General features: G+C 41.8%; 4 protein-coding genes across 9 annotated transcripts; 1 reads left to right on the top strand and 3 right to left on the bottom strand.

Moving 5' to 3' along the window:
- Positions 1 to 26,223: 26,223 nt before the first annotated feature.
- On the bottom strand, positions 26,224 to 29,213 carry tmem18 (transmembrane protein 18). The gene is made up of 5 exons (XM_018730557.2): positions 29,122 to 29,213; positions 28,794 to 28,911; positions 28,332 to 28,386; positions 27,615 to 27,708; positions 26,224 to 27,438 (listed from the first exon to the last, which is right to left on the bottom strand). The coding sequence occupies exons 1-5, from the start codon at positions 29,203 to 29,205 to the stop codon at positions 27,337 to 27,339; spliced, it is 453 nt and encodes a 150-aa protein (XP_018586073.1). The 5' UTR covers positions 29,206 to 29,213; the 3' UTR covers positions 26,224 to 27,336.
- An 8,843-nt stretch (positions 29,214 to 38,056) lies between these two features.
- Positions 38,057 to 68,944, bottom strand: LOC108932866 (transcriptional-regulating factor 1). 6 transcript variants are annotated; one of them, XM_029258747.1, is made up of 16 exons: positions 68,622 to 68,944; positions 51,339 to 53,084; positions 48,820 to 48,866; positions 48,514 to 48,688; positions 47,367 to 47,582; positions 46,118 to 46,436; positions 45,601 to 45,667; positions 45,300 to 45,439; positions 45,069 to 45,172; positions 44,436 to 44,511; positions 44,122 to 44,210; positions 42,039 to 42,152; positions 41,770 to 41,910; positions 40,621 to 40,817; positions 39,987 to 40,461; positions 38,057 to 38,102 (listed from the first exon to the last, which is right to left on the bottom strand). In XM_029258747.1, the coding sequence occupies exons 2-15, from the start codon at positions 52,641 to 52,643 to the stop codon at positions 40,125 to 40,127; spliced, it is 3,327 nt and encodes a 1,108-aa protein (XP_029114580.1). In that variant the 5' UTR covers positions 52,644 to 53,084; positions 68,622 to 68,944; the 3' UTR covers positions 38,057 to 38,102; positions 39,987 to 40,124. The 6 variants fall into 6 exon arrangements, with proteins under 6 accessions (XP_029114580.1, XP_029114582.1, XP_018605100.2 ...); XM_029258749.1 differs by lacking the exon at positions 68,622 to 68,944 and adding an exon at positions 68,451 to 68,523; XM_018749584.2 differs by lacking the exon at positions 68,622 to 68,944 and adding an exon at positions 67,607 to 67,871.
- Positions 68,945 to 71,364: 2,420 nt separating this feature from the next.
- Positions 71,365 to 94,168, top strand: ptk2ba (protein tyrosine kinase 2 beta, a). Its single transcript, XM_018753044.2, has 32 exons — positions 71,365 to 71,497; positions 76,737 to 76,795; positions 77,587 to 77,854; positions 78,376 to 78,554; positions 78,925 to 79,012; positions 79,588 to 79,667; positions 79,895 to 79,957; positions 80,153 to 80,207; positions 80,321 to 80,461; positions 80,736 to 80,810; positions 81,057 to 81,158; positions 81,629 to 81,746; positions 81,870 to 81,909; positions 82,330 to 82,379; positions 82,488 to 82,529; positions 83,700 to 83,797; positions 83,887 to 83,968; positions 84,480 to 84,580; positions 85,060 to 85,175; positions 86,693 to 86,790; positions 87,580 to 87,669; positions 87,997 to 88,201; positions 88,982 to 89,090; positions 89,172 to 89,231; positions 89,900 to 90,025; positions 91,093 to 91,242; positions 91,415 to 91,450; positions 91,536 to 91,560; positions 91,914 to 91,960; positions 92,085 to 92,219; positions 92,310 to 92,390; positions 93,020 to 94,168. The coding sequence occupies exons 3-32, from the start codon at positions 77,627 to 77,629 to the stop codon at positions 93,233 to 93,235; spliced, it is 3,036 nt and encodes a 1,011-aa protein (XP_018608560.2). The 5' UTR covers positions 71,365 to 71,497; positions 76,737 to 76,795; positions 77,587 to 77,626; the 3' UTR covers positions 93,236 to 94,168.
- A 1,954-nt stretch (positions 94,169 to 96,122) lies between these two features.
- On the bottom strand, positions 96,123 to 103,589 carry chrna2a (cholinergic receptor, nicotinic, alpha 2a (neuronal)). Its single transcript, XM_029258455.1, has 6 exons — positions 103,226 to 103,589; positions 100,942 to 101,096; positions 100,366 to 100,410; positions 99,764 to 99,873; positions 97,191 to 98,262; positions 96,123 to 96,441 (listed from the first exon to the last, which is right to left on the bottom strand). Exons 1-6 carry the CDS (start codon positions 103,287 to 103,289, stop codon positions 96,316 to 96,318), a joined length of 1,572 nt encoding a protein of 523 aa, XP_029114288.1. The 5' UTR covers positions 103,290 to 103,589; the 3' UTR covers positions 96,123 to 96,315.
- Positions 103,590 to 104,893: the final 1,304 nt, after the last annotated feature.

Below are 104,893 nucleotides of genomic sequence, written 5' to 3'. Positions count from 1 at the left end.
CCAACACATGGCGGCTGAACTGGGGGGCTATTAATAAGCCCACACCAGCCCGCCGCCTCTCACCTTGGGCAACGCCAGAATAGTGGAGAGTCCACCCTCGGTCGAGTAGAGTGGTTCCAGAACCCAAGCTGTGAGTGGAAGTGAGCCCGACTATATCTAGACGGTATCTCTCAACTTCCCGCACCAGCTCAGGCTCCTTCCCCGCCAGTGAGGTGACATTCCAAGTCCCAAAAACCAGAGTTGGCGCCCGAGGTTTGGGTCGGCCGGGCACTCGGCCCCGACCACCGCCCAAATCACAACGCACCGGCCCCTTATGGTTTCTCCGGCAGGTGGTGAGCCCACCGAAGAGCGGCTCCACGTTGTGGCTTCGGGCTGAGCCCGGCCAGGCCCCGTGGGCATAGACCTGGCCACCAGGCGCTCGCATGCGAGCCCCCCCCCCAGGCCTGGCTCCAGGGTGGGGCCCCGGTGACCCCATACCGGGCGGGGTAAACGGACGCCTTGATTTTTTTGTCATAAGGGGTTTTTGAACCGCGCTTTGTCTCGTCTGTCATCCAGGACCTGTCTGCCATGGGAGACCCTACCAGGGGCATGTAGCCCCAGACAACATAGCTCCTGGACTCATTCAGGCACTCAAACCCCTCCACCACGATAAGGTGGCGGTTCACGGAGGAGCTTCGAAAATACAGTTGATCCCCAACTTTCGGCGATGATGCACACACACATTTTCTGAACCGCTTGTCCCATATGGGGTCGTGGGGAACCAGAGCCTACCCAGTAACTCAGGGCGTAAGGCCAGAGGGGACACACCTCCACCCAGGAGGGGACACCAGTCCACCGCAAGGCACCCCAAGCAGGACTCAAACCCCAGACCCCCCAGAGAAAAGGACCCGGTCCAACCCACTGCGCCACCGCGCCCACAGCTTGATGATAATGCATTCCCGTAAAACATTTTGCAAGGAGAATTCTCACTACTCAAAGATGTAATTGCCATTAGTTTTTATTCCAATAATTTTTGTGTTCCTCATCCACAAAAATCCACAAAATGGACAGAATGTATTGAGCACAAGTTATTATAACAAGGCAATAATGACGGTACAATACTGTATGACTCTCTACCAAGGCTCTTTCAGCTCTTTATAGCTTTTTCTCAGTATACAAGTTCCTATCGCAGTCCAAAAACATGTTTCAGATGGATGGGTTACTCTAAATTGCCTATAGTGTGGGAATGTGAGTGCATGTGTGTGCTTGTGTGTTACATTACTTTGTTTCCAACATTGTGCGATAACCCAAATTGTGTCTAACCCAGTCACCGTATAAATCTTTTGGGGGTATGCAACTATAAACTTGTGCTTACAAAAAAATAAGTAAAAATATCATACTAAGACATCTGGAAAAATACATTGTAATGACATATATAGGCAGAAAAATTTCTGGGAAAAGCTGGTAGCGTAGTGGTGAGAACTGCAGCCAATCCCCACCTCCAGCTGTAGTATCCTTGAGTAAGGTACTTATCCTAAATTGCTCCAGTAAAAATTACCCAGCTGTATAAATGGGCAAGTAATTGTGAGCTTGTGATAATTGTAACCTTAACATTGTAAGTTGCTTTGGAGACAAGTGTGAGATAAATGTCAATGTGATGACAACTATATGTAGAATAAATTTACATACAGCACCAGTCAAAAGTTTTGACACACCTATTCACAAAAGGATTTCTCTGTACTTTTACTGTTTTCTATATTTTGTGGTAATAATGAAGACGTCCAAACTATGAAAAAACACATATGGAATTATGCAGTGACTGAAAGAAAAGTGTAAAACAAAGCAAATCATTTTATATTTTTATTCTTCAAAGAATTTTTTGCATACTCTTGGCATTCTCTCCATCAGCTTTATGAGGAGCCACCTGGGATGCTTTTCCAATAGATAATTCTCACATACGCTGAGCATTTCTTGGATTCTTTCACATCACTCTCCATTCCAATTCATCCCAAACCACCAAAGTTCTGAATGAAAACTACTCATTGTGGGGCTGTTACAATAATCATTGTCAGTTGTCTTGAGGAAAAGCATCAGCAAAATGAATAAAATAAACGTAAATATGTCGCACCACCCAGCTATTGGGAGGCCCACGAAATCTAAATTTAGTCCTCATAAATGCAAAGAAACATCATGTAAGATGAAGTAGGGCTGTTAAACTCCTCATAAAGTCAAATCCTCATGACTATGCATGTTTCATATGTGATCTCACTTGAATGAGAAAGGATTCCATTTGATCAACTTTTAAAGAAGCAGAAAGCATCACTGGCCATGTATATGGAGCTCCAAAGGAATATCTGTGTGACGTCAACGCAAATGGATGGATCACTGAATTATGGCTCCACTTCAAAGACCGCAACGATATTACCTTTTAAAGTTCTTCTTATCCTCAAATTCCTTCACTAAAAGACTTTGCAGTACAAAAAAAGGTAAGAGTGTGAAACTTCAAGATATAAAGGCTTCGTATCAAAGTGCGTGTAATGTGCCACGATAATATGGAATAATGGCTGTCTGTCTTCTCATCGAGTCACATAAGTACTGCCATCTACTCTGTCACTTCTCCAATTTACATCTCTCGTACCCGAATCCCTTTCCCTGGCCGCCCATGCGTCAGCTCTCAAGCAGAACCAGAGTCCTGTAGTGCATTCCTCCTCTGTGTTCAGCTCTAAAAAGGCATTACACACACGCACACACACACACACACACACACACACACACACACACACACACACACACACACACACACACATATATAAGCACATACCAGACACACCTTCTTGTGTTGCCCTTCAAAGGCTGTGTCTTTGCTGAAATTTATACAAGGATATCAGAACTAAGTTTAACTTTGCAGGCAAACTTTAAAGGGCACTAAATAAACAGGATGAGTTCTGTGGCATGCTTTAACTTAAACACATTAATTGCATGTGAGAAAGAAGTAACTTCTTTTGTTATGCTTTGTTTAACCACTTTTTATTTTGCTTCAGTTCAGCTGTGCATTAATTTTATTTCAGCAGTGTTGTTGTAAGTCAAATTACTTAAAGATAAATACAAAATCTGTGTCCTTCAGTCAACTTTTGTGTGTATCTATATTTATCCAGCAGTGTGAATATAGATCCAACAGTATTGTAAAAATATTTATCATGTACTGTATATACTGTGTGGATATATAAAACAGGAACGCTAAAGCTATGATCACTGTATTATATATGTTCTGACGATCTCACTATAAGGGGCAACCTCTTTTCTTTACCTGATCATTTGTCATTGACAGGACAGTGTGTATTCACTCCAAACAAGTCATACACTCTACCTCTTGACTAATCAAAGAGCAACAGCCCTCCCCAGAGAGATCGCTCCTAACAACAAGGACCTCTATAACAAGACCGAGGCTGTTGCGTGCAACGGAAAAACGCTCGTTGTCAATCGCTTGCATGGGCCGCTTGACTTGTAACAAAGTGCTACAACGGGAGCTTACATACACACATAACAAAGGAGGCCGTGCCAAAATCAACACATGCCGAGCGGCCCCAGCTGCACAAAAGCACACATTCCATGTGAGCGTGTCAACTCAGATGCCGTTCCTACGGTTGTCACATAACAGTTTACGGCGAGGCTTGCCAAAACATGTAAAATATTCGGGGCTCAGCCCACGAGTTTGTTGAACGGAGCCAAAGTGCCCAGCAAGTGGTCCCGTGCCAGCGGTCAGAGCAGAGTGAGCAGACAGGACTTTCCCATCCTTCCTGAACATTTGAACGGCCTCCGTTTTGCACCCTGCCCCACCGCTGATGATTTGTTGCAGCTTAACTCCGTAGCAGGTTGTAAATGGATCAACCTTCGACATCTTATTCTGGAGCTATGCACGTGGGAGTGAACGTCAGAGATTCTCAGAGACTGCAGAATATTTTAACCTGGCTAGTGTTTGCATCACCTAGATGCCCCAAAATGAACAATGGCAAAGTTGTCTGTCTTCAAATAGCATGTTTTCAGATTGTGTGTCAGATCACAGATAAACACTGATGGGAACGGGATTACTCAAACAGGACTGCTGGATACAGAACTGTAGGTTTTCTTATTCATGCACGGTGAACTATGTATATAAACACAATTACGCATGGTCTTCACTGCAGAGACTTGCCATGTCTATTGGGGAGCAGGTGCTAGATTTAGGGGTGCACTTTCAAATCACGTTATATCATCCGGCACCATGCCAGGAGAGCTGCATTCCAGCTGCAGTACCAGATGACTTTTATGGGAACAATCCATGACTCACAGGTGCCTGATAGACCAGTGGGTTGTGTATGACTAGGGAAATGTAACTGTTCCTCATCACCTGGGCAGCACACTTAGAATCATAAGTATTATGAGAGCAATACTTAGTAAGTATTACTTATTCTCGAGTGGGATGAATTGGACTCAGTGAGTAAGACAAATGCGCCCTCTTGTACAGGTTTTTGTTGTCGAGATTTTGGAGCTCGCGCACAATTTGCTCCTTTCCATACAGCGCACATCAACTATTACCTTAGAACCTCATCTGTATTCTTAAATTATAACAATAATAATAGATGAGCACAGGCCCTTTATAGTCTAGAAAGCCTGCTACCTTTCTTATAATATCGATTGCTTTTCAAGGATCGTAAAGTATTTGCTTCCGCTTTAAATCACTTTAGAATAAATTTCCCATACCTATGGCACTGTACCAGGAGTCTTTCAAACGTCAGTTTGGAACTTACCTTTTTCTGACTTGACCTACATCACCTGATTCTGTTGACAGGAGTGGAAGTAAAACATCCTCAAATATAATTCACTGACACTAATGAGATTAGTGCTTTCAGCCTCTTGTATAACTTCTTTCAAACCTCAGAGTTATTTTTTTGTTGAGATCCTATACTGCTTTATGGTAAGGTGACTAAAACTGGATGCAGTAAAATACATATGACTGGCAACTTTTCAGGTGTGCTATGGACAATTTGTGCATTCCACCCCAGAAACGCCCCCCATTTTTGAAATTGCCCCCTGACCATTTTCACTGAAACAAGATGTCCCGCAGCTATTGTCTGTCATTGCTGCCTGCTTTTTCCTCTCCGTAGTTACGAAAACAAGGCATTCGCACTTCTTGCGCATGCCATTTGTCCTGCACGAGCCCCTGCAGACGTACTGTTAATCTTTTCTAAAGCTGATGTAGTCCTTCATGACAATAACAACCTCTGCACTTTACCTTTACCTAAATTCATGCCAGCATTTACACTGCTTACATCAAGGTACTGCATTGTAGTTATGGCATTCATGTGCTGTTTATACATCAATTTAGCTTTTCTCCAAATGATTTACAGTGTTATTTTTGTACACTGAGCTCTTTTTTCCAATTTACACAGGTGGATAATTTTTTACTGTATTAGTTCAAGGTAAGTACATTGCTCAGGCTACTAGAGCAGGAGGGAGTATTCAAACTTACGAATGCAAGGCACTGGCTCTAAATACTACATTACTTCCTGCCCCAGGTAGCAAAGCATTTTATTCTCTTTGGACAATCTCTTTAGAAGGATCAAAATATTTTTTTCTCACGTCACATAAATTCATATTGTCAAATTTATATCATTAGACAATATTTAAAAAAAATGTGTTATGAAAAGCAGATTTGGAAATTGCATTAAATGATCGGTATCTGTTTTAACTTAATTTTTCTGTCTACCAACAGTACGAGTTTTTGATAAGTTTCAGATATTCTTCATTTAATGGGTGAAAGATATTGCAAGAGCATGCAGCAGAAGTCTTTGTACTGTTCTGTAATACACATTAGAGAAAAGACAGAGAACCGTTGGAAAGTGTACAGAGAGCAGCAGAAAGACCTAGGATGGAAACAGATGCGCTAGGAGAAATGGCAAGAATTCGTTCCTTAGGCTTCAGCTGGAGTAGGCTTGGAGGGACATGAGTGAGACTGAAATTTCTTTAAACTACAGGCAAGACATGTATGGAAATGTGCATAAATCATCTTTTAAGAACAAGCTTCCAGCAAGAACATAACCTTTTGCATTGGAATATAAAGATAGTTTTGGAATGTAAAACTTTAGGAACTGAAAATGCTTTTGTGGACACTAACACTGGCTGAAACCGCTTGTCTCGAGCGGGGTCATGGTGAACCGGAGCTTAAACCAGCAACACAGGGTGCAATGCTGAAGGGGACACACCCAGGATGGGATGTCAGTCCATCACAAGGCACCTCAAGCAGGACTCAAACACCAGACCCACCACAGAGCAGGACCCAGCCAAACCCGCCATGCCACCATACCACCGTGCCCCCTCCTTTTGTAGATGTTGAAGGGTGAACACCATAACACCACATAAATAGTTTATAATTTTTCTTTTTAAATTTTTATTTCTTCAGACTCAGCCTGCAGAACATCGAAAGCTGTAATGTACTTCCAGCTGTGTGCTTTTTCCGAACATTGTCGAACCTCATCCAAGTGACTGGCACCAGCGCATGGATTACTTGGCTCTCACTTAACAAACCGATAAAATGAAAGCATCTGCCCAGCAAAAAAACAATGCAATAAAAGTATCATCCATTTAGGTCATACCTCATCCAATTCAAACATCGGTAACATCTTCGGCACTGAGTATTAATGGTATCGCAAAAAATAAGTGGTAATAGTGTGGGAGGAATAAGTTGCCAGGTATGTCACGATCAGAAAGAGGCAATGTGTTATCTGCTGCCACTGGGTTCACCATTACCTTCCATTCTGGGTGATTGCTCTCCTGGTGGAAATTGCATCGGTTTGAGTAATTTCAGCACCTTACCTCCTATGGCCCTGAAGCATTTTCTCAGAGGATTGCAAGGGTGGACAAGCAATCAGGAAGGACATTTCAGAGCATCACAGTAACAGGTCACTCACCACACATACATTACAGTTATTCAAAGTGTCCTATAACATTAAGGCTATGAGTATTACAAGCTTACTATTACTTACCTAGGTATACAGCTGGGTAATTTCACTGAATTAATTTAGGGTAAGTACCTTACTCAAAGACACTATAGCCAGAGGTGGGGCTCAAAGCTACAACCTTTGGATCCAGAGGTAGAAGCACTAACCACTACACTACGAGCTGTCCCAGTGAACTGAAGTGCCATTAGACTCATGTGACAGAGACAGATCTAAAGGCAAAAGTACTTCCTGGGGTTTTCATGGTAAATGAGTACATTTTATTTCAGATTAAAAACAATCTCCACATTAATAAATGACATGTTCAGTGACAATGGCAAAGAATGTTACTGAACTGTTGCGCAATCATGAGTTGTATCTGAGTAAGGAGCGATCATGTTATGTCACGTTAATTTGCAATGCTTGAATTAAGAGATATAGAGAACACTAAATAATATTATTTTCAACTGTGAAATTTTTTATGACTTGGGAAATTGAGCTGGAGTGTGGAGAAAACATACTCTTCACACACATTTATAATGGACATTATATATTATTCACCAGTAACTTTGTGGTTCATGAGAAAGTTTGTTTGGATCAGTATAGCACATGTCAATAAATACAGTATGATGCTCGCGGGAAGGTAATGAATCAGCTGAATGCTGAAACAGGAAATGCTGACCTAAAGCAAGTTTACCTCAGGCTATTTAAACCTATTGAAAAGATGGAACGATGGGAGCCAACCAGCTGCGTGTGGATTTTGTGAAAGTGGTCCAAAAACTTCAGAATATGGAAATCTTCGTGCTGATGATGGGAAACAGAGGGTGAAAATAATGTCTTCCCAGCCACAGCTACAGATTGTTTTTAAAAGAGGTGTGATTGTTGAGGGGGGAGGTTGGGAAGGGATCAGCAGACAGAGAGCAGAGGGGGATTACACTCTGAGACAAATCACCGGTGCGTGCTGAGGGCAATCCCCCTATGCAGTTGCAGAAGAGTGAATGGAAAAACAAGCCCGGCATAATAAAGACCATATTAGGAAGGCTGTTCTTATGCTCGCTGAATAATAGAACACAGCAAAGAAGGGAAAGATGAGTCTCGTAAAAAATGTTTGTCCTTGATCAGCAAGCAGATCAGTGGGAGCAGGGGTGGACCCCGACTTTGTATCTATCACTGGGGCCTGTGGGAGGCATCTGTTTGGCAGTAGACGATGCACTCCCAGCACAGGAGGAGGTCCTCAATAGTGCACTATCAAAGCCTTGCGATAGCAAGGCAGGGGACTTAGAGCCTGACGTGACGCCCTCTGCTCTGGCTAGAGCTGCGCTATTGATCAGCCCTTGAGGAAGTGATCAAGTGGTCAAGAAATGCCTCAGTGCCCATCTGCATGGCTGCAGCCCTTCCAGCAGGTGAATGGGTTTGTCGGGAGTTCCCCTCACAACCTGGCCAATTAAAGCCCCTCTGGATGGAGTCTCTGTGCTGGAAAGCAATCAGTAAAGTTATCTGTCCTGTGTCCCACCAACATGTTGCAGAGTGGAAACCCCAAGTCCATTGCTAGAGCTTGTAATGGATTTGGTTGTTGCACAGTTTGAGAATAAATCTTGGCCGAGAATGCAAAGAGTCTCCAACTTTAGATATAGATAGATAGATAGATAGATAGATAGATAGATAGATAGATAGATAGATAGATACGGCAATATGTTGTCATACCAAAGACTGGTGCTCTAGATGATCTCTTTTGCTGTTTCACCATGTACATATTTGTTATCCTAGTAAACAGAAGCAGCCGCTACTGTTTCCACATTAGAACTTGTGTCAGATTTTCCTAAATAAAAATTGTAATTGGGGAAGAATTCATCATACTGCTGTTTCTGGATGGAGAAATTCAGTTGGGAACTCTACAATGGGTTAAAGTGATTTATAGCACGATGTATCACATCCCATGTCAACATTTAAATTCAAGGTTTTTGGCCAGCAGCGTTTTCAACTCTTCACATATCCCCATGTAAAACATTGGAAGGCCTCAAGTTGTGCAATATGTTATTTTTTGCCTGGACTGGCATGTGTTGACTTTATAACCCTTGTTTGTACCCAAAATCAGCAGGGCCGCTCTTCCTGTTGTAATCACCCCCCCATCTTGCCTTCCTGTAGCTGAACATTAGACCCACATCTGGGCTTCACCTCCTGCAGGCCCCTGTCAGGTGCTAACGTCCTGATATCATCACCTGTCCATCATCTGCAACAGCTCTGAAAAAACATTACCTGCCCTTGATGCAGCCAGTATACATTTTGCTTATGCAACCTTTTCAGTGATTTGGACATAAACAGTTCTTAGTGTACAAATCTGCATATGCATTTTTACATGCTGGAGAATGCGCCGAGCTTTAAAATTTTATTTCTAAAATCACTGATACGTTCAGATAAAGGTATTTGTTAAGACAAATTTGCCATAGTCTTTCTATGCTGACATCAATAAGCAGCTTAGAAATGTCCTTTCATTCGCAGGTGTACACATATCTTAAAGCTTCATGTACCTTGACATTTTATCAATTTACACAGCTGGATATTTATTAAGACAGCTGAGGTTCTCTGTACGTCCAAATTTTGAACCCAGTAAAATTTTTACGAGCTCTTGGATGAATAATGGACATAAACACAATCTTGTGTTACCATTTTTTTTCTTTTTCCTTGAAACAGGGGGACAGCTTGGACCGGACACAAAAGTTGCAGGTTCAAATCTCACTTCCAGCTGCAGTACTGTAGTGCAAGGTACTAACCCTAAATTGCTACAGTAAAATTACCCAGCTGTATAAATGGGTAAATAGCCGAAAAATAGCTTAACGTTGTAAATTGCTTTGGAGAAAAGCGTCAGCTGAATGTAAATAATCTTTTAAGTTAATCTGTTACTAACTTAGTGCAAAAGCAGCTGCAAACTTTGGTAAATATGGCCCTAAGTACCTGTCTCAAGAAAAGTATGCAGCTATGCTTCTGCTGAAGTATACGGAAGTTGATCTGTTATAAGACACACTCTCAAAGACATCTGCATGTAATTCACAGAGCCTGTGAGCAACTTTTAAAACTTGTCCACTGAAAGCACTGATAGTAATTGAATTTAGATGCCATTCAGTATGGATGGATATAAGATTGGGACAGTGGTGTTAGACCAGATTATGCTGATGCAAATTTCAGAGGCTGAAAAATGCCTTTTGTGATCATGGATTATCTTAAAAAAATTACAATTATTTACTATGAAAAATTAATATTGATATAACTTTTGATTCATGTGTAATTCCAAATAAAATTCTCTTTTTAAAATTTTAGCTCCCCTCTATGGCAAGAGAATGACTCCTACCTGTTCATGGCAAATCCATATACCTAGTGGAGCAATGAAAGGACCTTGCTTGGCTTTATGTTGATTTCCTAAGACGTACACTATTTAGGCATTTGGAAATAAAACCAGCTCATACACCTGTGTTAATCAACATTTTAAGGGTTATGGTAGGTGCATAAAAAGTGATATTGGGTACAAAATATTGCAGGAGAAGAGTCCTCCATTGACCTCATTTTAAAAGTCTAAAAGTCTAATTTTTTTCATGATTTCAGATACGCCTACAGTCCTGGCTCTGCAGGGCGTGCAAAGGACCTGGATTGTGGTTCTGGTGAAAGGAAAAGCGTACTTTCAACAGAAGTGATAGTTGCCCCCTGGGTCCTCCAATAACTGAACCAGGTACATTTGCAATAAAGAGTGACAGAGCTTGGTGAGCAAATCCTGATAGACTGCTCAGTCCTTCCGGAGATCTGTAGGACACAGAGGGGCACAGCAGGCTGAAAGAGTGAGGGACATGGAGCTGATCATGGAGGGGGTACCTGTGTCAGAGACAAATGAGGCCAGCTAAGGTGAACAGCCTTCCCCCACATCTCAGTGGTCTTATAGAAGTGGAACTGATTGCAAGCACCTTTTAGAAATCTCGAGACTTTTTTCAGACTCTGAAACCATGAACTACAATAAAAAAAAAAAACATGAACCCAAAAACAATGTTTTAAAGAAAGCATTAAACAAGACAAATGATAGCTTTTCCTATCAGTTTAAAACTGATGATGAAATGTATAGAATTCTCTTGAAAGACATTATCATTACAGATGACTTCACACACATCATCTGAAAACACTTCTTCCAGGCAGGGTTGCGGGGAGCCGGAGCCTAGCCTGGCAGCAGAGGGCATAAGGCTGGAGGGGGCACACCCAGGACAGGACCCCAAGTGGGACTTGAACCTCAGACCCACTGGAGAACAGGAGCCGGTCAAACCCATTGTACCACTGCGCCCCCCACCAGCTGACTTCATGTAATTTGACTTACAGTTCCCTTATTGCAGGCGCTAGCTTATGAAAATAAACCAAACTTTATGTATTAGAATTAAATGGAGCTTCTCAAAGTGCTTTACAATAAAGGAAAAATATGCACAGGTTATGCCTCCAAAACAAAGAAATTTGCAAAAATATTGCATCTGTTCAAGAAGCGCAACATGTGAGGCAAGTACACCCTGGATGGATGCCGATCCGTTGCAGGGCCTTCACACACATTTACTCACACATATGCACACCAAGGGCAATTTAGAGTCACCGGCTGAACTGAAATGTGTCTTTGGACTGTGGGAGGAAACAGGAGTGCCCAGAGGAAACACACAAGCACAGAGAGAACACGGACAGAGCTAGGGGCTGTGTAGCAGAAAGAACGGGATCGTGCAAATATGATATGTTTAAATGATTTTGAACATGTGGGGATGATTGGTGTCCAGAGTATTTCTGATATTTTGACTTGGTTTCGAATGAGATTTTCTCCATTTTTAAAAGATAAGGCAGGAATTTTTGATGAAAAACTGGGTGAACCTTTTACAACGCAAGAACTTTTCCCAAATGAGTGAATGATGCTTAAGAGTTTATTTTGCCAGAGTTCAAAATACAAGCAGATTCTCAGGAACAAATTACATGAAGGAAGCCTGTATTTATTCAGGTGCAGTTATGGCACTGTAGATTACTGATGGTACAGGAGCGATGTGGATCCTGCAATTTTAAATGATATTGAACAGATTGGAATAGTGAGAAATACGATGTGTTTTTTATTCTCATGATAAATATCAGGAGTTAGGATTTCACTGCCCATCAATAGAAAAGATCAACTGAATTTTAATCATTCAATTAAATGGATTAATTGCATCGCCATCCGCGTCAATCTGGGAGGCCCAGTGGAGTGCTGAATGATTCAGAATCGCAAAGTTCACTGTATTTCTGAAAACACCATTACTAATAAGATTTCATGATATGATCTATGGGAATAAAAATACGTGTTTCATGCAACAAACTGCTGTTTGCTCAGAGATGTTTTGAGAAGTAATCCATGCCAAAGCATGCTCATTTATAATTGCTGCCAATACTTCCTGAGCTTGAGAGTTACGATGTTGAGCCAAAGTAATTGAGCTGCTGTCAGGTGACATAAGAAATTATTCCAGAGGGACATCCTTGATCTTGACAGACCTCCAGAATCACATTGTTTCTGGTTCTGGGAATGCATCTGGATGGAGACTGCTCATGCAAGCGTATAATATTTTGTGTCTACTCCAAGGGTGGAAATGCTGACATTTTGGAAGTTAACAAGAACCGCACAGGAGGATTTTCTCTAAAGAAAGGTGATTGTCCCAGGATATCTTCTTAACTCCTGTTACTTTGAAGAAAAACCGCATTTGTCTTGCTAATGCCGTATATAAATCTGACGCAAAACCACCAGGGAATTTGCTGCATTTTTCCAATAATATCTGATCATTTCACAAGGCTGTCTGTTGCTCGAATTTAGTGGCTGATTCTGCCATTTCTATTTCTTTATGAAGCACATTTTCTCGTCAGGAAACACAACAGCGCCAACCTCATCTAGCAAAATGACAGAAATAACGATGCAGCCAGGAGCGAAACCGGGGGGGTCATAAAATATCGACCCTTTGTGCCCGATGAGACGGAAGGAGCGTGGGGTACCCTGCTATTTATTGCGAAGGGTCGTTGTTGCAGGTCTCCATCCCCTGCCCCCACTGTGCTTCCTCTACTGTTGAGCAATACTTCAAACCTGTATCATACTGCGTGTGCATGTGTGTGTGACTCACAGGGACCTCTTTACGCTTCATTGACTTGAACACACTCCTGACTACCTTGAATTTGCATGCAGTATTTCATTACACGGGGTGATGAAATGGACGTAAAGCACCGCTGCGTTATATCAGTTTCTCCAGGGAGATACGTCCCACCTGCACGAAAGTCCTCCTTCGCTGACAGCTGTGAAGATGAGAAGATATTTTTATGAAACGCCTTATGCGTGAAGAAATTTCATTTTGTCTTGTGTTTTTTCCGAGCAACATGAATTTTAAGATTTTTCCTGTTTTTTTTTTTTTTTTTAAACCAGCATATCATGTGGAAACAGAAATTTGTTTTTCACTAAATTTGTGCTTTTGACACCAGCATGATCCTGTAAAAAAAAAATAAAAATAACATAAAATACTCTGTCCAGACATACATATCAGAGGACCACAAAAACAAACAAAGCAAAACGAGAATTCCCAGAAGTCTCTGCAGACTGAGGCAGCCGCTCTTCAGGGCTTGAATTCTGGCTCCATTCAAATCCCTTCTGACCACTAATATTCCACAGAGCTGGAACTTTATACGTGCAGCATTTCAACAGATTGATTTCTGTGATTTTTTTGTGATATAAATAATTCATATATTTATATGAGGACAAGAATTTTACAATTCCTCTTGTCCAAACATAACAATTTCATCACTTCGTCTCAGATGGCCGAGCTTTAAACTTTACATTGCCGTAAACTGTTTCACTGGGACGACGCTGCTGCCTCACATGCCTGGGCTGTTTGGGCAGAGGTTCGAATCCAGCTTAGTCTGTAACAAACTGGCATCATTCTCAGGGTGTATCCTCACTTACCCTGCCCCCTGCGGTTCTGGGATAGGCTCTAGACTACAGGTAGTTAATGATAGCGAGCGATGGTTTTTTAAATGGATTTGATTGTTTCTTTACGCTCACAAAAATGATCTTTTACTTAAAACAATAATAAAAAAACAGAGACAGAGTGACTATTTAGAGAAAATGCAATTGCATAAAGATGAGGGTAAATACAACACAAGGATTTTCTAACCTGTTTCTAATATTTCACATAGTGCTCAATTTACGAACTGCCCAAAGGCGCCCAAATCTTCCAAAACCGAAATTCATTAGAATTGTGATGCAGATTCAATGTTAAGCTTTCCTAATGGAAGAAAGCTGGAGTCAACAACTTTATTAGTACAGAGATCTTCTGGTGTGGACAACAGAAATGCAATAATAATAATAATAATAATAATAATAATAATAATATTCAATGTATGTCCCACATCTTCATCAAAACAGATTCTGGGCTGTTTGGTTTAATAGCAACATAGAAGAAGACTGAACTTTTTATTATTAATAACACTGGTCAGCAACAATTTTGTGACATGGGCTGTAATGGGTGCTCTAAGTACACTTCTTCACACCAAATTAAAAAAATCTTATCTTTTTCTATCTAGCTGTTTTCTTGTGTCTCCATCTTCATTACCGATCACTGACGTTACGGTACTATGGTTTAACAACAGCAGCATATATGTAACAATCTTTGACCAAAATGCAGTTGCTATTACTGTTCCGTAGCATAAATAACCTCAGGGCAAAGGGAGAAGACGTGACATCGAACACAAACTTTGTTAAAGCGATGGATAAAACAGGAACTGGATTCATGAACTTGAGGAATAAATTTCCCAGGATTAGTCGTGCTAAAATTAAGGAAGGTATTTTTCTGGTAGGTCCTCAAATAAGAGAGCTGATAAAAGATGACAAATGAAGCGTTACACACACACACCATCTGAAACCGCTTGTCCCGTAAGGGCTCAAGACGAGCTGGAGCCTAACCCAGCAATACAGGGTGCAAGGCTGGAGGGAGAGGGGAGGCACCCAGGACAGGACACCAGTCCATTGCAAGGCACCCCAAGCAGGACTCGAACCCCAGACCCACCAGACAGCAGGACTCGGACTGCGTCGCTGTGCCACTGCGCCCCCTACAAATGAAGTGTTAAGTGCAGTGCATTTTTTGAGTGGTCGAATGAGCACTATTGCAGCAAACTGACTTAATGACACACAGAACAGCAGAAAAGTGTTTTGCAGGTCTGCTTACAACCCCCAGTTCCTAATTGTCTTTTCTGTTTCCTTGTAAACAAATCATTCTCAGTAGGCCTTTGTCCTAAACACAGTAAAAGAACACATTTACTGGAATCAGATGGTCGAGATGCAACAGAATACTGCCTTGTTTCATGTCTGCTGCTGATGGGACTAAGCTGTAACATACTGAACAAACAATCAGCTTTCCCGTAAAACCAACGTTGTACCTGGAAACTAAACGAGTCGTTAAACCAGCTTTATAGGTACCAAAAAAATAGCAGGTAAAGAGTCAAGGAATTTTTTTGTCAATGAAACCGAGGCCTGATGGAAGCAGAAAAGCAAGCGGCTTCCTTTAAAAATGTCGTTCTTTCAGAAATATATATATATATATTCATATTTGTTTTGTCATAATGACGCAATTTTAGCCATGTATCTATACACATTTACATTGTTTATTTTATTGGAACAGGCCAGAATAAGTACACCACTCTGCTGTGCAACAGCAGGGCACCTCCTGGGAATCCAGCTATCAGTCTTCAGATTACAGGAGAGTTTCACCCCCCACCAAGTCACCTTTTGCCTCTCTCTTCATTGTATTTCCTCCAACGGGAATCCCTAGAACACAGCAAACCCACGTATGACGTGTGACCCCACCCTGACGTGGCATCCCGAGTGTTGATGTTGGTCCCCGCTTAGCGGGGCTCTCCGGGTGTTTTCCGACACCGACGAAGTGGCCAATTTCCGCCGGAGGGAAACGACAAACACGCGGCGCCGGGGGCACCTGCTCGGGGGCCGAAGAGGTCAGCACTTTGAGGGTTTTCCAATTCTGCCAAGTGCAGCAAGCCAAACAAATTAAAGTGGAAGAGCTCGCAGGAAACTCTGATCATGACCAAAAATAAAAAAGGGCAACACATTGTACACATCCTCCAATCTCTTCCATTACTGGGGGGGACTGCTGGTGGAAAACTGAAATATGTCGGGTCTGTTTGTAGAAAATCCATGGTTGTTTTCTTCTGTGCCACCTTTGTCTGGCCGGCGGCTGCCTCCTCACAGTTGGCTAAGTTTGGAAATACAGAGTGATGCCACAAAACACTGGACTAAACATACTCTGACACTTTTGACATTTCCAATTTCAATTATTTTGAGAGAACAAAAAAACAAAACAAAAAATATTACTTGGAAAGCAGTAAACAAACCACTTGGCTTTTCTGAGCAGGGATTAATGAAATTATGAACATGAGCGGATTTTCCAGAACAGAAGTTTTTCTAGCTGAAACTGTGTTGTTTTATGACACTTGTGTGAGAAGATGATATTATGCACAGTTTCAGCTTTAGTACAAGACGTTTACAACCTTTGCTTTCCGAGATCAAAACCAGAGGTTATGGTGGAAAGAATAGCAGTTTATCGTCTAATAAATTACATAGAATGTTTGGCATTGCTGGAGAACTACCATGTCTGCTCTTAGAACAAGATCATAGGGAAAAAGGTTTTAACACAGTCCAATAAAAAAAGGAATGAAACATAAGAAAAACTGGGAATTTATTATATTGTTATAAATATATATAATACAAAATGTTTAATAATTGTTTGTAATATTTTCTATTCTGACATTTGTTTAATATAATAAAATAATACTTGAAGGGTACATATTGGCTTCACTATTGGTTTAGCTTAGTGTACACTAGGTTTGATGCAATCGTTTTACCCATTTATATAGCCTCATATTTCCTTAAAGTTTATGATAAACACCTTCTACAAGAGGCCAGCATGATGGTGCAATAGGTACTGCTAACATTTTACAGCTCCTGGACAGTGAGGTGAGATGTGGGTTCGAATCTGGCCCAGTGTCTGTAAAGTTCTCTGTATGTTCACATGGGTTTCTTCTGGGTGCTCTGGTTTCCTCCTAAGACATATGCTTCTGGTGAGTTTAGAATGATACATTCTGTTTGTGTGTGTGTGTGTGTGTGTGTGTGTGTGTGTGAGAGAGAGAGCGAGAGATTGCCTGCAGTGGACTGGGGTCCTGTCCAGAGAAATTACTTTTAATAAATAAGTAAATGTGGGGGGCGTGGTGGTGCTATGGCGCAGTGGGTTTGGCCAGGTCCTGCTCTCCGGTGGGTCTGGGGTTTGAGTCCCGCTTGAGGTGCCTTGTGACAGACTGGTGTCCCGTCTGGGGTGTGTCCCCTCCCTCTCCAGCCTTATACCCTGTGTTGCCAGGTTAGGCTCTGGCTTGCTGTGACCCTCCTGGGGACAAGTGGTTTTGGACTGTGTGTGTAAATGAGTTCATTCAATGGTGCAACAGCCTTGATCCATGTTACACACCTGCCCCCCCTAACCCCAACAGTACCCACCACTCCTGTCCACTGAAGTACCTTCAAGTTGTGCCTCCCTAAACCTTCTTCAGAAAACTGCCCTCACACTAGCAGTATCACCACCTCCCACCTGAATTTGTTTGCTGACCATCATTTACCCACCAGAAGAAATTGAATGAGAGGATATGGATTACTGCAGGTGGCTAGACATCCAAATGTCAGGCCTAGGAGGGTGATGATGTATCAAGGGCGAGAGAGAAGCTGGACACATAGACACCCCCTTTGCCCTCGAAACAAAGGATACTGATTTATTGCGCGTCTAGCCCGGTGACTCAGACTCCTGGGCAGCAGAGGGGGTGGGATCTGCCAAACGCAGCTATGTGTGGGAACCTCTCCATCGGCAAGATCCGGCAGTCCTTCCGAGGGGCTGTAATTGCCCTTCGAAATCAAAGGGTTCTGTCCTAAGCCCAGCTCATGAAACCCTAACCCTAAATGGAAAGCATCTGTGTTTACAGAAGGAAAAAAAAAAACGTGTTAAGTCACACTTTGTTCTTAACCCATGTTGATTTAAGATGCTGTGATGATATTTTCAGCTTTACATTATTTTCACTCTGACCAGCAACTTGGTTGGATTGTTGGAGAGCCTCTTTATTGTTTGCACTACAAGGATGCTGAGACGGTAATAGAGTCATGCTGTTTTTATATAAAAATTGTCCATTGCCTTTACAAATGTGTACCTGTGTTTGGCTTTTAATCCACTATAATCCAGTTTTACTAGGGAGGACATCAGAACATTTTGTTCTTTTGGCAAATTAATGGAACACGCACTTTTTAATACATTCCCATCTCCATAATTTGTCATCAATTAATTGTCATAATAATAACAATTTTAGCAGTCACTGAACTATTTTTCTATATTTAATTCCACTGTGGAGGTTTTAAATGGTGGAGGCTTGTTACAAAATTCTACATGTATTTAAATGTCATACATGAATTGCACAACACATATCATCTACGGTAATTAAAATTTGAGGTATACAGTACATTTGTTCACTGACTTGCTGAATCCACACATTTCTCTTGGTTGCCAAGACAAAATAACAAATAAGGTCCAGTTTCCCCTTTTCTAGTCAGTTCATCTATTTCTGTCAAAACAAAGCCAAAATTAAACAACAGTCCTCCGTGATGTGGCATGAATTTGAGACTCTGTAAAACTGAAGTATTTGCAGAAAACAATTTGTTTTTCTGTTGGTGATGCATCAATGCATCTCCCACATCGTTCATCTTATTGAGCAGTTACGGCTTAATGGGACAATGTAATAAGGGCTTATCTGAATGTGGAAGTCTTTTGTGAGCCAATAGAAGGCACTCTGAGACACAGAGATATGCCCTGGATTTTGTCAAATCACTTAATATATAGACCCAAATCATAAATCAGTGCTGAGAATGCTGAACTTATTAATTACATTTTTTGGCAGACAGCTTTCTCTAAAGTGAACAAAATATACCAGGTAGAGAGCGCATTAAAAAATACCAGAAAGAAAACATCTACAATGGGCATTTATTTATTTCGGATATAATGAAATTTCATATATTTAACTAGTTGTCACACAAACTCTGACTTCAGTGACTCAAGAAGCAATCCAGGCCGTGTCTTGTGATTCAGACTCAGACATTTTGCTCAGTAACTTGCATTTTGACTCCAGCAAAATTTTTTCCTATTTGCTTATTTTCTTACACAAAGAAAGACTCAAAGACTCAACTGTAAAGCCAGTTCAGTGTGATCAGACTAAGAGAGATGAGATTTTTCATCTCCAGTGCAGAAATGAGGTGTCTAGTGTGGAGACAAAAAAGTAGAGAGCCTAGAACAGAACCCTGCAGAACTCCTCCAACAAGCACAGAATGACTTTACTGTACCAATAAAGTTGAGGTGGTGGCAGGACCTGCAGGTAAGAATTTCTGCTCCACTTGTTAAAGTATTTGAAATATTTATGAATCAAATGACAGGAATGACAGTATAGTTGTGTACCTGACGTCAAGTGCAGCTGTGACACTGCAACACTGCACATCCCCTTTGGAAAGATCATGAGGATTTGCAGACTGACTGTATAGGAAACAGTGGAGATGTCAGGAAGGTCATAAAGACAGATCACAGGAAGGCACCTCATGCAGAGTGGAAAACATTTGTGACTAATATTTGGTCAGAACCAAAGCCAGACCGAGTAGAATTGAGGAGAATATCATGAAAGAGCATTCGTACCACCTGGCAGCGATCAGTGTAGAAAAGAGAGGTGCTGAACTGAACCACCAACAAATCTCTTCAACGCAACTCATAATTAAACTGTCAATAGGTCATGTAATGTATTCATTCTAAAATTTCACTTTCAGCTAAATGTGCTGCACATGTTCATTGTAGACTGATGGCAATTAATGCATACCACCAGTAAATGAGCAAGAAATACTAGTCCTACTCAGAAGTCGCTCGTCTATTCATGCTGGTTTATGTTGATGTTGCACATACTGTTTCTGTTAGTATGTAATTTATTGGGTCATTCGGGAATATCCAGCTGTTTCAAGATTAAGGAAACAAATCACCTCTAGCATATACACAATTATTTCAGATGTGTATCTTCTACAACTGAGGTCCTCTTACAAACCGATGAAAAGATCACTAATCTGCCTACTTGGATTGATTTATGGGGGGAAAAAAAAGTTTTATTATATTCTGGATTCTCTTCAGTGTTACCCCAGTGAATCGCCTATGAAAATTTTTGTAACTGGGACTTTAGGTTTTGTAGGAGACTAGCGTAGGTCTCTGGTGCTGCGATGTATGGGCATGTGCATCTAAATGAGTAGATCTTAAAGACTTGATGGGAAATCATCAGCTGCCACTTATTTGCAATTATCCTGCTAACTATGCTATCTAGCATAAAATAAAGGTAGCAGATAAACATTTTGATGGTTTCTGATATTTTGGCTATATAAAATTACTGTACCAAAAATGCATCTTCAGTTACTTAAGTTTATGGAAAAGATTTAAATTTTTTTCATAATAAATTTACTGTAAATATTATTTATTAATTTAGGCACTGATTTTGTCCAAAATAACTCAATTTGTGGCTTGCATGGTTAAATACATATTACTGGAGTAATTCAAGGTACAGAAAGTTGTTTGCTTAAATGTACTTCAGTGGGAGCAGGAATTAAAATCTGAATCCTACACTGCCAGATGTCCTGGTTACCTATTCTCATCTGCTTGTGACATTTCCATGTTCGCCGCAACATGCTTCATTAAGTCTAAGTCACTGCCTAGTGCAGGCAGGCATGGACTAAACCCTGGTCTGTAACAAAACCAGCTTACTGCGCCACCAGAGTCTCATTGCCACATTGACATAGTCCAGATGCAGGCTTTGATCTGGGCTCCAGCACAATAAGTATTAAGAACCCAGAGTTTAAAAAAGTTCAAAAAAGGCATATAAGCCCACACTCAGAGCAAAACAGATTTGAAAACTGTGATGTAAAAGTTTATAATTTTCCTTAAACCAGCACGACTGATTTTTTTTTTTTTTTTTTTATTACTACTGCTATATTGAGTATTAAGAACACGAGAAAATGGACAATCAATAAGTGAACATCATCACCCTGTCAAAAAACATATGTTAAGGCATAATATAAAATGTTAATTGTGTTAATTGTCAATTTAGCATTAAAAAAAAAAAAAATTCTTGTTTGTTCTGGAATTAGCTATGGTTCTCCCTGGGGGAGAATTACATGGACAGACATATCCTTTTATGATCATGTATATTTAATATTTTCATAACATCCAGCCCATTTGGATCGCTTCCTGTTTCACAACCAATAAATCAAGCCAAGGTTTGTTCTGCCAACCCTCTGGCTCTGTCGGCACAGACATTTGTAGGACGGTCTCTCTGATGTCAAAACAATACAGTTCACGTGGGGAAAAAGCGTTCTGCATAGCCGTGTGTACTTCCAAAAACAATCAGAAGAACACCGACTGGAAATCCTCCAGTGCGTCATTACAGTGGTTGCAGCAGCGAACTGCATTTCCACGGAAGACCTTTCTCACCTTCCTGTATGGAAAATTCAGTTACATTTTGCTGTGGCAATCCAGTGGGATTTTCAGTGTAGCAGAGATCTTTTAAAAACAGATGACTGTTGCTGACTTCTTGGTATTATGCGAAAGTGCAGATGGATTTTTTAGGCCAGAATAGATCTGAAGATCTTAGTTAACCAGATCTGAAAATGGCTGCACAGGAACATAAACAATTCATATGGCATTTGGGTTTGTGGGCAAATAGCAAGTGACTCCTTAGCTGTAGCAGTACATGAGTCTACAGACACAACAATGGGCTCCATAAATTCCTTCACTACTACCTTTACCTGACACTTTAACAGCTACAGCAACCAATCCATCAAGGCCAGAACCTGTACATCTTACACCTATATCAAACAAACCACTGAGACCAGAAACTGAACCATTAGGGCCAATAACTGATCTTCTTACAACTACAACAACACCACCATTAAAGCTACATCCTGAACTTCTTATACCAACCAAACCATCAAGTTCAGACACCAAACCTCTTACACCTACACCAACGAAACCATTATTGCCAGTAACTGATTCTCTTAGAACTACACTAACCAAACCTTTGGAAAAAAGTTTAATACAAATCACTTACAACTTCTGCAACCAAACCATCAAGGCTACATCCTAAAGCATTTATGCCTACAGGAAGCAACACATCAAGGCTACCACCTGAAACTCTTACACTTACACCAACCACACCATGAAAGCCAGAACCTGAAACTCTTAGACATTGTAGAAGGACAAACCAGTGCGTTGAACTTCCAAATGGCAATAGAGTCAAATAGCTATGAATCTTGTAGGGGACGTCTTGGAAATCTCGATTCCGTTGGCATATCACGGTGGCCAGGGATTCAGCTGGATGGACTTCTCTTTGGTCTTCTTGCAAGATCATTACCCAGCCTTGCTCCTTTGTACTGCCCCAGAGCAATGACCTGTGAAACCATGGCCTGGGCCCTTGTTGGACAGACTACTAAACAGCTGAACTACACCCACTGACCAGGAGTTTCCAGACAGATGTTTATCAGAATGACCTCAGTGTAGTGACGTACCGACACTACAATTTCTGGCAAAGCAGGTCACTCTGGATACCAAAAACAAATTGTTCTCAGAACATCATCCCAATCCCCCACAGCTCTTTCTGAATCCATCCACATCTGATTGGTGAGGTGCTCTCCTTTCTGGCCTGGCATGAACCAACATGAGGATCCTTCCAACCAGAGTAAAGGAAGAGTGGAACCATTTTCTTTAAAAAGCTTCAGCCGAGCTGCCAAATCATTAAATGGATTAAAAGGAAAAAAAAAACAATAAATTAATTAAACAATTAATTAGTTAGAAGCAGAGGGCACATTGCAAGTTTTTAGTCATGAAATACCCAAATTATTGCCTGTTTGTGTAAAACCGCTTGTCCCAAGTGGGAGTCGCAGCAAGCCGGAGCCTAACCCGGCAACGCAGGGTGCAAGGCTGGAGAGGGAGGGGACGCACCCTGGATGGGACGCCAGTCTGTCACAAGGCACCCCAAGCAGGACTCGAACCCCAGACCCTGCAGAGAGCAGACACAGGCCAAACCCGCCACACCACCGCACCCCCTACCCAAATTACTGCAATGATTAAAACATAAATAATTTCACAATTTTGTTTCTATAATTTAGACGATCAATCCTTAAGCTCAATAATATCTAAAAAGTGGTCAAAGCACATGGGTTTCCTCACAAAAATTGCACGTTGACAGGATTTAAAACAGGGGAACAAGAATTCAGGATAAATTATTCAGCTTGATGAACATGACAAACTGAGCACTTTACACAATGATCAAGACACCTTAAGCTACTTTAAGCAAAAACACGAGTCAACAGAGAAGGCAGAGTATAAGGGCCAGTTTCGAGGAGGAGCACTGCCATATATAGGAATGATAACACCATCTGACCCCAAACAGAAACCCTTTTGTTGTGGTACCAAGTTAAAGTTCTTCTTTTTTTCCTTACAAGATTTTTAGCCAGAGAATACATTACACTTGTCATGGCTGCTCGCTAAATTTATAACCCCTTATTTATGAGGTACTCTATGGTGATTTTAGACTAGGAGTCAAAAGGTACACAGACTATGAAAATATTCAGAAGTGGAATTAATCATACTATTTCTTTTAGTTATTTTCTGTATTTCAAGCGGGTTTGGGCCATAAATTTTGCAGATATCGGTGCTGAAAGCCAAAAATGCATTTAAGAATTTCTTAATGAAAAATTTTTTTTTTTGGCATATGAATGCATATGGAAACAAATACAGTTTAGCATTTTGCTGGATATATGTGTTAAACCTCTTTGAAATCTTAGTAAAGATTACTAATCATTCATATAAACATGTAAAATAAGTCAACTATGTCTAATATTTTGGTGACTCAGTTTTACACAAAGGCCATAGCATGAGTAATCAGAGGAAAATGGATTAATTTGTTGTGTGGAATGAAATAAAAATTTAAAAAATCAACTAGTTATCAATGAATCTGCATGTAACGCGTGTTATAAAGGAAGTAGGAAGTGGTCCGGATGTTTTTTCTTGCAGTTCTCACACACACACACCTCTTGTAAATATGAAGAGAAGAGTGTAAAAATCAAAAGCTGTCACATTTCTATCTTTTGCCTAGTTATCACATTCTTTTCCCTGTGATGTTCAGGGTGAAAAACCACTGTTGCTAATAAAGCTCCTACTCTTCAGGTTCAAATGAAAACATGCGACGTGCGATCCTTTAAGGCAGAAGGTCAGCATGTGGCCTTCATCGCTTTCTGGCATGCGCAGACACATCTTCTGAAAACTACTGAAAAAGGTAATGTTCATATCTTCAAAATTCATCCGCATTGCTGCTTAGTTATTCTACAGTCTTCTATCTTCACAACACTTAAATTTGGCTAAAAGGAAAAGAATGTTAGGACTGCCACTGAGGTTCAAGCTGAGCTAAACCAGCATACATCTTGTAGTAATTTGAAATAATCTCTAAATTCTGGCTATTAAACCAGGAATGCAAAATGTTTTCATGCCATTACATTGTTTTTGTTCCAGCTGAGCTTCCTTTAATTAATGTAATTGCTACCTTTGATTCAATTAAGCAACTGCACTTGGACATGGATTTACTGGGGTGTGATGTATAATGAGATAAATGTGATGTATTTCCTTTCTTAAGCATCCAACAAGGTCATTAAACTTTCTGAAGCTCAAACTTTTTTTCCATAAATTTTGAGCAAAATTTTCAGTAAAAAATTTTTGGATTAAAAGCAGGCGGTGGTTTTTTGACTAGGTGGTGATTTACTGGGCAGGGATGATAGACATTGTTACAGTAAATAAAGAAGAAACAAGCATTACAGAGAAATGCGCCAAGAGCAAGATAATTAGAGGTGAGGTTCTTTTTACAGAACTTTCAACTGTTTTGAATTATCCACTCAAAATTAATACACTTTGTTCAGTAAAGTTACCCACATTCCTCCATATTCCAATTTTTTGTCACATTTGAGTGAAGAAGTTTATAACTTCTTTCCCATATCATGCTTAATTGTCAGTAATGGTTAGAACAACTAGAGCACCTGGAGGAAACGCACACAAACACAGGAGAACATGCAAACTCCACATGCACGGAGCTGGATTTTAACCTTAACCCATTGTCTAGGAACTGAGAGGGACCATCGCTACCCATTGTACCACCTTTTGCCAACTCTTAGTTTTCATAATTAGTTCAAATTCCCTCCCCTCTGTGTGGCATTTTTCCTATTGAACTTTCTAGCACTTGAGGCCTTGAATAAGAAAAGTGTATTTAGTACACATAAAAGGACTGCACTCTGTTCTACCTTTTTGTCAGCAGAATGCTCCCCGAGCATAAGATCAAGTAGTAATAAACATCCAGACGGATGCTTATAGTAGCCCTGCAATAGACTAGGGTAAATGTCTAGGTAATGCATTAGAGTTACTTCCATTTCAAGAGCCTGTCATGAGGCTTCATCTTTCATCTCCGGATAAGGCGTGGAGCTGATCTCCTGGAAAGCATCACTCGTCCTTATGATAAAGTGTCCAGTGAAAAAATACATAAGTAAACACCACGCTTGGGATAGAATCAATAGTAATCGAACCAAAAATCAGTGTGCTCTTTGTGTAACGTAAATCTCAAAGTCTAACTAAAGCATAGCATGTTTTTAATGGTTTACAGGCTTTCCAGAGTTTCTTAATTTTTAACCATTAGTTGTAGTTAAAGGTAACTTTCAGTGTTAGGTTTGTACACTAAAGTAGGGGAACCTGCGAGTGCAGTGGTCAGAGTTGTAGCCTTTCTTTGCAGATTCAAACATCTCATGCTATTATGCCCTAGAGCAAGGCACTTACCCTAAATTCTGCCAGGAAAACTACAGAGCTGTATAAATCAGTAAATAATTTTAGGTAGCCTAATATTGTCTGATACTTTAGAGGAAACTGTCAGGTAAATTAATAAATGTAGGGAACTTAAAACTATTTATACAGGTGAGAAATTTTTACTGCATTAGTTCAGCATACAGTTTTTTGATCAAGAATACTCCAGCAAGAGGTGGTACTGAAACCAAAGTCCTTTAGTGGCAAGGCAATAACATCAACCACACTACCCCAAATGCAAAGACACCCTTCACAAAAGGTTTAAAAAAAAAAAAAAAAAAAAAAAAAAGCACATTTTCCAAAAAAAAAAAGGACACTGCTGAAGTATTTAAGAGCAATTGCCATACATCATATTCTGTTCAAAAGAGAAGTATTAGGTGAATTTAAGTGTATAACACTTACATTATTTGGATCCTCTACTTGGGAGAACAGAGACTACTTGTGGCTGGGTGGGTGAGTGATGCCAGTAAATTTGTACCACGCAGCAGGGCTCTCGACCACCTTGTAGGCTGATCTAAGTGAAAGTGAGAACTCTAGTAGACACTCAAGGCACGAACACATGTACACAATATGCCTACAGTCAGATCAGCAATATGGGCTTTGCCAGGAGGCACAGTTACAGGCTGATACAGGTAATCAAACTGGACTTGGGTAACAGAGCCTTACCCAACAGCACCATCACGTGGTCATTACATTTCCCAATTTGAGAGATTTTGCTGCTTTTTCTGTGGTACAGTCATGGGTACAACATTGATGTCATTGACTGTAAGCACTTAGTACATATTATTTGACCAGTGCACAGTGAAAAGGTAGTTGACACAGAAGTATCCAAGTCAACTGAACAAAGAATATACAAAATTGGTTCTCAAAAAAATAAGCAAATATATGCAAGCTCTATACAGATTCTTACAATTTTAAAGAATTAAGTTTGGAACATTCTCATTTCTGTATACATCTCAATATTCACACAATGATGAAACAATTGATGCATTCACAATATGTACATTTAGATTTGGTCCACTTATATAATAACTATACATACATTTTCCAACAATAGGTGTAAACAACATTTACATTTTGGGAAACCCAACAACTTCACACAATTTCTTACTCAATATTCACTTTCTACTTCCTGATTGTAAAAATATAACCATTACCAGCAAAATGCATACAACTTCTCAAAATAATTGCAGATTTAAACATTGCATCTTTTGTGTTTAAGTTGTATTTAAAAAAAATTCCATTGTACACTGAACTTAGTTTTCATCCAAAGGAAATACTGCTTGCATTTCAACCAAATATTGCAGTGATGCAGGTTTTTACATCTAGTGTGACTCTTACAAATAACTCTAAAATTAAAGAAATTATGCTGCTTTCTTCTTATTTTCCCGTATTGCCTTCCTCCTTTTCAGCTGGAGAGTTTTAAGTTCTGTCATTGTTGCAAATGTCCTGTAAACCCACAACCCCTGCAAAATAATAATAAAAAAAGTTTACTAAAAAGTAATCTGTAAAATAAAATCACATTTTTTCATTCATATTACTTTGAAACAAATATCCACATTTATTCCTCCTACTAGAGCTGAAAAGGTATATTATAGATTTAATATTTTAAGCATAAAAATGTTATGTTTAAAATACCTACCACAATCACAACTGTGTTTAACAGAAGAGGAGCAGAAAACACTAATGAGATGAACATTCCTTTTGAGTCAAAATACTGATACTTGGAGAATGACCTGGTTAAAAGTTAGAGAAGCAGGTTAGACGTGATGCTGGAAAAATTCCCCAAAAGAGCTTTATGTACATACACTATTACACATGCAGTGGACTGCTAATTCAACTCAATACACATATCAAAGAATACCACAGAACATATGCAAAGAAAGAAAAATAAAAATGTCGATACATGGATGAAACCCTTTGTCTTAATTAGACTGAGCAAACAATAATATTCTGTAATATACCTGCGTTTCCACCAGACACTTTCATTTAGCAGACACTTTTCTCCAGAGACATACATCTCTGACATGTACATAAAGTATGCAAAAAGTGCATTACACCAACAAAAGGAACGATTTGTGATGCCTACATTTACATTTATTCGTTCAACAGATGCTTTTCTCCAAATCGACGTACATCTCATAGAAAATAGTTTGAGTTGAGTTTGTGCTTGAGTACAATGTCACATACCACCATATAAAACAGTACACATTGAACAAATAACATGCATGTACACATTTACTGAACACATTATGCAACAAAACCATGACTGATGAATTACTAACTAATTTAAACTGTTTTTCCTTTAAAACAGCTCTTCCACACAATCACCGTGTGCAAATAAAGAAACAAGACATACCTCCAGTTCATAGCTGCCATCTCATTTAGATACTCTGCACTGTAGACCATCCCAGCTGATGAAATCCAGTACCAAAATTACAACAAAATTAGTTACAGCACACTTACATTTATGAAACACATCAGTAAACCCACTGCTGGCCTTAATACTTTTACATTAAAAGCAATTACTGAGTAAATCAATCAATCAGTAACAACTTAATTGGGGTGCCTTGTGACAGACTGGCATCCCATCCTGGGTGTCTCCCCTCCCCCTCCAGCCTTAGGCCCTGTGTTGTGGGTTAGGCTCCAGTTTACTGCGACCCCACTCTGTCTGAACAAGCAGTTTCAGCCAGTGTGTGTGTGTGTGTGTGTGTAATGACTTAATGAATAAATACAGGATTGGTGACAAACCATAAGAATGCCTTAGGACAGAAATGGCAGAGGAGAGGAACAACCACTAGTATGAAATGCTGTTATTTACCTAAAATGGTGAAGTAACAGATCTGCAATCTATAAAATCTGGTTGTGAGGAGAGTGACAGCAAAACAGAAGAGGTGGAAGAACAGCAGTGCAACCAGCCAGGATTCGGACCAATCAATCTATATAAAAAAAATAAGCAAAACATCTCTTAAGAAAAAAAATCATCACTGTGAGAATTCCATAGCACATTAAGAACAATGAATTGTTATTATAAACCTTTACAGACTGCTTTGTCTAAGCCTTAGACTAAGGTGACTTAATCAAATTTGACAAACACGGATCCTGCTCCTGTTGACGAACGGCTGGATTATTATTTATTACATACGTACAGAAAGAAGGAAGGTCCACACGGAGGTGATTCTCATATTACTGATAGCATCGATTGGAATAGTACTGATGTTCTGCTTCGCCATTTCGAGAATTTTGTTCCCAACAATTTATTTAGTAACAGCGGTTCGTATCGTCCAGGAAGAAAAACGAATTGAAAGCAGTCGCATGAAAAATACGTCATGAATATATCTGCGCAGATACGACACGTCACAATGCAATCTTGCGCAGGATAAATGCGTCATGAAAGAGTTCTGCGTTCGTGATCCACGTCTGTTTTATGTTGACTTTTAGGAGCGTAAAGATTTGCTTATCTTTAGTTACATACGTGGAAAGTTTGTTTAATATGTGATAGTAGGATTTTATTGAATTTTTCGTATTGCTGATATTTAATACTTTTTAGAGCGTTGTAGTTTATTGCTAATCACTATTGTATTTAATATTCATATTGTGTTATTTTAATATGACATTGATGGCAGATACAGATCAGGTAGTACTGAAAGTCATGAGTACTTCATATTCGAGTCTGATTTTTTTTTTGAAGTATTGACACTGTAATTGTGCTTTTGAATGTATGAGTTGTGGAACTTTTGGCTGTCGGATGACTCACTGTGATGAATTGAAGCAAAGTTGTCATGATTGCTGTCTGATGTTTAAACTGGTGCACTGAAAAAAATGGAAAGTAGCTCTACTGAAAATACTAAAACAATACATTTACAATCAACTTAATAAATGTATGTTTGAGAGGAGAACATAATTATATTGCATAAACATAAAGTCCAAGTGAAATTCAACGCAGTCATCAAAGTGATATGATCACGCTGCAATAAAATGTTCCAATCTATTTAGACTTCTAACAGACGTTGTTCACTCAACATGATTTTTACTGCTTGTTCAATTTATTTAATTAAAATTAGTTAATGCAACACAATTCTTTTGCATTTTGCCTCAACTTAATTCCACTGTGTACAATCCATCTACGTTTACTATGTGAATAATATTTGTTGGGTCAGTGTATTGCTGAAACTTGACTGAAAGAGGGAGGCTCCATTAAAAATATATATCTATTTATATAGCATATTGTATATATCGTTATAATTTATTAAAGTTTATCACACAGCTTCATTTCTATGGGAAAAAAAAAATTAGATGGACTTCTGTTGAAACGCTGCCCATATTTAGCTTGTATTCAAGAAATATCAAGTTTATTCCTCACATATTTCTGTCTTTGCCTTCTGCGAGTTTTTTTTTTTCCGTTTACGCGGGAGCAACTTCAAAGTGAGCGAGCGCGCGTGCGCTTGGCAAAGCACGACCGTTGGTCTCGAGAGCGACACCTGAGGGGACCTGGTAATTCAGTAGAAGGTGAGAATTGCAATAAAAATCTGATAGTATTCTAATAATAGCCGTCCACCTAACGTTAAATAAAAGAAATTGTGTTTTAAGAAAACCCTACACTTTTTTTTAAAATCATGTCGACCGTTAACAGATTAGGCGTATACTTTCGCGAGTGTCGTGATCGTAATATGGCGATAGTCGCGACAGTGGCCGCGATTGTCGCGACAGTGGTGTTCGCGGGGGTTGGCGTTATAGTCGCGGGAGTGGCCTCTCGGTGTGTGCTGGTGTTCCAATGTCTGTTTAATCATGTTTCTTTGTTTTTTTCTGGACTATTTAGTGAGCTTTGTTCATATGGTCTTGTTTTTTTGAGTATATTGAGTTGTGTGTTTTTATTGTGGTTTTCTTTGCAAATGTTGCGTATTGTAGTGTAGGTTTTTGATTTTTTTAATTGGTTGCTGACAAATTTCCTACTAATTTTCAGTTTTTGGTGTTTTGTTGATCAGAAAGGAAGATGAGAAACTTTACGTGTATATGAGATGAATCAGTCGACATGATTGAACTGGAATGTAAAGAGATTTCATTTAAATTATTTTTAATGTGCTAACTTTAATTTTAAAATGAAAAGTCTTTTATTTACTACACAGCTGTATCTGGGATTTTTACATTACGAAAACATAAATCAAGGACCACCGGTTTACACTGTGAGGTTGTCCTCGGTTTCATGTTTCCCTGCGCAAGCAGTTTATTGACCATGGATGGGAATAAGTGTCTAATTTTTAAGCTATATGAGGATTCTGTAGCATCTCACTACTAGTAGTGAGTAAAACTTATGTAGCTGTGACCTGATATGATAGAACTAGCTTTATGAAAAATAAGTCTGCTAGCTGTTCATGAATTGAACTTCTTTACCCCCCGACTGTAGTTTGTGATAAATTGCGATACAAAACAAAGTAACTATCCATTAATGCATGATTTACTATTTGTGTCAAGTTTTTCTGCATAACAATTAGTCTATATAGATTTCCCTTGGTTGTAGTAGTCACTCAGTTTCATTTGAAATGTGTTACAGTCAAGCATTAAAAAAAAAAAAAAATCCACTGGACATCTCAATTCTTACACTTACCCTCATTTTATGCTGAAATACACTACTGTGCAAGTTGATAGTCATAAACCATTTTACACTTTTACAAAAGTTGGTCTCCCATGCTGTGGAAAACAAGTTTAACTTGGAAAGAAAAGGTGTCACAAAAGAATTTTATGAATAACATGTGCAACATGTTTGTGAAAAACTAGTTGGCAAAGCGTTCAAAGCCACATGCACCCCCCTGTGTTTCAGGCATTTTGCACAGATACAGTAAAAGGAAAACAATTCAAGACATTTTATGATGGCCCAAATTTCATCCTCCATCAACATTCCTTACAACTGACCCTCAAACACTACATCTATTGAGTTCTCTTCCTCCTAATGTGTAGAAGAGACATCAGGAAACAGTCATGAACCATCAGGCTCAAGGATGGATTGGCAAAAAATTAAGGTAGAACCACAAGTTTTAAAGAAAAATGTTGAAGTATTTTATAAATGTTTGTACAGCTGAAGTTCAGTTTAAGCCTGCAAGTACATCATCTCATCAAATACTGGTAACCCCTTACAAACAAAATTAAGTGCATTTAACCTGTCTTTAGTTTACACTAAAACCTGCACTTATAAATGCCTTTACCATTGAGTTACCCTAACCCATATATAAGAACAGTTAATGCCTCTGCACTAAAATTGGCATTTGTGCCTTAACGTCAACAGCTTTACAAAACATGGAAACTGCCAAGAAACCAATAATAAAAAGACCACAGCTGTTACACCTCAGCAAGAGATTAATACTGACTTGTGCTCTGTTTTAGTTTCAGGTGTTCGGTTAAAAAAATAGACCACTTCGTCAGTTCTTTAGCACAGGGCCTTGGGGCTGTTGAAGTTGAAGACCAGGCTAGTTGCAGAGGGGATGAGTGCAGTAGGGAGTGTTTGGAGCCCACCCATTAGGCTGCTCAATCCAAACTGTTCAGCCTTGCCCAGTTCTGAAAGACAAACATCGGTTTAGCTGGAAATATTTACGCAGCTCTTGAGTGAGACTTAGGACCTGCAGCACTGCTACCAAAACTGATGGCACCTCAGATTAGATTCTGATGAGACCCAGAACAATTTCAGCTCCCCATGAAAGATGAGCAAGAAAATTAATTTATCGAAATATATGCAGCTGATCTACAAACTGAGCTCAGCGCATATCTAGTTTAGTAATCACGTTACAGTTTTGTAAGTCACATAAAAGTAGATGCACAGATAACTTTACTCAAAACACTGAGTAGAGCAGTCTTCTACAATGGATATTGAGTGAATGGCAGTGGGGGGTGCGATGGCGCAGTGGGTTGGACCGCAGTCCTGCTCTCCGGTGGGTCTGGGGTTCAAGTCCCGCTTGGGGTGCCTTGCGGCGGACTGGCGTCCCGTCCTGGGTGTGTCCCCTTCCCCCTCCGGCCTTACGCCCTGTGTTGCCGGGTAGGCTCCGGTTCCCCGTGACCCCATAAGGGACAAGCGGTTCTGAAAATGTGTGTGTGTGTGTGTGTGTGTGGATGGCAGTGATGACCGCCGCTGGCTGCCTTTCATTATACAGTACTGTCCTTCCAGGCATCTGGTTGGCTGAGCTGAGTCCATGCCATTTTCGTTTACCATTGGCACATCACGTGCTCAGCTCAACTACCTACAGTTTTCCACCCATTTATCTGGGTAGTTTCACTAGGACAATACAGGGTGCAAATCGGGGGTAGGAAAAGTCTACGCTGAAGTCCTAAAGAACCTTTTAGGGCGACAAGTGGCGGAAATACGACATTCGGTCAACGGACTTTTCCTACATCTGAAGGATGTGTAGTCAATACTCGTTTTCGCGCCAACGGAATGGATTTTGTTCTAGTGCTAATGGAACCCCTCGCGGACTCGTACTACACAAGCAGTCGTGTTAACCTCGACATATATTTTCATAACACAACTAACTACTTGTACAGTGACAGTAACGGGGAGTTGTGTTGTGCGCTTTACTTAAGTGCTGCGACATGGTTTCATTATTAGTTACATTCAACATAGGACGTGTTATTGTCAACCAAACCAACCTTGATGTTGCCTCCCTCCTTCCTCTTTGTTTCCTCCCTTCTGCGTCTTCGAGCAGAGGCTCGTGCTGATCATCGGCCATGAAGGCGAGCTGAACCGGGCTGTAACAGTCATTTGTTGGAGACTTTGTTCCAGTTCTTGGTCCAACGCTTCTTGTTGACATTCGTTGGCTCGTGGACACCTCCACACTCGCGCCTGCCCACCGCGTGCTCCTTCGCTCCGTCTACCCTTCCTAGGCATTCTCAACCCTGTTTGGCAACTCTTCCCAGCGCAAAGGCACATTATTCTTAGCTTGCAGCTGCTTTTCCACCAACATAATGCCTTTCGTTTTGAAGGCGCGTGCGCCCCTTGAGCCTTAGGGTGGAAGGGTGGACTGGGTTTCGAGCAAGATGGAGCATGTTGCTGCAGGCTTGCCTTTTATACCATGAGGGGAAAAGGATGGAGGGGCACACCATCATAAAGGACCCCCACCTCCACATCTCACGTGCCCAGCTCCACTTTGCTCTCTACAACCACCTTGGAAGGAGATCCCACCCACTGGCCTGATTGGTTCATTCATTCCCTCTAACTCAGTTCTTCTGATCCCAACCTCAAGATCAGACTTATGGCGCATCTGAGAGACCTCATTTTAGTGAAGTTCCTTCTTAAGGGAATTTAATGTGCAGCAAGATGGTAATATCGGAATGGTTTGTTTTGCAACGTAACACTTCACCAAATATCCACAGATGATCTGCCTTTCATGAAAACCGTCTTGTTTATGGATTTTACTTGTATGTGCTTTTCATAGGATTGTGTTTCATGATTATTTTATGTTAAACCAGCTGGTTCTCCCAGTGAATTATAGGTTGGTCCTTCCTGTTTGGGTTTTTGGCAGGGGGGGGGGAGCTGTGTAAAAATACCTAATGGAGATCTAGCTGTGAGTATATTACATAGACTTACATTTGCAAGCATCTTCTAGATTTGCTACAGAAACCACACAATATGCAATCTTCAGTCATACAAAACCAGAAAAGTGTTTGCTGTCAATGTCAGAAATGTAGACAACAGTAACCACTTGACATTTAATTATCATCCTGAATTTCCCTATTAACCTCTACTATGAACAACCTGTGCTGTAGAGGACAGCTCTTACTGACAGTATACAGTAGGCTTATTATACAGTATATTGAGTAGTGCAACTCACCCAGATATCATACTGTAGTATAGTACACATCAGTTTAAACATATGACCCAATTCTTAATAAGCCTTAGAGCAAAATGCCTCCATTCCTTAGTGGGAATCATTTCTTCAGTCCCTCAGGGTTTGTTCCGTTAGTGTTATGCAAGGACCAAGATTTTTTTTTTTAAAGAAATAACTAGTTATTGAAATTGGATGGATTATTGTGATTTTTTTTATTAACTGGAGAATTCAGTACATTTTAGTGAAATATTACATTTGAATGCTTTATTGATCAAATCAGTAAAATCAATTTATTTCTTATAGAGCTCTCCTCAGGAACACAAGTACAATAGACCGCTGGACAAAGTTACTGGTAATAATGCAAAATTTAAGTATGAACAGTAAAGTAAGGTGGTAACAGAGTAGAGGAAGAGAAATTAACCACTTTTGCGGCATAGTAATGCTAACAGGGGAAAGAAGGAAAAAAAACCCAACAGCACTTCTGCAAGTATAACGTCAGTTTCCTTACAGATTATGGCTGGGGATTCGACCAGTCTGTGATCCAACCCACTGCCATGTGGAAAACTGCTCTTCCGAAAAACGGCCGCAGCTACTTTGGCTCCGACGCTCTAACAGGCAAAACGACTGTTGTCATGTGCAGCTCGCGCCTCGTCCCGCCAACCCCAATCAAACTAGTTTTTCTTGGAGGGGGAGGGGTTTGAGACCCGTTCCTTAAGAATGCACGTGAAACACGTTTAGGGAGGGTACAGTCAACTCAACTGGGAAAGGAATAAACCTGGGAGCCGAAATATCAAAAGTAAACAGTCTTCAGGACTTGTGCACACATTTACATTTATTTATTTATTTAGTAGACTCTTTTCTCCAAAGCAACTTACAATGGATACTATGTAGTGTCATCAGCCCACACACTTTATTCACCACGGTGACTTACACTGCTAGATACACTACTTACACTGGGTCACTCATCCATATGTCAGTGGAACACACACTCTCTCTGTCACTCACACACTTTGGGTGAATCTAAACAGCATGTCTTTGGAGTGTGGGAGGAAACCAGAGCACCCGGAGGAAACCCATGCAAACTCCACACAGACTGAGCTGGGATCGAAACTTTCTCTCACACCACCCAGGCCCTGTGAGACTAGCAAACCAGTCTGTAATTTTTGGGTATATCAGACAAAGGTAAAATAGTTTAAGGAGACACTGTTACAAGAGGGGGGCGCAGTGGGTTGGACCGGGTCTTGCTCTCCGGTGGGTCTGGGGTTTGATTCCCACTTGGGGTGCCTTGTGACGGACTGGCATCCAGCCCTGGGTGTGTCCCCTCCCCCTCCAGCCTTTTGCCCTGTGTTGCCGGGTTAGGCTCCGACCCACCAGAGTGATGCCCCGAAACTTTATTTTGTGTATAAGTACAGCTTACCTGAAACAAAGAGCTCTTTTTTATTTGTTCAGGCAAAATACGGACTACAAAACACTGTTTCTAAATAATCATTTCACACAGTCAGTCTGTCCCACCAACTTAACACAGAAGACAAAAACAAAGTCAAGATAGAGCTGCAGGATGCAAACAAAGAAACACACACACACACACGCACGTACACTCGTGACGGCACCCTGCCATCCAAAAACAAAAATTTCCACCGTGTTTTTAATATAGACCTTTCTAATATTTCTTTATAGAGGCAAATAATTTAAATGTGGCCATATGAATACCTTTTAATGGAACTACGTCATTCCAGCCCCCTTAAAAGAAAATTAGTTTAGTCATTATTTTATGAGGTGTGGCGGCACAGCGAGAATAGCTGCAACCTCACAGGGCCTGGGTGGTGTGAGAGAACGTGGGTGTCATCCCTGCTCAGTCTGTGTGGAGTTTCCACATTCTCCTTGTGTCTCTGTGGGTTGTCTCTGGGTGCTCTGGTTTCCTCCCACAGTCCAAAGACATGCAGTTTAGGTGGTTTGGTGATGGTAAATTGCCTTAATAGTATAAATGTGTATGAGTGGTGTCCTGTCCAGGATGTACCTTCCTCAGCCTTGCACGCAATCCTCCCAGGATAGCCTCTGGATCACTATGACCCTGCTCAGGACAAGCACATGCACTGTCTGAACCGCTTGTCCCATACAGGGTCGCAGGGAGCCGGAGCCTAACCCAGCAACACGGGGCGAAAGGGGAGGGGACACACCCAGGACGGGATGCCAGTCCATCACAAGGCACCCCAAGCAGGACTCGAACCCCAGACCCACCAAAGAGCAGGACCCGGGCCAACCCACTGTGCCACCACGCCCCCTGCTCAGGGCAAGCAGTTATTTAAATTTTAATGGATTACTTTATGATTACTTATTTTATTAGGTTTGAGACATCCACCCTGCACTGACTGACTGTACCATTATATTTGCTAAGCTGAGTGCACCAATACTGACATTGCTCTTTGAGATTAATATTCTGTAGCAGTTTGGCCTTTATTACCTTTTTTAAAAGTTAAAATGGCAAGTTATGTGGAGCATTTTTCCTTCTTGGGCGTTTGATGTAATATTATTTTGAGCCAGGTTCAATTTTTATTGAGATGGTACTGGTATCGCTAAAAACATACGTATCTGAGCACAAGCTATATATAATGAAACATAGAATAGCTCACCATTAGTGATTCTCATTAACCGAATAATCGACACATTTAGACACAAAGTAATAAAAAGGTGTTAGTTTCTTTACCAGGACACAAAGAGAAAGAGACAACTGGCTGTACAGAATAATCTCAGAAAACAGTTCTTCCATGCAGTAAACAACTTCCATGTGACAACAAATTCAAGCAAATATTTATGGTAGAATACATGCTCTATAAAATACAAAAAGTCCTTATTAAAATAATCCATGAAATGTAAATATATAAAAACAACACAATTCTCACTTTATTATTTGCAGACACATGGATGTGTAGGAGAATTTTAATTACAGGTAAGTTACGTGATATGGTACATTTACATAGAGAAAAATTACTACTTGACTTTTAAAAAAAAAAAAAAAAAAAAAAAAAAAAACTTCTCGCTGCACTTTCACTGCTTTAGATTTTTTTTTCCTGAGAATATAAAAAAAGGATTTCTCTTCTCCCAGAAGCACTAGCTTTCTAAATGAACAATAAAAAAATCGTCTCTTAAATAAAAGTGCTGTCTTGGAGCTTGTTTTGGCTGTAAAACGGGTGCTGAAATTGTTGAAGGTATTTTAATGTTTTGCTGCAAGGCCCCTCCGGGGAAGCTGGGCCGCTCCGAGAGATGCTCTGCTTCTCCGGTTCGAGGAGTTTCGTGCCGCCGCTGGCTAACTGGATTTCGTGCTGGAAAAAAACAACACTTCTGTGCTCGATGCTTTGATGGGAGGTATTTGCAGTAGTTTGGGTCTAAGCCAGAAATTGAAGATGGCCACATTATTATTTCATTGTTTACCTCATACTTTCATCTGCTGCAGTTTATAATACTCGACCCACTTGATGTATCTGGGGATTTTTTTTAATGGGAGCAATTCATGGTCAGTACCTTGCTAAAGGGTACAGCTATAAGCAGGTAGTGGGGTTTAAACCAGGGACCTTGAGGTTATAAGCCTTTAACCGCTATGCTGGCTGCTGCCTTATTCAGTAGAAATAAAAATCCAGCAAATATTTACCTGCAAAACAATGTGCTGCGACATACTCACTCTTCTTTGCTAGCAAAACATTTAATCTTAGAATGCCTGTTCAATAAAAGCAGAGTTGGACAACTACAGCGCTCTAAACTCCGAGAGGTTGTACAATGGCAAGTGAGAATCAGAATGTACAGGAATAAGACAGTAGAAATTCAGGTAATTATTTTGAAGTTATTAGCATTGTCATTTTTGTCATAGTCAATGCACAAGTGTTATATTTTCATAACTGGCTGAATGTATAAAGGGTTTTCTTGGCAGCCGTTTGAAAATTAGCTGTCAAATGACAGCTAAAAAGCATCACCTGAGCAAATATCACTGTCGATACGTAATGATGTTAAACAAGGGATTTTCTAAGAAAAGAAAAATTGTTAAATGTGAATAAATACAGAAAAAAATAAATAAAATTTATACATTAGAAAACAGTAAACTGCTGGATTAGATTATGTTCTTATAAATTTCATTACCAAATATTGACACAAATATACTTGTTATACTAATATCCTTGTGTTAGTAGGCTCACTTCATAATCCTGGTACTTTGAGATGGCCTTATTGTGTGACATTTTCAGTAGTGCAAAAAGAACGTTTTCTGAGGGACAAGTTTTGTTAAACTGGAAAAGAAAAGAAAAAAAAAAGTTTTACATTCACACCGTTTGCACGGCCTATTTCATACCAAGAAATAACACCCTGATTTTAATCTAGAGGCATCATGTGACGCAGCAGAAAAAGTCCCTGAAAACTGGAAGCTGTAAACCGATCTCATTGTGTGTCACTCTGCAGACCCTGGACAGCACAAAGAATGACTTCTGACTCACTGTATGACCTTTGCATTTTCACAGGGACCGTGTACCTTTCTAAATTCGCACACATCAGCGATCTGTGTTCTTACAGGCTAAACCTCCACAAATGCAGCTGAGCGCAAACCGTCAGACTGAGAGTACGAAGAATCCGCGTAGCCCGAGAAATGAGTGTAAACTGCTTGTCAGACAATGGGGTGACAGACAGCGCGGGAAGCGGACGCATGGGTTCCCTTTTTTGCCACGATCACCGGCGTGCCGACGTCGGCGATCTCCAACGCAAGCGTTGTTGGCTCGAAGCTGCTCATCCTGAAAGAAAAGTACGAATCGACTCTCCGTTGTGTAGCCGCGGTGAAGCTGGGAGAGCGAGCCTGAGCTCCTTACAGGTCGAGATGAACAATTATGCCGTTTTTGATTCTAAGTTTGTTTCCACAGGTCATCATCTTCACCGAAAGAAGACGACGCAGCGTGTAGTTACTGTCCCTCGCTTCCGGGAGACGATGCGAATTTCTTGTCACACCCCACACCAAACCACACTTGTTAAAAACTGTGTGTAGCTGTAACTATGATTTGACCAAGTCTATTTACATACATTTACAGTTTGTTCAGAGAACTTGCCTTCAGTATGCCGAGAAAGCAACTGAGTACCCTGTATTTGTGATTAAACACCTGTTGCATTCATTTCAAGAAATATCCAAGGAGCTATTAAAAAAAAAAAAAAAAAGGAAGTCACAACACACTCACTCCCAGGTCTCCAGTCTAATTGTGTGGCTGGCAGACACACATCCTGATGTCCTCCAGTCCTTTGGCTTTTTGGCACGAGCCGCCTGTCGGAAAATTAATTTTCATCAAGTGACCGCTTCCTTTTACGAGCTCGGCTATTCACTGCTCCTCGCTTTTGGCCGCTGCTCCAAGCTGTCTCTGGGCTGAGGGGTGCGCCACCAGGGGGCAGTCCTCCTCTTCCTCCTCATCATCGTCCTCATCATCTTCGTCCTCTTCTTCCGCACGAACATCCTCTTCTCGGAGACGCTTTACCAAGCCCATGTGATCGAAGGGGAGCTGGGGCACGGCCACGGGCACGGGGGCGGCGGAGGGGCTGTCGGGGCCCGACTTGGGAGGGGTACACTCGGGCGGTTTCTGCGACCTCCAGCCCTGGGTGTCCTCTTGCTGCCGGTGGGTCTTCATGTGAGCATTTCGGCTCTTGATCTTGTAAAAAATCCTGCGCAAAAACCAAGAGAGAAATGCGCTGCTTTGGCAACGGGACACAAACGATGCCAGAGGACTGACGTATCAAGAGATTTAAAATCATAAAACGAAGGTTGAAGCAACACTGTACCCTGGCACTGTACCCTGGCATGCTTCGTGAGATGTGTCTTACTTTCCACACTCCTTGCAGGGGAAGAGCAGTGTGGGATCGGTCTCTCCGCTGGTCGTGCTGTGAGCTGGAGAGCTTTTCAGTGACCCCGGGATGGACTGGGGTGCTGTCTTTGGTCTGTTTTTCTCCATGTGATGCTTGGAGCCTGGGCTACTGTGAATTCGGGCATGGCCACTCAGGGCCTGCTTAGAGGAGAAGGCCTGTTGAGCCAGAGTAACATTATGTGAGGTTAAAGGCAAAATGCTACAGATAAGGTCTCATTGTGCAGCTTGCTCAAATGGACAGGGGTCCTGTAAATATTCTCATTTTGTTTTTCCTGTCCGGAGCTTTGGTCTGGGCTCTCATGTGAAAGAATAAACTCCCCTGTGCCTCAGAACTCCTGAATCCCTTTGGCATTTAAAAGGGTCTCAGAACTCACCTCCTTTGGACAAAATTTCTCTAGCGATCCTCGAATAGCTACATAAATACCATCCATCGGGACCATTTGAGTATCTGCTATGTGACTCAATTCCATAGGTGCCGATTTGAGGAATGCGTACCGGTAAAAATGATATTGTCAGATGGAAAAACTTGCAGTGATAATAATGAATTTGTATCTAAAACTGTTCCCCTGTCGTGAAATGCACTTTTGTTTACTCTGAACGGTACACTGCTTTGGAGAAGAGAATGTGCTAAATGAAAAAAAATGTATATTTACTCTATATGATGCTCAGCAATATGCCAAAGTACCTTTCAAAATTTTAAGAACGGTTACTTTCTTAAACGCCTCATCAAAAATTTTTATTTATTTAGAGATAGTTTTTACATTTACTGCTTCATGTACACAAGCGGTCAAATGACTGCTATATCCATGTTTTGCAGAAGAAACCAAAGCAGAAAGAAGCAGTAACGTATACACGATGCCTTCTGCATTAAAGTGTTGTTGAGATAAGGTAAAATTTTAGTAGTGCGAACAGTGGTCAAGTTGACATTTCACAAGTGTTGAGTCACCGAACCCTAATTTACCGAGAACACAGGCCTGCGCGAAACTGCAAGGAAGCTGTAACTGACAGGAAAGACATTAAGTGCCGGATGTTTCGGCGTGGGCGTTCATATGGTTTCCATGGCTGGGCCTGCAGACGGTGACGCGGTCGGCTGTGCGGAGACACTCACGGCGCCGCAGCCGGGGACCTCGCACACGAAGCTGACGTTGGAGAGAACCGCCGGGTCCGCCTGGTCTGGAGATCCTAGGACTCTGAAGCCCTGCTCCAGGGGCTTATTTTCGCTGTCCGCTTCCCTCTTGGTCCAATCGTCCTGCAGAGAAAATGAGGCAAGATGCGAGAACTCTTCAGTGACTTCCTGTCAATATCGAGTCCGACACATTTTGCCAACTCGTCACGTATTATTTTAAAGAGTCGGCTCTGCTTCTGGTTGGTTCTCACCGTGGTCTCTGGCTCCAGGTCCATCAGACAAGCCTTCTGCCTCTTACCCAAACAGAGTCTCTTTTTCCAAGTGTAGTAGTATTCCACACACTGCGCTACCGTCTTTGTTTTAACCTGTTTTAACAAAAGAAAGCGGTCTCAAACTCAAACCGAAAGTCACAGCTCTGTAACGTCTCGCTCCCGTTTCCCCCAAGGGAAATTGCAATTGTCGTATTTCTGCATGACACCAATTCCTAATGCGTACCGCAGGTTTTAACAACGGAGCGGTAAACGGCAGTTGTCATGGAAGCAGCGCGCAAAAACTGAAACTGCGCACCGGCCACGAAGCCATAAAGCCACTGCTGACACATGCAGCCGTCACCCACCTACGACCGGTACGTGGTGGGTTTGGGTTCTGCTAGCGAATGGTCAGAGTGACTGTAGTAAAAGGTCCCGCAGGCTGAGAAAGCCACGCGATCAAACCGCTGCGGATTTAGACTTCGCCTGAAGGTTTTACGTGTTTCGGACCCTCGACGGCTGGCATTTCTCATATATTCCGTTATATACTTGTGCGCTGGTGCGATGACTTGACAGAGTCTCAACGAAGTCCACGTCAATGGGAGCAGATACATATCGCTTCAAGTCCGGCAGGGCTTGAGCACATGCTCACACTAACAGCGCCACTTTTGAATGCAATCAACTCGACTTAGGAACACAATTTAGACCAGAGGGCTGTTTGTCACTTATTTTGTTTTAAACTCCAGTCATTTTTACCTTTATGTCAAAATGAATAAAAGCTGAACAATAAAGACCCCGGTCCTCATATACGCTGGATAGGTCCTATAAACACATGGTATATAGCTATTAAAAATAATAATAAGACTTCTTGATATATAATTATGTTTGACTACATTAAAATGAATGTTAATTTAAAATTGGAGAGAGGAAAAAAAAAATGCTGTCTTCACACTTCTATTCATCCCTGTCAACACTAAGACAGGAAATTAAAGCAGATGCTCACTCGCTATCATTAACTGTGTGTCCAAATCTCTGTCACAGCAGTCCAGCGCCTACCCTGGAGGCACCGGGTTACAGATGGTATACCCTGGATGGGATGCCAGTCCATCAAAAGGCAGCCACTCGCACTCTAAGGGTCATTTATAGTCGCCCAATAACCTGAAACACATCTTTGGACCGTGAGAGGAAACCCATGCGATGTCAGAGAGCCTGATCCAACGCTACACACGAACAACCCAGGCGCTGCACTACACACTGCGAATCTGTGCCGCCAGTTAAGGTGGTCTCTGCTCTGTGTGCTTTACTGCTACCTACCGGCTCAGCGTGTAAACACAGGTCACGTGTCCTCTGCAAACAAAATTTTTAAAGAAAATATATATATAAAAAAAAGAATGTATGTAATTTTTTTAAACAAATAAATAACCGAGAACAATCCATATAATCCCGAAATTTGTAACCGGAACTATATAAGCATAAAGAGGCAGTGCACATCGATCGACAGGACTTTGGACGTTCACGGAGAGCTGCTAGTTCAAGTCTGTCGTGGCACCTTTGTGCAAGGTCTTAAGTATCTGTCTACAAAAGCCGTAACAACTCTTTCATGTCACTAAAGTGAGCTACCAAGCAGGTTAGGTAGCAACAAGGCAGGTTTCTTTTACGCTCTACTTCCCCGAGTGGGCCCTGTGTGTGGATAAAGCCGACCTGCAGGCTGACACTTTGCCCCTCAAAAAGTGTGATGCGGTTGCTCCAAAGTGATGGCAAATATATGTTATAATTAGTTATTGCTTATTAATGTTTTGTCATCATTGTTTCCTTCTGAGGCTATTTGGTCAGGCGCTTTTTCTAACGCTGGAAATTCTTATCGGGACACAATAACCGCACACTTACACTGCTGCTCTCTGAATACCTACCTACCCCCCAAGTAGAACACTCCACCTTTTAATATAACAGATCTGTTTGCGTAGGGATAATCAGAAGCTTTAAATATTTGCTTTACCACTAAACTTGATCTTAGCAGTTCATAGAAAATGTTACTCTTCGGAAAAAGAACGACACTTATTACTACGAGGGAAATGAAGAATAATACCATTTTCTGTACGAGGAAAAAATCCTTATTATGTATCATTAAGGCTTTGGTAAGCTGCTTCTTCTCCAGTGTTGTCCACTTGTCAGACCCTGGGTGAAGTAAGGACAAAAAAACAAACATTTTTTTCATTTGTATGCTTTTCAGACTAAAAATGACCATTTAAATTTCCACTTTGACACTGCATTGGTTATCTTAAATGTGGCATTTTAATGTTTAATGACTAAGACTTCAAAACTCCATCATTAAGAGGGAAGGGGCAGTACTAAATAGAAATTTTCAGGAGAATTAGAATAAAAGAAAAAATGCTGACACACCTGCATAATGATACCCTGCAAGAGGGTTAGCCTTGTGTCTCAACGGCTTTAGCATGAGCAGCTTTTCTAGGGTTGCCTACAAAAAAAAGGGGTTAGAGTTTGTCACCTTTGCCAGTAAAAATGCAGGATCAAAACACTGATTTAAAACATAATCTTGTAAATAATATCTTATATTCCCCATGGATACCCCTTTTTCTGTTAATGACACAAAAAGATTAGTAATTTCTCAAAATACATAAGGATTTAACCCTCTCCAGGCAGATGTTGCAAACTGGCATCAGCTGGCAATTATTTTCCCGACTGCCAGTATTAATTTTGCCCTGAGAGGGCTGATGGCAAAGGAGAGCCAAAAGAAGTGCTTTAAGCGTAGTTTCAGTGACTGTGTTGGGATGGTTTTTATCTCACCATCGTGAAAAACACTCAGAGACGTAGAGAAGGTGAGATATCTGGCATCAGAAAGTCACACTGTACATTCTGTTGCAATGCCTGAGTAAAACCACACGTGAAATGGTGGTTACTGCATGTAAGTCACAATTTCGTAAAATCCCCTTTAACCTGTAGTTTGGTTTAGGCTTTCACCTTATGTGAGAGTACACTATTCTCGGTGTTTGTCTTTGCACAAGTGTACTTTACCAAGAAGTTCCCTCTGCATTCAAAGAGACAGTGGAGAGCAAATTCTGTGTTGGTTCCTCCTCCCGGCAGCACGCTGGAACACGCCACGTTTACGAGATCATCCACTGGCAAAGCAAGAGACGGAGAGCAAAGAGAGGAGATAAGTCCAGTTAAAAGCCTGATCTTTAGAATCTCGCTCCAGACGAATGCGCGGAAGTGTACGATTGTGTTTTCTTTGGGAACCAATGTCACCTTTCTGCTGGGTAGCAGGGTCCTCCAGCTCCCTCCATGGGGTCCACAGGAGACCGGCTAAGTGGATGTCTTTCTCCACCTTGGACCGTTCCTGCACGTCAGGGATCTCGGCCTGGAAACGTGGCCCGATGTTGATCCGCCTGGAGTGGAACGAAGGCAAAAAAAAAAAAAAGAATGCCCAGCAATTCAGAATGCCCCCAAGTTACTCGGTACAGGCCGTCTGGAGGAAGTCTACGGAGCAGGGGTTACTCGGCAGGGGTGTCTGAGGAGGAAAGACAGAAAGGTGGGAGGTGCTGCTTACGGCTCAATGTCCACGGACTGCTCCCCGGATCCGACTGCCGTCAGCACAATGTTGGCAGACACACTGCCTGCCAGTCACACAAATACAATGACATCAGCCTCTACAATGAATACAAAATTCCAGGTAATTGAACCATGAACAGCAAAATCTTTGACTCTGAAAATTATGTGTGTGTACATATATATACACACACGTACGTATATATACTGTATAAACATATATGCATATATATATATATATATATATATAAAATGATTATTTTAATAATTTATACCTTCACAGACAGCAGATAATATAAAACAAAAAAAAAAAAACAAGCTCAAGATGAGCTGCATGCAGCACAAATAAAAGCAGCACTGACGGTCGATTAAACCGAGAAGAAATTTCATGTTTATTAGTCTGCACATATTTAAGTGAAATGGCAGTGTTCATAGTAGTAAGGGACCACAGAGTACTTGTAACGTTTGGAACGGTTTTATCCACGCGAGTCTGCTGGGTGGCAGAAGCGGATGCCTACCGGTTCGACGGAGGAACACGCGTGGGGTGGCGGGGCTCACGGACCCCCCGGTCGCCGCGGCCCTCACGCTGTTGAAGAGGCCCGATCCCCGACGGACCGGACTCAGCATGGGGGGTGGCGTGTACGCCGGCTCCTCCCCCGCAGCAGGTGGAGAGCGGAGCCGGCTCTGGAAGAGAACGGCGCTGACAGTGGCCAGGCCCACGCCGGGCGAGGGGATGACGAGCGGCTGCAGGGTATGCCGGTACTTCTTCTTGGATGTTCGCGGCGCCTGCGTCGCCTGCGTCGCCCCTCTTACAGCGGCCTTCTCTATTTTTAATAGCTGCACAGATGGAATAGGCAAAGCATCATAATGTAGGGCTAACAATGTGGCACAACAGAGAATTAAAAAATAAAGTGTTACAAGCCTTACACTGTGAACACAAAGGTAAGAATTTTGTCAGATTCTTTCCTTTGTGTTCACAATAAATGAGCGAGTACAGTTACTACTGTGACTGCTAGCCCCGTAGTACTTTTTCAGTTTTCTTCTGCAGGCCTTAGGACCCGTTCTAGCAGTTTTTCCTGCACATTCGTGGTGAGCACATATTTAACTCTGTACAACAGAGGCTCACAAATACTAGACAAAAACATGCATGTTTCTTGGGTATGATTTTTAACATGCAATTAACAGTCCCTTCCTCTTGCAGGTAACACTTTTTACGGAAGGGATGTCCGAATTTATGCATTTAAAGACAACGATGTCAGTTACTGTTGTCCCTTGCTAGCATTCACCTACTCATTAAGTGTAAAACTAGAATTACAGACAAAATATTCATGAACCAGTGATAAAGAGCATTTGTTCCTTTTAAATCTGTACATGCTTTTATAAACTACTTAATTACCCATAATAACAAATGTGCTGCAATACTGTGAAAAATATTCATCTTATATTTCTTTGTATTTATTCATAAACTACGGTAGATGCAATCTCATAATTCCGCACAATTATAAATGCAGGAACTGTATGCAGGCAAAAAGATGAGGGACATGAAGAGGTTTCACCCAGATTTTTCCTTGGGAAAGCAAAAACGGGCTCTGGGTAGAGGTTAATAGAGGCAGATAGGCTGGAGGTTATGTTAAGTCGTGGAGTGAAATCAGAGCGCGCAGGGAGTGGGCCGCAGAGATTCGGAGAGGCATGGCGTATCGTTGAAGGACTGATACGGATGGTGGAGACAGGTTTCCGAAGTTGGCGGGAGTGGAAGTGTGCACTCACAGAGGAAGTGCCATGAAGCTGGGCCTTTTCAGAACAAGGCCAAGGTGGCTGTGGAGACTGCCCAACCAGGTCGGTGAGATCACTTTCTGGGTGGGGCCAGGGAGGGGCAAGAGGGAACTTGTTGGCAGCAGGTTGAAGCTTGACAGGCACAGAGACAGGCATGACGACGGGGAGGGCGGGCTCCTTCTCTCTCGGCAGCGCGGTGCCCCCTTCCTTCTGCTCACAGACATGGACACAAGCAATGAACATCTCCGCCTGAAGCATACATGACCTTTGACCCATGTGGTCGCCACCCCACTCTTCTTCCCCTGAATCATTATCTGCATTAGCCAGTAGATCAATCCGACTACTGAAGAGAAAGAGAAACAGCCCATGCTAAACAGTTCTAAAAAAATTAAACAGCCATTATTTTATCTGCGACAGGATGTTATCGGTCACGCCTTTGACAGTGTCACCCTTCCCTTTTTACAAAACGAACGAGCACCACCTGAAATACTGCTTAGCATCTCCGGGTAACCCTCATTTATAGCGTGAGCAGTAGCGCCGGTGGAACGTGGGTCAGCGTGATTAAATCGAGTTAATGGATATTGTGGAAATTTGCGAGACGCAGATGCATTAAACATGCACGGTCAGAAGTCCGCTTGTGGAGTAGAGTCTCTGGTGAAGGCCACCAGGCCCAGCAAAAGACATCAATAAATGAAACCACGGCATCCGAGTCTCCCAAGACCAAGCAAGCCGAAGGCCAAGTGAAGCCAAGCGGTGGTTTCTCGCGAGGAACCACGCAAAACGCTCAGGAACCCACCAGATCTGCATGCAGATGCCAGTTTCCTGGGAACATGAGGGTTTAGAAAATGTGATGATCTCACTTCCGAGGTTACTTTCACACAGCCCGCAGTCAAGTAGTGCGACTATGTGAATAACGCGAAAAATTTTTTAAACATTACATTCACAGGAGCCTCAAGCAAGCGGAAAGCTCTTGCAGGCAACAGAAGCTAAACACAACTCAGAGAGTGGAACTCGTGACACGGATGAGAACCTTCGATCCTACACAAATAAGCACCAAAAGAATGGAACATCTCTGGTATCCCAGAAGGTGTCAGCACGCAAGGGAACGTGCCCTGACCCGCCAGGCCACCTCAGCGCTCACCATTTTGGGCGTGGGCACTGTCTTGAAGCCAACGTGGGAGCGCATGTGTCCGTTGAGGGCGGGCAAACTCTTGAACTCCTTCTGGCAGGTGGAGCACAGGAGCTTAGAAGGAGCTTCCTCTCTCTTCATCACCTCTACCTTCATCGGAGTATTGTTGGCGACATGGGAGTGTTTACTAAACGGGGAAGAGGTCACGTGGCTGTGTTAATGAGAAGTGATCACGGCTTTGCTACTGATATGACAACACAAATTTTAAACGCATGTTTAAGAACTTTAAATTTTGTCGCCGCTGATCGTTAATAGTACCTGTGGTCAGGAGACAGTGGATCCTCTTGGTAGTTGGGTACAGGCACCTTAAGCAAGAGGAAAAGAGAAAACTGATCATTCGAAAGACATGTGTAACTTATATTATCTGTTCATCCTGTTTAATACTCATGTCATCATTTCACTCGACACCCAAAACAGCCGTTTGAGCCAAAAATGTAAAGACAATATATAGATGAACAAGCATTACAGACATTTCTTGTTACACAGTATATTTATACAGTCTGGACAGCAGCCAGCCAGAACACACCCATGCGTTGGCACCAGAAAGAGCTTCCTGAGTGTGAGATTAGTATCAGTGTGTGATCAGGTGAGCCGGTAGATGGGCCGTCGTGGTGGTGTCACGAGCCTGAAGATAGAGAGCAGTTGGAAGTGCACCTGTGCCTGCCTGAACAGGTGTTGTTTTTTTTTTTAAAGATTAAGATGTAAAAAAAAAGAGACAGTCCACATGTTTCGGTCACAGTTGCAACGTGCCACCACGCACATCTTTCCTATGACTGGATGATGAAAGAGCTGGAAAAATGTCAGCTTTCTTTCTGTAATATATAAGAACAAATACGATTACACTCGAGTACCAAGAAATTTGGTAACAGGGTAATGCGCATGCCCTACCCCGGTACAGTAGTGAGAGCTTGCAATAGTCACTTACTTATTTGACACCTGTCGTCAAAGAGGCCCGCAACGTTAGGTTTGTACAAGAAGACGCCTACAATTATTTACTCATTTACACAGCTTGGTATTTTGTGGGAAAAAACGCAAGGTAAATACCGTGCTCGAGGGCACTACAGCAGGAGCAGAAATTTGAACTGAGGACCTTGAGGTGCAGGGCAAACGCTCTAACCACCACACAGGCACCCAACATGGACTTGCAGCCGGAAAGCCGCTGGTTCAAGTCCCACAGTCTGCTACTGCTCTAATGCTTGTGATCACAGTTGTAGACCTGAAATGCTGCAGCAATCCCACTATATAAATGGGTCAGTCACCGTAAGTCACTTTGGATAAAACCATCAGCTAAGAAATTAATATACACAGGGCCACATGAAAGTATGTGAACTCTATACGTCATTATTCTTCTATAAAATATTAAAATAAATGTTTAAAATCTAAATGTTAAATCTTAAAAGCAAAAACCTGAAAAAAATGAATAAATGATTATGATTTACATACCTGATTCTACTTTCCTACTTGGTTTAACTAATGCAATTTGGGTTTCACTTATTTTTGCACCTGAAGCACTTCTGTTTTTCTACTACACACAATTTCCTCTAAAGCAACATATGGAATTGGTCATTATATAACTATTAGGTGAGATGAGAAGGACCGCGGTAAAACTAAGAGACAAAAGGGATTCACACCCTTTGTACCTGCTGTCTTCAGCTTTTTTATTTCCTCTAAAATGCCTGGAAACAGGGGGGTGCAGTGGCACAGCGGGTTTGGCCTGTGCCTGCTCTCGGGTGGGTCTGGGGGTCAAGTCCTGCTTGGGGTGCCTTGTGATGGACTGGCGTCCCTTCCTGGGTGTGTCCCTTCCCCCTCCAGCCTTGCGTACCACCCCACTCGAGACAAGCGGTTGTAGACATTGTGTGTGTGCATGTGCACCTGCAAACAAATAACCAACCGACCAATTTTAATAACAGATTGTTCTGAGCAGGAGCCTATTCCGGAGACATTGGGCACAAGACTGAAAGCATGTGTGGGTGGGGCACACCCTGGACAGGATGCCAGTCCATCGCAGGGACGCAACTAGTTACCCAGGCACACAGCCGGGCGAAGGTACCGGAACAATTGCACCTTGCTCAAGGGCACTACACCCAGAGGCGGGAATCAAACCGGCAACCTCCGGAGCCAAAGGCAGCTGCTCCAAATACGAGGCCACCAGCCGCCCTCGCAAACAAATAAGTACAACGCAAATACTGACTGGAGAAATATGTGTCAGTGTAATTTGCATTCCAGGAAATATTGATAACTTTCAAGGGATTTGAATACTTCTGCAAGCCACTGTATGTCTGCCTACATAATTCAGGCAATAAGTGACAAATCTGCGAAACGAAAGGGCTGAATAGCCAAACTGCGACACTGATTTGGCTAACGCTGCTACCTAGAGCTGGGCGTTTCATTCAACTAATCATTGCCATTGTCTGTTTAATGGCTCGTTGCGTCATGTATAATTAGCAACGCCCAGCTTTTCGAAAAAGAGCCCATAATTATTGCAGAAAGTTTGTCAAAGAATCCATCTCTCCGATTTTTTTTTAAATATTTACCCAAATACCTGGTCTCTTGACATTTTTAGTTCTGAACAATAAAGTCCATTTCAACTCAACACTGAGTTTCTGCTGAAAATAAATAAAACAAAGCAACAGCTTCAGTGCGAACAGTTCTGGTATTAACGCAAGTTAGCAAGACAAAGTGACTTTGGAAGAAGGCACACCATAACTTGAGATGAGAGCCTCAAAGCAGAAAGTTGCACCAGGAAAGATTCACTAGACTGATCTTTGCTACCCTACCTGTAGCCATGGAGAACTGGGAGAATGGTTGCTGCTCGTCCGGTGGATGATGGACAGAACCTCCCTCTCGGACCCTGGCCCCTGCGGGAGAGGACTTGTGGTGGGGCCCAGCGGGGCTGTGTGCTCCTGGCAGGCCAGGCCATGCTCCCTTGGGTACATGAAGCTGTGAGCTGGGTGGGTGGGAGTGTGTTGGCCTGGGTTGGGGAGGGGACGGCTCGTGTCAGAGGGAGCAGGGTGAATCTCCTCTTGGATAGGGTTCTGCTGCGGCTGCGGCAGATACAGGTTGTTTTGGTGGTACAGTTGCCTGTGCTTCTGCTGCTCTTGGAAGAACATCTGGGCTTGCTGGATGGAGTGGCCTGGGTCCGAGGACATGAACTGCTGCTGCTGCTGCTGCTGCTGCTGCTGAATCTTACAGTTCTGACCATAGCTAGTCAGGAAAGAGGGGGTCTGCACTGGTTGCTGAGTTGTTACGTGTGTCGAGTAATAGGATCCTGGCTGGTGCTCCAGCTGCTGGTGCATATGGAACTGCTGCAGCGACCTGCCGCAGGCCACCATCTCTGGCTGTGGTTGTGGCTGCATGGCCTGCTGCTGCAGGTAGTACTGATCTTGCTGCGGTAGCTGCTGCTGGTACCCATAGTGTGTCTGCTGCTGAGGTCCTGGCATGGCTTTGACGTGACCCTGGTCATACCCCCTGCTGGGCTGCGGCTCTACCGGGGGGTACCTATGCGGAGGCTCAGTCGGCTGCAAGGGGGTCTTCTGAGAGAGGAGCTGACGCAGGGCAGCATCTGTGGGGGCGCAGAGAGGAGAAGACGCCAGCATCCTGCCGGGAGACTGCGGGCCTTTGCCGCCCTGGAGGATGCGCAGGTTGTGGCTGGCAAACACCTGATTGAAGGAGTCGAGCCTCGGCAAAGAGTCGCCGGGATGCTTGCCTGCCCCTTCTGAGTCCACGTGGGCCAGTGTGTTGTACTGGTAACCCCGGTCATTGCTGATTTCCCTCATCTCCATGGCCTCCACTTGAAGGGGAGGGCACCAAAGGTTGGGTGCGGCCTTTGCATGGTTACCGCCGGGCCACAGCCCCGGATCTTTGGGCCCATCTACCATGGTGCCGAAGTCCTGCGCTGGCGTGACGGGAGATTCCAGCGGGTCCTGATAGAAGTGGGGAGAGATGGGAGACGGCTGTACGGACTCCAAAGCGGGCATGCCATAGTTCTGGCCGCACACTGCCATGGAGCCGGGCTGTGAAAAATACATGTCATCGGTGCAGTTCAGCAGGTGGTTGCTTTCACACAAAGCCTGCTTTTCCATGCTAAACTGCCTGTGCGGCCCGTTCCAAAAAACAGCTTTATTAGTCCAATACACACAATGCAAAACGTAACTGTGATCGCTATGTTCCCGGAGGCAAGTTTTATCGACAGAGAAAAGTCAGCGGAGGGCAGATTCAATTTAGGGTTTGGTCTATAGTGCACATATTATAAGGAGATGTCCATCAAAGAGGGCAGACCATTTTTTAGGAGTAACATTTGAGCTGAACTGATAGTGAGACAGTTTTGGTTTTGAGGCAGAAGAGCTCATGCAGGAATGTTCTGGTCATTTCTGGGCCTGGGGCAGCTGTTTTCCTAGTGCGCTGTAGCACGCTATTGTTGCATCTGGAAATGGTCCTTCATCTTTCTCAACATCCTGGGGTGTGACTCGGGACTCCAATACGCATCATTTTCGCTGGGGCTTCTTCCAACACACCAAGAACACCTGGAAAAAGTACAATCCCTCCCATTAGCCACAAACTGACATCAATAATACTATAAATATGATTCTTTACATGTGAAGCAAACTTCTGTTTAAACATAAATGGGAAGTCTGGTGTTTGTCATGAAAATAAATTTTTATTAAAAAAAAAACTTTAAATTTGGATTTATTCAAATGTCTGAATTTCACATTATACCCAGGAATCGTGAGATGTGAAAATCATCATCATGAGCAAATTTCATTTATAGACTGATAGGGTATAGGAAGGGATAACCAAAAAAATTGAAATATACAACCAGATTTTTAAAAGATTTTGAAACTTAATAATAATAATAATAATAAAAGGAAAGTATACAAAGCGTACACATTTGTATAACAAAGATGCATATTAGGAAAGCCCAAACCTTTAAAAGAAACATTTTAGTGACCATTTTTACACGACGACATTAAAAAATACTAGACACTTTGTACGTTTGTTCAAAGCCTTAATCCAAATTTAACGTTTAACTGCAATTTCTTAAGAGTGTCTCGTGTATATTTCAGTCTTCAGTGAATTTTTTTTTTCTCTCTGCTGCAATGCGGTGTCCTCTCCCCCCACCCCACACACACACAGACACACACACACACACACACACACACACACACACACACACACACACAGACACACATACGTTTCAGTGCTGAAGACGTGATTCAGGCAGGCAGCCTCTTATCTTTTCCTGTCACATGGTTCGCAGCAGAGAGGTGGCGGTTGGGCGTTTGTTCTCAGACGCTCTGTTGTCCTTTAAAGGAGCGAAGAGGAAAGCCCAAGGCAGAACTACGCTGGTGTGCTCCACTGCGCACGTACAAGTGTACAAAAACACCGTTTTCCCACACTGATCAGTAACGCCGCAATACAAAGGGTTCGGTTCAATATGAGCGAAAAGCATAAGTTTATTATGCCACAATGTCATATGACGGATTGGTACTCTTAAGGAACATTTCTTTTAGAAGAATAGGAAAACACGGTTATTTGTTAAACAACGAGAAGGGTAATTAAGGATTGATAAGGTAAAGATTTTTAAGTATCCAATAGCCAGAAAATCAAAAAAACCTGACTTTCTGGTATTAAATTTACATTTTTTCATTTAGCAGATGCTTTTCTCCAAAGCGACTTGCAATGAACTCTGTGTAGTGTTATCAGCCTATACCTTATTCACCAAGGTGACTTACACTGCTAGATACACTACTTACACTGGGTCACTCATCCACACATCAGTGGAACACACACACACACACACACACACACACAATGGGTGAACCTGAACAGCATGTCTTTGGAGTGTGGGAGGAAACCAGAGCACCAGAAGACCTTACACTACTAAATACACTACTTACACTGGGTCACTCATCCATACATCAATGGAACACACTCTCTCCGTCACTCACACACTATGGGTGAACCTGAACAGCATGTCTTTGGCGTGTGGGAGGAAACCAGAGCAGCCGGAGGAAACCCACACAGACACGAGGAGAACACACAAGCTCCACACAGACTGACTGGGGATCGAACCCATCTCCTCTCATAAATGACTTTATTTCGAAGCTGCCTTTCAGCGTAAAGCACTGAACAATGCGGTAGTGACCACTGGGGCGTACGCACCGTGATGCACACCGGCTGGACGCACAGAAAATATGCAGACTCACTCACCGAGCCTGCTGGTGCATCTCAAAAAAGTTCAACGTGTTCAAAAACACACTAGGCAAACACACAGACCTGAGGAGCACACAGTGAAATCGGGGGGCGGTGCGTGAATACCGAAACACGTAGTTGGGTCTGGCTGCATAGTAAGAGCGAAAACCCGCAGCCGAGTTGTGCCGAAACCTTAACATACCGGAGCGCTCGGGCAGACAAATGCAGAATAGGCACTTTTCTACAGCCTATAGCTCACAAAAAACACCAAGTGAGACAAAGAAGGCAGTCTCAAGGCACAATTCACGTAGAATTTAAGCATTGTTACATTTACTGTGCTGCCGTTTATGCGACTCCACATCTGGAATCATTCGCGCACTCACACGTGTCCTCCTGGTCGGGGCTGCGGCAGCACAGCGCCTATCCCGGAGTCACCGGGCGTGAGTTAAAGGCAGGGCCACCTAATCTATCGCCGTTAATTGCAATCCAGAGTTCATACGCTACATCAGGGAGCCGATATAGGTTTGAAGACTGCAAAATTCTGATCCAATGTACGTTACGCAAATTTCCGGTAGTTTATCGCAACGGAACGCAGCAAGCATCAGGCAATGCATCGCCACAACACACTATTTTTTAAAGAAGCACGATTTCGGTACATTTCTCTGTTTGTATCCGTTTCTCGAGCAGAACACATTTTTTTTGCCTTTTTTATGTCTCAAACTGAAGGGTTAAGGTCAGAAAGGGTCCTCTTGGTATTAGTACCTTCTCTGCATAGAAGTCTAGCTATATAATACCCATATAATATATAATGCCCATAGAATCCACTGCCGTGCGACTCTCAGAATAACCCTGCTGGCATCCTGGGATGTCCCTGACATGGTGAATAATGATAATCGGGGAAAGATGAGGTGACGGTTAGAACGAAAATCCCAGTGCCTCTGCATCAACAAGGTTCATTTAGCTTCTGCATGCCGGTGCCTCTTTATGAATGAGTTACAGACTAAAAACAGGACGCCTTCTGCTATAAATAGAACCGTTGCAAGGATGCCGTATGTTCCTCAGCCAGGCAAATTGGTGACTCCCAAAGCCGCACATACCTAGATGTGGTTTGACCCGAAAGCCACACAATCTCTGTTACTTTTCCCCACGGTCGCTGAGTCTTCCTGCTGGCCTTCTCTTCCACTCTGCACGTCAGAGGCGATGCTATGCGTGTGGGTTTGACATGCCAATCGATCTCATTTGATTAATTATGAACCGAGATATGACCGACATTAGTCCAGGCACGTCTAGGATACTAATTCCAGCAGTGAATACAGCCAATGCCACTAAAATCTAATTTCTTAAGGTGGAAAGGTCTGCAACCTCCATCGCAAAACCTATGCCATCCTACTATTTTAACACATTATTTCGGCAATGGTGGCGCAGTGGGTTGGACCGCAGTCCTGCTCTCCGGTGGGTCTGGGGTTCGAGTCCCGCTTGCGGTGCCTTGTGATGGACTGGCATCCCGTCCTGGGTGTGTCCCCTCCCCCTCCGGCCTTACGCCCTGTGTTGCCGGGTAGGCTCCGGTTCCCTGTGACCCTGTATGGGACAAGCGGTTCTGAAAGTGTGTGTGTGTGTATTTTGGCAATTTTTTTTCCCAACATATTGTATAATTAATAGAAAGCAGAATGGATCCATTTGAATTTCTTCCACTTGAAAAATTAACTTTTGATTTAGGATGAAATTCTAATGAATTCTGGAATAGCTGGACACCCTTCTGGAAGTTATCAGAAAGTGCTGCGCGATCACACCTGCGATATACCGTGACCTTTTCATCCTGAGTCCTTGCTCTCTGTATGTGGACACATTTACATCTTCTCAGTGCAACGTCTTTACGTCTATGCTGTTGTGATCCTGTGCTGTTTATAAACCCTCTTAAATAGAAAACAGATCCGCATTACGCCATTCACCACAAAGGACGTCTGCTACTCAACTCTCTAGAAAGATGCTTAGCTGGAAATACTGGCTACATGCGCCTCTTGCTTGGTGCTCTGAGCTGGAAACTCTGACGTGTAAATTCGGTCTATCTGCGCTCCCCCACAACCACGTGGTGTCTTACCTCCCCTGTCATAGCACATCAGCCAATGTAGGCGACTGAGTACTTTGGCGAGCACCTCAATTTCAAATAACAGCAAAGTCCCCTAAACATTTGTTAAATGGGTCAGAAGCCCAGCCTTTCTGAGGTCAACATGTGGGGAGAACAGGAAACATTACTGACTAAACCCAGTTGTGTTCAACTGCACATTTCCCCAAAGACAGCAGGTAGGTGTTGGTGATGCACCATTTACACACTTTGGCCTGCAGTGTTGTAGAGGGTACAGCGAAAGACGAGGCCTCCTGGTTTCTTTCTATGGCTCAGTTACCAGCATGAGGAACAAGAGTGGACTCCCTTCGCTTTTAGAAATGTGACCACAGGTAGAGAGAGACACACTCTTGACACCTATGCAGTTCTCATGACTCTACTCAATACCACTCACTAAAAACAAAACCGGCGGCTTTGCAGAGCCTCTTCCCAGAATCATGACTACTTTTTGCGTCCCTCAACTCATTAAGGTTCCAAAGGAGCTAAAGGGGCTTACTCCATACCGTCCGTCCTAAGGTAAAAGGGAAAATTTATATTCAAACAGGTTTAAGACACTGGAAGGATTAGAAAGGAAAGTAAAAATTTAGAATGTACCTAATTTCATTAATGGGACACTACAGTTCAATATGGATGGCTATATAGTCGGATAACTGCAATGCTGTTTTCAGCTTTTCACCACACTACAGACACACTGAAACCACTTGTCCTGAGCAGGTCGTGGCAAACTGGAGCCTTACCCGGCAACAGAAGGTGTAAGGCTGGAAGGGGAGGAGACACACCCAGGACGGGACGCCAGTCCATCACAAGGAACCCCAAGTGGGACTCAAACCCCAGACCCACCAGAGAGCAGGATCCAGCCAAACCTGCTGCGCCACCACACCCCCCACACTATAGACACTTATAATTAATACAGTATATGTCAGAGATAATTAATATATGTTGGTGCTCATTGACCATGAGACACTCCACCACAATGATGATGACACCACTAGTGTTGAGTTATTATAGTAAGGGGTCCAGGTCTTTCATTCTATAAATTCATCACTTATGAGTTTCAAATGACTATGTGCGCTGCCGCTTGGGTTTGATGCTTGACCAAGCCAGACCTGTTAGAGTGTAACCCCAGCTTATTAATATAACTATTCTGTATCAATGAGACCTTTGACAACAAGCAGCAAAATTATTTTTCAGGCAAAGTTAATGAGGTCAAACTGGGTCTTTGCTTCATTCTTTCTGTTGTTCTTTTATTAATAGAATACCTTTCTGAATGACACAAGCAGCACAGGATGAGCCTATATTTAAGACTGGGCACTCTTGGTCTAGCGCAACACATATTCTTACGCCGGATTATTACAGCCGAGAGAAAAGATGACCGCATTACACTTTGTAAAGAAAGTGAACAACAGCATATCATCCGTCTTTCATCCTTTAGTTGCGGACTTTTTAGCTTTTTATTAACAAGCTTCGTACACAGATTTTTTTTGTTTGTTTGTTTTAAATAAAACGATGGAAGCACACTGTAGGCTGCACCAAGCAGGATTTAGCATTTCACATTAAAAATACTACTAGCAATAGCACTTATGCTTTAATGACAATACTGACCAAGGAAACCAGTTGAGTAGGTTGCAGAGCACAGTTCAGTGGCGTGTTCTTCACATTCTTGCATCAGAATAACAGGAAAATAATGCAATAATAGCAGCAACACCAACTCATACCAACTCCTGCCAATAGGGGCAGCCACTAGTATAGTGGTTAGAACTGCTGTCTTCAGACTCAGAAGTCATGGGTTCAAATCCCACCTCCAGCTAAAGTACCCTTGAGCAAGTTATCTACCCTAAATCACTCCAGTAAAATAACATACTGGATTTAAAACACTATAGGTAGTCTAAAATGTTTCTTTGTAGAAAATAATCAGGTGGAGAGGGAAAAAAAAAGCAGTTTGCTAAAGCTTTTATCCACTCAGTCTCTTTGTAGCTACTTACAGATATAAACATTTATTGAAGTAATTTTGGGTAGCTTCTTTGTTTCCAAAAGTATAATAGCCGCTTCTTTCCTGGGAGATACATCTGTGCATCCTCGAAGTGTACTTACTTAAACAATGTGCTGTAATACAATCACAACGCTTTTTACACACACACACACACACACACACGCACACAGTCTGAACTGCTTGTCCCATACGGGGTCGCGGGGAGCCGGAGCCTAACCCAGCAGCACAGGGCATAAGGCTGGAGGGGGAGGGGACGTACCCAGGATGGGACACCAGTCCACTGCAAGGCACTCCAAGTGGGACTCAAACCCCAGACCCACCAGAGAGCAGGACCCGGTCCAACCCACCGCGCCACCGCACCCCCCTGCAACACTTTTTAACTCAACGCTTTATTCAGCTTTGGCCACTGATTTTCAGAATAAAGTACGGTGTTGTTCGGTTAGTGTTAGTGTCCGGTTGTTCGGGTAATGGTTTGATAACGTCCCAAGATAACAGCTGTATTAACAGGCCGATTAATACGTTTTGCCTTAGTGGCACATGAAGTAGAATCAAAATGAGAGCTACGTTCCTCCACTGTGTCATCACGAAACTTTTTTCACAAAGAACTGATACATGTGACACTAACACTAACTGCTGCTAAAAATAATGTGCTTTGACAGGCCTGGCATGCAGAAGAAATGCGAGTCTCTTAGAAAGGGTGGACACTTGTTTAAATACTATTGGACAGTCGGTGAAACATGACTAATACGCTGGGTGAACAACAGGATGCATATAAATGTGGTTTATAGTGTATGAGAATATAGAAGATATACAGAAGATATGCAGCTACTTGTGTGACCAAAGTCGGTGCAAATGGTGAAGGAAACAACTAACTGTGCTTAAGAGTCACACATCTGCAGCTATGTCTCCTTCTCCTAAGGTAATGCCCACATTGTATTTTCTGTTAGATGTACGTCGCTTTGGAGAAAAGCGTTTGCAAAACGAATAAATGTGAATGTGGAAGAAATTCACAGGAAGACAGGAGAGTACAGAGAAATGGACAAAATGAACAACTATCTGAAGAAACGGGCGAAAGAACGCACAGGTAAATTGTTAGCAGATTTAACTTAGACTAAAATTAATGTCTCAAGCCAATGCCGAAAGACAGGAAGTGAGCAGTCAGCAGCTCGTCGCCGCTTTTGCCGTCCACCTGAGTAACCATACAGTCACCTGTGTTGCTTCCTGTTTCCACCTCGTATTTCATAAAAGAATACCGTTTCTGAATCCTGCCAAGCATGTCAGAGGTCACTCGGGATGAGGTTTCTAACCTGGAACACCTAACTCTTGCTTCCTGTTATGAACCGACACACAACTCTTACATGTCTACACTCCGTATAGTGTCCTTGCTGCATATTTTTAAACGTGATACAGAAGAACACAAACTGCAAATATGTCCACGTACAGAGAACAAGGGCTAAATGTCAAAAATGCACAATGTATCAAAGACCTGGACATATATAAACACTATCTAATGAGTTCCACAAGGGCAGCCAAATGTCCCAGAATTCCTTTGAATTGTGAAATATTAATTTTTCCAGCAAAAGAAACTGACACATTTAGGTCATCCGCATATTTAAAGAGAGAACTTCACGTACAGAGACCATAGCATTAAAATACATTTCCTTGCTAAGCATGGAAGAGTAATTAGCGTACGTTCAACAACTTCATCAAACTCAGAATCTGGGCTGCGGTTTAATAAGAAAAAAGATACGAACAAATCAAACTTTTTACTTTTTTTCTGAATGCTGGAGTGAACCCCATTCCAGTAAGCATGCATCTTTTCACGTTTCCAACGTAAATGTACCAAAGTACCTGGAATGGCTTGACATTTAAAGCAGAGCTGAGACGCCCCTGGAAACATTATCTGCAGACACACTGGGATGAGGCAGATTCTGTGAATGAGCTTGCAGTTTAGTTCTTGGATCAATAAGGAAGTGCGGGCTAGGAAGACTTGATAGAAGATCCATTCATAATTGCTGAAAAACAATTCAAAGCAATCTTCCCATGTCTTCCTCAGTGGTAAGAACCAGTACCACCCAAGCACACACAGTCTGGTCCCACTTGTCCCAAGCGGGGCTGCGGCAAACCGGAGCCTAACCCAGCAACACAGGGCGCAAGGCTGGAGGGTCAGGGTACACACCCAGGACGGGACGCCAGTCCATCACAAGGCACCCCAAGCGGGACTCAAACTCCAGACCCACCGGACAGTAGGCACAGGCCAAACCCGCTGTGCCACTGCACCCCCCGAACGAGTACCAACACTTCTTAAAAGACTCAGACGCAAGTGGAATACTTTTTCGGTAGCAGTCTCTAGAAGTCGACTGGGCTCATTGCTGAGTAACAAGTGAAAAAAGTAATTCTATTCTAATGTATATTTATGAGGAGTTAAGGGAACTTTAGAAAATGAAGTCATCTCTTTTTCAATACCAGGAGGCTTCCTGGGTATAACCACAAACAAATTTTCACATCCATTCATAGCATGTCAAGTAAATCAGCTTTTTCTAGGGATCTTATTTTTGTGCTTCTGACACTGCAATACTTTATGCACACCACCTTTGCTTCTGTACACTATAATAATAGCCAGATAAATTAATAATTAAAGATACGTAAAGGATCAAGAGTAAATTTGGCAAAAAACTCTACAAACTGAAAAAATAATTTAATGTTTTCTTGTTTATGGAACATTTTTTTTTTTTAATTGGTTTTAACATGGATCTACTACTACAAGAAGAACTATTATATCTATGAAAGAACACATCCTGAGTACAGCACATGAACATAGACTGTAGTAATTGTACTCTACCTTGGGTCGTATGCAGAAGCAGGATAAACTCCACTCATGGAAAATCTGAGCTGTTAACTGCATGCTTTATGGCAAATATATGTGAAATGCCAAGCTTACAAAACAGAAAGGAACCAATCTGACTACTCTACTAACAGCATGAGTGTGCTGGAGGGTTGACTAAGTACAGTGTGTTACCTTGTGAGCTCAAACATACTATTTATATTACAAACTGCTACTGTAAATCACACTGGCCAAAAACAGCCTAATAATGAAACAAAGTAGGCCTTTACGAAGCTTTAAAAATACAACATAACATGAAACTGCTACATCCTCTGAGAATCAGCTACTGGTCCAACCAATAACTTCAACAACCAACAAGATTACGTTGAGACCATCTGCACCTAGTCAATGAGGTGAGAATATCATAATAAGATCAAACAAGTAAATCATAATATGCAGGGGAAATTTTAGATATACAGTATGAAGAGAGACAGCATGGGTGACCAGTCAGGAGGTCCACACAGTGAACCCTGGCTGCATGGTACATCTCGTTTACTGTCTTTATCCTGACCTCACCGAAGTCACCACACACCAGGAGCATAGCCCTTAATCTCTGAAAGCTTTTAGAGTTGAAAAGCTTTTAAAGCTCCTTATGATTTCTTGCATTTCTTATGAGACCTAGATGAAATGTCCAGACTAACAGACTGCTCTAGAATAGAAGTTCCCAGTATATGACGCAAGCTCACAAATTTTTCATGAAGTTCATTATCAGCCACCTATGAGTTCCTTTTGATAAAATAGGTAAATAAAATTAAAAAAAAGAAAAACTTGCTTAACTTGTTTATTTAAATATCGGTATCTTTTTAACTAGGTAGTTGTATAAATATTTTTTCATCATCATTTCCAACTCTAAAGTGGAAGAAAAACTGACAATATTAGAAAGGTACTTCTCTTTACAAATTCTTTGTCAGGTCCTATAAAACACACATTTGAGATACTTTCAGACTTTGAGTGAGGTTTTATTTATTTTATTTCCCCTTTCTTTTGCATTATATGTGTCATCCCATCCATAAATGACACCTTTAACAGAGTAATACTTCTTTCGCATACATGTTTTACTCCACACAATGAACACTGTTAAAAACTCTGGATGGTGCAATATATTTTGATATTTTTTAATATTACAAACAAAATTAAAAAGAACAAGTTTCTCTTAATAATACATTAATCCATAATGTGTGCGAGTAAGGAGAAATTTGAAATATAAGCTATACTGATGTAGCGATAATGTTAAACTCATCAGAAGTAACACAGCAAACTGAGTTATGACAGTTGAAGGTCCAAGTCCCAGCTAGAGAATATAAAATTATACTGCATTTTTCATGAACACAAGCACTGAAATATTGTTAGTGAATGTAAAAGGTATGCTTAACACACTTTTTAGATAGCCAAAGTAAACAACTGAAAGTAAATTTATGTCACTTAAACTCGGCCCTGCAAACGAGTGTAATACCACATTTATTATCTCAACCACTGAAAAATGACATCACATTTTATTAATGGAAAAGACCTGAGTTTAGACCGTTAGACCACAGCAAACACCTCTGCATATGGCTCCGATCTCTTCTGTTACTTTTCCTCAGAGAGGAATTTCACAACAAAATCAACGTACTCATTCTTTCATTACGGAAAAGCCGTGATATTTGAGACAGACGAACTTGAGTGGTGTCACTGGTATGATAATGCCTCTGATCCAAGTACCTCATCATTCTAGTCTTTCAAAACTTAATTTCAAAATCACATTATGCAACACATTTCAAAACACAAAAACGCATGTTCCTAAACCGATAAGTGTAGTGAACTGAAGCTTGGGTTTCACTGCTGTTGGGGGGTGGGAAAACATGGTACAGAATACAAACCTGATTTAATTCTATACATCTCACATTACTGTAATTCCAAATGAACATGAAATAAACAATCAGTAAACACCTTTTCTTATTTATTCAAGGACTGCAGCCAAATGGTAGAGCCGGTAGAAAATGTTTCCATCAGCGCACTACAGCAGCTGAGAACAAGGGATGAGAAATGTGTCTAAGGTGCAAGGGAAAGACTGTTGTTAGCAACTTATGAAGCATGAACAGAAACCAATTTAACCAGATATAAAAACGTATGTTTGCTAAAGTGTTCCGGTGGCGGAGGTAATTTGGTTAAAGATGTTCTAAAAACATGACACGAGCTCTCGTATCTCCCTGAACATTGGTCACCAAGACCTCTTCAAGGACCTGGATGAACAAGGACAGGCCGTTTGTATCGTCATAAAAGCTACTGTAAGTCCTTATATTCATTTTTCAAAAATCAGTTTTTCGTTCTCCATATAGCATAAAGTTTGCTGTATCTGAAGTTGCTCGATGGGATGTAATTATTTTGAATTGTTTCTACTATGTTTTTAATATATTTCGTCTACAGGTATGTCAGTGAGGTATTATGCTGTATTTTCCTTGATGAATATTTTACTAAGACACCTATGATCTTATTTTAAATAAACCCTCCTATATCCTAAGTTCCTATACTAGTGTCAGAGTGGGATGCATCCAAGGCACGAAAAGATACCGTAAACTAGACCAAGGACTGTAGAGCCGGATTGGTGCCCCTGGAGGAGATACTGTGCAAATGACAAACTAAGCAAAACGTGTCTAGGGAGGTCTGGACACAGGAAAGTTATAGTAATGCCAGATGCATGAAGGTTCAATCTTTGAGAGTATTAGAAGTGATTAAACTTCCTCATTTAGGTAAATAAAACAGCAAGCAAGAATCGAGAGTACAGATTACTGATCTGTAACAGAGTATTGATAATGAAACTTACAGCTAGTATCAGCCAGAACAAATACTATCAAACATTATAGATTTTTTATAAATATATGACAAACTTAAAAGGAATTAGAAGGAAAGTAATTCAAACCCTGCAAACTCCAAATAATGCTAAAGTGACAGTTGAACAGTTACATTAAGGTTTCAGCTGCTAATTTAGCAATTTACTATTTTTTTAATTTTATCACAGCGAAACTCAAAATGGGAGCACATGAGAGCAACATTTCTGACTGGTTGTTCTGCCCTTCACTGTACTCATCAAAAACACCGTTCTTGTGCTCAGGAAGGAAAAAGTCACATGCATGAACATTATTTTTCCTCTTCACTTGCATTAGAAAGCTGACAATGTGAACCAGATCACCTTGGGGGAAGGGTTTTATTGATTATTAGAATCATTTTTAGTTTTACATTGAAACGGGTTAATTTCAACCTGCCACGAGCTATTTGCCAGCACTCAGATTTATCTTACTGATGAGTAGCAGTAAAACTCTGTGCAAAAGACAATTTAATCACGGCATTTGTCCTTTATAAAGTAGATATGATACTTTTCTGATTCAGATTGTTATGATCAGAGTAGACTGTACATGTTTGGGTAGATGCACCTAAAATTGTTAATTTTTTTTTTACTTTCCCCAAAAGTGACATTCAGTTTGTTTCTGGTTATCCAGTATTTTGTAACATTAATTCGTTCTTTGTCAGTTGCTATGCAATCTGTTTTGAGAGCTTTATTTGTCCAAGGATCAAATAAAGGATTTTTTTTTCTCTAAATTGGGAAGCTTCTTCCACTTTAAAACATAATTACATCCACACTGAACAAGACTTCAAACTAGATAAAATACAGGTTTTGTAGCATGACTAGCAAACATACTCAAGTTATTTAACATTCTGAAAAACACTTAAATCTTCAACAGAAAAGTGCACTTTGTAGCTTTAAACAAAAATGTTATGGATTTTGAACTAATATGGAGAATAATCATGTAAGTTATGAATCCCTTTGATTATAGTAAGAAAGGAAACATTACTGATCTGCAAGAAAATTTCTTTGATTTCATGATGACAATTTAGAACAATTTTCCCCAATATGGTCCTCAGCTGCAAGACAGAGAAAAAATCAATATACATGTACATTATCAAATTTCATTATAGCTTTACAGACAGAGGTTGTTGAGAGCACTGACTTTAGAGCTCATAAGGTCAGGAAGGCATGATGTAAGACAGACCAGTAGAGCTTACCATTAAAAAAAAAAAAAGACAGTAAATATATGTTTTTTGTATGTTGCAGGAACCCTGGCATTAACAGCTATGCTAACAAGTAGGCAAACTGAAGATATTTTAAACCAGTCCCACAACATCCTGTAAACCTTATCTGATTATACTCTTTGCATCTGTATATTTGTGTTGTGTAGGGTACTATGCCATGGCAGCTGATATTTTGTGATTTCTTTATTCCATTGTCTACTAAACGAGTTTCCGCTTTATTATTAATCTTTATTTGCTTTATCGGGCGACCCCAGTTTGTCCAAAGCAATCTGCAATGTCAGATAAGCACCTTTTCAACAAGAGTCTACTCATTTATACAAAGGGGCATCCTTACTGTATCAAGGGAACTGGAGTCAGAACAAAACACTTGAACCAGGGACTTTCACAGTGCAAGACAACAGCTCCAACTATTCCTACCTGCTTCCACTGAAAATTTAAATGAGCCCAATGGTGTCAAACATTTGCATGATGAGCACTAGATGAGTTACAGTCCCAGGAGTGACACGATACAATACACTGATGACTGACTGCACCTGTCCTGTCGGGCCAAACCAAAGTTACTAATTATGTAAGACTTGTGTGTTGTGTGTCCAAACAGCAACAACTGGACACATCTGTCCCACCACCATGTGGTCAAATAAACGACGATGGCAAACAACGGAGCGGCAGCAGGTCTCTGAGGGCTGCTCTTAATTAATAAGCAAACTTTGAATAAACTGCGCCACCTCTTTTATTATTTCTTCCATGATGCTCGTCAGTTCAGCGAACGTTTATGTTGACACGTGGTTTATTATGGGCTGATTAGTATGAATTACAATCGAGCCGAATAACCGAATTACGCATCAGTCGCTCGGCGAACGCAACAGCACAGAAAGGCTAAAATGTGAAACAACCCGACGGCTTCCCATCCATGTTTCACTAACGGATTTCCTGGTTTTCGAGCTAAAAGCGTGCTACTTCGTCAGCACTGAAGGCGACTAAAAGGGAAGCGCCAATTTCATTTCGCTATCATGTATCACTTTCCAGGCGTCCGTTCCGCCGCGCTCCGCGAGCACAAGTGTCACAATCAATCGAATCGTCGTTACGGTTTTCAGAAAACTGCGCGAACTTGGTTGGTGCGACGAACAACAACGAGTTCCCTCACCAATTTAACTGATTTGAAAAAATATACATGATATAGATGTCAAACAGATATCAAGACGGACTCGATGATGATAACGACACGCGCCACGGACGGGATCCGATCTAGACTCTAGTCTATGGCAAGAGCTGCAGCTCGTCTTCGGTCCTCAAGTGCGCGCATTTGCACCTGACCTCATGCACCCAGGAGCCTCGCATCCACACACACTGCCACGCTCAACATAAGAAGGAAGGCAGAGAAGGGGAAAAACGAAAGAAAGAAAGAAAGAAAGAAGTCACGTTGTTAACACAACCAAAGCCGCGCTTTAGGGCTTAACTTCATTCTCGCTTAATAAATATAAACCCTCATCTGACACTTCCTCCCTCTCCTGATCTCCATTATTTACACGAAAAAGTTCCCACCGATCACACCGGAGGTTACGCCTACTAACACCGAATCTTCTTAAGCACATTAAACTATTAAAATGCAGCTTTATATATAAAAACACGTATGCAGCAGCTGAGTTACATAGCGTGACAGCGTTTATCCAGAGTAGGCTAAAATCATTCTGCCTACCGTAAAAGGGCGCATTCAGCAAAATCATGACACGCTCCTGCACTAAATGGTGGAGGAGGACAAAAATCAAGAAGTGACCAAATAAATAGTTACCTTGTTTCAGTTTAATTTCCATGCCATTTGTATTGAACAACTTCCCTCTGCTGGATAGTTTGAGTTGTGCCCCATTGCTACAGTCCGGTAAACAGATATCGATCCGCCATAAAACATAGCGCCACGGATCTGCGAGCGCCAAAGAAGCTGTTAAAACTCCGACACTGCAAAAGTTCGGTTTGTAGTTAAACTGCAGCTCCGTAAAATCTGGTCTAATAAAAATATCGACAACGATTCGCTTGGCATAGTTCTATTTCTGTCTATTTCCCGAGAATTTTACAAGACTATGAAGATCCTTCCGCATGTGGCTGAAGATACTTCAGAGCAGCAGGAAGTTCAATGAGACTTCTGTAAAAAGTGAACATGTGCTTTTAGTCTTTATCTGTCCGATCTAAAAGGCCCGTTCCATCTAAATTAATTCAAAATTCTTGCATTAAATTAGTAAAAGCGACTTCGTTTATTCAGAACACTCGTCTGGTCTGTTAAATGTTAGAGGTCGGTCGCTGCAAGTTTGTCTTCCCTTATTTTCAGAACTACAGCACTAAAATAATCGTTGATCAGTGGCATAACGAACCCAAAAGAATCATCCACCACGAGACTGTTCATAAAGCTGAATGTATCATAAAAGAAAAAGAATGTGTGCCTTTAACTGCAAAATGGTCAAGCTAACCTGGTCATGGCGTGCAAAAATCATGTACTGTACATACCGACATCATGTACATCAGTCTTGTTTATTACAGTAACATAACGTGTATAAATGATGTACAAACTCCCGTGTGTGTGTATCTAGATACATAATTTAAAACCTTTAAGCCTGAAAGAAATTGCACAGATAAATACTCACTGCTGTGTTAAAATCTTGTTCACCCTGGCTCACGCGCACAAATCTAAATTACTGGCACATGTCTATAAATCCTGTACATATTGACAGGCACGCATAACTCATGCGTACTATACTGACTCGTGTATAAATGCACAGTATATAATTATTATTATATGCGCCGGCGTAACCCACCTCGTGCACACGTTCGCACAAACTCTCCGCAGCATCTTCTTGCCAACTTGCCGAGACTTAAAAGAAAGTTGGCGAGTTTTCCTCAGTGCGAAAGGATGTGTGATGTGTTACATTTAGATTTCAGACAAAATGATATGATTACGGTGCGAAGCTGAAGTTTGAAGCGAATTTCTTTGAGGCGGTGAGCTGGACTTCGCGGCTACAAAATTGCTGAGTGTAATTCCCTGTGAGCAACTTCTCATGGACCTCTAAGAAAAACATTTTTCGACAACAACGTGCATAAAACGGGAGCAAAGCGACTTGCTGAGGCGCAGAAAAACTTTCTGTAGGGTCTGTTACTGTACATTCGTTCCAGGTGTTGTTAACACTTAGTAGCCGCCAAGTGTCGCTGCTTTATTATTTTTCCTATTTTCTCAGAAACCGTTTTGAAGAAATACCTCTCTAGTAAAGCAACTCTTTTTCCTTTCATATTGCAAAATAATGCAAATACGTTGGTTGAAAGAGGAATTTTGTTTTCACTGGACTACATCATTTAATGAACTCATGTCATGTTTCATATCAACATGACACGTTGTTGAAGACCGAGTAATACCACACAAAAACTAGTTAACACATAAATCGTAGCTAACATAAAGAAGTACATGTACATGATTACCATTTAATTGTCTAAAATACCACGTATGAAATCGTATCACCTCGGACACCTGCGGCACAGCGCGAGGCATCCGGTGCGGGCAGAGTCCCCGGGCGGCGTCCGGTACCACGCATGCGCAGTGGGTGTGTGCCTCTCGTACCCAGACTTCCTGAAAGCCAAGATCAGACAAGGGTTGTTTCTGATTAGCGAGCGTTCTGTTTCGAAGGTGTTGTGTTTTAAATTATTACTTTCTTTTCTTTTTTACGTTAGGTACACCGAATTATAATGTGTTACTTCCGCGTTGTTGTAGGAAAAGTACTATTCTAGGGATATAATAATATGGAGTTACGTCCAGCCATCCGATTTTCAAGAACCGCTTCAGCAGGGTCGCGGTGATCCGGCGACTATCCCGGGAGCACTGGGTGCAAGGTCGAGGGGGAGGTACACCCTGATCGGGACGTCAGTTCATCGCATCACTCACGTTTTCACACACTACAACGAAATCTACGGTCTGAAATTCACGACTTTGGACTGTGGGAGGAAACCGGAGCACCCAGAGGAATCCCATGCAGACAATGAGAGAACGTGCAAACCCCACAGAGACTGGGAGAGGATTGAACCCACGTTCTTTCGCACCACCCGGGTGTTACTCATTGCACTACTGTTCTGCCTTATGTTGGTTTCTGTGGAAGCATATTGTTTTGAAATCAAGCAAAATCTCCAGAAGCGACAGAGTTTATGAATATCAGTTGTTGAGTTCTCCATCCAATAATAATAATAATAATAATTTTACTGAGACGGACCAGCTTTCCTTTCACAGGATGTATGGGTTCCTATTTGTCCACACACACACACACACACACACACACACACACACTGTCTGAAACTGCATGTCTCGAGTGGGGTTGCGGTGAGCTGGAGCCTAACCCAGCAGCACAGAGTGTGGGGACACACCCAGGACAGGATGCCATTCCGTCACAAGGCACCCCAAGCAGGACTTGAACCCCAGACCCACCGGAGAGCAAGACCGGGTCAAGCCCCCTGCACCACCATGCCCTGCTCCTCCCCCCTGTATCCAGAGCAAGTAATTAGTGACAATGAATGAATGAATGAATGATGGCTGTAGTAGATGTAGGTTGAGCATTTTTGCACAGATGTATAAATTACCGTTTCATACAATACTGTTTCAGGCTCACATGGCCTGTCCCATTATAACCCCTCCCACTGTAATTTCTTCCTAACAGACCGTTATTTTTACACAAGACAAGCTGCCTCGGTTTTTAAAGAAGTGCTCTGTCTTCATTATTTTGCAGCGCGGTTTTTGTTTTCACGGCCACTTCTTAACATTGTACCGGTATTGTACAAATATTATCATTACACCATCCCAAATAAATAGTGTCATTTTGAAATGTGCGGTTTTGTGTTGGTAGCAACCAGTGTAGCAAGTGAAAATGTGGAATTTAGTTATGAAATACATTAGTTCTATTGAGAAAATGTGTCTGATGTTTGCAGCCCTGGCAAAGTCCAGGAGGAGGACGCTACAGAACTGGGCCTTTATGTCTCAAACTTGCATTTACAGTTATCGTGATGTAGGTGGAGGGGGGTGCGGTGGCGCAGTGGGTTGGACCACAGTCCTGCTCTCCAGTGGGTCTGGGGTTCAAATCCCGCTTGGGGTGCCTTGTGGCGGACTGGCGTCCCATCCTAGGTGTGTCCCCTTCCCTCTCTGGCCTTACGCCCTGTGTTTCCGGGTAGGCTCCGGTTCCCCGCGACCCCGTATGGGACAAGCGGTTCTGAAAATGTGTGTGTGTGTGTGTGTGTGATGTAGGTGTGTTCGATTATGATGCGGTACATGACTATATTGGATCCGTAAACATTTTTTGTGGCCAGTTAGGGTAATACTAAATTGGATATGGCTTATGGGTCATGTAAGTGGAGTGCAGTCCATGTCCGAAAGCGATGTCCTGAAGCTATGGGGCACCAACTCTACCCGCTGCTCCACTGCAGTTGTACTTCATGCAGGAATTTTATATAAAGAGGTGGTAGTATCAGACACACACACACAGAGTGAGCGAGGAGCTCATATTCTTCCCAATACACACACACACACACACACAGAGGGCGTGTGCTGAAACATGCCCCACCTTCTACAACTGAACTGAAAAGATCTAACCGGACTATAATAGCACTTAATTTGTCTGACACCAAACTTCTACCGGAGTTCCTGGAGGCAGGTTTTAAAAAGGTTGGTCACTTTTAAGCATGTTTTCTTTAAGCTGAAAAGCTGGTGGTTTTAAAAATTCAGTAGACTAGTAGTGAATTTCAGCTCCGTCGGGTTATGTGTGCAACTAAAGTGGTCAGAATGTGCCAAGTTCGTGTTCAGATGCTGGGAGTCGCTCATGTCAGTGTGGTCAGTATTGGGCATAACCGCACAAACTCCTCAGTGCTACATAATTTAATACTTACAGTCTGCATCTCATCTCGATGGATCATAGACAAAGTGTGCAAGTGTAGAGTTTTCCAGAATCATGATAAAATATTAAAGGCCAGAACTGAGAGAAAAAGTCTGTTTTCTACTGGTATCTAACCACTGCAAGAAAAACATTAGAATGATAAATTATTCACTGTGAATTTTGAAAAAAAGAAGTTTGCTTTTCTAATACTGATAATTATTTCACTTCAAGTGCCATGGATGAAAAGTTGGGAATTTATGTTTAGCCAGAATTGAAATAAATTCATTACTGAAGTATTTAAACGCTGCTTCAGGAATCTATTTTACATAGTACTTTGTGAGGAACATGTTTTTATTTTAAATTGCGCAAACGCTGAACGTGGAGAGGGGCAGACACTGCTGGAACTTGTCCCCTCTAGCGCTGCCTGCCGCAACATGTGCTCATCCTGTGTTTCCACCTTTGAAGAGCATGTTTTCATGCAGTCTGATAGCACAGTATCGGGCAACAGTTTCTCGTACAGGATGTAGGAAAATGATGCTTGGTGGTTCCCCATATGTAGCCCTCAACACCCTCCAGTACAAAGGGATATACACACACACACACACACACACACACACATTGACGGAAACTGCCTGTTCCAAGCGGGGTTGCAGCAAGCCGGGGCCTAACCCTGCGGCAGCACAAGGACGCAAGGCTGGAGGGGGAGGGGACACATCCAGGACAGGACCCCAGACCGTCGCAAGGCACCCCAAGCGGGACTCGAACCCCACACCCACCAGAGAGCAGGATCCTACAAAACCACTGCACCCCCCTCAAAGAGATATACTCAAGGCCAATAAATTTAAAAAAAAAACAGTTATTGAGAAATGTGTTGTTCTCATAGCTTCTGACTGTTATAAATTCAGTATACAGGAATGTTTTTGGTATTGCAGCTCATTCCTGTTTTTTTTTTTTTTTTTTTTAACTGCAGAAAATATTTCCTGAGTATGTGTATATTTTATGGCTGCTACAGAGGAAATAGTGAATTTTAAGTTTTACAAAGATTTCTAGAAAATCGTATTTTAGGCGAGTACATCTTGTGGTGTCCTTAAAGTAGCGCTGCTGCACCCCCTCTTACTCAGAACTGCTGAAATTCTGTCTACACTCAAGAAGGGTCTCACCTTTTCTGGACTCACTTCGCCCATAATCTCTAAATGTTGATGCACCGTAACTTTACGGTCACCCCCAGATAAGCCTTTACACAGCCGCTACTCCTGTATTGTATGTAAATGTTTGTGTACCAGGGGGTGCGGTGGCGCGGTGGCGCAGTGGGTTGAACCACAGTCCTGCTCTCCGGTGGGTCTGGGGTTCGAGTCCCGCTTGGGGTGCCTTGTGATGGACTGGTGTCCCGTCCTGGGTGTGTCCCCTCCCCCTCTGGCCTTACGCCCTGTGTTACCGGGTAGGCTCCGGTTCCCCGTGACCCCGTAAGGGACAAGCGGTTCTGAAAATGTGTGTGTGTGTGTGTGTGTGTTTGTGTACCTTCTTAAAAATAATAAAAAAAAAATTTGTAGGAAGGTGATCAGGATTAGTCTATCCTGAGTTTTGTGCACCTATTCGTTTTATGAACATTAGTGCATAAAGTGGAAAAAAGAAACAAATTAGGTTTACTTAAGAATCACATGTCTGCAACTGTGTCTCCCTTTCTCCTAATGTAATGCACAAATTGTATTTTCTCTGAGATGTATGTCGCTTTGGAGAAAGCATCTGCTAAATGAATAAATGTAAACATAAATGCTGTCTCACAGGGCCTGGGTGGTGCTTGAAGGATATGGGTTCGAACCTCACTCAGTCTGTGTGGAGTTTGCATGTTCTCCCCATGTCTGTATGAGTTTCCTCCAGGTGCTCTGGTTTCCTCCCACACTCCAAAGACATGCTGTTTGGGTTCCCCCACAGTGTGTGAGTGACACAGAGAGAGTGTGTTCCACTGATGTATGGATGAGTGACCCAGTGTAAGTAGTGTATCTAGCAGTGTAAGTCACCGCGGTGAATAAGGTGTGTGGGCTGATAACACTACATGGAGTTTACTGGAAGTCGCTTTGGAAAAAAGTACCTGCTAAATAAATAAATGTAAATGTACTAAAGATGTTACAACTGACAGGTACAGTAGTTAGTGATGTCACCTTGCAGTTTGAAAGATGCTGGATTGAATTGCTGCTGCAGTTTCCTTGATCAAAAGTACTTACCCTGAATAGATGCAGTAAGAATACCCTGCTGAATAAATGGGTCAGTCATTGTATAGTTGATAATTTAACATTCTAAGTAACTTTTAAGAAATGCTGCAGTGAAATGAAGATAATATTTAAAAATAGTAATAATGCATTCCTGTATAAAGCAGGTGGTGGTGTATTCTTGTGGAACATCCAAGTACTTATGGAGTGTTTCATTTGGCAAGGTAATTTGTATTATATATAGGCTTTATTGTTGTGTTATTATTGTTTATTGCAAAACTATGCCACTTTTGCAGTCTTTACAAAACACATTGTGTGAAATATCCTGGGGCACTTGCTCCTATATTCAGCATCATTTAGCAAGAAGAAACATCTTTATTTGTATTTTATCATTTACAGTACACATTAAAATGTAATTTGTTCAGCAGTTAGACTTTATTGTTTTAAACTTGTTGATGCACATGCAGATTTGCAGCAATATGTAATATAGGTTTCTGAAATATTGTAAAAAAATTTTGTGCATTTTTAAAAAATTTCTTTAATTTTACCCATTGCATTGATTGGGGAAAGAGATATAATATTATGTACAGTCTTTGCATGAAATTATTGCATTCTAATTCACCTTTTTTCACAGTTCCCAACTGCTTCCAGTTAAGTATTGGAGCTCTCTTGTTGGAATAATATTTTAGCAGTCTGCTATTGAGCATAATCTTGTGTATGTGCTATATTCCCTGACATATCTGAGGTTACAAAATGAATGAGGTCCATAAACCTATATTACAGAGTTTTGGATTATTTCTGAGTTTGCTCACATGCTTAGACGTGAAATTTTCCATGATATTTATGACTCGGTACAATATTCAATTCAATTCAATTCAATTCAATTTATTTTATAGAGCACTCTTCTCACGTAGTGACACAGAGCACTTTAACACAGGCACAGAGCAAGAAAAACAAATACAACAGATAAAGAACCTAAGAAGACAGTATGCAATATCATTGCATACTTTAAGTACAACCATTTGTAAAATGAGTTGTAAACCAGGATCAAGTTATTTATAAAAATGCAGCGAAACAGCCGTGTGAGATATATATATGTGAAGAAACACACACGCATAAAGATGAAACGTAGCTGTACCTGTCACCTGTAGAACATAACCTGTGATTATCATTTAATGCTTTTCCTCAAAGCAATTTACAACACTAGGTTTGTATACTAAGATACCTACCATGATTTCCTAGTTTATACAGCTGGATTACATTTACATTTACATTTATTCGCTTAGCAGACGCTTTTCTCCAAAGCGACGCACATCTCGGCTCGCTTATTTTTATTGTATCAATTTAGGGTCCTTCTCATTGCAGATCATCAGCTCTAACCACTACACTACCCTCTGTCTTGGTTGACCTGGTCATTATATATAACTTTTACTCAAGAAAGTGTCATAACCAATGCAAATTATGTCACAGTCTATCATGAGCCCTTTTTGTGCACAAGTATAATATGATATTTATAAAAGCGGTTTGGAAAATTGCATATGTCACTATGTAAGGTAACAGCTGTGACCTACAAAAGCATGCAGTACCTGTCATACTTGTTTGTTTCTTGGGTTTTATGCTTATTACATCTCATGCTTGCAACGTTAGCATTTTATTCGCTTCTCTCAGCTTCATCCACCGTGGTGTTAACCTCAGAACTGACTACATGTAGCCAGATTTAGCAGTCATAAGTCTGAGGTTACATTTTGTCTGATCATTCACTTCTACAGAAACACCTATACTTCCAGCACAAAACCCTAAGTAATAGTAGAAATATGGAAATATTGCATATCATACCCATTGTTTTTGTTGGTTTCATGTGGTTTAAAAATTTGAGAATGTTGAGGATGTTGTATGCATCCTTGTTGTTATGTGCATTTTATATATTTTGATTTTTTAAGAACTGTCAGAGTATATGAAATACAACACGCAGGTTGTATGAAGCAGAACTAAAATTGGTGAAATATTTTGATTTGTTCAAGATAACAGTTTTTCTTTTTTTTTTTTTTTTTGCATGAGGATATGCAGAAGATATGAATATTTTAATTGCTTGCCCAGAAGACACAGATATTTAAGATGAATTTTTCTCAGGATCTTGGGGCTGCCCAAGGAAAGTTGGTGAATCATATAGAGGAGGGAAACACAGCAGCTCGTGTTCTGGCAAGTAGGCCTTCCAGAAACTCCAAGAATTTGCGTCGGCAAATTGCCTGTGCGGTTGGAGGGATTCGCTGTGTTGAAGCGCCGTGCTGAGACTCATTGTTCACCTCTTTCAAAACAGCTCCCTCAACATTGTGTAATGATAGTATCACATACCTGCTTCAACACAAACAGTAATGCAGCTCTGTTGTTCCACCTTGTCATGAAAAGTGTCGCGCTATTTTCAGTGTTCAGCTTTTACACATGTACTGAAGACAATGTTTAGGCGCCTGGGTTTTTCATAGGGAAAACGTAATTATCTCCAGCCGTTCACCCAAATGTCCTTTCTGCATGATGTCACTTCTGCATTCGCATTGTTAAGAGAACATGAAACCCTGTTCTCGTGCAAAAAATAATTAAGTGAAAGTCGGGTTAGCATTAAGTGTGTATAAAATTGTAACAGCAGTGATTTTTTAAAGGTTCAAGTCTAGAGAAAGTGATATTTTAGTGTCCCCGTCATGCCCCTGAGACACGGCCCAATTTGCTCAAGCTCGGATTCGCCAAGCTGCCCTTGATTTCTTGAGTCTTGATTTGTCTAACACTGTAACGTAAGATTTATATTAGCTAAATGAATATCTGTGTGCTCCAGGTCGTGTAGAAATTGGAGGACAGAAAAGATCCCGACAGGAAGACCGCTTCAGTGCGCAGGTAGGCAAGGCGATTTCCAAATAGAGCCTAGCAGTGCAGTACAAATCAAGAAAACAGAGGAGACTCCCTGTGAGTGATGCCAAAACAATATTCCACAAAGCTGGATTGCTCTTTTTTCCAAATTAATTAATTTTAGGTTTATTTTTTCATTCACAAAATTTCTAACAGGTTTTGTACGGCTCAAGAGCCGTATAGTCAGACAGTCGCCTGGTCATATCACTAGAGGGTAAGGGCTTTGTACCATTTAGCAAGGTCAGATTCCTATGCTGAAGCCAAATTACTTCAAAAAGTACTATACTGTATATAATTATAAAATGCCATATGAGCAAAATGGGATGAAAGTGTAACTCCAGCTGTAAGCCTCCCAGGGTATTGTTTACACCCCCCCCCCCCCCCCCCCCCCTTTATGATCTGTTCCCAGAACTAGTCTCTACATGGAATTTCAGGCATGAACCAAAGTTGTGACAGGGTTCTGAGTGGAATTCCAAGCCTGGAGGGATCCTTTGTAAATGAAGATCGAATTATCTCTTGCCAGTATCGAACTTCTAGGTTTATTCAATTGAAAAACCTCTGAGCTCTTATTAGTTAGTGCAGCGGTTTATAAACTGGAATTATGTGTGAGCTCGAACCATAACCAAATGTCCAAGAAAGGACCTTTACCCAGCAAAGCCCTTGAGGTGCTTTGCTCAGCCTGAACTCAGATACTTAACCTGATTTGTTAGATGCTTGAACAGATGGTCAAAGTGCAAAACAAGCTGTGTAGTCAGCTGTGTAACTAAGTCCCTTTCCAGTTATAGTGTGGCTGTTGCCATAACAACCCCACCTTTGGAGATGGCGGGGGACCCCGGCACACTGTCCTGGAGGCTGGGACGGCCTGGCAGTAAGGAGCAGCGGAGAGGAGACCCTGAGGCCGTTCCCGCCCCTGCCACTGGCCCCGCTCCTATTCCTGCTCATGGAGACGCTTCCAACATCAGGATTCTCAAGGTCTGCCTCATCAGCAGCTCGAACGTGGGCAAAAACTTCAAACTGGTCAAGTGCGACAGCACCTGGGACATCAAGGCGAGTTCCCTTCTTAAATTCAATTAATTGCCTTGCATTCATCAGATTCCTTTTTCAACACCACTTAATTGCTTCACTTACCAAATTAATACAGACTTATTGATTTAGTAGCATACCCTGAATATACAATTTGGAAACTAGTTTGTACTCTGAAATTGCAGTTTTTTTCTTTTAATGTTTATGGTATGTGGTGAGGCTTTCGCCAAAGTTGTTGTCTTATTGTATGTTGGAATATTGTATGTTCTGATGATATCGGAAGTGTTATCAATTGTACATTCAGTAAGTTTTAAGACTCACCACCATGTGAGACTGCTGTGGTCGGAAGCCATCGGCGCATGAGGCAGAGCAGCCTCGTGCAGCACTCGGTCTGCACTGCGTACAGTTTTGGCTTATGGTTTTATTCAAGGTGCTTTGCAGTTTCTGTGTAGAAGCCAGGAAGCTTAGACAAGTGTCATGTAGGGAAGTCCTCACACTAGCGGTAACTTCCAAGCTCAGTTTGCTGTGGTGACTGTGTTCTCCAGGGCGTCATTCACTCCATCCTGATCAGTGGGCGCCTGGGTCCCAGTATCACCCACGAGAGCAGCTATGGTCTGCTGCTGAGGCACCTGAAGTCGGACGAGCTCCACTGGCTGCATCCAGACCAGACCATCGGGGAGCTGGAGCAGAAGTTTGAGCAGCAGCACCTGGAGGCGGAGTGGAGGTGATAGGGAAACGATGATTCATCATGGGACAGCACTATTGGATATATTGCAGAAAATAATAAATGGATGGTTGCTTGAGGAGGGGTGCGGTGGCGCAGTGGGTTGGACTGCAGTCCTGCTCTCCAGTGGGTCTGGGGTTCGAGTCCCGCTTGGGGTGCCTTGTGACGGACTGGCGTCCCGTCCTGGGTGTGTCCCCTCCCCCTCCGGCCTTACGCCCTGTGTTGCCGGGTAGGCTCCGGTTCCCCGTGACCCCGTATGGGACAAGCGGTTCTGAAAATGTGTTACCATTTTACTCTTTGATCAATCATTACTGTTAAGCACATGGCAGATCTACATGTATAATGTAATTTTTTTTGCTTTATTATTTAGATATGATTTGAGGATCCGTTACATTCCAAGTCATTTCATGGAAAAATTTCGAGAAGACAGAACAACACTACTGTACTTCTATCAGCAGGTGTGTATTACTGAAATTTCAGAGTATTGGTCTAAATCTTCATAACAATCTTAATTTTTTGAGACTTATTCAGCTGTGGTCCTGGAGGGTTGAGGATTTTGCTGCAGCTGATGATGGATTTCTAGATACACATTGGTGTTTTGGTTGACTTCCTTTCTTGGTGGTGTATGGGGAACTGAAAAACCCATTGGATTCATCCCCTCCCAGGGTCATGAATTGATTCCGTGTGACTATCCACAGTGATGCAAGATGGGCACTTTTTTGCCACAGAAATGTGATTCAGACAGTTACGTCTGTTTTTATTAACCACAATTTAGCCCATTCCCAAAAATGGGGAACCAGTCACTTGTCTTACAGTAACTGTACCCAAATATCTTTAATGTGTCTCGTGCAATTTGAGGTTGTAACAAAGCTATATGACTTGTAATCACTCTATTCTTGTTGACAATTCTTTTCACAAATTCCTCTTATTGTATATTTGAATTAGTACAGGTAAAATGAACAAGTGGCATCTCATCCAATGGACAAAAAGGGTTATGCGTTGCATTAACCATGTTTTAATGTTGCTCACTCAGGTTCGCAATGACTACATGCAAAACTGTGCCAGCAAAGTGAGTGAGGGAATGGCTTTTCAGCTCGGCTGTCTGGAAATCAGGTATAATTATTTAGATTTTTTTGATTTTGATGAATGTGTAGTGTGTAACCTGGTAGTCATTAGGCAAACAAACAATTCTCAATTTTAGTCAATAGACAAATGAGGTATGGTGAATAGATGAAGTTTACAACTGCAAATATGGAAATTCAAATGTACACAACAACACAAGGGGTCATGAGGAAGTCACCTGAAAATTTTTGTTATATCTGATTTTCTCCCGCAAACAGACGATTCTATAAAGATATGAATACCACTGGTCTGGAAAAGAAGTCAAATTTTGATTTGTTAGAGTAAGTACACATATGGATCGCTATGTGTCTGTGTATGCATTTGTTGGGTCATTGTAAACTGCACAGAAAAAAATGTACTTCTGTTTTCCTTCATGATATATTAAAAGTCATAAAATCAGTGCAGTAATAAAAAAGGGATTAACATGTTGTAAATGATATAGTTTCATGCCAAATACTTTGTTGCTGCTTTTGCAGGAAGGAGGTGGGTCTAGACTTATTTTTTCCTCGAGAGATCATTAACTCAATGAAGGTGAGCTGGTGCTGAGTGACCTGTGTAAAACCATGGTACGATTAGACAGACATATGGATTACACGCATAGGTGGTGACTGCTGATCCGTCTGTCCGTTTGCTGACCATCACAGCCCAAGCACATGAGGAAGATGATCCAGCAGACGTTCCAGCAGTATGGGACACTGAAGGAGGATGAGTGTATCATGAAGTTTTTTGAGATCTTCAGCAGCTTCTCTAACTTCGAGGAGGAGGTCTTCCCCTGTGAGCTCGTGGTGAGTGTGGAATGTGTGGGAATTTGCTCACGGAAGGCATGTATAAAGCACGTCATCACGACAGAACAGGGTTTCATTAGATTTATGTGCTCATTCTAAGTCTGTAAAAATAATTAAATAGAGGGTAATAACTGAGCTTATGATCAAGTGCTTTGTACATCTCAAAAATACAATAAATTTTGTGGAATCACTTTTTTCATAGTTGGGCATATTTTCTACGAGGAGATAATATGAAACGGATGATATCTAACATTGCTTTCTTATAACTCTCCAGCAAGGTTGGAGTCTTGCGGTAGACTTGGTTATCGGAGCTAAAGGAATTCGCCAACGCACCCAGAAAAACTCTCTGGTGAGAATGAAATTTCTGACACATGAAGGCAGATTTGCTTCAATTCAAATTTTGCACCTGTGCTCTCAAATTAATAAAGGTAACAATATAACAGTAAAATAAAAATTTCAAACAGAACAGCTGCAATGAAGAAAAACAAGAAAAGTTTGAGTTTGTCAGTTTATAACGTTTTGTTTTAGTCCCTTGAAGCACTTGGCTGCAATTGGACTTCTGAGTTGTATTTAAGGTCCATTTTTCTTGTTTCAGCCCATTTGCTTGGCTGAGTTCCCCCAAATAAGAAGTGTCAAATGTTCCTCACAATCTGATGGAAAGACACTCCTAAACGTGGAGATTGATGGAGCCAAACAGGTGAACAACATGAGGGTCATACCAGTTTGAATCGGGCAAAACAAAATTCTCTTTCTCCAAACCTAATTTACTAGAAGTTATCCCAAAGCTACGAAGTATAGTAAAACTCCTGCCGTATTTTGAATAATAGTAAGTGACTACTGGGGCCTGCCAGGTTAAGGGAGTATCCAGGGGACAGATGACAATGGGTGGATGGAAATTCTTAATTTTTCTTCCCATATTTTCAAAATACACAAGCCTAAGATTAAATTCAAACAAGACACTGAAATTTGAAATCAAATCACATTTCAACCCTTAGGAACTAAAGGGAAGAGAAAAATGTGTCAAATATTCGCCAAACTTAAAGTCAAGAACACACCTGGTTATTTTTCTTTTAGAAAATAACAGTTGTAAAATTGATATTTTAATACAAAACTTACATTAATGCCAAATCTATGTTTTGAACCACTTTACTTGGTGTCTCCTCATAGCCTTTGTCTATTAATACCTCTACGCTGGCAATGGCAGAAAACATGGCGGACCTGATAGACGGTTACTGTCGAGTTGAATGTGGCAAGAAATCTTCTGTCATTGTCAGACAAAACAAAGGTTAGCGGATCACATTCCTAGCGGATCACAGCTGTTTCTATGTTTTGCAAAAATAACTGCCTCATTTGACAAGTGATAGAAATATGTTCACAAATATATTTGTATATGTTTTTTGGTTATCAGAGAAGAATGTAAGAAATGAACTACCTGCGATTCCAGCTGGGTGAGTTATAGCGTATAACTCTTCATGTCGTCAGTAAATCAAGTCTTCCGTTACGAATATCAAATAATCCAGATACATCAACATGGCGCTGTTTGACTATTCATTTCCGAATCCTGCCGATAACTGTTCACATGTGTTTAGCTGACGCTTTTGTCCAAGGTGACTTACAATGCTGGATGAACCTCTCTAACCTTCTTACAGTTATGTGACATCCACAGGACGCAGCAATTCGTCACACACTCATTCACTCATACATGCACAAATTAAAGGCATTTGGGTTTGACCATTTCCCCCGAAACACAGGTTCGACATTTACGCTGTTATCACAGGTATCTGAAGAATGTTAATACGAATGAAAGAATTATTCATCAGAAATGAAATGTGATGGCAATTTCTTCTTCTTTTATATTTAATCTTCAGCAATGAAAGCAATGCTGGCCCTGAATTGAATAACTTCAGAGAAAACATGGGTAAGGAGTTGTAGTTTACAAGTCACTGTTTGACTTGTAAAACCATTTTTTGAACAGTTCATGAATAGAAACGTTGTGCTGTTCTAACTTTGTGCTGCTTCGTTTTAGGGTCTGACATTTATGATGAGATCCCTGATGAGAAACCAAAAGGTAAGAGGAAAACAATGAGTTTGCTGGTTTTGTGGTTTCATAATCCAACTTGGTGAAAGGCCAGGCTTTTGAAAGATATGCCGCATATTGAAAATGGCTCCGTTTGTTTAATCAAAGCAACTTTTCCAAAGGGGTTGTGTAAAGTCTCTGAAAAAAGATAATGCAACATGCCAATGGGGCACCTGTCTGGGGGGTGACCAGCTGTGACATGCAGAAGGTTAGGGTAAGATTAGCGTTAAAATAAAAGTGAAAAACCGGCAGAAATGTTAACTTAGACACTCACAAAAGACTTACAGCCTTATCTCAAATCATATACTTGGCAATAAAATGACATTCATCCTTGAGTGATAAACTGAAACTGGAAAAAGTTTAAAATTTAAAATTTAATTGAAAAGTTGTATCAGGTGTGAGAGAGGCTGTGAGATGCACAGCATTGTGGGAATGGGGTACCCATGCTCTCAGCTGTGGTCCAGCATTTTAGGCTCTTGCACATCTACCTGTTTGTGTTGGTGTCCTGTCTTGCACAACTGCAATGTCATTGTCCAATATATTTCTGAAAAATAGTGTCTGAAGAAGAAGAAAGTTAAAGAAAGTGTTATCTATGGTGGAAAAGAAAGTAAATCATCCACAAGTGGCTCATCGTTTGGAAAAAAACATCAGCCGCTGTTGAAATATGGTGTGGCAAAGAACAAAGATATTTCTCTTCTGCTAAGCTCGCCTAAAACCGCAGGGCAAACTATAAATTCATTGAGACCAAGTAAAAGCAAGAGCAAAAATATCACCTTCTCCATCACCCGCTCTCCATTGCACTCCTCCCCCTAAAGCCACTGCCTTTGTCTTTCTTAAACCAGTCCATGCACACGATCACTATCATTATTTCATAATTAAAAAAATTTATTACTGCTTTTAATTGCTATTCTTCATATTTTAATGTGTTGCACAACTTTTTCCATCATATAATAAACATAACTTAGAATCATTTTTGCGGTAAACTTGAGGTGGGGTTGTAACCAATTATAATTAAGAATTGTGAAGTGTACTCAAATATTTTCACTAATACTGTGCATAGCCAGAGTTACGGTGTTATCTGGAGCAAATTGCGATTTGCATTTATGGCTTTTCTGGCACTGTAACACTCAACACAGTGATGACCCACTTCCCCTCCTGCAGCCATGAAGTACTCTATCTCCAGAGATGATGTCATCATTAACCGAATTCTGGGAGAGGGCTTCTTTGGGGAGGTTCATGAAGGAGTTTACAAAACCCAGGTAAGTACATTTAATTGCCTGCTGTTCCACTGTCCCAACATGTTTTGTGCACTACGTGTAACTGGACCATTGTGTCAAAAATCCAAAAGGGAGGAGAGAGGATCAGCGTTGCAGTGAAGACCTGCAAGGAATGCTCTCCAGACGTCAAGGAGAAGTTCATGAGTGAAGCTGGTGAGACAGTGCATGCGATGACTGAGCAATCAGTACACTTGCTGTTTTGAGCCACGATGCCAGAATTTGATTCATAGTCACAAAAGGTCGTATGTTATTATTTCTCATTATTTATTAATCTAGCTGACATTTTTCTTTCTGATTCATTTGTAGACTAAGCTAGTTACAAGGATTTACCCATTTATACAGCAGAGTTTTTTTTAATGCTGGAGCACTTCAGGCTAAGTATCTTGCTCATTGGTACTATAGAAAAAATGGAGAATCAATCCTGAGTTTTTCAACTGCGAGGCTAAAGCTCAAACCAGTACACCGACCTAGTGTCCAGAATGGTCACGGTTAATAATGTCAATAAAAACCAAGAAACACAAAGAGGTTCTCAGGGTTGATAGCACTATTACAAAGGTGTTTTCCCCTTGGAGATAATCATAAGGTGTATATACTATATATACATGGCATGCTGTAATTGTGCTGACATGATTCCTGCTGTGATTGTATGTCAAACGTGTTGCAGCGATGATGAAAAAACTGGAGCACCCTCACATTGTGAAATTGATCGGGATCATTGAGGAGGACCCTGTGTGGATCGTCATGGAGCTGTATCAGTATGGAGAGGTAAGTCTATGACCTTTACTGCAGTTTATAGCTAATGCCTCCAGGCTATTTCATTTTTGTCTGGTGACTATGGTACCTTTTTAAAAGGTCAGTGACATTTTAATCGTTAGTACACACATTAAAACATGTTTTAAAACACAGGGGCTTGCACAGTGGTTAAGGCCAATCAGAGGACATCGATGTAGCCCTAAGTGAATCTTCACTCCTGCTGTAGTACCGTTGGCAATGCTACTTACACTGAATTGTGCTGGTACAAATTACCCTGGTTTGGAAATGGTTGAACTCTTCTAAGTAGCTCAGGATACACACATTGAAAGTTCCCTGCCTACAAAGTTATCTGCCAAGCAATGGTTATTAGTATAGTATGTTCGATATATTAAAGGGCTGTTAGGAAAGGCATCATATTTTCTGAAGCCGGCAGGTATCTTACATAATTTTACAACGTCATTCTAATACGTCTTCTATTTAATCTCTTTTAGCTTGGAAATTACCTTGTGCAAAATCAGCACAATTTGATCAATGCGACCCTAGTGCTGTACAGCTTGCAGATCTGCAAAGCTCTTGCTTATTTGGAAGGTATACATATGGTACACAGGTAAGTGACATTCTGTCCTGCAGTACTAATTTAAATGTGTTGTCACTTGTCAAAAATGTTCTGAGTTGAGCTTAGATGCGTTCATTCAGTTTTTATTTTTAGCACCGTTCCTATGCGTGTAAAGCTTAGTAACCAAAGTCAAAGAAGAGCATAAATATGGTTTTTACAGCCACATATTCAGCCGACAGCAGACAGTCAAGAGCACCAAAGGTGGTGACAACACTTGTGTCAAAGGTCCTGCTGAAAAAAAAGTGTTAAGCACCACTGTTTCCTGTTGTTCATACTACTTTCATTCTGATCCACAAATTAAGTTTGTTATAGCTGCCCTTAAGCAGTTTTACATCCTTCCTCCAGTTGGGCTATTACTGTGTTCATAAATCGAATATTATTGGACCCTAACCCTGTGTATTACAATTGTATAATTCAGACAGTATTCACAATAGGCTTACATATATACTTCATGGGCTCAGACGAGGTCCATCAACTTTGTGAAGGAACAAGATGAGTTCTTTTAGAAACTGGCTTTCCAAGCAGTTATGTATAATAAATCAATACTGTTATCCTTAAAGGGGGGTGCGGTGGCACAACAGGCTTGGCTGGGTCCTGCTCTCTGGCAGGTCTGGGGTTCAAGTCCCGCTTGGGGTGCCTTGTGATGGACTGGCGTCCTACCCTGGGTGTGTCCACTCCCCCCTCCAGTCTTACACCCTGTGTTGCTGCATTAGGCTCCGGCTCCCCGCAACCCCACTTGGGATAAGTGGCTTCAGCCAATGTGGGTGTGTGTGTGTGTGTGTGTGTTATCCTTAACTACTTTTGACTGTAGCACAAATTCAGATATGCAATACTTATTTTCTGAGAATATCTTGGAATTGTACAATATTGCAACTTTATTGGTGTATCAATCTTTTTTCCACAATAAATGCCAGTGAAATTTTGGGTAATAATAATATCCGTGTGTGTTCGTCTTGAGATCTTCAACGGCAGACCTTAAATAGTCTCTCTGTAGCCTTTCCAGTAAAAACTCCCAAATTAAAACTGAGAGAAAGTCTCCAAAGAGCCCCACCTGCTGTTCCTTTGAGACAGCGCATTTACAGTATGCAGATGGAGTCGAGTCCCAGCGTTAGAACTAGAAGACATTTAATGAGCACATTTTGAAACCAGTTTAACCCATTTCACTCTTTGCCTGGTGAACACACCACATACACAGAATAAGGGGTAACATTCAGTTTTACATGTTGATGGGCTAACATCTAATTAGGTGTATACAGTATCTATGTTAAGATGTCATAAAACAGTCACAAAGAATCTCTGTAAGAAGACATATTTTTTAGTTTGCAAATTCAGTTCTCTTACATTTGATACTCCTTGCAAACCCAGTTTGAAAACTGACAAACTTTTTATATATGATTTTAAAGCATTGAAATATGGCAAAAAAGAAATAAAGTGAACTGGAATGAATGCATCCATTCTTTTCCATTTTGTCTGAAATGCTACTACATCACTGTCGATTTTCTACACAGAGACATTGCTGTGAGGAATGTGCTGGTAGCCTCTCCTGAGTGTGTAAAACTTGGAGATTTTGGCCTATCCAGGTACATTGAGGAAGAGTATTACAAAGGTGAGTCTTGATGCTCAAACATTGACTAGGTGAGAATATGGATTTGGTTTATATGAAACCACTGTAAACTCAACATCTGCAAATTAAGAATTTTCTTGCCAATACTTTTGGAAGTGTCAACCTGTGAGTCTTGTAATGAACACTCAGTGAACTAATGTCTAATGTAGGATGTGTATTACCTCCTTTGAGCCTCACATTTGAATTTGTTCTTTTAAATATTCTACACACTAGCTTGGTGATAATGGTGAACTGAAATGATATGTCATGTAGTGGTGGATCAACAGTCCAAATAAGGCTGTCCACTTACATTTACACTTATTCATTTAGTAGACACTTTTCTCCCAAGTGAAGAGTAAGAAGAGTACACTTCACAGTAGGAAAAGAGCTGTAGATCCAGGGATGTGATTGTTAAAGCAAAATTTTTTCAATACCATCTTCGTTATTGGAGTATATTACATTAGAAGTTGCCTGTGGCACTGAGTCTGATAGGAAAGGCAAAGGTGATTGTGGCCAATGGTGTGGTGCAAATTTGTGGAGGTGATAGGATATCAGGAGAGAAGGGGGTCTGAAGAAGATTGTTTTGAGACCCTTCTTGAAAGCTGAAAGGGATTCAGCAGGTCTGAGGGAGACAGAAAGCTCATTCCATCACACTGGAGGCAAAACCAAGAATCTATGGAGTTGCATTTTTTAACTTCTCATGACTTAGTGAATATCCTGGTAAGAACTCACTGTGTGGATGTGCTTACATAAGATGCTTACAGAGACCCTCCCTCATTATTCCCTTCCCAGCCTCGTTGTCCCGGCTGCCAATCAAATGGATGGCTCCTGAATCCATCAACTTCAGGCGGTTCACCTCAGCCAGCGATGTCTGGATGTTTGGTCAGTGGCATTCATCTCACTCAGGTCATTTATGTCACAAGGATCTTCAAAGTTGTGTGATTTTTTTTTTTTTTTTTTTAACTACGGCGTTATGGGTCAGTCTTTACTCTTTATATACTTGAATGAGCAATAACACAGATAAAACACAAGAAAAGTCCATTTATGTAAAGAAGACAGTAAATTCATTTAATTAATAATGTAATGTAATTCTGCAATAAAGTACATGATTGATTGTCTAAGCTCAACCTTTTATTCCGAAGTCGGCATATTTGGTCTTGAAATTTTTTGAAAAGCCTTTGGTTCAAGGCGGTTATCATTTCCGTCCAGCGGTGTGCATGTGGGAGATCATGAGTCGCGGCCAGCAGCCCTTCTTCTGGTTGGAGAACAAGGCCGTGATCAATCAGCTGGAGTTGGGTGTGCGGCTGCCCAAGCCTGAGGAGTGTCCCCCGACCCTCTACACCCTCATGACCCGCTGCTGGGCCTACGACCCCCTGGACAGGCCCAAGTTTCTGGAGCTGGTTTGCATCCTCAGGTGCTCTTTCCTGTCACTTCTGATTGACAGTATTTTAATCTGGTTTTGGATGTTATTATTATTATTATTATTATTATTATTATTATTAGCCAAAACAGTGTATACTGAAGCATAACGATGAGATGAGAATCTATTACAATATTTCATAAATGTAGTCACAGCCCAGGAGTCCTGTGTGTGGAACATTCACAGTATAGTGTATGTAGTATGATAAGTGCCACATTATTGTAGGAAAATGGACACACTTTGTATCAAAGTGAGCACATAGATTAAAATGTATTTCTAATAACGACAGTATTAGTAATAATTTTTGCTCCATTTTCTGGATGAATTGGGTCACAAGACTGCATGGACCCAGTTTGGGCTGGATGCCAGTATACGAGTAGAAAGTTTAGATATACTATTTTGCCGGTTGTCCTGTAACTGGTTTGAGTTTTTTGTTTTGCTTATGTAGTTATTAATATTTATTGTTCTTATTGTAAGATTTCGATTGACAATACTGTTTACGAATTGCGTTGCATCAATGCCATGATGCGGAAGTGCCTTCCCTCGCTTCCATGTGGTGGAACAGCAGGTAAAGCCTGCGCTCCACAGGTTTCTCCCCATGTACACCCCCTCCCGACATGCACTGGCCAACCACTTCTGTTTCTCTCTTGCCGTGCAAACCGCACGAGTGGTTGCTGCGAGTCGGGGTCAGCTCGATGGCGCGGCAGTCATCATTCCCTCAGTTTAGTACGGTACTGGGTTTGCTTTGAAGGTCTCCCTCTGCGTCATTGACAGTGATGCTCATAAGATGGAGAAGGAGGAGGAGGCGGCGAGGCAGAGGGAGAGAGCTCGTGCTGCAAAGCTGGCTGACGCCAAGGTGGCTGTCAGCGAGCCTCCTCCCAAGGTTAGTCATCCAAGCTGCGTTTGGGTTAACAGTCACATGGGAAAAAAATAAGTGCCTTACCTTTGATTTTCTGCTTTTCAGCCGTCAAGAATGAAGCCCGCTAACCTTGTTAATCAACTGAATAAAGGTTTAAGTGTTCAGGTATTTCAATTTCACATGTTTTTCTCAAAGTGATCAATAGTCAATTATCTGATGTGGCTGTAAATACCTACATAAACCCCTTTTAAGCCCAGGGATACAAGGACAGAACATTCTGAAGAGATTCTACGAGTCTAAGACACTGCACATTCTAAGAGTCTTTATAATAGTCAGTCACGAAGAGTCCGCGTTGACCTGATGGCACTTAACAATTCGCTTTATTTTGGTGTGAAATGAATTCCGTGAGCACATGCTGACCATGTTGTTCTGCTTCCTGTGTAAATAGCCAGTAATTCCATATATGACTGAAGGGAATTGTGTTGACTAAAGGAGATGGTTTAAATTGGAGAGGTTTTGTCTGTCTCAACATGTCTATTGTTGGCTTATGGTGATATTATGTGTAACGTGTTTTGGTGTAGGTCACACACAAAAAAAAAAAAAAAAACGTGAAAAATCTTGAAATTACGTTTATAATCTGGACTAAAGTCAGTTATTGTTGTTGTTACCGTAAATTGCAGGTATACCCTTGATTTCAGTTCCCAACACAGCTGAATCTCTTTTAATCACTAACAAGTCTTGCAATTTCTTGTTGCGTGTTATTGGATCCAATGATTTTGTGCCAGTGTGTATGGGTGTTTGAGAGATTTAGCGTGGCCTCCTGCTCCCCGCAGCTGCCCGAGTCTCTGTGCGCCAGTTCGCCGGCTCTCGCCACCGACAGCAGCAGCCAGTCAACAGTCAGCATCAACACCTTAGCGGTACCAGTGGTGTCCCCGCGTCGCCACAGTGTCGGTGTCGGGGTAAGTCATGCAGTGAAGCGTGGTGGAACCGTCCACAACTTCACCAAGTCATTTTCTGTGGTTTGTTTTATTTTCCACTGTCACGCCCTCACCCGGTGGCTCATCGACGGCACCTGGAGCTGATCACAGGGGCACGGTATAGGAAGGCGTGCCGGACTCCGGTCAGCGCGGAACCTGCCAAGAGCAACCGCAGCGATTCCCCAGTGTCTCCTGATGATCCTTCCTGGTTTCCTGGCTTTTGACCTGTGCTTCACGTTTCTCTCAACTACGATCCTGCTGTTCTTCCCTGGTGTCATTTGCTGTGCGTTAGACCTGTGCCTGTCCCTGGATTTCCCTGTTTGCTTCCCCCTCTGGCTTCGTCTGCTCACTACCGACGACGAGCAGACACTCGAGTGCGTCGTTCAAATCCATCCGGCGACCATGGCATCCACCAACTGTACTTTATTTGTGTCCAGCTGTCTTGATGGGGGGTGCGGTGGCTCAGCTGGTTTGGCCGGGTCCTGCTCTCTGGTGGGCCTGGGGTTCGAGTCCCGCTTGGGGTGCCTTGTAGTGGACTGGCGTCCCATCCTGGGTGTGTCCCCTCCCCCTCCAGCCCCATGCCCTGTGTTGCCGAGTTAGACTCCGGCTCACCGCAACTCCACTTGGGACAAGCGGTTGTGTGTGTGTCTTGATAGGCTTCATTGCTGAACGTATCTACACATCTGTCTCTCTAAAATGACTTTAATTGTTTTATTTTTGTCTCGCAGAGAAAATTAAATAAAACAAAACTTAACTGACATTTCTAGTAACTATATTTCCAATGAACAAATTAACTTAGAAACACATTAGTAATAATATTTTGCTTGCTTATGATTATGTAGCAAACTTTTCGGGCTGCAGTTCGAAAGAAACAAAAGAGTAATTTGCCAGATCTTACACAATCTAAGACACATCTATCTGACTAATAAACCAGTTTTACTCTGTTAGTTGTGTCCCCTCATAGTGTTTAATCCCAAAGGGTTGTCTGGTCAGGATTCTTTTCATGCTGTTATTTATCCTGGTACCTTTTCGGTGTCTTTGGGTGGAAGGAGGGGGAGTTCAGCTTCGAGGCGCACAGCAGGGAGGACACTCAGCGAATGTGGGAGCTGGAAAAGCTACGCATTCTGAAGACCCTGAAGACGCAGAGGGATGAGATGCTGGAGGACAACAAGTGGCTGGAGAAGGAACAGAAGCAAATGGTGAGAACGCAGGACTGGGTGGAACTGTCCGGCTGGGCGGAGCTTAGGGGCAGGGTCATGTTATGGGGCGGTGTCACAGGCCCTGCCATTCCTCTTCACTGCTAATTACCACGTTACCCTCATGAAAGTTTGAACACTTGCTTCAGTCTCAAAATGTTTCAAATTTTTGTAGGACCCCACGGTGCAAAACAAAACGACAGAACCTGAGGTACGTTAAAGATATTGCAACATATGCTGTTGACTGGTTTCATTTCAGACAATGGTTGTAACTGACCCTCTTTTTTCTTTCATAGATGCCCGACAAGGAGCCAGGATATGGTGAGTTCTTAGCCAAACTATACTCTGACTCTATTGATATTTTATTATTATATAATAATCCTAATGATTCAGTGCTCTGTCTCTACAAACTTTAGCATCAGTGCAGCAAAAACAGTGCACTGTTTGGAAAGGGATTTATCTCAATAATCTTAAGAAATTTCTAATTTCTAACTAATTTTTAATTCATCTCAAAAATCTTAGGAAAGAAGTTAATCTGAATCGAGTTTGGAGATTTGAGAACAGAAAGTTCTGATTTGGCACATGTAAGCAGATAGAGAGACCAAACCATGACCATGGCCCAAGGCATTTTCATTCCTCTCTCTCTCAGTGATGTCATCTCTTCTTTTCAACAGGCGAATTGAAAGTGATTCCAGAAAAACCCCCAAGACTGACAGCTCAGGTAACACCCCAGGGATGCCCATTGACACATATCATGTGATTTGTCACCGTTTCCATCACCTTGTCCTACCGTCTGTCAACGTGACGCCTATGGGCTGTTTCCGCTCCCATCCCCGACCGTCCAGCCGGCACCCACTGCGGAACTTGACCGCACGAACGATCAGGTGTACCACTTTGTCATGGAGATGGTGAAGGTGGTGGTGCAGCTGAAAAACGACGTCAACACCCTGCCCCCCTCCGAGTACGTCAGCACTGTCAAGGTAATCGGCCTGGGGGCGGTTTGCAGCTTTATCTGAGGGTGATTCTGAATGCAGAGGATGAACGGATGATGCTTCCTCTCTTTGTTTCAGACAGTGGGACTGACGCTGCGCAGTCTGATAAACAGTGTGGACGACGTCCTGCCCAAGCTTCACGACTCCGTCAGAACCGAGGTACCCGCACGCGTCTTTATGTGCCATCCCCTGTCCGACCATTGAGAATCTCTCCCTCTCTCCTCTTTCATTCTTCGTATCCATATCTTCGACACCGGGCAAAGTCTTTGTCAGCTGTGTGTAAATTTAGGACTGTTGCTCGCTATACTCTGTCAGTCATTCAGGCATTTGAAATTTTAATCGTAATAATTTTTCACCCCAGATGACTGAACAGATACAGCATGTAGGAGATTTGCTTATTTTTTTGGTGCTCAGTGAATTTTGTTGCAGAATAAATACACATTCATCTCTCCATTATTAATAACTGCTGGGTAACAGTGGCCTAGAACCTATCCTGGAAACATAGGGTACGAGGCAGGATATACTCTGGACAGTATGCCAATCCATCATGGGGCAATCTCTCTCTCTCTCTCTCTCACACAAACACTAAGGACAATGATACATGAGTTTGCACTGTGGGAGGAAACCATGTGAACGGGGGAAAACATACAAGATATACCATAGATTGAACCAAAGCAGAACCCATGTCCAAACACACAGTTGAGCCGTGAGGTCTCAGCACTACCTGCTGTGCCGCCATTGAATTCGCATGCATTTACTGTTTAATCTCCCTCGCTTTTCCCCCTTAGATTGAAGGCACCCAGAAGCTTCTGAACAAAGACATGGCAGACCTGATCACGAAGATGCGCCTTGCCCAGCAGAACGCAATCACCTCCCTGAAGGAGGAGTGCAAGAAGCAGATGCTGTCTGCTGCCCACACGTTGGCCATGGACTCTAAAAACTTGCTAGATGCTGTGGACCAGGCGCGTGTGCGCGCCAACGTGGCCAAGCCGGTCACCTCCTAGTGCCTCTCTCTGCATGGAGTGAAACACCCAGCGCTCACGTGCTGATTGATTTTCGGCCAGTTTATCTCCAAGAAACTGACATTTTTGATACATACAAAGTGTGTTCAATACTCGAATCTGTAGCGGTACTGACATCTGAGTTTGACTGTTCACGGTGTGCACTTTTAGGAGGCGTTTAAAGAATTAGATCACAAAGAAACTGATGTTTGTGTCCCGATAAACTGATAATGTTATTCTCATATTCAACTGCAATACCAGGTGGCACTGCAGGCAGCTCTGCGCCTTACAGTTCCTGGGTTCTTCCAGCCTAGATTTCAATCCAGCTCAGTCCGTGTAGAGTTTACATGGTCTCCCTGTATTTGTGGGTTTCGCCAGGTGCTCTGGTTTCCTCCCACAGTCCAAATATGTGTTTCAGGTGAGTTGGTGACTCTAAATTGCCAGTAGTATGACAGTTTGTGATTGTGGCTGCTCTGTAATGGGCTGGTGTTCTGTCCAGGATGTGCACGCTAACTAGCCTTGTGTCCAGGTCCTCCAGAATAGGCTCTGGGCCTCTGTGAACCTTATTTGGGCAAGTAGTTAACACAACTGAGTGAACTTTAATGCCACAACTGCTGAAACCTCTTTGTTATTGTATATATGCAAAGATATTTATCACTGTGTCAGACAACTTATGCTCTGAAGGAGTCCTCCACGATAACGACTTGCCCCGTAGGGTCATAGCAAGAGGCTCCTTTGCCACACACCGAGGTGCTGAGCTTGACGATCGAATGAAACCTCTTGCTGCACGACTGGTCTGGCTGCGCTGATTACTGTCAGTATAATTTAAATACGTGCTTTTGTCTCCGTGTTGTACTTTGTATTTGGAAAGTTTGGTGTTTTGAATTTCTTTTCCATTATTTGATGACTAAGGGGGGGCGCGGTGGCGCAGTGGGTTGGACCACGGTCCTGCTCTCCGGTGGTTCTGGGGTTCAAGTCCTGCTTGGGGTGCCTTGCGACGGACTGGCGTCCCGTCCTGGGTGTGTCCCCTCGCCTTACGCCCTGTGTTACCGGGTAGGCTCCGGTTCCCCGTGACCCCGTATGGGACAAGCGGTTCTGAAAATGTGTGTGTGTGTGTATTTGATGACTGACTCATGTCGGAGCACATGCACTGTGACAACACAACTCATCACCGCCGTTTCTCTCCTGTTCAGCCTGTCTGTGTTGGCAGCTCGTTAACATTTAATTTGGCCGACACTTCCTTCCAGAGAGATGTACAGTTTCGGTGTGTACGAAAGTGCGTTTAAGCTTTGGGTGCAAACAAAAGATTATCGAAGCACAGCTTCTTTGTTTGACTCCACTGTTTTTGCCAGTACACATGACTCAAGCAGCAACTTATAGAATTACGGGAAAACAGAAAGATGATCATAACTGATGGTGTGGAAACGTATGTAGCTGTTAGGAAATCAGAAGATCAGTGGGAATAAAAGAGATGCGAGACCCTCAATGAATGCTGGAAGGGATTCCGGCCGTTCTGAACACACCTTCAGAACGGTTTTTGCTTCTATGCGCTGCAGACACACTTTGCAGAATGGCTCATGTCACTCAATGTTTGGCAGCGGGATTGACGACGCGCGTGTGGTCGAGACACACATTATAACATCGTTCCGTTGATCTGTTCTGTATGACTTAGCCAGTGTGCCTCTATCTCACTTGATGCTCAAAAAACTGACACGGGGTAAATACTGCTTGCACTTGAGCAAGCTTTGGTATGATTTTGCCAACTAGCCATAATGAAAAATAAATATTGACAAGCAAAGTGTGACTGGGGAAACAAATGCTAGGCGAGAAATGGGACAGATTTGTACTGGGATTTCGTGCCTTCTCCTTTAATGAAAGCTGGTGAGCTAGATGCAGAAAGTGTCTTTTAAAAGGCAACATGCTTGATGCTGGTTTAAAAATAAATATGGTTTATGATGAGGTAATTCAGCTGTAGCTTTGGGGGAATATCTGCAGTAAGCGAACACCGGTTAAGATCTGATATCTATTATCGGTTTCTTTTCAGCTCTTGATGACAATGATGATGTTCCTGTCCCCGAAAAAAAAAAAAAAAAATTGCATGGACAAAACAAAATTCTCTTTCTATTGATTATAAAAGAGAATATATTTTTTGTGTAGAGTGTCAAGTGTTTTTGTCAAGTGTAGACGGAATAGGTATTTTTGTGGTAAGGAACACCAACGGCCACTTGCACATAGAATGTACTAAACACAAAGCTGAATACAAAATAGAACTTTTATTGGGAATATTTTGGGGTCAATATTCAGTTAGTCTAAACACACAAATCTGAATTAAACTGTTCTGGGTGTATTGTTTTTTTTTTTTTTAAATTTAAAGGGAAATATATTTCAGCAGTGTGACTGTAAAAATTTCAGATTTTTTGTTGTATGCCTACTTTAAAATGAATGCCACCTGGCATTAATGAATTAAAATTCAATTAAAGCAAATGTATATGAAACATGAAAAAATATTATTTAATTTTGTATGAGAAGGAAAATGTATTTTTTCATTTGTCCTTGTGTGTTAAGTACCTCGCGGAAGGTGATATGCTTAATGAGAAAAGTAGGCCCTATATACAAATATCTACTGCATATTGTTGTCTGCATTTTTTTCTGCACTAAACATGTGAATGTTCAGAAAGGTACAATATTGACATACAATTTGATTTAGCTTTTTAAACTAACAATGACTTTACTCGCATTTGAGTGCGTTATTTTAAGTCATGCAAGGGTTGGAAGTGACTGACTAAAGCATTTGGTACTTTTTATGATGTACTTTATGAAACATTTGTGTTACAAAAATAATAACTAAATTTAATCTGCTGCAGGCAAAACATTAATGTGGAAAGATCCTTTATGCCCATCGTTATTTCACAGTTACAATTTGATTGTAGAATAGTTCCTACTGAACTTTTGTGTGTGGTTCTGTGGATGGCACTGTCCTGCACGCCTCTCTCAGCATCTCTGCGTTTGGCTGTGAAACCTCAGTACCTCCATATGTTCGCTCGCCTGCGGCCCGTCGGCATCCGGTGGCCAGGGGCCCAACTCTAAATCATGCCAGCCAGCCAGGGGGGCAGGAAGAGCCCAATGGTGCCCAGCAAACAAACCAGAATGAACATCCACAGGAAGATGCGGTCAATCACCATGGCAACATACTTCCAGTCCTCTTTCACCTTGAAACAAGTAAAATAATAACAAATATGGAATCAAACATGAGACAGAATTTTTATTAACGCATTTTTACTACGTATTTAGCTTGCATAGGTCAGTTCTCTTGTATGGACAAAGTCAGGATAGATATTTAAAAAATGTTAGTCACTTCAAATTAGTAAAACGGCTCATTGAAATATGAATGTAAATTTATTCATTTTCTTGACACTTTCTTCAAAGCAACTTCCAGTGTTAAACTACCAACTGTTATTTACCCATTCATACAACTGGGTAATTTCTACAGGAACTACTCGGGGTAAGTACTTTGCTCAAGGGTACAACAGCAGGAAGTAGGATCAAAACTTTTCAGAAAACAGGCATGTGATTTAGAATGTACATGGTTTAAAATCAATGTCAGTTCAATCAATTAATTTTTATACCGTACTCATGCCAGTATAGATGACCGAAGTGCTTAACAAAAAAAGAGTGCGAGAGGATGTGACGCTTTTAGATTTATTAACAGCATCTTATGTTAAGAACAAAATACTGGGAGGACAAACAATTAACTAATTATATGCAACAAAAAACACATGTTGGGGTGGAGCCAGTAGGCAGTGGAGGAGAGGAAATACATCTCCTAAGGCTGGATTAGTTATTGATCTTCTGCATTTGATAACACAAAGTAATTTGTGATTAACACTAGGAGAAGCAGTACAGAATTACCTCACTGAAATTTTTCATATTGCTCTGTATTTTTGTAAGGTACACTTACAGAGAAGTCAGCGTCTTCTGCTCTGAGATGGTCTGCGATGTAGTGCACCCCCTCCAGCGCGCGCAGGATGCTGGGGGTCAAGGGGAGGCTGGAATCTGACACCAGGTTGTTGGTTTGGACCTGGTGCTGGCACAAGTTAGTCCCACCTCCCAGCTGCAGATGGTGCCTGTTGGGTTGCTGGTACGGAGGACCGGAGTCCAGCTGTCTTGGTGAAGGCGGGGAGAAGGTGACAGACTGTTGTCCCCCTGTCTCTGGCTCCTCGTCCACATTGGTCTCCTGCAACCAGCTCCCAGAAGCGCTCAACAGCGGCACCCTGCTGCGGCCGCAGGGAGTCCGCCGAAGGAGCGGCGGTCGGCGCCTGCCGCCCGCGGTGGGTCTCTTCATGAAGAGCCAACGCGGAACAGAGCACAGGAAGATGGAACGCACCCAGCGGGACATGGTGTGCGTCCGTGGAGAGCGGTGGTGCACGTTGAGCACAAACACGGTGATGACAATGGAAAGGGTGACGAAGATCATGGTGAACAGGAGGTACTCTCCTATGAGAGGGATGACCAGCGAGGTGGACGGGATGATCTCAGTGATGAGCAGCAGGAAGACTGTGAGGGAGAGGAGCACTGAGATGCAGAGGGTGATCTTCTCCCCACAGTCAGAGGGCAGGTAGAAGACCAGCACGGTCAGGCAGGAGATGAGCAGGCAGGGGATGATGAGGTTGATGGTGTAGAAGAGCGGCAGTCGCCGGATGATGAAGAAGTAGGTGATGTCTGGGTAGATCTCGTGGCAGCAGTCGTACTTCTTGGTGTTGTAGGTGCCCACTGCGTTGACGATGGCCCACTCCCCGCTCTCCCAGTAGTCCTTCAGGTCCACTGTGTTCTCGATGCGTTCCAGGTCGATCTTGGCCCTGTCGTAGGTCCAGGAGCCAAACTTCATCTTGCAGTTCTGCTGGTCGAAGGGGAAGAAGGTAACATCGATGCTGCAGGAACTCTTGTAGATGGCCGGGGGGACCCAGCGCACCATTCCCGTGTGGAACAGGTGAGCTTTTGTCATGTGGGTCACAGCAAACTCTCCATCTGCACTGAGGGAAAAATATGATCAATTTATAATAATTTTCTAAAGACACAAAAGATCAGGATTTATCAGAGGAAACGTTTTGGAGAAATTCTGACGGCTTTATTTTGCAAAATTTGATTCAGTCACATGCCATCGATAACTGCTTGTTCAGTGCAGGGCTGCAGTGGTCTACACAGAGATTATAGGTTTAGAGTAGGCAGGGTAAACCCTGGACAGGGCAGCAGTCCATCACAGAGTAGTCTCTCACACACACACACACACACACACACACACACACACACACACACACACACACAGATACCTGTGCACACATTCACACATGTGGACAGCCTGGAGTCACCAGTTCACCTGAAACGTGTGTCTTTACATTGTGAGGGGAAACCAGAGCACCCAGAGGAAACCCATGCGAACACAGGGAGAAGATGTAAACTCCACACAAACTGAACTGGGATGGAATCTAGGTCCATTTGCACAACCTAGATGCTGTGAGGTGCCCATGCTACCTGCTGCACCACTGTGCATCCTCCAGTTTCATAACTCTTGACAGAAACCTCTGAGACTTTGAACAGTGCAGTACAAGACTTTAGCTCTAGATGGTGCACCAGTGATGCGTTTTTCATCAAATCCCTCAGTTTTTTGCCTTCAAAGCAACAATAGTTTTTTAACACAGTACAAAAGAGAAGTAACACTGCCTTACTATTCTGAAAATCAAAACAGAGTAAACTAACCCTAAGCGAGTCATAAATTAAGAGAGCATAAATTATAAATTAACAATGCTCAAAGCAAATCTCTTTATGATGCATTGACTCATTCCACATAGTCCTACCGCAGCGCCATTGGCTACAAGTAGCTCAGAGTTCAACGGTGTTAGACTAGACCTACTTTTATGAAATTAATGCATACTTAACTGCACTTTATAGGCAAGATTAAAATTATTCATCTCAAAAAAAACATGCTGACACAAACTTAAAATTTTCTAGGTTACACTTTCACGCTCGGTTAAATTGTCCTTGTCGATGAAACAGGCAAAGCAATTGCCGTAACAGCTATTATAATAAATTACGCTTTCCAGTTTGCCCAGAGTTTCTGTTCCCGTCCATTATCACCAGTACTGTTACTTTATGACAGTTTTATCAATCCGTTGTAATTTCTTTTCCAATATTAGGTCATTTTGCTAATGCATATCCGTAAAGTTGAAACCATATCAACTGGAATAAGTGAATATGCCATTATCGTAATGCCAATTAAAACAATCATAATAAATGCCCAGGTTTAACATGGAACTGGCCAAACAGTTACATTTGATTCATTTGAATCCCTTATTAAAGCATTTACCACACACACACACACACACACACACACACACACACACTAAAATCCCTATATTTATGCTAAGAATATGGAAATGACAAAAGTTTATGTGTAGGTACAATACAACCCAGTTCCAAGAACTTATGGGGAGTTTATAAAAACCACAACAGTGTGTTGTTTTGCTAAACACTCACTTGTTGTACAGGACAATGTCCGGCACCCAGATCAGTTCTGAGGGCACGCGTATGGAGGTTACATTCTCATAATCAGATGGGTTCCATCTCAGTTTATAGTCATTCCACTCCTTGAAGAAGAAAGGAAAGGTCATCAATAAAAATTCCCTCATAGGTATTTATACCTATTCAGCCTCATCACAAATTCTGATACTGTATAAAAAATGCATACATTTTCATCTCATAAATACCACCCCCAAGACATTTTGCATTTAAGTTATTACATTTATCTGGCATGCAAAATATGTAATGCTCCCTGACATTAATCCAATGGCTTTAAAACTACAGATGATTTCTTTAAAGATAATTAGAAGCACTGCAGAGAGATTATTTTGTTTCCTTATTAATTTGCACAGATTTCAATCTGTAAAGATTTCTCTAGTATTTGAGGGAACTGCAGAATGACTGGAATCAAGTTGTTGTTTGTTGGCCACAGACTGAAGGAACTCATAAGAACAGCCTGTTCACTTTATCCTCCCATCAATAACAAAAAGCTTTCACTGGTGTGATTTATCTCCGCATCTTTGCCAGGATCTTGATTGGATGGAGTGCTGGCGCCTCACCTGCTTCAGCCAGACGTTGGTCGTCATCATCTGATTCTTCTCATCCTGCAGAGGAACACGGGGTCAGCGGAGGTCGAGTCAATCCCAGTGAGTTAACCAGGAGAGGGCAGCGTCACAAAAGGGTCACGTAGGTCAGGCAGCAGAACCAGGAACAAACAGCATGAGGTGCCTTATCCTAACTGGAAAGTCTCTGGTGCAGAGTCCAGCATGACTGGTTTGGAAGTGTAAGAGGTTGATTTCCCTCACTTATTTACTCTGTTTTACTCTGTAGAATAGATATTTGGCAATTTTTTTCATTAGGACTCTTTTAGTCATCAATACTTTTTTACAGATTCTGACAGCCATGAGGGAAAAAAAAAAAAAAAAAACACAAGAGTAATGGTTTCAGATTCATTGTGTGGTAATGAGTCATTTTAGCAACAACTTCTATTGTAAACAAACAAACAAACAAGATATGCGATGATATTCAAAAGCATGAGCTATATAGTTTTGGCGAGAAGGTTACTGAAATTCTGCATGCACTGCAGTTGAAAAGGTATCGTTTTCAATGAACCGAAATTCAAAGCAGCAACCGACCACATCAATCAGCTGAGCGATGGAGAGGCCGAACTTGACAATAACCACATCCGAGATATTGGGCACTGGTCTGGACCACTTGTTATAGCCGATAAAAAGCTTCTTGAACAGTTTATCTTCAGCGTGGGCATGATGGCTCCACTCACTGCAGAGAGCTGGAAAGACGAAAGAAGCAATCACCAGTGTTTACCTGACTCATAAAATACCACTCAGTATCCTAAAAAGCAACTGATAGTCAAGCTATCTTTTAATATAAATCGTTATGTTAATAACTGATTGTCCAGTGCAGGGTTACAGTGGCCCAGAGCCTACTGACCATCTCAGTCACACACATCCATTCATTTACACATACACACTAAAGGCAATTTAGTATCATCACTCCACCTGAAACACATGTTTGAACTGTGGGAGGAAACCAGAGCGCCAGGAGGAAACCCAGCACAAACACAGGAAGAACATGAAATTCCACACAGACTGAGCAGGATTCACACCTATGTGTAAACCCACAACCCAGGAGCTGTGATCCACCAGCAATGCCTGCTGTGAATGGTATTTCCCGCCAATTTCAATAGTTCATGTAATTTATACTGAATACATGAGAAATCCAATACATCTTTAAGAAAGATAAAATATGATGAGAATTTTCATGGATATAAGAGAATCTACGACAATAAGTTATTTAACCTGAGTTAAACTGTATAGTAGAGCTTCAAGTAATGTTTAACTGATGGGAAAAGGAACTCTCATTTGTCTTCCAGTTCCCGATAACTGCTCTGCTGACTGTCAGAAGCTCCTGTCTGTCAAAGCCCTGGCTGTCTTCCAGAGTGCATTCTTAATTAAAGGGAGAAGCACTGCTGAACAGAATACAAGTGAAAACCCATGCCTGGACGGGTTTTATCCAGGGCAGATCCTGAGAGCTCTATTGACTTGCCTAATTAGTAAAACTTTGCAGTGTAGAGCAACATCCGCTGTGTAGCTACAAAGCATTACCTAACGCTAACAAGATGGATTAAGGATGATGACACACGATATCATGCTGGGATTTGAAGAGTCTGGCATAAATGTGTAAGTTAAGAGGGAAATTTATTCAATTAATGTAAGAGGAGTGGGGCATGGTGGCGCAGCGGGTTTGGCTGGGTTCTGCTCTCTGGCGGGTCTGGAGTTTGAGTCCCACCAGGGGTGCCTTGTGATGGAGTGGTGTCCTATCCTGGGTGTGTCCCCTCCCCCTCCATCCTTATGCTCTCTGTTGTCAGCTTAGGCTCTGGCTTGCCGCGACCCCATTTTTGACAAGCTGCTTCAGCCAATGTGTGTGTGTGTGTGTGTGTGTGTGTGTGTGTGTGTGTGTGGTATAAGATGAACCGAGCAAACATCTAAACTGCTGAAACCAATTAAATGTTTCAATAAGCAACTGGCAATTACCTAAACTTTCATACGGCAGGGCATTTTATTGGAGCAATTGGTAAGGTCACCATTTGTTTAAATGTACTGCAGCAGGCAATAGACTTGAAACAAGAACCTTCATATTGCAAGAAAAGTACATTCAAAATTGCAGTTCAGAATTGCTTCCTCAACTGTTGAGTTCATTTTACTGCTTTAAGCCTTTTAAATGCACAGTAAATCTTCAGTACATGCTACCTTTGAATGGTAATGCAACATAAGCTTAAGTTGGTGTAAACACTCACATCCACAATGGTTTTTGTCAAGCAGTAAAAGATGTTAAGTATCTTTGATATTTAACATCTTTTTCTTTTTTTTTAATCATAATGCTTATCTCTCTCTCATTAGATTTTTATCTTTTGTCATTTAACAGATATATCAACATGCAGTAAAGTTATACAAGTCGAGTTAAATGAGGGCATTAAATCAGCACTTGCATGGAAAATTAACGTATGCTTATTCAAAATGTAAGTGAATGTATTGAGTTAAAACCTCAACCAGACTGGTGGGATATATAGATGACTATACATGAAGATTCACACTCTTGACAAATGCACTAAACCATGAAAACAACTAAAATACTACACATAATTTGTATGATCCCATACAGAAACAGCACAGGTAAGTGACCTACAGTCAACATAATGGTAAAACATATAATGATAATGTATTAATCCAAGAAAACAGAATTGAAACAACCCAGTTCTCTGTCTCGTATTGACCCAGCAACTAGTCTTCGAGTACAAAAATTGGTCTACGAAAAAGTCAAACTACAAAAACAGGTCTTTTGATGCACTGTAGACAAAAAAGCAATCTAAGTTGTAATTTTATAAACACAGTAACTTACCCGACTTCATTAGGATGTAACACAAGAAGGTGTTTGAAAACAGGCAGAGGAAAGAGTGCCCCATACTGGTGTCCAGAGCTGGAGAGCAGACTCTACTTGTCCTGATGATTTGGTTTTGTTGTGCCAGGTGCCTGGAGATGACACACTGAGAAGAACATCCCACCCTCGTTGTGGATGAACATCTCCACGGTTTCACAGCCAGGAGATGTTCAGCCTTGATCTCATCAGTTCTGCACACTTGTAAGGGTGGGGCTTGTAGAAAAAAACCATGTAAAATAACGACCCTATAAAATTATTTTGAGATTGATGTGTAAGAACTTCACAGCTGAGCAGTGTTTTAAGAAACTTCTTAGCTTATCAGAAGATGGCTGAAAGAAGAGGTGTTAGAAAAGACACAAGCGTGGATGGATGGATGGATGGATGGATACGGACCAGATGTTCAGTAGCGAGGGGAACTGTCCACAGTGACAGTCCGATTCTGAAAGAGGGACGGAAAGCCCTTCACAATCACACTTCTTCCACAGAGACCAGACTCATCTCAACCACCCAATCACTTCATATATTAAAATAACCCATAAGCTGCATTTTATTCGAGAATATGTTGGTCTCTTCAAGTTTCTTGAAAGAACGGTGGGATCCTGAAAGAAACAGAAAAAAAATGCCCTGTACAGATGACATGTGTATAAAATATGTGTAAATGCAGCTTCCAATTAGATAACTTCAATGAAAATCAAAATCAATATTTATCAGAGACAGTAAAACAGTTAAGACACATTAGCAAAATTACGCAGCAATAATAATAATAATAATAATAATAATAATAATAATAATAATAATAATAATAAGTAGAAATTTAGCCATCATGGATACGATATTTGTAGTGTCTAGTTCAAATATACTTTAATATATTTCAAATATACTTTAACATCATGTTCAAAATTCCTATTAAAAGACGAATTGTGTTATGCGGAGAGTTGCGGCGAGGAACTCGTTTTGCGCAGCTGTTTAAGAAGCGCTTAGAGAAACAAGAATAACTTACTTTTAGCGCGATGGATCATAAGGTGAAAGTGCGCGCCGATCGAAGCGCGAGTTCCTTTCGCGTTGAGTCGCGCATCACACGTCCGGCCGCGTGAAACGCGCTACCTGGTTCCCCTAACCCTCCAGGGTCCAGGGAGCTCAGAAGACGCGGTCATTTGATTTTCTGAGAAACCAATTTATTCCACAATAGAATAGGTCCGTTCGCTCCAAACCGTTGACAGGATTAAAGTGAAGGAATTGGATTTTTTTTCCTTTTTAATGTCTCCGTCACCAGTGGTTTACCAAATGAGGAGGCAGATGTTCAGTCTTCCTGGCACTGAGGCAAAGTTTGCATCCGGTTCTCTGTGGACGGTGGATGAAGGGCTGGGATGAAGAGTAAAGATGCCCAACTCGTAGCTGCGCTGTCTCCATACTGCAGTGTGCAGCCTTCACAGGGGCTAAACCCACCCTGAAGTCGGAGAGGAGGAGGGACCACACAGCAAAACTGCTTGTCATGACTCTTTTTCATTATGCTACCCTTGCTATGTAAGTCCTTCCATCGGAATTCAAAATGCTCTGATGCTGGGATTCAACTGACAGTGCTCCCAAGAATGATGCTCATGGTCTTTACACTTATTACGCAACATTAGT

This window comes from Scleropages formosus, chromosome 15 (genome assembly GCF_900964775.1).
Source record: "Scleropages formosus chromosome 15, fSclFor1.1, whole genome shotgun sequence".
Lineage (NCBI taxonomy): Eukaryota > Metazoa > Chordata > Actinopteri > Osteoglossiformes > Osteoglossidae > Scleropages > Scleropages formosus.
This window is presented reverse-complemented; position numbering and strand designations above follow the sequence as displayed.

What these genes read in the sequence shown, in the direction of transcription:
- tmem18 (XM_018730557.2), bottom strand. Translation starts at nt 29,205, where the DNA reads ATGGCGAAGCAGAACATCAGTACTATTCCAATCGATGCTATCAGTAAT. An exon ending in TGTGGACCTTCCTTCTTTCT is followed by an intron (nt 28,912 to 29,121) that starts GTACGTATGTAA and finishes TTTTTTATATAG; the next exon opens with ATTGATTGGTCCGAATCCTG. An exon ending in ATGGCAGCTATGAACTGGAG is followed by an intron (nt 27,709 to 28,331) that starts GTATGTCTTGTT and finishes ACTTTTAACCAG; the next exon opens with GTCATTCTCCAAGTATCAGT.
- LOC108932866 (XM_029258747.1), bottom strand. Translation starts at nt 52,643, where the DNA reads ATGGAAAAGCAGGCTTTGTGTGAAAGCAACCACCTGCTGAACTGCACC. An exon ending in CGTGTTCCTCCGTCGAACCG is followed by an intron (nt 45,668 to 46,117) that starts GTAGGCATCCGC and finishes TGTGACTGGCAG; the next exon opens with GCAGTGTGTCTGCCAACATT. An exon ending in AATGCAGAGGGAACTTCTTG is followed by an intron (nt 44,512 to 45,068) that starts GTAAAGTACACT and finishes TTTTTTTTGTAG; the next exon opens with GCAACCCTAGAAAAGCTGCT.
- ptk2ba (XM_018753044.2), top strand. Translation starts at nt 77,627, where the DNA reads ATGGCGGGGGACCCCGGCACACTGTCCTGGAGGCTGGGACGGCCTGGC. An exon ending in TCTTCCCCTGTGAGCTCGTG is followed by an intron (nt 80,462 to 80,735) that starts GTGAGTGTGGAA and finishes ATAACTCTCCAG; the next exon opens with CAAGGTTGGAGTCTTGCGGT. An exon ending in TCAGCGAGCCTCCTCCCAAG is followed by an intron (nt 89,091 to 89,171) that starts GTTAGTCATCCA and finishes TCTGCTTTTCAG; the next exon opens with CCGTCAAGAATGAAGCCCGC.
- chrna2a (XM_029258455.1), bottom strand. Translation starts at nt 103,289, where the DNA reads ATGGGGCACTCTTTCCTCTGCCTGTTTTCAAACACCTTCTTGTGTTAC. An exon ending in TCGCTCAGCTGATTGATGTG is followed by an intron (nt 100,411 to 100,941) that starts GTCGGTTGCTGC and finishes GTTCCTCTGCAG; the next exon opens with GATGAGAAGAATCAGATGAT. An exon ending in CCAACGTCTGGCTGAAGCAG is followed by an intron (nt 99,874 to 100,365) that starts GTGAGGCGCCAG and finishes TTCTTCTTCAAG; the next exon opens with GAGTGGAATGACTATAAACT.